Consider the following 104,063-nt stretch of genomic DNA (forward strand, 5'->3'; position numbering starts at 1 on the left):
TGAAACCATTTACTATCTTTTTTTTCTGTTGCTCCCCCATAAAACTGAATTCCCGAGGCTTTTTGTGAGAGATAATAATGTTTCCAGACCTGTGCGACAGGCCTCAGCGACCAGATGGCTGGTATTATGTCATTTCCCATCAAATATTCAGCCCGTCTCATGCCTTCCTCTCTGCAGATCGGGGCCCTGGAAGACCATTTCTTGTTCAAACACCGCAATCATCCTAGCAGAATGAAACGGAGCGCCGGCCACATCACCAGGCGGCTGTCGGAGGACGATAGGGTGAGTGGCCACTTTTCTCTGTCGTCGGCTTGTCCTGCTCCATGTGCACCAATCATTTTGTCTCATTTTAAAGAAATGTCTCTTCTTGTCTGTGTGTGTGTGTGTGTGTAGGTGCTTTGGGCAGAGCAGCAGTACGAGAAACGTCGCAACAAGCGAGCATCCCTCGGGGGCTGCAGGGACTGCCCGGTTGATAAGCTGTTCGATGATCCCATGTGGAACCAGCAGTGGTACCTGGTGAGTCTCCAATAAGGCTTCAATATGTATCACACACAACACAAAGCAGCAGATTGTCTCAGAAAGTACATGAGAAATTCAACAAGTGGCTCAACAATTAATCTAGTTCTGGCTGGCTTAAAGATGCCTGCACACATTTAATAAAATATGTGAACACTGTTTGCTTTCAAGAGCTCCAAAAAGCACAGATTTGGGTTGATATCCAGCCTACTGGTCATATGTTGTGTACTTCTGTTCAGCCTTCTGTTTGCATGCAGCTGGTCTGTTCTCCCCTGAGACTCCCTGAAGCCCTGCGAGTGCTGGACAGCTCCACACTGTCCACGGCTCTGTCCTCACAGGGACCTCCAGCAGGAGGACATTGAGTGTGTGTGTGTTAGCATTTGTATGTGCACACAGGGGCTGTGTCATAAGTTTGCATGTGCATGTGTGCGGAAATGCAAAGAGGGGGAACAACATGAAAACAATGAAACAATAGCATGCTATCAAGCAGCTCTAGCCAAAAAAGCCATTTGCTTAATTGGTCACACAGTCCGTGTGGAGATGAGAGGAGAGGAGAGACTATAATCCAGCAGGATGGACGAGAGTAGAGCAGCGTGCATTAAGTCCCAATTTACCCCAGAATGGGATGGTTTAGCCCGGTGAGGCCAAGTAGTAGCAGAGAACAGTAGATTGTCACAGCTGCGCTTCCAGATCCATTACTGACACTTTCTCTTTATCCTGACCGTAGTCTGATCCTGACTGTTACCACTTTGTATGACATCTTTACTCATTTTGATCCATAAACTCAGAATGAACTCCATTGACCACAGCACATACTGTACATGCTACAGTAGATAGAACAGTGGTTGGACGCATTTGGGGGAAAATAGAGGATGCTGCTTATATTTTCTAATCTTACCAGATCAAACCAACCACAAGTTACTCCATTAAGGCTTCAACTACAGTCTGCAGATTACTTTTTTTCAATTAATTGAATAATCGTTTGGTCCATAGTAGTATTGACGAGAACCGTGATATTTACAAAATGAAATATTGTTATCATGTTAATAATATGGTAATATTGTGTAAATAATCCAGCGTCTCTTATACCACATTTTTGTACGGTTATGGTCACAGTCTCTCTCCACCTCCCTATACACATTTGCCAAAAAAGAGAGACAGAACGCGCAGTAAACAAAGTTGAAGATTAATTTGAATGATAGCATTGTTTATTTTTTCAAAATTTTCTATAGATATCGCAATAATTTTGTTATCGGGAATTCTTTTGGCCACGATAATCATGTAATGAAAATCAGATATCGTGACAGTCATAGTCCATAATAAAAGTCGAAAGATATTTAATTTACAGTGACATGAAATGAAAAAAAAAAAACTGCAAAAAAAATAGTTAAACAATTAATCAATTATCCAAAAAATGGCTGATTTCTGTTGATTGTCTAATTAATTAACACCATAATCAACTGTAATTCTGACCAAGTATCCTAATATGTTGCTGTAAGTATATTCATACCAACATGTAACAATTACCATTCATCTGATTTTAACTAACTTTAACTGATTTTAACTAATTCTAACTATATATATATATATATATATATATATATATAGTTTTGCATCAAGTTTTTTTTGTTTTGATTTTTTAGTTAATATGTATTACACATATTTATTTATTTATTCATTTATAAATTAATTCATTTATTAATTCATTTATTTATTTATGCATATACAACTCAAGAATAAATCTAAAAAAAATATTGTCAAAAGACAATTCATGAAGCTTTCTTTTATAGGCCTGATAAAGAGATCACAACATATTCACCGCAATCTATCTGTTAAACTGCAGGAACCAAATATGATCTCTACTATCATATATCATTCCACATCACAGAGATTAATGGGTTAATCAGTTATTGATTTGATCAGGCTGACGTGGATGTGTGTCGCATCAGTTTTTGTGCTGTTCAGGAGGGCTAGAGGCACGCCCTGATGTGCTCCTAATGAGGATCCTTAAATAAACAATAAACAGCAGTACATTCAGGAAAGAGAGGCAGATGCACATCAGCATCTGCACTATCTCCGCACCTGCACTAACAGAACATGAGTAACACGCTTGCGGGGAATAAGAAAACAAATTGAGATGAATCATTTTTTGCCGATGAGGGATGATGACACTAATGGAATTGGCCTTAAAGTGCCGCTTAGTGTATTTCCACATCATGCCCGTGCCTGCCTGTGTCACTGCAAGAGCCACGTTACGCTCCATATAAATAAAAAAAGCATTGTGAGTCATTCTCCTTGTCTGTCCGGCAAGGACGCAGCTATGTAGAAATAGTTGGATGGAAAAAACAAGCCACTATGGTGTGATGTTATTTTCTTGTTTGCAAATGAAGGCGCACACATGATAATGAGAGAAAAGGGGTAGAGGTTAGAGGACAAGTGTCAAGCCGTGATGACATCAGAGCAAGGGTGGAGCTGGGCCCGAGAACAGGATGAGTGTCTTTATCTATCACGAGTGGGAGCCTGATAATTTAATCAGGGAGTGACTCATACTTGTAGCTTGAAATTGCTCCTGCCTGCATGGCTGTGTATGTGAGAGAGAGAGAAAGAGAGGGAGAGTGTGTGCAAGTGTCAGTGTGTGTTAATTGTGCATCGAGGGATCTCATCGTGCTCTGACGTGTGTGTCCACCACTCACTCGTTTTATATGCGAAAAGCTACAGAGAGACTTGCATAAGCTGCTGCTGTGTGTTTGCTGTGCACCATTAAAATGTAAGCATGGCAGGGCCACCGAGAGCCCCTTCAGCTGCCACCGGCATCAACAAGTGACTCATTTGGTGTTACACCAAAACAGGCTCGCTGCAGATATATGAGCTGGTCGGGAGTGAAATCCTCTCAAGCAAATTGCTACTGAAGCACATTGTGTGAAAATGTGACATCTGCTGTGTGTTTACATTGAGATTTTGTGTGGAGCTGGAACTGATATCCAGAAAGAGAGAGTGAGAGAGAGAGAGAGGGGTAAAGATGCTAGTGAGAGGATGGGGGGTGAAAACAGGGAGTCAAAGAGGGAGCTAAGGAGAGGAGGAAAAAGGCGATACATCACAGGGATGAGTCACGTCTTGAGGTGGCGTTCTGCAGTGTCTGTGCATAATGCGCAAAGAGCGAAAGAGCAATGTGAGTTCTTTTTTTAGTCTTAGCTCTGAATCATACCCTTCCCAAAGCAAGCAGGTCCCTCACTCCCTGCTGATTTCCCATTTAAAACAGGCTATTTTATAGCCTTGGAGATGCATTTCTAAATAATCCGACAGGGGGATTGAATGTGAGTCGAGCCAGAAGAACTGTGGGTTGATACACAGCACATAGGCACTGTAGAAAGAATCTCGTGGGTGAATCAGTAGAGTATAAGACAACACATTAACCCGTATCATTATGACCTTCTGGCAGCAATCTGCCTACAAGTGGCTATAGAGGAGGGGAGGACTCGACAAGCCAACAATCAAGTAATGAATGTCTGTGAAGGTCAGAGGAAGAACAGGCAGGAGTGAGCTGGAGGACTGTGGCTGACCTTTTTAACATATATGATAATTCTTAAAGAGCCAAGCGCTCTATAAAGATAGAATTACAGATGTGTGTAATTTTGTCATTTTCTTTATCTTCCAGCAAGACACGCGGACATCTTCCTCGCTGCCAAAGCTCGACCTGCATGTGATCCCCGTGTGGCAGAAAGGCATCACGGGGAAAGGAGTGGTCATCACCGTCCTGGATGACGGCCTGGAGTGGAACCACACAGACATCTACTCCAACTACGTAAGACACCGTTTCCATGGAGACAGCCTCCGTCGTCTGGGCCTGCCGTTGCCACAGCAACGCTGCTGGTGACACCTTACAAGGCGATTCATAAAGACAGTAATAGATCTTCTATATGATAACGTCTAGAGCTTTTTTGCTTTTTAATTCCTGGATGCAAATCAGGCATTTTTTGCTGTAATGCTAATTTTAACTCTGAATGTGATGCAGAATGTGAAAAAAAATTTTGACAGTCTGAAAGCGGATGCAGATAATTACAAGCCGATGAAAGCGAGCATGACTGAATGGGAGCTTGACGAGGTTGCATTTTGGCATAGTTTCCTCCTGTTGAGAGGAAACTCTAAAAGCCTTAAAAAGCCCCATCTGTGGTTTGGTTTCAAACAGTGCTGCTGCTCTCAGAAGCCGCCGCCTCGCCTCGCCAAAAGAGCGGAAGGGGAAGAAAGGGATTGAGGGAGGGAGAGAGGCAAATAATGTATGACAACAGGGCTGATGGAAACAACTCCCACTGTAATTAAGTTAACGCTGATTAATCAAAGAGGCTCAATCAAGCGAGACGCTCATCCTCAACAATCAAGGCGTGTGAGCGGCGTGCATTTGCATAACTTAATAGCAGTAATTCCAAAATGACAGGCAAGGGCAACTGATTTAAATCGGATATTAAAGCGGTTACTGTGAACCAGAAGCTGAAAGGAAGCATTCATTCTGACTTCCTCTTTAATAAGAACATAATTTGTACATCTACTTATATTTTAGAGTGCAGGGGAATAATGGGAAAGACAAAAACAGACATGACTTGCAATATCACACACAGTGTAGTGGCTTTTTGTTGGAAAAATCAAAGTCAACTTAAATCAAAGGGCCACTGAAGCACCATGGGTACTGTATGTGGTGTACGCAGGCAAACAAGTCCATTGTCCATGCAAAGGTTCTGTTTGTTATGATTTATTTATCCAAAAACAAGCAAGCAAACAAAAGAACAAAGAAATCCTAGCTGTCGCTACCTCACTTGGTAAAAAAAAATGTAGTCCCACCCAGGTGCATGCTGGTCCTATCTACCAACCACAGGTGCCCATAGTGTTACCCAATTTGCAAACAAAACAAAACTAAATACTAATTCTGCAAAAACTAAATAAACTAAACAAATAACTAGCACTAGCAAAATCGAATCTAATTAAAGTAAACATCTAGAATAATAAATCAAACAATACTACTTATTTTTAACGCTGTCAAAGTTAACGTGATAACGCGTTAACGCAAATTCGTTTTAACGCCACTAATTTCTTTAACGCGTTAACGCAATCAAACTTTCAAAGGTTGTAGTGGGCTCACTTTTAAAGCTAGAGTGAAGGTACTGACATTATATGAAAATAGAAAGCCCAATGAATACATTAGTGCCGATGTAATGCTAGCTCCAAAAGCTCCAAAGTTATACTAAATTTTGGCGAGGAAAAACTGTCACGGCCATTTTCAAAGAGGTCCCTTGACCTCTGACCTCAAGATATGTGAATGAAAATGGGTTCTATTGGTACCCACAAGTCTCCTCTTTACAGACATGCCCATTTTATGATAATCATATGCAGTTTGGGGCAAGTCATAGTCAAGTCAGCACACTGACACACTGACAGCTGTTGTTGCCTGTTGGGCTGCAGTTTGCCATGTTATAATTTGAGCACTTTTTTTATGTTAAATGCAGTACCTGTGAGGGTTTCTGTAGCACAGCATTTTTTTGTTTGTTGAACTAGGACACAACCCTAGTTTTCAACAACAGCATTTTCAAACTATCTGAATGTTTCAAAAGATAGTTGTTGACTAGCACCCCTTCATCCTCAGAGTCATTCAATACGTGTCGTTTCACTATTTCTCTACACATCCCTCTCTCCTCTTGTCACCTTTGATATGTGTCTCCATGACAGCAGATTGGCTCTGACAAATGTGCGTTTGGAGCGTTCGTCACTGACGTACACTGACGTACACTGACGTACACTGACGTACACTGACGTCATCAATCCTGATCAATTTTCTGTTTGTTGTTTTTAAAGGATGCAGCAGCCAGCTTCGACTTCAATGACAACGACCCCGACCCTTTCCCCAGATATGACTCCACCAATGAAAACAAGTGAGTTAACTGTTGAGAGGTGATATTGTGACATTACCTGGTCATTTTGTGGTTTGGGATTGGTTATTAATGGGGTGCAACTAAATATAATAATAAATAAGCATTAAGTAGGAACAAATTAGTTGAACATAGAAGCTGATTCTGCCAAAGGATTCTCCTGTTTTTCCTCTCCAAATGTTTCTCCCTACCAGACCGGAAGTTAATGACTCACCCTCTGCTAGCTGACACACACACACACACACTCCTCTCCGCCAGCAGCCCTGTGCTCTTTTGTTATCAGCATACTCAACAGTTCAAAGCCTATTCTTCCAGATGAATAATTGCAGAGCCACACGAACAGAGAATCTCCATGAACCCCGTCATCACGATCGATATTTTCTGCTCTAAACATGACCTTTTTACGAGAGGAGTTATGTCATCAAACAATACAGCGGCCTCCTGTAATGAGCTTTGCATTCTATGAAATAATGAGGGCAGGTAAAACAGTTAAAAATAACCATTATAAAGGGAAACACAAAGCAGTGAAATTGCTGCCAAGAGCAGCACAGGTAAAGGAGCATTTCTTTTGTGCAGAATCATGTAAAAGTATACATGTTTGTACAAAATCACACCTAATAATACAGCTCTGACTTGATGGATGTGTGGAATTGATGCAGGATTAGTGATAAAAAAACAATTAAGTGAATATGTGATTTGTTCTCAGACATGGGACCAGGTGTGCTGGGGAGATCGCTATGCAGGCAGACAACAACAAATGTGGTGTTGGAGTCGCATACAACTCCAAGGTTGGAGGTAAGAGTTTTTCTTATTCGTGAATATCTACTTGTGTATTTAAGCATTCTACATCACATTAAATGCCATTTATATCTGTGTCTGTGTGCACATTGTGTGTTGTATAATAGAGACTTGAGAGAGTAAAGGTGTTATAGTTCTGGTTGCTGTATGGGATTTTAAATGATTATTAATCAAATCAGAGTAAAAGATCATGAAAACTAGAGGCATAAACTCTGAAAGCTTTTGTTCAGTGGTGGAATGTAACAAAGTACAATTACTCAATTGCTACTTTACTGTATACTTCTACTCCACTACATCTCAGAGGGATATATTGTATTTTTTACTGCACTACATTTATCTGACAGCTTTAGTCAGTTTTTATTTTGTAGATCTAGATTATTAATTCAAAATATAAATCAACTAATAAAAGAACAACAAAATGCTCCATATTTACCACCTGATGAACACATTAATGCATCACTAATTATGATAGTATAATATAATATAATAATATAATATGTAAGGGATAATGTACAGCGAGCCGGTCATTGTTGTGAAATAAACCCTGACAGGAGAGGTGGAGGTCTTGCATCACCCTGAAGGGATTTATTTCACAACAATGACTCGCTCACTGTGCATTATCTCTCTTATTACATGGTTACTTACTTAAGAAATCAATAATTTGACACTACTGTCGACATCAGAACTGCGTCCATAGCAACCATCTATTGTAAAGAAATAACAGACTGTAGAACGCTGTGATTGACCAATCAGAATCGAGTATTCAACAAAGCCATGTAATAATATAATATAATATAATATAATGTAAAATAATATAATATATAAATGATTTACTTTTATAATTGGTATTTTAAGTATATTTTGATGCTAATACTTTTGTACTTTTACTGAAGTAAGATTTTGAATGCAGGACTGTTACTTACTTACTTACTTACTAACAGAGTACTAAACAAAAATGGAAAAAGAAAACAGTACTAATGATAGAATTGATAGAGTAAAGACATGTTTGGTGGGTGCTTGTGTACTATACATTTTAAACAGGCTACAAAAGAAAAGGACACAAAGAGAGAGGATTCATCAAGTACTTTCGTTTTGAGCACTGCTGTTGGATACCATGGCTGCACATCCCTGGATGTTATTGATTTTTTTTTATAGCCAGTAGTGAAGGAAGATGGAGATCTGATTTTTTACACCAGATAATTGCATAACGTCACTCTCCAAATTTACTGAGCTGCAATCCACCCAAACAATGGATTTGAAATATTAAGACTTAAGACTGCAACATCTGAAGGGTGGCCAGCTGGTTCTTAGTGCATCTTAAAACACGAACATCACAAATCCTGCTGTCCTAAAACAAACCATTATAGTCATAACCTTTTAATTAAAGGCTTTAATACATTTTCATCTTCTCTCTATTTACTCTAATAAGGTAGTAAATTGCAACATTTGACGTCCTCCCTGGCCATAAATTGATGATACGTCCATGAGTTTTAATACCAGTACATGATGAACTAGAAGGACACTTGGAGAGCGCAGACCTCCACCAAGGCCTAATGCCCTATCTCGCAATGTTAACGAAAGTGAAAAATAAGTCCAAAATGTAACGTGTCATCCTTGGCCCATGCTACACCCTTCAACCAAGTTTCAAGAAAATCGGGCCAGTAATTCATCCGTAATCCTGCGGACAAACAAACAAACAAACCAAACCAAAAACATAATCTCCTTGACGCAGGTAATAACCAATCAGGTAACTAACTGGACACTAATATTCCTGCCTCTCTCTCTGCTCAGGCATTCGTATGCTGGATGGGATTGTGACTGATGCCATCGAGGCCAGCTCTATTGGGTTCAATCCCAACCATGTGGACATCTACAGCGCCAGCTGGGGGCCCAACGACGATGGCAAGACCGTGGAGGGCCCCGGCCGCCTGGCCCAGAAGGCTTTTGAATACGGTATCCAGAAGGTAAATGATGAACACAGGCAGTTTATAGTCACATTGAGCTGGAGTGATCTCAGACTGTGGTTCCTAATGGCAGCTATTATCTGCCGCGGTGATGGGAATCAGATAGAACAAAATCAATACGGACATGTACTCAGCTGCTAGGAATAAAGCCACTCATCAGTGTAAACAAAGATATACATTGGATAGTTTATGCTGGAGTTCCTTCTTGTCGTCTTCATCTCTCTCTCTCTCTCTCCGTTTTTACCTCTGCAGGGCCGTGGCGGGAAAGGCTCTATCTTTGTTTGGGCATCAGGTAACGGTGGGCGCCAAGGTGATAACTGTGACTGCGACGGTTACACCGACAGCATCTACACCATCTCAATCAGCAGCGCCTCCCAGCAGGGCCTGTCCCCGTGGTACGCCGAGAAGTGCTCCTCCACTCTGGCTACAGCGTACAGCAGCGGAGACTACACCGACCAGAGGATTGTAAGTAACTACGCCTGGTATGTTAGTAAGTAGTAGTAATAGTAATAGGTATTTTTGTTATTTAAGGTTATCTTAATACATTCATTTCTTTTTATGTTGCTTGCTTTCTTTCAGACGAGTGCTGACCTGCACGACGAGTGCACTCAGACTCACACTGGGACGTCGGCCTCCGCCCCCCTCGCTGCTGGAATATTTGCCCTGGCACTGGAACAAAAGTATGCAACTCTGCACCTGCTGCTCACAATCTGTGATATTCTTAATGCAATTAACAATGGATTTAAAGTCTTTTGACACCTCTACATCAGTAAATACTCACTGGTCTGCCTCCCTGTCTGTCTTCCCTCCCTCCAGTCCAGATCTTAACTGGAGAGACCTGCAGCACATCGTGGTCTGGACCTCAGAGTTCGATCCTCTGGCCAACAACCCCGGCTGGAAGAGGAACGGAGCAGGGCTGATGGTCAACAGCCGTTTCGGCTTCGGTCTCCTCAACGCCAAAGCTCTGGTGGACCTCGCTGACCCGGCCACGTGGAAGCATGTGCCTGAGAAGAAGCAGTGTATCGTCAGAGATGATTCTTTCCAGCCCAGGTATGTGAATGTCTCACAGCTGCTCTCGTCTATACCTTTTGATTTTTGTTTGTTGCTTTGCCAACGGCCCAGGATCTTTGGCCACAGTTTTTTAAAGGAACAGTGGGTAACATTTCATGGGATATATTGGCAGAAATGGAATATAGTATTCATAACTATGTTTTCATTAGTGTATAATAACCTGAAACTAAGAATCGTTGTGTTTTCGTCAGCTTAGAATGAGCCCTTCATATCTACATAGGAAGTGGGTCCTCTTCCCGGAGTCTGCCACGTTGCTTCGCCATGTTTCTACAGTAGCCCAGAATGGACAAACCAAACACTGGCTGTAGACACATTTGTGAAACTGCTGAAAAGTGAGCCGCGGAGTGCATAACCGCGGTACCGCCAGCCGCCGTCTGACTTACGTTGCTCCTAAAGTAGTGTTATTATGGTGAGGATGGCCTCTTAGTGGGCGATTACCACGGTTTTGCACTCGGTGGTTCACATTACCGCAGTCTTGGAACGGGAGGAGTGAGTGGAGGGGTACTCAGTTGGTTGCAATCTGCAACCACACCACTAGATGCAACCAAATCCTACACACAGTACCTTTAATTATATGGGGGTTGTAACTTGTATGGATAATCATGGTTAAGTTTATGACCCAATGCAAAACTATTAAAATTCACTGTTGTAGACCACACAACATTTTTCACATTTTGACAAAATATCTAATTTAAGACAAAGAGATCGAGATGGAGCTTTATTTCCTTTTGTCCTGACATTTTAGGTCCTAGACAAGCAAACAGATGAAACTAACGTGTGTTATTAAAGACGCATCTGTTGCTTTTGGAGAGGAGTCATGACAATAACAAGACTTAAGCCTGGGAGGGTTAGCGCTTCCTGTGCCATTAAAATGAATCAAAATGAATTAAATAAAAATCATGATTCTTCATGATGACAGCTTGAGGTCAATCATCAACTCTGAACACTCATAAATGCTAATTGTTAAACAATGGGATTAAATATCTAAATCCGAAAGCTGCCAAGCACGCGACTCAAAGGAAATAATCCCCCCTTCTGTTGTCTCAACAGATGTTCTGTTTGCATCCCTTTAAGGATGAATGACACGAGAAGATCAGCTGCTACACTTTGTCCTTGAAACAACCTTTTGATTTCACATTGTTCCACCTGTAGACAGCAGAGTTCTTCTGTCTTCCTTTAAGTGTCCATTTTGCAATTTATCTTTGGATTATGAGACTCAATAGCAACGACACCCGGTTTCCCCATTACCTTGCTACATCCCCGTCTAATCCCGAGGATTTGGCTCTACATTTCCGTCAATGCTTAGTGGTCTAACCCTCTCCAGCTTTATGCCAGCTTGCACACGGAAATCCTTTCATTCATGTCTGGGAGGGATGGGGATTAACTGTTTTTGCAAATGAATGACCAAATCTGCATCTATGAATGCTTAAATATTTCCCAAACTTTTTGGATTGTCATTGAACTATCAGGGTATAATATGTAACGTGTGGAGCAGTAGTTTGTTTTCTTTCCACTCTGCTGTTGTTTCCCAGACAGTAATGACAACATGTCAGGGAACTACTGTTTGTGTGTCTCATTCGATGCTATTTTAATGCGTCACACAGGGAGCTGAAGGCAGCGGGGGAGATCACTATAGAGATCCCAACCAAAGCCTGCGCCGGGCAGGAGAACGCCGTCCGCTCATTGGAGCATGTGCAGGTGGAAGCCAGCATCGAGTACACCAGGAGAGGAGACCTGCACATAACACTCACCTCCCCAGCCGGTTAGTGACGTGCACATACACGTTCACACACAGACACACATACATTTGAGTGAAATGTTCTCAACTGATCGATCCCTTTTGTATTTTCCCATCAGGCACCAGCACAGTGCTGCTGGCTGAGCGAGAGAGGGACACGTCCTCTAACGGCTTTAGAAACTGGGACTTCATGTCCGTCCACACGTGGGGAGAAGATCCTGCTGGTACCTGGACCCTGAAGATCACAGATACTGCGAGTTACACACATTATTTGTCTGGTTTCGTTTTAACTGCTGAGCTTCTTCCTGAGGTCTAACCAACGTTATTTCCATGTTTATACAGTCGGGCCGTTTGCAGAACGAGGGTCGGATTTTGAACTGGAAGCTGATTCTTCACGGGACGACAGAGAAGCCAGATCACATGAAGAAACCCAGAGTGTACATCCCCTACAACGCCGTGCAGAACGACCGCCGTGGCGTGGAGCATATGGATGACATGTTGGAGGTGAGGATAAGGCAACAGGAGTTAAAACTAAAGGTTAATAACAACATTAAAACCTGGTTTAGATGTAGAGGAAAGGAATGGGTGAAAGGTATAATCGATTAGTTGTCAACGATTAAATTAATCGCCAACTATTTTTATAATCGATTAATCGGTTTGGGTAATTTTTTCAAAAGAGTCAGAATCTCTGATTGCAGCTTCTTAAATGTGAATATTTTCTAGTTTCTTTAATCCTTTATGACAGTAAACTGAATATATTTGAGTTGTGGACAAAACAAGACATTTGATGACGTCATCTTGGGCTTTTGGGAAACACTGATCAACATTTTTCACAATTTTCTGACATTTTGTAGACCAAACAACTAATCGATTAATCGAGAAAATATTCAGCAGATAAATTGACAATTAAAATAGTCATTAGTTGCAGCCCAAATACAACAAGACTAAGAGTCCATAGAGCAGTGCTCTGAGCTCTGTCAAGCATGCTAACATTGTCCCAATAACAATGCTCACATGCTGATTTTAAGCAGATATAATGATGAACTTATTCACCATCCTATAGTTTAGCATTTTAGCATGCTAACATTTGCCAGTTATCATGAAACACAATGTACAGTGTCATTAGTTTTGCAGATATTTGGTCAGAGAAATTTTGACCTGATGATGGTGCTTGAGGAAAAGTCACAGGATCACTAAAGTGGATGCAATTTATCTGGAGAAAGACGTGAATGTCTGAACAAAAGTTCATGACAACCGATCAAACAGTTGCTGAAATATCTCGGTCTCAAATAAAAGGTTGTGGACCGACTGATCTAAAAACCTGAAAAACCTTTGCTGAACCTGAGTTGTTTAACTACTCACCTTGATGCAGTCATGCAGCAGTGTACCCCATGGTGTGTCAGCAACACTATGTGACATCACTGTTGGGTGGTTACAGGTTCAACAAAGCACCTTTCTGACAACAATCGTGACTTAAATGACTCCCAGTAGCACATAATTACAAAAACCTCAAGTAAAAAAGTAAAATCTACAGACATAATCAATACAGAAGGGTCTTTATGTAGTCGGATGAATATTCTAGTTTGGCTTTTTTCACAGAACACATTTTGACTCACACAGTAGGAAAAGCACAGGTGTAAATAATGAAATGAATGACGACTGAATTCCATCTAGCTGCTTTAGAACAGAGCTGTTCGTTCAGAGTTCGTTAGTGTTATTAGTAACACCTGTGCTTTTCCTGCTATGCCAAGCGAAAATGTCTGCTGTGAAATAGGCCTGTTGCTAAGAGATGACCAAACTTGTTTGGGTCTGATTTGTAACATGAGATCGGTACATACTGTAACAGACAATGTTCCTCCTACGAATGCAAATTATGTTATGTCAAGATCTGTGATAAAAATCATAATCATTAGAAATGAATCCAAGGACAGAGCAAATGTGACAGATTATTGGAAATACAGTAATAATTAGCATTATCAATCGATTAAAATATTTAATCGTGATGAATCGCAAAGGGAGATTTGTCAAGTATTTAATACTCTTATCAACATGGGAGTGGGCAAATATGCTGCTTTATGCAAATGTATGTCCATATTTATTATTGTAAATCAATAAACAACACAAAACAATGACAAATATTGATATAAAACCCTCACAGGTACTGCATTTAGCATAAAAAATATGCTCAAATCATAACATGGCAAACTCAAGCCTCAACAGGCAACAACAGATGTCGGTGTGTCAGTGCGCTGACTTGACATATGGTGCCTTCTAAATGAAACTCGTGAACTCGTGTTTACAACATGGGAAGTCGTGTACACGATATGTTCAAGTGGTTTAAGTCATGAGAACACTGCTGCTAAGCAACGGCAATATTAACGTTACTGTCAGCACCTAGAAGCCACAGAGGAAGAGGCAAAAGATGAGGTCTTTGGGAATATCAGCATTTTCCTCAGACATATTATAAAATTGCCAAGAAAAAAAATATACAACTCAAATAACAATATATTAACTTATTATGCACCAAAAAATTAACTTCCATGGGATTTGCCATTTCTCACAACGTCAACAAACACGTCACAACTTTTGAACTCTGAGTTTTCAGAAACTTCCTACGAGGTTGTGAATACCACAAGAGGGGGGCGTTCATATGACCCCATTTGAAGGCATCATATGACTTGCCCCAAACATGTGATTATCATAAAGTGGGCATGTCTGTAAAGGGGAGACTCGTGGGTACCCATAGAACCCATTTTCATTCACCTGTCATGAGGTCAGAGGTCAAGGGACTCCTTTGAAAATGGCCATGCCAGTCTTTCCTCGCCAAAATTTAGTGTAACTTTGGAGCGTTATTTAGCCTCTTTCACGACAAGCTAGTATGATGGTTGAGACCAATGAATTCCTCAAATTGATGCCAGTATCTTCACTCTAGCTGTGAGCCTGCTGCAACCTAAAAATCACAAGTTGCATTAATGTGGTAAAGAAATTAGTGGCATTAAAACAAATTTGCGTTAACGCTTTAATATCACATTAACTTCGACAGCCCTGATAATAATATAACATATACAATGAGGTGTTGGTATAGTACTCACAGTGACACATGGCATATTGTTTATAGCAGTATATTATGTACTCTCCAGGACATTTGAAATTAAACAATGACTATGAGGTTAATGTGTTGACTTTGTTGACTTGTGTATTTATATTCATATTTGGTGAAAAGTGTAGAAATAGCAGCGCTTTGTGTCACCACAATGTTAGCACAAAAGTGCACATTGCAGTTTTTATATTTTAAATCCATTGTGCGCAGAGCCAACTCAATAAAAAAAATAGGCCACTGTCCAGGTGCTTTGGGACTGCATTGATTTTTTAATGCATATTATTATGACTGTAATATGATGCCAACATAAACAGAACAGAACTCAGTTATGTTGTCTATCTTTAGATGCACTCTGTGGATCATTTTTATCTCACACACCGCTAACCTGCCTCCTCTCTGTCTGTCTGTCTGGTGACCCAGGAGCCCACTCAGGCCTATCCACCTCCGAAGACTGAGACTGCACACGCCTCCCTTCCTTCCAACCCAGAGAAGGAGCCCAAAAAGCTCTCAAACCCCCCCTACTCTCCCTCCCTGGCCCTGCTGCGTCTCCTTCAGACGGCCTTCAACAGGCAGACCCCCGTCCTGCAGCCACCCCAGTCCGCATCCAAGGCCTCCTCCGCCTGGAGGAAGCAGCAGCAGCAGCCGGACCGGAGCCTCTCTTCTCCTGCAACGAGACTACCCCCTCAGAGGTTATACCAGGCCCTGGACATGATCAACAGGTACCGCGGCCCCGAGGACAGTGTCTACAGTGACTACAGTGACGGTTTCTACAGCACCAAGCCGTACAGGCACAGAGATGACCGGCTGCTGCAGGCGTTGTTTGAGATGATAGATGATGACCGCCAGTGAAACCCTGGAGGAGACAGGAGGAGGGGAGGGAAGAGGAAAGGAAAGATTAAAGAGGGAAGCAGGGTGATGTGTTGGTTGGGGAGCAGAGGAACAAGGCAAAGAGAAGAGAGAAAGCAGAGGGATGGGACCGGGCGCTGGAGGAAGTGGAGGAGAAGAAATACAGGAAAGAGAACTCTTCCACTCACTTCTGTTTTACCCCCCAAAATGCTGCATATCTGATCTCTTTACCTTCATTTACCAGTCACCATTCATGAATTAATTCTGTCATTAGGGCCTCTCTGCTACAAACTGTACCTCCGTGTAGTGAAAGTAAAAGCATTTAAATCATAAGAAAGGAGGGGGAGGCCTCGTCTCTCTTCTCCTCACTGCCTGCTCAAGCATGCCACCTTTAGAATCTAAGTTTTGTATTAATATCTATATATTATATCTATATATTATACAAAGACAATGATTGTAATATGGTTTTTGAAAACACTTGACATCTGAAAATCTTCACCTTTTCGTTTCTATTCATATCTACATGTTCTACATACTTTCCATACGTTTCACTATTACGGGATTCACTTTAATCACTTTAGAGGACAAGATGATCCTTAAAAAAACTGACATAAAGTCGTGAAATTAGAGTCAGTATACATTCAAAATGAAGCGAAATTTTAAAAATCTATTTGAAATGTTTGAACTGTGTTGACAAAGAATTATTCTCAGGGTGTCAACAAAGCTCAAGAGAGTAACAGAATCATATTCTGGAAGTATTAAGAGAAATATATAAAGAGTGTGAAAGATTATATATACTATAATACAGTTGTACCAATACACTATTAAAGAAGAGAAACCAACCTCTACTCTGGTAACGATTAAAGACAGATGGGAAGTAGCGAAATATTAAAAGTGAAAAAAATTACAGATTAAAGGGATAGTTTGGGTGTTTTGAAGTGGGGTTGCATGAGGTATGTATCCATAGTAGGTGTATTACCTATAGTATGTAATGGTCAACGTGCAGGATCACCGACACTGGAGCAAAGCAATACAGTGCTGTGGACGGGGCCGGCAGCAAAACTTATTTTAGCAACCTAAAAGAAAGGCTCACCTCAAAAAATCCATATCCGTTTAAGTGTACACTATATTTAGAATATGTTCAGTGTTTTATCTTGCCGTCAGAAAAGCCCTTTCCTTCTCCTTTACGACGGGGAACTGAACTGAAGGTGAAACTTATCTATGCTCTCGCCAAAGCCAGCAGGCTCAGATGACGCCGTCACAGAATATTCTAAATATAGCGTACACTTAAACGGATATCATATTTTTCAGGTGAGCCTTTATTTTAGGTGGATAAAATTTGTTTTTCTGCCGACCCCGTCCACAGTACTATATTGCTTTGCTCCGGTGTCGGTGCTCCTGTCTGCTTCTCAATGCTGGTGGTGTGCCGTCCATCATCTACTGTAGGTAATACACTGACTATGGATAAGTATCTCATACAACCCCACTTCAATACACCCGAACTATCCCTTTAATCTTCTTCTTGTGCTATTTGTTTAATTTTGTGTAAGTACAATGCTGCATTAAATGAAATATTTTTCTAAGGATCCTCATAGTTTATGGAGATAATATATACAGTATCAAACCCTTTTACAGTTTATTTTCTTGTGGCGTAGTTCTCTCAATAACTGCAAAGTTATCATGACTACAAACGAACACTGCCAAAACCTTTGCCGTCAAAAAAGCTTCTGTATTTCAGTGAATGTGCAAACATGTTGTTTGTTCATCATCTGTAATATACCAACAAACAGTTCCTTGAATCTTGGACAGATTATTGCATTAATATTCCTTCTCTGGTATTATTTATTTGATATTAATGGACCTATCACACTTCAGAAACTGTGTAGAATAGGGGCTCTGCGCCGCAACCTTCAAGCACATTCATCTTGAACGCCTTAATATACGCTGTAATAAATGTGCACACTCATCTCCACATGGTGTAGATCAATTTACAGATGCTAATGTAAGTGTTTAGTTATGAATCCTCTATGCAGAGTCTCTATCCTCCAGCTTTGGTACTGCCTGCCCCGCTTCTCTGCCAACAAGGTGACAGGAAGAAGAAGATGTTTTGGGACAACGCTTCACATGCATCCTGTAATTTATCCATTCTTTAGTGTAGCCCGTGCTGTTTTCTCTTTATGTTTTTTCTTTTTCGACTGACGCTTCAGTCCAAAGTTGTTTACACAAACCAATATTATGTTGCAATTTCTGTATGGATGTAAAAAAAATTATAATAATGAGATTTATCGTAATAAACTGCAAAGTGACCTCTGGAGTCTGTTTGAGTCTCTGGCAGCACATCTGGGAGTTGACGGCAGCTGTGGCTATAAAGTAACAACCTGTGGTAGATAAACGAGAATATAAAGGGCTTGGTGAGAAATCCAATTATTTTGAATTAGAGTTCTAGTAGTTCTGCTGGACTACAGAGACAACTCAATAAAAAATACACAAGAAACAAAAGGTGCAGATGAATTAGTGAGCAGACTTCCAGCTTCTGTCTGTCCTGAAGCTTAAATGTTTGACTTCTACTTAATGGAAGCAAGTGATGCTGACAGTCCATATCTCTATAACCCACATGTTCAGCCGCGCTAGCAGCATTGATAAATGAATGTCGGTCTAGTTGGTCGGTCAACTACTTTAGTCCAGACTAAATATCTCAGCAGCTATAGTGGATGGATTGTCAGGACATTTTGTAGATATTCATGTTCAAGATGAGTAGAAACAACACGCACACCACTTGCTGCTTTGTCTCCTTTGTGGTACAGGGAATCGATTCCCCTGAATATCCAATTCCAAAAGGCAATTCCTGCACACACTTATCACCTCTGCATTGATTTATTAAAAAAGTGTTTACATTTTTGTGTGCAGGAAATGCTTTTTTTCTTTGGAATTAGACATTTATGCTCCCCAGAGGATGAATCCTATACTGACTTTGGTGATCACTTTACTTTTCATCTACACTGTAGCATCAACAGCAGGTCAAACTTGTAATTTGCCAGTACTTTGGTTTATGAGCACATGCATGCAAAACCAACAGCCTACGTTACCATCTGTACCGTATGTTTAGGGATAAGTCATAAGTAGTAAATGTTAGCATGCTAACATGCTAAGATGGTGAACTTATACCTGTGAAACATGAGCATGCTAGCATTGTCATTGTGAGCATGTTATTATGCTGATGTTTGCAGACTCTTGTTTGAATGTGCACAACAGCCTTTCATGTTTAAAATTGATTTTGACATTTGGCCATATGGCCCATTCTAATGAGACACAACACTCACAGTAACTCACACACAAGAAGGCTACGTACCAAATGACATACTTTTTTCTTTTGCTTTTAGTACGTACTGCAGCTGCCCTTACAAAGTACGTACTGTTGCATACAGTATGCATACAACTGGGACATACTACTTCATCATAACATTGCGCCTGAACTTTGACCCTCTTGCTCGTATGTCCGCTGTGCAGAGGTTTGTGGGTCAGAATAGCCAGAAAAGCATGATGGCTTGCATACTGCAAAATGCGGCCAGATACAGTAGGACATCCTGGTATTTATGGCAAACTGCGTTTGACATACTTTGTATTGGGACATACTGAATCTTTTTCTGGCATCCTAAGTAGTATGGTAATATGGGTATTGGAACATATAGGAAATTTCATCACATAGAGTTCAGCAACTAGGTGATAAGGATCCCTTTGAGGGCTTTAAATCATCGTCTTTTGATATCCCTTTTAAATATAATGTTCCATAAAATCATAGCTTGATAAACAACCTCTTTAATGTATGTTGTCTCTTTATGGTTACTGTTGACGTGCACAGCTTCTTCATTTGTATTTCCTATTGAGTACCTCCACCTTGTGGACAGAAAGAATACAACATCCTGCTGACGTGAACTGCAGCCTGGTTTAAAACACAGTATTATGTCTGTTTGCCTCCTACTAACTCTGCTCTGTACAGGATCATGAAACACTTCAGATGTGTGAAGTGGGATTTTCTGTCAGGATCATGAATTTGAGGAGCATTTATTGAGGTTCCCCCGAGAGTTTTTGAGTGACCACCCATTTTCTATCGTCCATCGTCATCCTTGCAACATGAGTGGGAGGAAAGAATGTTAAAATCCACTTCCCTCTTTACTTAATTCTACTGTGTCTTATCCCTCCACTCCTGAGCTCCTCCCATTAGCCCAGATTCCCCACACATCTGGTTGCTTTGGGTTTTCTCCAAAGCTGAAAAACTGCAAAAGCCTAAGGGGGAAAGTGAGGTAGGGGGGCCGAGAGAAAGAAGATATGTGAAGAAAAAGGGAGTGGAAAATGTTATAAAAGCAGTGACAAGAGAGAGAAAGAGGGAGCAAGGTAAGAAAATAATCATCATCAGTGGAAAACAGTGAGTTAAACAGCACATTTCTAGGAAGAGAAACAGAGTGAGAGAAAAGCAGAGATTCTTTTTGGCAAAAAATAGTGGCATCAGACAAAGGTTTGTGTGTTTATCCACCAGCAGGTCACAATATGGCGCTGTTCCACTTCTGCAAGATGCCCGCAGGTCAGTACAACCTCAGCCACTGCTCCACCTCTTCTTCTTCTTCACTCTTCACTTGTCATTGATTTGTGACTGCCGTACTTGTACACGCTCAGTTAAAAGCTTTTGAAAGCTCTTCTCAGAGGTTTTTCTATACGTGTAATCTGATCCTGAAAAATAAGTCTTTGATTCGTCCAAGAACTTTTGTGCATTTGTCCCCAAATATCTTGGCTGGTGAGAGAGCATGCAAGACTCAGGGGACTGCATGTGGAGATAAACATCTACATTCACTCACATGTGCTTCGACTTAAGGTCTATCTAATGCAATGTGTAGCTTTTGGTTCATGATCAATCTCTTTCCTCTTAATCTCTAACAGCCATCAGCCCAGTCTGCCTTCTTACGTGCACAGTTTTAGATGACATAGTTGTGTATGTCCCAGTTGTCACTGCTTGTTCATTTCATATAACTCATGTTTCTTATCTTACCTTTTTACTAAACTTCCTCAAAATCAGAACAGATCTTTCAGCACTGTCTCATTATATCATCTCTTGATCTCATTGTATGTCAATAGTTAACCAAAATCTTTTCAAATCTTTACATTTGAGTAAAATTTAAAGGAACAGTGTGTACCATTTCGGGGGATCTATTAGCAGAAATGGAATATAATATTCATAACTATGTTTCCATTAGTTTCTAATCACCTGATACTAAGAAGCGATGTTTTCTCGTTAGCTTCGCGATTAATCGCAAATTAATCACCCGTTTTTTATCTGTTCAAATGTACCTTAAGGGGAGATTTGCCAAGTATTTAATACTCTTGTCAACATGGGAGTGGAAAAATATGCTTGCTTTATGCAAATGTATGTATATATTTATTATTGGAAATCAATTAACAACACAAAAAAATGACAAATATTGTCCAGAAACCCTCACAGGTACTGCATTTAGCATAAATATATATGCTCAAATCATAACATGGCAAACTGCAACCCAACAGGCAACAACAGCTGTCAGTGTGTCAGTGTGCTGACTTGACTATGACTTGCCCCAAACTGCATGTGATTATCATAAAGTGGGCATGTCTGCAAAGGGGAGACTCGTGGGTACCCATAGAACCCATTTTCATTCACATATCTTGAGGTCAGAGGTCAAGGGACCCCTTTGAAAATGGCCATGACAGTTTTTCCTCGCCAAAATTTAACACAGTGTAAAGTATCGTAGCATTATTCAGCCTCCTTCACACCACTAGATGCTGCCAAATCCTACACACTGTCCCTTTAAATTTGAGTTAATTATAGTAAAATAATTGCACATATTCATGTTTCATGTTTATATTTTATAGACTACTACCTCATACATTTTAATGCATAATTCACAATATTTAGCCTATATAAATATCAAGTAAGTTATATCATATGTATATACAGCCTCCAGACATTACATAGGCTATAGTACATAGCGTATAAGTATTACATAAAGATTACATTATTTGTGCAGTCACAGGTTGCTACATATTTCTGTATCAGCACATTCTTTTCATTCCTATGAGCTTGGGTCTTTTATACCTGCCAGTGTTTAATGGAACATTTTGTAAGTAAAACATGCTAACTGGAAGAGCATATAGCTTGTACTGGTTTCATTGAATTGCATGTACATGTGTGTGTTTGACCTTCAAACAGGACCAATCAGAGTGACCAGAATACAACTGGTCCTGTACTGTTTTCTCCTGTCTCTTATCATATGTAAGTGTGCAGAAGAATTTGTTCTACTCTAACACTTTGTGCCGGGACACTGAATGCACATAGAGAAAAATGTGCTTGAGGCAAAGTAAATGTAAAGTACAACTTTTATTGTTGCATGCTAAGTAGATTCCTGTCTCGTCCTGTTGTCTTGATTGTGATAGATTATTATAAATATGCAACATCTTCTCTAAATATCCAGTTAAAAAGTACTTTAAATAAGGTTGGTTTTGATCAATTGGATTGAACTGGGCAATTTTTCTCCAGCTTTACAGAAATGTACGCAGGCTACTTCACAAAAAGTGTCATAAAAACTAGTTTGGTGTTGAAAGAAAAAAGAAAAAAACATGTTTTGCTCCCTCAGACTTCCTCTACGCACGTAAAGCCGCTGTCGGCGTGAAGTCACCTCATCCTATCTTTCGTGGCTTGGGAAAGGACAAGGGAAGAGTAATGACAGACATGCCGGTCATCAAGGCAACGACGCCACAAACTCCTCTGGAGACACCATGGGGTGCTCCTTTAGTGTGGGGTGACACCCGTAAGTCAGCTGGGCGCAGGGCGAAATTCGCACAAGAGGACATCCGTATCGGTCTGCTGGCCGTCGTGGTGGGAATCTACGCCAAGTTCGTGCAACGTTTCCTCTCTTCAGCTGAAAGCCACTTCCTCCCTGGTGAACAGGTCACCTACTACATCCTCACGGACAATCCCAACTCTCTGTATCCCCCCATCGAGTTGGGGCCTGAGCGACAGCTGAAGGTGATTCCTATCGCAGAGCTGCCTGGTTGGGACAGGTTGGCCCGTCGCCGGATGACCCTGCTCGCCGACGCCATCAGAAACCCGATCAGCAGCGAAGTCGAGTACATCTTCTGCGCTGACATCGATCAGGAGTTTCTGGCCCCCGTGGGGGAGGAAATCCTGGGGGACCTGGTGGCCACGTTGCACCCTGAGCTCTACGGGATGCCGCGAAATACATTTCCTTACGAAGTTGAGGAGGATTCGTCAGCGTGCGTTGAGGAGGACGAGGGAGACTACTACTACACCTCAGAGCTGTACGGAGGGTTGGTTTCTGAGATGAACAGACTGGCTCGAGCCTGTTCTCTGCTCATTCTGGCGGACCAGGCCAATGGGGTGATGGCCAGGGGCCTCGAGGAGAGCTACCTGAACCGCTACCTGATCGATAACAGGCCCACATGTGTGCTTTCACCTGAGTACAGCTGGTGGGACTCGGCCTTGGCTCCAGATGTGCCGGTACAGAGGCTGGTCTCTTTGGGAAGGAAATCTGAGGCTTTAGATAAGCAGTCAAAATAATCAGTGTAAAATAACAACACAGTCTCACGGCAGTTCGTGAAATAGACATGAAATTGAATCTATTTGATTCATGTACATAGACACAAATTTCCCTTTTTTTCGGACGCTCAGCAGGACTTTCATCAACATGTGACGCACATCCCATTTTCCGCTCCAGTCTTTTCAAAATAAAACTACTAGTTAGGTTTAGGAAAAGATCGACTTGGTCAGGTTTAGGCAACAAAACTACTTAGTTAGGTTTTGGAAAGATCGACTTGGTTAGGTTTAGGCAACAAAACTACTTAGTTACGTTTAGGAAAAGATTGTGGTTTGGGTTAAAAGAACACCGGAAGTGTCGTAACTCGAGTACGGAAGTTACATGCCAAATAAATCAACTTTTGACTTCACACCGGACACGGACACTGGTCTCCTGGGTGAAAGACCCACCAATCCACCCTGACCTCCTTCCTATGTGGCATTTGCCGCTCTTTATACTTCCGATTCACAATTACGTGGATTACATACAAATTGATTTTGTGCTGACCATCACGAATAAAAATGTGAAATTCGTGTCTATGTACACGAATCAATACATTACAATTTTGTGACTATTTCAACAACTGCTGTGCGACTGAAAAATAAAGGGTTCTGCTGGCCGAACCCACTGAAGTATGGATGTAGATCTCACTCCCACATGAAGAACTAGTATTTTTAAGTGTTAAATTTCCTTTTGGAGAAGGAAAAAATAGCAATCAGTGTTATGACAGGACAGGAGATGAAGGGAGAAGACGAAGACAGGGCACATATTCCAATCATCTTTATTCAATTCATAATTTCCATTTTGTTTTCTGTTCTATTAGCCAATGAATGTAGCCTGGCTGCAATCACACACCGGCAAACTGCAAACCCTGCTCTCAATTAAAGACCCATTTGTGTGAACAGTGTCTCTGCGTGCTATCTCTTCCACAGCAGACAAGAAAAGAAATTGACCTGTCTCTTTAAAACGAAGCACTGTGCTCTCCATTAATGTCAGCCTCGGAGATACTGCTCCAGTGGCTTTGTGGTCAGCAGCGATAAGAGTCAACAGTGTAAGTGCACACTTTCCCCCGCAGTGGCCAATCATTAACTGGAAGAGCTGCTGTTTCAAGGTCTTTAAATACCAGGTGGGGGGGGAAAAGGGATACGACGGGATGCTGTTTCTTCAGGTTACAGAAGCTAAAATAGTTTGGAATGTGGTGAAACTGCAGGACGTAATACTGTCATTTTCCATTAAAAACTGTTATATTCCCCCCATTGTTGGAGTAAAAAGGTAAACTCAAATGGCCTGATGTTGGTGGTTGTCTGCCTGTCTCCCACACACACAAACATACTCCCACGTTCACACACTGCTTTTCTGTGCAGTGTTTTAATGGGAGGGTTAAACAGCAGCAGATGGCTTTTTCTCACTGCCAACAGAAATCTGTCCTCGGGGCCAGATCGCCACGTGGAGAGAAGCTGGAGGTAAACTTCAGATAATCTGCTTTGAAACTCATTTTCAGTTATTCTTTTCCACTAAAATCTAAATGTCCACTGCTTGTCACACAGGTGTGTTTATGTGGAATCAGTATTCACATGTCAATTCAGATTAGAAATTCTATTCAAATTTGAACTAAACTGCATACTTCTGCAGATCATACTGTGATACGTGCATGTAGTTAAATGGAAGTAGGGAGTTATGAGACAAAGAGCTACAATATATATATATATGTTTATATATACTTTATACTGTTTATATATATATATATATGTTTACATATATATATATGTATATATATATATACATATATATATATATATATATACAGTATATATACTGTTTATATACACATACATATATACTGTTTGTAAACACATATATAGGAATTAGGGCTGTCAAAGTTAACATGATAATAACGCGTTAACGTAAATTTGTTTTAAACGCCACTCATTTCTTTAACACATTAACACAATCGATCATCTGGAGGTTGTGCCGAGCTCAGTTTTAGCGTAGAGATACTGACATATGAAACTAGAAAACATAAAGAATCTGTTGGTACCAACCATGTCATACTAGCTTGTCACGAGGAAGGTTAAATAACGTTCCAAACTTGTGCTAATTTTTGGCAAGGAAAAACTGGCATGGCCATTTTCAAAGGGGTCCCTTGACCTCTGACCTCAAGATATGTGAATGAAAATGGGTTCTATGGGTACCCACGAGTCTCCCCTTTACAGACATGCCCACTTTATGATAATCACATGCAGTTTGGGGGGCAAGTCATAGTCAAGTCAGCACACTGACACACTGACAGCTGTTGTTGCCTGTTGGGCTGCAGTTTGCCATGTTATGATTTGAGCATATTTTTTATGCTAAATGCAGTACCTGTGAGGGACAATATTTGTCATTGTTTTGTGTTGTTAATTGATTTCCAATAATAAATATAAACATGCATTTGCATAAAGCAGCATATTTGTCCACTATGTAGAGTATTAAATACTTGACAAATCTCCCTTTAAGGTACATTTTCAACAGATAAAAAAATTGTGATTCATTTGCAATTAATCATGATTAATCATGATTAATCACGCGATTAATCCCGATTACATATTTTAATCGATTGACAGCCCTAATAGTAATATATATACCTTTTTGTCTCAACACATCTAATTCCACGTAACTATATGCACAAATCACAAAATGATCTGCAGATGCACCTAAATATATATTTGCTTTGGTTTTGTTATGAATGCCTCAGTCATCTTTAACCTACATAAAGGCTTTTTGGCTACCTGATCCATGCTGACTACCTCTTTTCATGCCACAATGCAAAGCAGTTTAAAGAATTAATGGTTTAATCCCTGTCATGTGATTTACTGGTGGTCAAGGAGCCTGGCAGCAGGAAGAGGCAGTATAGAAACTTAAAAACCTCCAGGCATGGAAGCTTCTATGATTAGCAAATATTTATACAGATGGGATGATGAAGAGTTAGGGTCCATCATTTTCTTTCTCGAGGATGTTTTTACTGTGCAAACACATTTAGACACACTACAACATGCTGTTAAAATGCTGGTCTGAGGCCTGTTGTATTTCCCTGGCTTGACCCCGTTGTAAAGCAGATTTCAGTGAGCTTTCTCTACAGTGATAGTGGTGTTTACACTGTTACACTAAGCGGCATATTAGCCAAAAATACATTAATAAGGTCTTTACTTTGCTACTGGTCAGCAGCACCCTCTATGTCTGTGTGTTAACATAATTGTGACCTCTTCGCTGTGACCCAAAGATGGGCCCCAAGTTGAACTCTTCCTTTGTCCTCTTTAGTCTGTTTTTGTTTTGGGGTTTCATGTGATTGCGTCTGGTATTCGGTGATAATTTAGCATGTCTTTTCTAAACACAATGACAACATTATTTACAGCCCTTGGCCATTTGGTCCCATGCTGACACTGTGACATGTGCTTATACCTAAAGCGACGTTCGCTAATCTACAAAAACATTCAGATGGTGAGTCTTTGCAGTCTTTTATGGGTGATTACGTTAGCAAAGAAGCTTATCACAAATTCAGTTATTTATTAAGTTTGGGTGAGGCTAATGAAACGTTTTGGCTTATGTGCTGCTCTGAATGATACAGCCGGGTGCATTTTTAAAAATACACTGACGAAAGAGGAGGTTTTCTGATTATCCCATACCAGAGCCGGCCCTAGCATATAGGCAGTATAGGCGAAAAGCGAATGCTTTTTATGTACTTATCAGAAATTAACTTAACAAAATTATACTTAAGTATCCTTGGCTTATACTGAAAAGTATACAGAAAAGTGTCAGTATATTTGGCTAAGTAAGTTAACTTACAAGCTTACAAGTATAGGTTACACAAGTAAAGGCAAGTAAAAACTTACAAGTATACTTGCAGTATAAAAACTACAACTACTACTACTACACTTTTAGTTTATGAAAGTACACTTTAAAGAATACTCTCTTTAAAGTGTACTTTCATAAACTAAAAAGTGGGCTACAAGTATATAACTGGTAAACTAACAGTATACTGTACCTATAAGTTCACTTGTAGTATTGTTCATATTATAGTTGCAGCACAAAATACAACTTGGAAGTAAACTAGTTGTGTACTCAAGGTTTACAACTCTCTATACTTAAAAGTATACTTTTATAAACTAAAAAATGGGCCAATTTAGTCCCAAGAAGTATTGAAGAAGCACACTTACAAGTATACTACTAGTACATTGATAGTATACTTAATACATAAAGGATTATACTTGAACTTAAGTTTACATCATAAAATAAACTTGAAGTATACTTCTTTTTGTACCGTCAGCTACTCCCACCTTAAATTCATTAGGGAAAGTTGGAAAGATTATTCAGGTGTTTGGGGGAAAACCTAAAACGTAATTTAGAGAAATACAGTTTTTCTTTTAAGTGTGATCTGTATATCTTAATCTGAAAGTCATAAAGCTAAGCAGTTTGTATGAACACAATGATTGGTTGTGGAATTGGCTGTGATGCAAGGGTCACATACTAAAATCTTGCCTAAAGGCACCAAATTGTTCAGGGCCGGCTCTCCATGATACTTTAAACGTTGATGCTGCACTTGCAAGGGAGCACGTATTTGTGACTGCACGAACGAGTAGATCAAGTCAAGGTGAGTAAATTTTTTCCTGAAACTCTCTCTTTCAGTCATTTTAAGTCAATGAACATGGAGACTAATGCACACATATAGAAAAAACATACAATTAATCAATTTACGAGTGTGATTGTGTCCTTTATCTACATCCACCATATACATTCAGGCTTCAGCTCACCTGTCCTGCATGTGTTTGTACTGAGGGAAGAAGCTGAAGCATCTGGATAAAGTCCAACCCAGGATGTTGCTCTAAGGCTAATGAGCCGCTGTGCCACGGCCACGCCTGCTTATTAGTGTCAGCTACAGTTCCCTTACTGTTACGTTAAGCAGCTGGAGACTTTTTGATGATGGTGCAATTACAAGTAGGTGTTGATCATTTAATTCCCCCTTTATGTTAGTTGTGTGTTAAACTATACACAATAATGAAGCTATACGTTACAACTTTGTAAATGTTTTACATATTAAGGCAAACTTTAATATTTAACTAGTTCTTCAACTAATGATTATTTTCTCCATTAATCGATTAGTTGTTTGGTCTATAAAATGGTGAAAAATGTCGATCAGTGTTTCCTAAAGCCCAAGATGACGTCCTCAAATGTCTTGTTTTGTCCACAACTCAAAGACATTCAGTTTACTGTCATCAAAGAATGCATATTGCCAAGAAGCGAAAGTCAGTTGGTTGTGCCATTTCAACATCAGCACCCAGCAGCAGAGCTACGCTTCCGCCATTTTGGACTGAAAGCGACTACCGGACGCCAGTAAAACGTCCGCCTAAAAAGTGCTGTACAAAAGTAAAACTAAATTATTTCTATTCTTCTGTCTACCAAAATGGCCTGTGTTGACCAACAAAATATTTTAAATATAATAAGCATTTTCAGTCCAAAATGGCGGCAGCGGCTGTCAAAAAAACCCACTGGAGTTTCATCTCTTTGCTTCTATACTTTTTGCTGTCATAGAGGAGCAAAGAAACCAGAAAATACTCACATTCAAGAAGCTGGAATCAGAGTATTTTTTACTTTTCTTCTTCTTAAAAAATGACTCAAACCGATTAATTATCAAAATAGTTGGCGACTAATTAATTGATTAATTGTTGCAGCTCTATATTGAACCAATTCAGTTCTCTTGTCAAGCAGATATCCATTATTGGTTTCTTATCTTCTACATTTATACCACAACTAAATGCAGAGACACTTTAATTAGTTTATCCCAACAGGCCGAGATCAGTTGCGCGGTGTGATGTCAGTGTGGTGTGTTTACTGTGAGCTGCCTCTGAATGACCTGCTTTAAAGTTAACATTGAATGTGTTCAGTCTGTATCACTGCGACAACAAGTTTCCTATAGGATGTTTTTAAAACAAACATACTGTATTCAACATAGATAGAAAACTAATACAATAATGATCTCCAATCATTAGCAATATCTGCATTAACCGCATCTTGACCCACCTGAACACATAACCAGACAGAGAAAAGACTCTTTAGTTTACCTCTTTAGCAAGAAAGATAAACAGTTTGTATTCATCAGAGCTGCTTTTCATTCATATTAATGAGTAAAAAACATTTAATATTTACACTGATTATAAAGATTTAAGTGGGTGTGCACTACTTGTTAGAGTTTACTTCATTAGCATAGTAAAGGATCACATAGTGAGGAGAAAAACAAATGCAAACCCTTTCATCTAGCAGCAGAAAAGGCTGCAACTTTATCACTGTTAACTGATTTCAGGCTCCAGACTCCTGCCCCTAAAACACGTGCCTCTGATTAGCACCAAAAATCGGAGCCTGGCCAAATAATACACCCATCAATGATTAACCTTCTGTTGAAGAATATCCCGGGCATTACACAGACCTGTGATGAAGAGTAATTTAGGGAGTGAAAAAACAGTGAGAGATGAAGAACTGTGCAACATTTCCTCTGTGTTGAACAAAAAACTGAAACAATAAATGTCCACATTTGAAAGATAATTGTCAATCTTCATAGCAAACTGGTAATACAATTAAGTAAGGGCTTCACGGTAGAGTAATCTCCCTGTGTTTAATGTTTAGCCTTAAACAAAGGGTGTGTAATTTTAAAGTATTCTCCCCACTGTGCTCTTGAGCTTCCATCAGGTCACACCTTCAGGGCCTCTGCAAACACACAGGAGCTCTAAAAATCAATGAGTCCTGTCCCACCCTAAAGGCTTTATTTAATTGTTTGCACAGCAGGCGACCTGCCAGACAATCCAGAGCACCTCTTGGAGTTAAACAGACTATTAGTGTTTAAAATCTGCATGTATTCAAACCAAGAGAAGGTTAGCAAAGTTGTCGACCCAGTCAGGGTTGTGTTTAGCTATACGGTTGAGTATAGATGAAGGGCACTATCAATGACGTTGTTGTTGTTTCCGATTTTTACATTCTGCACATGTATTTCTCAAACGTGTGTGTGTTTCATCAGGGGGTTGGGTGGGGTGAACAGCTACGGTAATCTGCTGGATTCACACAGGCCTTTCCCCACCCTGCCCGAGGCGACTCCACTCCAAAACAGCACTGTCCTAATCACCGGGTCAAGGGGACTGACACTGAGAGATAGCGGAGGTGCAGCTCAGGGAGACACACTTGTGCCCATTGCATATATCATTAAAGGGAACCACATGAAAGATGATTATAGGCCAACATATAGGAGAAGTCGTTCACAAAGTAGTTGGTTATGAAATAGGTTGGCTGCAACAAACGATTATTTTGATTGTCAATTAATCTGTTGATTATTTTCTTGATTAATCGATTAGTTGTTTGGTCTATAAAATGTTGAAAAATGTTGATCAGTGTTTCCCAAAGCCCAAGATGACGTCCTCAAATGTCTTGTTTTGTCCACAACTCAAAGATATTCAGTTTACCGTCATAGAGGAGTAAAGAAACCAGAAAATATTCACATTTAAGAAGCTGAAATCAGAGAATTTTTTACTTTTGACTCAAAAAATGACTCAAACCTATTAATCGATTATCAAAGTAGTTGGAGATTAATTTAATATTTGACAACTAATTGATTAATCGTTGCAGCTCTACTTTAGAGGTGCTGTTATGTGGATTTTGACACATTCGGACAGAGTGAGTTTAGCAGTTTCATCCCTGTTGTATAAGTCTTTATGCTAAGTAGGGCTGCAGCTAACGATTATTTTCATTGTTGATTATTTTCTTGATTAACCAATTAGTTTATTTGGTCTATAAAATGTCAGAAAATGGTGAAAAATAATGTGTTCAAATGTCTCGTTTTGTCCTAAACTCAAAGATATTCAGTTTACTGTCATAGAAGAGTAAAGAAACCAGAAAATATTCACATTTAAGAAGCTGGAAACAGAATTTTTTACTTTTTTTCTTAAAAATTACTCAAACCGATTATCAAAATAGTTGGTGATTGATTTAATAGTTGACAACTAATGATTAATCGTTGCAGCTCTACTGCCATATTATGAGAATTTATGAAGATTTTTTTTTCCATATATACCCTTGTTAAATTGCATTGAACTTAGTGGTAATGTAGAGTGTGATGTAAAAGCAAAACTATTATCATTTAGACAACGTAATAGAGCCAATGGGATTTTTCCATTGGGTTTTGGATTATTGCAGAAAATAAGCTCTGTGACAAACACACGTTTATGATTCAGCAAGATAATCCTCACAAATGGTTAAATAACGCTACAAACTTATGCTAAATTTTGGCAAGGAAAAACTGTCATGGCCATTTTTCAAAGCAGTCCCTTGACCTCTGACCTCAAGATGTGTGAATGTAAATTGGTTTGATGGGTACCCACGAGTCTCCCCTTTACAGACATGCCAACTTTTTGATAATCACGGGCAGTTTTGGGACAAGTCATAGTCAAGTCAGCTCACTGACACACTGACAGCTGCTGGGCTGCAGTTTGCCATGTTATGATTTGAGCATATTTTTTATGCTAAATGCAGTACCTGTGAGGGATAAAACCTCCCTTTAAGGTAAATTTTGAACAGATAACAAAATTTGCGATTAATTTGCAATTAATTTGCGATTAACTATGGACAGCCGTAGAATGCATATAAGCCAATACAGGTAAAGTAGTTCAAAATATGATATGATAGATTTAGATTAAGAGGATATTTATTATAATGCCTGCTAAACTGTATTTGAACCAAACAGAGTTCACACTGAAGACTACAAAAGCTACGGTTTCAGTAGCAGGCTAGAATTAGTTCTAGCATGTCAGCAAAAACCACTGCAGGCAGAGGCAGTTTGGCTAAGAGGTAACTACATGTGTGTGTGTGTGTGTGTTTGAGAGAGAGAGAGCGGTTATGTTCTCACAGAGAAAGAGAAACCGGTTATGTTATGTTTCCTGTATTAAGGCTTTAAAAGATCCAATATGAAAACATGCAGTCATAGTCCTGTCAATGGATTACAAAACCAAGTTGTAGGCCTATAAGTAAATCACGGTACACTTCTTATGCACAATATCTTCTAAAGCAAGTGGTGGAGTAAGATTAAAAAACTTAAAAGTAGCAATACCAGTGTAGAAATACTTGTTTGCATGTGAAAGTATAACGTAACATACACTAGAAATGCTAAAGTTCAAGTACCCCTAGGTTGTAGGCTACCCTTACGAAAAAGTAGTATACTTCAAGTTTATTTTATCAAGTAAACTGAAGTAAAGTTCAAGTATATTTCCCAAGTATACTTTATGTAGTAAGTAAATCAACTAGTAGTATACTTGTAAGTGTACTACTTCAATACTTCTTGGGACTAAATTGGCCCACTTTTTAGTTTATAAAAGTATACTTTTAAGTGTACTTTAAGTGTAAGAATAGTAAACTTTGACAACACAACTAGTTGACATCCAAGATGTACTGTATTTTCCACTGCAACTATGCTATGAAGTGAACTATACTATAAGTGAACTTATAGCTATACTGTTAGTTTACTAGTCATATACTTGTAGCCCACTTTTTAGTTTATGAAAGTACACTTTAAAGTATACTCTCAGTAAAGTACTAGTTTAATAGTAAATGCAAAAACATAAAAAAATTCTTGATGAATTGAAGTATATTCATATCACACTTTAATAGGCGACTCTATCAAAAAGTAAGCACAACTACAAGCCAAGTATACCTTTCTATAGAAATATAAGGCAAGAATACTTAATTATACTTTTGTTAAGTATATCACGATCAAAAGATTAAGTACAAGTATGGCGTATAAGCCAAGTATACTTACACTTTTCTGTATACCTGTCAGTATGAGCCAAGTATAGACTTATCTGTATAGTTGTCAGTAGCCTATAAGCCATGTATACTTAGACTTTTCTGTATACTTGTCAGTATAAGCCAAGTATACTTAGACTTTTCTGTATACTTGTCAGTATGAGCCAAGTATAGACTTATCTGTATACTTGTCAGTAGCCTAGAAGCCAAGTATACTTAGACTTTTCTGTATACTTGTCAATATAAGCCAAGTATACTTAGACTTTTCTGTTACTTATCAGTATGAGCCAAGTATAGACTTATCTGTATACTTGTCAGCATAAGCCAAGTATACTTAGACTTTTCTTTTCTGTGCACTTGTCAATATATGCCAAGTTTACTTAGAACTTTCTGTATACTTTTCAGTATGAGCAAAGTATACTTAGACTTTTCTGTATACTTGTCAGTATGAGCCAAGTACAGACTTATTTGTATACTTGTCAGTATGAGCCAAGTATACTTAGACTTTTCTGTATACTTGTCAGTATGAGCCAAGTATACTTATGTATACATTTGTTAAGTATATCTCTGATAAGTACATAAAAAGTAAACTGAAAGTCTCTTATTTTAAGTTTAAAATAAGTATACTAATAGCACACTTGAATAAACTTATTTTTGGTAAGGGAAAACATACACTTATAAATTCAAATAGGCTACTCTATCAAAAAGTAAGCATAAGCCAAGTATACTTAGACTTTTCTGTATACTTGTCAATATATGCCAAGTTTACTTGGACTTTTCTGTATACTTGTCAGTATGAGCCAAGTATAGACTTATCTGTATACGTGTCAAGTTTACTTAGACTTTTCTGTATACTTGTCAGTATAAGCCAAGTTTACTTGGACTTTTCTATATACTTGTCAGTATGAGCCAAGTAAAGACTTTTCTGTATACTTGTCAAGTTTACTTAGACTTTTCTGTATACTTGTCAGTATAAACCAAGTATACTTAGACTTTTCTGTATCTCTAAACATATACTTATGTATACTTTTGTTAAGTATATCTCTGAAAAGTGTACATAAAAAGTAAACTGAAAGTATACTCTTTTCAGTTTAAAAGAAGTATACACTTGAACAAACTTCTTTTTGGTAAGGGTACTCGTTCATAATTACTTTCCACCACAGTCTAAAGCACAATAATACTATACCTACTGTAAATTGTCACTGTGGTTTGGAAAGTGTAAAACTAAACTAACAAGCTAGCAGCAGCAAGTCAGGACCAATCCAGTGCTGTAGGCAGCAGCAGCTGTAGTCCCGAGAGAGAGAGAGCGAGAGCGAGAGCGAGAGAGAGAGCGAGCGAGAGCGAGAGCGAGCACAGTCTGGAGCCCTGCCTGCTGCTTGGTGCTGCTGCTAAATGCTCCAGCAGCCTCAAAGGGACGATGGTGGAGGGCTGGTAAAGATGGCGGCGCTCTCCGAGGATGGGAGGTACGGATTAAATTGTGGCCAACAGAGCGCTGATAGAGTCACCGTGTTACACGTCAAATTGACCGATACAGCGCTGAAAGCCATAGAGAGCCACCAAAATTGTAAGGTGAGTTAAAACCGTCTATTTCAGGTTAAATAAACAACGCAAAGCCAGAAGGAACCAGTCTGGCTGACACAGCTCGTCTCAGCTGTGGAAGTCTGAACTGCCACGCACAGCTAACGCTACAAAGTTAGCTAAGCTGTTGACAGAGCCACTTTATTGCTTGTTTTTTTGACTATATTAGACGTGTGTTATTAAATTAAACAACTCAAGAAGGTAAACAAGACCTTGGTGTTATAATCTGGCCAGTTTTTACGAACTGACAAATGTAATTTAACCTATAAAACCTGTTGGTAAAGTTAGACACTCTTGATTAGCCACTGTTAGCTCCCTAAGCTAACTCGGTGTGTCCATTTTTTTTTTCAAGCCAAACTAACCATACCTCATTAGGAAAGTGATGGTTTTTATATTGATTAATACACTATTCGCCAGGTAAGTTTCTTAATTTGACAGTTTAACGTAAAGAATTAGTTAACTAGCATGAAATTTAATTCGGCTTGGTTGTAAGTGTTATTTGACAGGGTTAAATTAAAATTAAAGCTAATGTAACTTGATAACTAACCATACCACATTAGGAAAGTGATGATTTTTATTTTGATTAATACACTATTCGCCAGGTAAGTTTCATAAACTGTAAGTTTAATGTAAAAGCTTAGTTAACTAGCATGAACTTTAATTCGGCTTGGTTTTAAACGTTATTTGACAGGGTTAAATACTCTTCAATTAAGGTTAATGTAACTTGATAACTAACCATACCTCATTAGGAAAGTGGTGATTTTTATATTGACTTACACACTATTCGCCAGGTAAGTTTCATAAACTGACAGTTTAATGTAAAAGCTTAGTTAACTAGCATGGACTTTAATTCGGCTTGGTTGTAAACGTTATTTGACAGGGTTAAATATAATAAATTAAGGCTAATGTGACTTGATAACAAGTTATTGCTGCATGCATGTCAGCTTTACCATATGGTTACAAGTTTTAAGCTAGTTAGTTGGTTGGAAAACGTCACATCCCACCCTGTGTGCAGTGGTATGAAGCTCACAGCTCAGGCTCAACCCTTTTACAGCTAATTAACTTAATTATGAAATGTTGCAGTCAAACCAGCTGCCACACTGTAGCTACAAGTATTATATAATGTTATTATTAAGTAACCAGTGCTACAAAGGTTTACACTGGACAAATATTTAATCTGGGCTTGCTTGCCAAATTGTTGAAATTGTTTTTGCATACTGCCATTTTACTTCAAGCTGCATGAGAGCAAGTACTGTCTGTCTGACATCAACAAAACCTAAAATATAATAGGATAATTGCTATAAAGGTAATTTTATTCAATTTATTTGTGCACTTTCTAGCTCTCAACAAAATGCATTTTGACAGCTTTTTGCTAATAGGTCACTGCATACCTGTGCAGATTAAATATAACTTGGTAATCTTGAACTGTACAAATAGAGTAATCTTGTTGAGGTGCTACACAGGTGAACTAATCTGGACCTCTGCAGTCTAGGGTTGCGGAGGAGGCCCAAAGCCAAGTTACCTGACCTTAAGTCTGCCAACAACAACGCTGTTATATGACACACTGACAGGGCCTGCTATGGGGCTGATGCACCGTAGCTTAGCGTGGGGCTGTAGTGTTCAGAGGTCTCTGTGACGGCTTTTTATGGCACATGGTGTGTGTCTATATGTATGCCACATATGTGAAACCTATGCCCACTCTCAGCCCCATTGCAGTGAATTGAAATGTGGATCAATAGCACAATTTCAAGTGATTATTTTAGTTAGTGACAACTGGCCAACACTAAGTTGAAGGAATTCTTTTGTGACAGCCCATGCTACGACCTTATTGGATGTGGTAATGTTGGTCCGTGCGCTGCATTGAACGGCAGCCTGCCATCTCTTGCTGACTGAGCAGCCAAAAACTGCCTGCTTTTTGTTTCTCTCTCCCCTCTCAGTAATGTGTGCTGTAGCTCAACCAGTCATCGAACTATGGAAGCTGGCTATCTTTGTCTTTCTGTGGTGATGTGAAATGTGATCAGAACAGTGCGAGTGTATGGATACTAGTGGGGGAGGGAGTCAGTCAGTGGTTTGAGAGTAGCTTAGCTTAAACAACCATGACACGCTTCTTTCAGTCTGAAAAAAAAGTGTCCAAGATTATCTGCGTCTTGTTCCATGTATGAGTAAGCAAGGATATTTTAATGTCCAAGAATGCAGCTGTTGTTAATAAAAATGCACATTCCTCTCAAACCAATTGATGCAACATTTCAGAAGTCTATGATCGAACCAACTGGTTCCTCAGCTGTGTGAAGAAGCACCAGAGCAACCGCTGCATATTTGTGGCTGTCACCTCCGTTTCAAGTGTCCGCCGACACAAACCTACACAAAACAAAGACATTTCAGAAATACCTTCATCAAAAATAATTGCCGTATGCGAATATTGTCCAAGTTACACTTCTTGTGTTAAGATAAAAGCGAACAATTTTACTTACCACCTACCTCTTAACCACTTAAAAAGAAGATACAGGTAAAGTTGACCCGCATGGTTTCTCTGTAGGGACCAAGCCGAATGTTGGCTGCCCAGTGGACTGTCATCAGGTATTTGTGGCTGACAATTACGCATTGTTTCTGCAGCCAGACCACTAGTGCCAGAGGATCAACAGAAAAAAAACTGCAACTATTTTGCTAATTGACTTTGGCATTTTTCAAGCAAAAATGCCAAACATTCCCTTGCTCAAGCCAAGCAAATGTGTTGTGATTGTAAACTAAATATATAAAGGTTTTAGACTGACAAAACAAACAATTGTCTTCACCATGGGTTTAGAAAATTGTCATGGTCATTTTTATTTACTATTTCTGACATTTTATTGACCAAAAATTTAGCGAAACCTGGGTGTTGGGTATCGATACCGAGTACCGATCCGATACCAGTCTGGATCATTCTTTTATGTGTAAGGCAACATCAGGCTTGACTTAAACAATGCTTTCCTAACTTTATAAAACAAAATGTGATCAATAAATACATATATATAAATGTATTTAATTGTTCTTTATTATTAAATAATAAATCGTACACCAGCAAAAAAAATCTTCAAAATTAACAGGAATTACAATTCAAGTGTGAACCTTTTTATTGCAGCAACAAATTAGTCAAAACTTAAACAGGAATTAAAATTACAGTATATAATCTGCATAGTATACAAACATAAAATTGAATAGATTGGCCCCATTGTCACCGATATCCGATCTAGTATCTGTATCGGTGCATCCCTACCAAAAAGTATCCATTAATTGATAAAACGATCTGCAGATTAAGGGTTATGAATGATGAAAATAACAGTTAGTTGCAGCCCTGCATCAGACATATTCTCAATTCATATTATTAACACGCTGTTATCAGATTCAGAGTTGCATGAAAATGAGAGAAATTGTCGCCCTGCAATGCTGGCTCTTCATGTTTTCTCCTTTTTGTATTATGAATACAGATTATTCTCTCTAACACATGCACAGGAGGCATGCCAGTCAGTCATCACCTAGCTGTCGGCTGTTGTCTTTACATTAACATTTAATAGAAGATATATTGGCAGTGGTTTGAAGTATGCTCGGTGTGGCAGGACCCCAAGGCTCTGCTGTGTTCTGCAGTGTCAGTCAAATAGTGTGACACGTTCTGCAGGTTCCAGACCAGGATTTTCTTAATGTAGCTTTTCTTTACTTACCCAACTGGTATCGCTCTCCCAATAGTCTTTTACATTTCCCAAAGTGTTCGTACTGTAAAGGTTAAACTGTTGTTTCTTTTCACTTCCAGAATGTACCTTCTACGCGGCCATCAATACAATTCAAGGGACTCCAAGGGGTAAGTACTTTTTTTCGCCTTATTAAGACAGGGGTCAGATGAGTGATCGCATCACAAATTGTGATTTCAGGTTGTTTGCAGCGGGTTAAATTTTGCATTCATTAATGAAAAGTTATTTATATAGTAATTTATTAATTCCTTCATTTACTGTTTTTGCTTGCATGTGCCGAGTTTTATTCATTGAGACTGCCCCCACACGAGTGTCGAGCTGCACAATTAATTGAATATTAATCACGATTTTGGCTTTCCACAATTAAATGAAAATGATCGACTATTGACGTTTAAAATGCTCCGCTCATAGAAAACTCCGCTGCATATCAAATCAAGCGCTTCCTAAACTAACAGCCAGCCACCAGGGGGCGAGCCAGATGTTTTGACTTTACTGTTGGGGAGTCATCATGCCGCGGCACGCACCCTTTGAAAAACTCCTGAATGTAGCGGCTGCAGTCCAGAGTAGAAGAGTTATGAACTGTATATTACTCGTTTTGCCCATCGAAACGGAAATGCACTGAATTCAGGTGAAGAAGAACTTTATTTTAAGTCTTATTTTGATGCAAAGATTTGTTAATTAGCAGGAATGCAGCACAACAGAGAAGTGAAAGCAGTCTGTTTATTTAAATGTGAAAGTGCAATAAAAATATTTTGTCCCCAAAATCTATGAATAATTGTCATAAATAATCGTGATCTCAATAATGTTTAAAAATAATCATGATTAAAAGTTTGCCATAATCGTGCAGCCTTGCAGGAGTTTATTAGAACCAATAAAACCACTGACTCGTTCTGACTTGTTCAAGTTATAGCTAGTTCACACTACACAGCTTCAGCCCTGATTTTCCGGTACCCGACAGTTTTTAGAGCTCCGTGAGAAAAGCAACCCGAGAGGCTCGCCGATGCCTCGTAGACACATTCCAGATATCTAGCATGCTAAATATCTGGACCTGTTGGGGACTCCGGCTACAGCCAGTGAGAGTGCAAGACACAGGTTGAGGGGAAACCTGGTGGTGGAGGTGTCGCCTGTAACAATAGGAATTATGTATGTGTTGCATTTGCAACACGGAGCAAAGTTGTTGTTGCACCTAGAGGAATAAATAGTAAAAAAGAGTGTGGAAACAGGCTATTTTCTAAACACGTGCCAACAACAACATCAGGAATGTGTCTCACGTGTGGTATTGCGTCATTTACCATGAATTTCTTGCGTGTGTTTTCGTGACAAGATGTAGTTTGGAGACCTCATCGGGGATTCCTCCTGGTGAAAGATCTTGTAGTGTGTTAGTAGTAGTACTGTACACAGTATTTCAATGCACATGTAGTAGAGTTTTAAAGCTAGTTTTAATTCATTTAGGTTTGGTAATTTAAGATGTGTCCTCTGTTTTGCTCCGCTTGTAGTCCACGATGCACATGACTCACATACAGCCTCCCCTTAGCTGCTGAGACCTCCGAGACCTTTCTGTCTCATGCTAGCTCCCATGTTTACACATCAAACCCCATAGCTTAGAACTAGACCCTGCCTCTCTACATACACTGAACTGTAAGGTGAAAACGCTGGCAAGATTTGTAGGTGGTTTGCCATATGCTAGTAACTACGTGTATTTGTCCATCTCGCCTCAATTCATTCTTTTGTTATTCTCCCTTTTTGTGTGAATTTTTACAGCGCATTAAAATTCCCAAGACCGATTCCTCCTCAGACACCTTCAACAATTTTGAATTCTACCTGTCTAACGTGGGCAAGGACAACCCTCAGGGAAGCTTTGAGTGCATCCATCAGTATGTGTCAAGGTAATGGTAATCACTGGTCAGCTGAATCAACTGTTGCTGTCTTACCACACATTGCTAGAAGGTAATCCCTCTCTGCCTCGCATTTCCCTCTTTGTCTCCAGCTCAGGGGCCTCACACCTGGCATTGTTGGCGACTGTACAGGACAAGGTCACAGTGTGTGCCACCAATGACTCCTACCAGGTGACCCGGGAACGCATGACTCAGGCCGCGGAGGACACGCGTGAACGTGGGACCAAAGTCATCAAGCCTGGGGGCCGGTTCAGAGGTAAGGCCCTCACTACAATCTGCCACGTGTCACAGTCAGATGCCAGGTTGGATCCGCCGGACACCAGCACAGCTTCACGTCCTATCAACACCTCTCCTCTCTTTTCAAACTTGGCCCCTTTTTGAGGGACTGAATAGGTGAAAGCTGACCCCTTTCAAAGCCATTATTGCGACTGACTAAGCCATTTTTGCCGTCTCAGTCTTTTCCAGATTAGCAGTCTGACTGATAAGGGCTAAAGGTTGCTGGTGAAGCTATTTCTGTTTTATTGACACATAGCCTGCCAAAATTTTACTGAAAGTATCACAGTACAGTCACTAAGCGCTGCTTGTGTTTAGCACCTATCACCTACTACTAAGTAGGACTTACTTTTCATGTTTCCCTTACACTTGATGAGCGTAAACACACACAGTTTCCTGTCCAATGTGCTACCCAGTACCTGGATGTCAGTCACACAAGCTGAACAGAAAAAGTAATCTTTTATAATCTAATTTAGCTTGTCACTCTCTCCAGCTTCATTCGTATGTCTTATCCAACCCCGAGCAGGTAGGGCAAGGGATCTGCAACAAAACAACCTGCCAATGTAACGTCTTGTGCCAAATGTGTTCCCTTTCCTGCCTTATTATCAGCATCTGTTTTTTAGTCGTAGCAGAAACTTGTTGTACAAACTCCGTATTGCAAGACAAATACAGGCTCAAGGCACGGACAAACTTAACCAACTGTCAGACAGGAAAAACGAGCCCACACATAACTCACCGGGTGTATACACCTGCTCACAATGAATGGCCGTGTTACTTTCAGTTTCAGACCAAGAGAATATGATAAAGATGAACGAAAAAATGAGCATGCCAGTAAAGGAAACCATAAAGGAAGAGTAGCGTCGCCCAATCTCTTATGATGTGGAAATGGTTTAGCTTTCAAAGGTCTTAACAAACCACAGAGCAACACTGGATGCAAAATATTTTGATGGTCTGTCAGTCACTACTAGGGATGCATATAACATGTAATAAGTTAATAGGTTACTGTTAGTTAAAACAGATTGGAATTTTAGAGTACCAATAAAAATGGGGTACTTGTCCAGCCTCATGGCTCAATGCAAAATGCATTAAACCAAACTATGTACCACTTTGTTGTTTGCCTCTTCTGGCTGGTTTGAAAACAACAACTCAAAGGATTTAGCTTAGTTCTTTGTTGTTTTTTTAAATCTAAATGTCTATTAAGCAGTATAACAGTAGTAGCCTAAATGTAACCCTATATACAGTATATATGTATATACAGAGTCGAGAAGAAGGTTTTAGGGAAAATTCTTATGTGAATGAAAAGAAAACACTTCTTCAGTCTGGCTACAAACATGGACCGATGCACTGCCTACACACATTGTACCATTTTAATTTTGCTTGGCGGTTTGAATATGGAAGTGATTCAGACCCGGATAAAAATCTAATCTCCGTTAAAGAGCTCCACTTGATGGACATCATACAAAACCTAAGTATTACAGTTTGTGTCTCTCTGGAGCTGATTACAAATTGATATAAAATTGTAGTTCCTGAGGCTTATTTCCTATCTCCCAAAAGTTGCTGCTCCTGAGGTTGTATGTTTCAAAAAATATCTCAAAAAACAAGATTATGAGAGAAAATATGAGTGAGAAAATGTAAGATGTGAAATTTAACTTTATTTGGGTACGCACTGAAGTAGAAAACAAATGCTCATCAGATCCTCTCTCCTTTGGATGAGTGTGACAGGTGTCTCCATCTATCCTTCTTCTTCTAATGTCCTTAATATCCTATGTGATATTGTCAACATAATTATTATGATTAAAATATATGATTTAAGCATTCTGTTTAAGATTTCATTTATGAACAATACTACTTCTAGATACTCCATCTGATGGCTCTATTGACATTTATTTATGTATTTGCTTGAGTGCTGGGATGACCTGTACTCTTAACAGGCACTTGGGCTCAGGCAGACATTTATCAAGTTTGAATAGTCAAAACTAGTTTGTTAGATTTATGTCTTTGTCAAAGATTTCCTTCTCTAAACTAGAATCAAAAGTTTCAAAAGTGAGTTAAAACCTCCTCAGGCCTGTTTTTCTGGACCCAGGGGGAAACTTTGCATATACTGGCCCAGATAGAAACCGGGAAACGAGAGGAGCAGCAGAGAGAAGGGGTGGGACAGGAGCTCGTAGCAGCTGGTTTGGAGTGAGCACCCTATTTATTAATGCAAAAGGGGCCTTTAGCGTGTTGCTTTCACAGGCTGTTAATTTCAGGCAACAGCCTGTAACTTGTAGTTTTTTATCTCTATCTTTGTAGCCTGTATCTTTTAATGAGAGCTGCACATCTATAATTTCGAAATCAGTGGCATTTAATGTTCTATGTTACTATACTCTTGTTCTACGTTCTCTATGTAGAGACAGCTGCAGGTGAAATGCTTAACAAAGTTTTCTCCTTCAGAAATAATAAATCTGTCAATAGACAACAAGCTTATTCCTCCTCACATTGCTCCTCGTCCATGCTATTTCCCTGTGGGTGGTACCTTTCTCTACCTCTCTTTAACCGTAATCTCTTAAAGAGCTTTAGTATTTCAAAACGGCCATGAAGCAGTATAGGGAAATGTGCAGTAACCCTGACTAAGCACATGGCTCAGCACCTCAGAACAGAGGTATCTTTGGTTTTAATCACCTGGACTGATTGATGTAAATCAGTTTTCTGAACTAGTCTTAGGCTACATCCACACTAATACGTTTTCACTTTTAAAACTTTTGCTATGTTTACGCCTAGCGTCCACACTGCTCCGGCGTTCTCGAACACCTAAAACGGAGATTTTTGACACCGCTGCTGACCCTGTTTTAATTTGAAAACTCCAGGATTGTGTTTTAGTCTGGAGAAACGGAGACTTTTGAAAACTGTCTGTGCATTCGAATGCCCATACTATCATACTATTTAGTATGCCAGAAAAAGATTTAGTATGTCCCAATACATAGTATGTCAAATGCAGTATGCCAAAAATACCAGGATGTCCTCCTACGTCCGGTCACATTTTGCAGTATGCAAGCCAGTATGCTTTTCTGGCTATTCCGACCCACAATCCTCAGCGCAGCGGGGTATGAGCAAGAGAGTCAGAGTTTAAGGCACGATGTTATGACGAAGTAGTATGTCTCAGTTGTATGCATACTGCATGCAACAGTACGTACTTTGTAAGGGCAGCTGCAGTATGTACTAAAGTAAAAATAAAAAGTATGCGATTTGGAACGTAGCCAATGACGCAGACACCCACGTTCCCACGTTACGTGACCTTTTTCCGGAAGAAAAAAAGCAACTTCAGCCTGGACTACCAGGGGTTAATTCAACATGGATGACAAAGTGCAGGCGTTGCCAACTTTGTTGTTTATACTGGCAGCTGTTTTTTTCCGTTCTTCCTGCTTTAGCGGTGGCTTCTTTTCTTGTGACTGACTCTCTGCTGGTAATTGGCACCAACAACTTGGACTTCCTTCTTTTCTTCCTTCAAAAACTGAAAGAAATGCAATGGTTATTGGCACCACAGAAGCAGGCAGTTTCGGCCAGAAATTACATATGAGGAGCCACTCATAATTTCACATTGTATAACCTTTAGATCCGGTGCCCAAGGTTCATTGGAAATTAGGTTTCACTTGGCCATTTCAGCTAATATCAAATATTCCTGGTATGTTTCATTCCCTCCCGTTTTAGTGAAACAATCCTATCTCATTGGCTTCTTTTCAAGTATGCAGTGTTTGTGGCCATCTGGAACTAATGGCAAAATGGCTCTATTTTAAGGTTAGTGCTAAAGTTGATGAGTGGAATCAAACTCCACATGTCCTTAAGCTCCTGGTGGTGATCCTTGTAGGCACGTGAGACTGGCTTCAGTAAGTGAGTTGAAGATAATAGGCAGGAATGTCGTTGAGCAAATTTGTGACAACATGAAATTGTATGATGATGGACTTCCCTGCAGACAAGAAGACGTTTAACATTATCTTTACTTTCTGTCTTTAGGCAAGCAAGTCCATATGCGTAAGCCGGCGCTATCAGCCCCAGATGTGGTCCCAGAGCGCAAGCGCTCCACACCCATCAACCCAGCCAACACTATTCGCAAGTGCCTTTCCAATAACCCCGTGTCCCAGCGGCCGTTCCGGGACCGCCTCATCCACCTGCTGGCGCTCAGGCCCTACAAGAAGCTGGAAGTGCTCGCCCGTTTGCAGCGGGACGGGATCAACCAGAAGGACCGAACCTCGTTGGGGACCACCCTGCAACAGGTACTGTAAGGTCCGTTTTTGTGGCTTTTTTTAATGCCATAGTATTAGGGTCTGTCCTCGACTAAAGAAATTCTTAGGCAACTAACACTGGTACGATTTTGTAGACTAATTGATAGGGATGTAAGAAAAAATCGAATATTGCGATATTATGTTTTGTGATACTATATTGCTTTTTAATTAATAGTTTACAGTTTAGTCAATACTTTATTTCATTTGAAAAGACATGCGCCCTCTCAGTGTATGCGCCTTCTCAAAGTAGAGCCATGATGTTGGATTTTACAGGGACTGATAAATGCAAATGCAGATCTCACTGTTCTGATTGTTTAAAAAAAGTAAAACATTTTTACTCAGATTTTCTGCATATGGTTGTGTCTTTATATTATGACAGTTTTCCTAAAATTAGATAAAATATATCGCCTTACTCACAGTATTGCAATATATTGCAATTTATTACATGGCTGTGTTGAATACTCGATTCTGATTGGTCAATCACGGCGGTCTGTAATTTCTGTATAACAGACCGTTGCTATGTATAGTAGACCGTTGCTACGGGCACAGCTCTGATGTCAGACTCTGGCGGACCGTTTTTGTGTCAAAATATTGATAAGTTGCCGTGTAATAAGCGGGATAATGTAATATAACGGGGTTATTGGAAAGAATCCCCTTCAGGGCGATGAGAGACCCTTCCCCTTCGCGTCGGGGTCCAGTCCTGTCGGGGAATCTTTCACAACAATGACCGGCTTGCTGTACATTATCCCTTACATATTGAATCGTAACCCCTGTATCATGATGCGTATTGTATCGGCAGATTCTTGCCAATACACAGCCCTGCTAATCGATTAATTAATTGAATTGAATCACACAAAAGCACCTCTTTAAATCTTGTGTTTACCAGAGATTTGCTCATAAGTTTTTGGAAACATTCAGGATGAAAAAAGCCTTAAAAAATTAATCGACTCAAGAAATCTATCAAAGACCAAAACTACAGATTAGTCACTAACTCGACTAAGAGGTAGCAGCCATAAATATGCCTCGTCAGTATTGAGAGTGCAACTTAAAATGTATGTAAAATGTTAAAGTAATAACTTCTGTTTTTACAAAAGCTGATATTTCAGTATTTCACATGTTCTTTAAGTGTCCAATTTGATTCCAAAGATCCCCTTACCCTTAAACATGAGATTGAGGTACACAAATCTGTCTGAGGAAATCCGGTTCACAGTATAAAGGCTTCATTCACTTTGACAAGAAACAAACCACTTAATCGTTAAACATTATTTGCATGCACAGATGTTAGGCCAACACAGGAAATGTGAAGTTTCTGTACATGTATACTTTTAAACTGTGTGTGTGTGTGTGTGTGTGTGTGTGTACTAAACAGGTGGCAAACCTGAACCCCAAAGACAACACGTATTCATTGAAGGACTTTATTTATCGTGACGTCCAGCGAGACTGGCCTGGCTACTCTGAAGATGACAAGTCACAGGTCGACCGGATCGTGGTTCGGTACAGAAATGGCCTGTTGAGCCTTTTATTTTCCCTTTGAGCTTAAATACATACTTGGTTGAGCTAATAAAGCATTTGCATTGTATGGTGTGTAACTACACTTAAGTGTAAGTACTAGTTTGAAGTGGTAGCCTACCCCCTGAGGGATGAAAGTGGCTGTTCATTCAACTGTACCGACAAGAGACAACTGTAATTCTAGTTACTGTGGATCCCAATTCATTTTTTAATGAATTACATGAAGCACATTGTAATTGACATGAATTCATGTCAGCTGTTGTACTCTATGAAGGACAAAACTAGCAACTTTTAACTGCCACCTTTCAATCCTTCAGATTATGTTAAAGGAATAGTTCAGCATTTTTAAAGTATATCATGTACTGTAGTACACAAGTAGGTTTTATTTCTACAGTGATAAATCACGTACCTTATGTTAGACATGAGACAGGGTGGAAAAAATAACACAACTCTGCAGTTTAATGCACTCATGTTGTTAGGTGTTCATGTTATTTAGTCTACCCTATATACTGTAAATACAGGGGGGAGGATAAGATGGGTTATATATAGATATCTGAGATTTGAATTGTTGCATTAGTAATGACAGAGCAGTTGGAACGTTTTTACAGATTTTGTGATGATTTATTGTGAAGGATTGTAAGCTGTCCAAGTTAAAAATGTCCTGCGGACTTTTGTTGTAAACAGTCAAAAGCTATGTTAACATTTACTCACCAACCCACATTATGTGTATCCTTAAGGCCCGACAAACATGTTTAATCTCCTTACTCACGATGAAATCTTTGCAAAGCAGATTCTTTTAAACATTTTAAATTGTTAACATCAATACACCGTCACTGACGCCACTCTTTCCTTTCTTCAACAGCAAGTTAGGTCTTCCTACTGAGACACTCTCATCAAGCAGTCCTCCCAAAGACAGCGTCCCCACATCCCCCCAGGTATCTGAGCAAATACACACTAATGCATGCACCCCCACTGTGACAATTATTCAGCTAAATTCTGTGTGTTTTTCTTCCAGAAACGCCAGCCAGACTTCGACTTCATTGATCCATTGGCACCCAAGAAAGCCCGCATCTCCCACCTCAGCAGTCGAGGGACAGCCTCATCTTCATCGTCCTCCTCTGACCGCCGCGAGGACGAGGGCAGCCCCAGCTCTAAACGCTCGTCCCTACCCGCCAACGTCACCTCGGGCCCTCCCACCCATCTCCCCATCCCGTCCCACCCTCCTGCACCCTCTCACCAGCAGCCCAGCCCGGCCTCCAACTCCAACTCCCCCAGCACCCCGGAGGGCTGTGGCACCCAGGACCTGCCTATGGACCAGAGCTCCTCCTGCAGGGACCCTTCACCCAGCCCCTTCTCCTCCGATAGGACCCTGCAGGACCGCTATCGGCAGCCCGTCCCCGTCCCCGTCCCCAGACCAGCCGCCTCCCCCGTCCCCAGACCAGCCGCCTCCCCCGTCCCCAGACCAGCCGCATCCCCCAGCCCCCCTTCTCCTCCTCCTCCTCATCCTCCTCCTCCTCCTTGCACCTCACTCACAGTTACCTCCACTGTTATCACCAGCCCTCCCTTGTCCAGCAGCACCAACAAGAAGTTTAAAAAGAAATCCAAGAAGCACAAAGATAAGGATCGAGTGAGGGAGAAAGGGAAACGGACGGAAAAAGGTAGCAGAAGTCCTCCCATTGTAGCAGAGCAGGCCGAAGAGACTCGTAGAGCCAAAAAGAAGCGCAGTGCCGAGGAAGAGAACAGAGACGTTATCGACAAGAATCCTCACAAAGATCAAGGTGAGTTTCTGTCTTAATTAATTATTAATCAGAATCATTGAGCCTAAAGTTTTATTTCATTGCACGCATAGCCCTTTGGCTGCCGTACACACCTTTGTTATATTTATGTATGACAATTACACACACCTCAACTTACTCAAAGTCAAACATCACATAATTTATTACTGAAATATTTGTTTTCTCTCAGGCAGCACTTTGTTCTCATTCATTTCACTTATAACAAGGTTTAAGTCAATGACTTACTTGTGGTAATTTAGTTGAAAGGACATGGTTTAAAGGTGTAGTAATCTTAAGTAATGTTTTTATATTAACACCGAATTGGATTAAGTAGATGTGATGGAAAAGGGGTTGTTCTTCGTGTCAGAGCCACAGAGAATTAGCAGCAGTTCTGGGTAGCATTTTAGCCCCGTGTAGTTAATTGTTAATTGAATTAAGAGCCCATACATTTCTATAATGGCAAACAAGCTTTGATAAACACACTGTACGCCATCAAATAACAGACAACTGTTACTAGCATCTAGCTGCTAAATGTAGATATTTTCTCAGGAGTTGGTGTGGACCAAACCAAAAAAATGCTCAATGAATATTGAAATAACATTTTTCAAATAGGCGTTTGTCACAGAAGACATTTTGACATGTAACAGCAGGAAAAGCGCAGGTGAAAATAATTGAATTAATGGTGGCTGCTGTGTCAGTTTCACGGTGCTGGTATTGTACATGCTGGCTCACTGTCACACGTCCTGTTCAAAGTGAGAATATTGCGACATTATTCCGCTTCACCGCTCTGTATAGACGAATCCCCCGCCATCTAGCACCGCCACCATTACCGCGGTGGCAGGTCTTAGTGACTACAGTTTGCTAACAGTACTAACATGGGACTTTCAGTCAAAAGCGTTTAGGGTTGCTCGCAGTAATTTACGTAAATGTTTGGCGTAGATAATAAACACAGATGAGTAATTATTTATTATTAATTAAAGTAAAATTAAAGGCTTTTACGAGCGACCATGAGACGTTCGGCTGAGAGTCACCAGTTAACACGGTTAGCAGACACTTTGTACGTGTTCTGTGATGCCAACCAAATGATGTTTACTATGTCATTAGGTTGCCCTTGTTTGAGCTAACTAATGTTATATTTCACAATAACACCACAGTTATTTGATTGAGTTCATTTATTCTGTGGGACCACTGCAGCCTCTAGACATTGTCTTTGGCCCACTAACGTTGGCTACGCTAGCTAAGCAGTGTTAAGTTAGCTGACGTTGCTTGTTTCACCATGTTAAGCTAACGTTTAGCAGCTGAGAACTGCTCAGGCTCTTCCCGAATTCCTAGACATCATTGTCAAAAGCAACGTTACATAGAAAAGTAAAAGTAGAAAATTGTACACTTTTTAGGACAGCTTGAATTCAAACGTGCATGTGTTGTATGGAGACACCAAAGCTATAATGGCAACTTGTTTACACACACACACACACACACTGGACGCCGATGCTGTTGTGTTACACATCGCGCCTCATTTGCTTCTGGAATGCCGACATGCTATCTAAAATCACACACTTGGGTGGCATTATGCCAGCGTTGTTTGGTTCACTTAAAAAAAAAAGCAAAGCCGGCGTAATGGCGAATCTTTTTTGCGTCAGTGTTGTGGGATCTCTGTAAAAGGGGCCTCGGTCATGGCTTTACTGGAACACTTAAACAGAACAGATCGTTGGTGTTATTAGTAACACCTGTTATTTTCCCACCATGACAAGTTAAAATGTCTGTTGTGGAAAAAGCCGTAATGGCTTGCAAACAAGTTAGCCACTTAAACTTAAAATGGCTATCATATATCAGGCTCTGTCAGCTTGTTTTGGAGTTCTTCTGCCCCAAGTCTCCATAAATTGATTAAAACAGCTCTAATGTTGTCTAGAAAAGTCTTGTACGAATGCTGCCTTCACCTGCTATTTTGTGGAAAGATCAAACTTAAGATGTCCAAATAACAAGGAAACTTGTACGTTAAATAATTGTTTTCCTCATTTCAACTCAAAATTCCTGTCACTTCAGAGTATTACAACACAGGTTGTTGATGTGTCGCCATGCATGTTTAAAAATACTATTGTGACACCGGAGCATAAGCTAACAGAGCATTTAATCCAGTTTGAGTCCAACTTTAAGCACTAAACGTGTGTTTGTGTGTGTGTGTTTGGACTCACTAATTCAAGCAGCATTGGACATGTCTTGTGACTGACATTGCCTCCTCCATCCAAGTTTCCAGCCAGTTTATCTTTCAGACTTTGGCTTGTTGCTCATCGTGTTTCACATGTTTATCTCTGTTTATGTCTGTTACAGCACACCCGACCACATACAGTTTGATCTTTGATTACACTGGATGTTGTCTGAACATGCGGAGGCATTGAGCTGAGCTCTTGTTTACTCTGTGGGCTTTAGTTCTGGTTTACCTGATATTGTAAAGGTTGTGTTTGAACTTTGAGGGACTATTTTCCTTTTTCAGGAATATGCTAATGCTAGGTTTAATAACTGCTAATAAGCCAGGAGCTCTTATGTGATGTATTTTCAGTGCAGGTATGCATCATTTACTGTCTTTTCCTTTTGTGTGTCAGCATATTTGGCAAAAATGGCAGACCCCACCAACACCTCTGTGTCAAAACTAGTACATATAAAATCTCCAAACAGTGGAGTTTAGTACATTTACTCAAGTACCGTACTTAAGTACAATTTTGAAGTACTTGTACTTTACTTGAGTATTTTCTGCTACTTTATTCTTCTACTACACTACATCTCAGAGGGAAATATTATACTTTTTACGCATATAATATGCTTTTGTGATATGATTCAGTAATGGACTCCTAATCTACCCAGTAGTATATGAAGTATTTAAACTCCTTATTAAAGAGCTACAACATTAAAATGTATGTGTTAGTGATAATATTCTATAAGAATGTGACACTTTAAAAGGAGCCTTTCTGCATAATGAGTACTTTTACTTTTGATAATTTAAGTACATTTTGCTGATAATACTTCTGCACTTTTACTTAGGTAACTTTCTGAATCGAGGACGTTTTTTTCTTGTAATGGAGTATTTTGAGACTGTGGTATTTGTACTTTTACTTAAGTAAAAGACCTGGGTAATTCTTCCACCACTGCTCCTATAGTATACAAGAGCATCAAAAGGCAAAAACAAATGCGAAAATAGATACATTTTTTTAATCTGAAAATATAACTTGTCTCTTTTAAAAAACCTCCGAGGCTCACTTATGATACTTAAAACAAACTTTTTTTTTAGCCATTCTGCTAAATGCAGTCGTCCATCCTTGACAGGATGTTGATCCTGTGTATTTTGGATTATCAGTGCAGTATTTAAATTCTTACATTTCCTCTTTCTCCTCAGACTCTTCAGATAAAGAGAAGCCGGTCCAATCCACTGAATTCTCCTCCACAATTGAGATGCCTGACTATGTAGTGTAAGTGACCTTGATATACCTCGAAGTTTCCAGTTTCCACACAGCGTGACCCTCTTTAACCTTTCAGGTCTCTCATTTCACTGAACCATTTTACTAAACAGGACGTTGAGAACAGACACAAGCTTGAGAGTTAGGACACAGGAAATGCAGCAATAAACACAAATGTGTTTCATTTGTGCGTTCTGGTATTTTTCTTTCTTTGCTGTAATAACAAACTTTTTTGAGCTTTCCACTTAATGAGGGCAGGGAGCGTGTTATCCATTGCACAAATAGAGCAGCTCAACAGGTGTTGAACAGGATTCCCACCTTTCTTTAAAGATCATGACCTTTAGCGTAGTCGTGTATTCAAAACAAAGACAGTTGGGGGAAATTTGCTCATGGTGGAGTGCTGGTGTTGGTCATAAAACGTGACAAAACATTTTATATTTTTTTTTCTAAAATTCTAAGAAAGACTCATTCAGTTCTATTTCCTTGCCTGTGTTTACAGGAAGTACATGCCAATGGTGTCCGTTGACCAGCGGCAAAGCTACAAGGATGACTTCAACGCAGAGTATGATGAGTATCGCCGGCTGCACGCCCGCGTGGAGAGCATCACCCGCCGCTTCACCCAGCTGGATGCCAAGTGCCGGAAGCTGGCACCCAGCACCAAAGAATACCAGGTCATATCAGTTAGCATGATAACACTGTACTTATGACATTTTCACATGCTAGTTTCTTCTAAAGCCACATACTGTATAATCCTGATGAGGGATGTCACGAGAGGTGATACTTAGATACGATAAAGCTCTATGTGATGGTTTTTCGTTGTAATATAAACTTGTGTAATGAAGCAGTTGGATTAAGACTGTTCAGAATTGAAGCAGGAGGTGATGCTGTTTTTTCGTTCCTAATTAACAGAAATATAATTGTTATTATTATTAATTAACATTCCACATCTGTTCCTTGATCCACTGAGATCTGCAACCACCAGGCAGCGCATACTTGTTTAGTGTTCAGCCTCATTTCAGGGTGCCAAGTTATCACATAGATCTCACTTTAAAGTCTTATATTTCTCTATCAGCTAAATGTAGTATTCAACACATTTTCCACCCATACTGGTTAACACTTTTTTCCTGTTACAAAGAAAGTGAATGCAAGGTCTGTCATATGTGATTTGTAATATTTATAAGTGATGCGGATTTGCATTAACGGTGCTCATTTTTATGTTTACAGAAGGTGCAAGAAGAAGTCTTGAAAGAGTACAAAAAGATGAAACAAGTGAGTAGCTGCATAGACTTCTGTCTAATAAGGATGTTTTTTCAATAGTCCACAAAAACTTGGCTTGTTGTTTCTCATTACCAACTTGTTTGTGTATATAACTATTATGTGTGTTTGTGTTTTACAGAAGAGCCCAAACTACCACGAGGAGAAGCAGCGCTGCGAGTACCTGCACAACAAGTTGGCCCACATCAAGCGGCTAATAGCTGATTTTGACCAGCGCAGAGAACAGGCCTGGTGCTGAGAGCACGGCACACAACGTCTTCACTAATCAGTATTGAGAAAGGAGTGTCGAACCAGGAGGGGGTGTCCAACTGGCTGTTATTTATTAACACCCCTTCAGTTACTGCCTCCACAACAGCCCCCCCACCTCTTTTCCTTCCCTTTTCCCACCATCCTTTTTCATTCCTTGCTTCCTTTCCGATTTTTGATTCCACTTCGCTTCATTGTTGCCTGCAATTTTGAAAGTGTCACTTTGACTTTACCCCCCCATATCTTTTTGCTTTCTTTCTGTTTCTTCTCAATGAGCTCCTGTGGACTTTCATACCACTGGACCAGTGGAAGGGGCCGCCTGCATGTGTGAAGGGGTTTGGGGGAAAAAATTCAACTCTTCTAACCTTTTGAAGGACTTTATCTTCAGGCAAAAAAAAGAACAAAAAAAGTATTTTTGAGCATCAGAGAAAATATTAACTTGTATTTAAGTAAAAAAAAAAAAAGAAAGAGGGAGATCTATTTATTTTGGGACTCGTAGTGCAAAGAAGAGTCCGCAGATGATATATTGTTTAACTTTTGTTTAAAACAATGCAAAAAAAATTTACCGCGGGCCTTATGTGTTTTGACTTTGTGAAGCCATTTTGCACGCAAGATCCATTATGTCATCTCATTTGGCGAAGATGTCTCTCCTGCCTCATTTCCTCTCTTTTCATAAAAAAAAAACTGTACTGGATAACGTTGCTTCAACACATTACTGTGGTTGCCGAGTTTGAGGAAATGAGACGGGCAGGAGAAATCACTTGAGCTGATTGAGACGCAACAACAGTATGTGTGCATGGATTGTAAATTTAGTTGTAAACGGCCACGTGGGTGGCGAAGGTGAGGTAACTAAAGGAGTACGATCCCCCTCAGTAGGGGGCAGTAGTCCCTGCACCATCAGTGTTTAGTGTTCACGGTGCATTATGGGTGCCTTAAGGTGTTTACACTCGGAAACGCCGACCCTTAGGGTCCGCAGGCTACACAAAGGAACTATAACTGCCTGGAAACAGGTTGTGTGTGTATGTGTGAATGAATGAGTGGAGATGGAAGGGAGGGATGTTAGTCTGGAAGGAGTGTTACAAATTGTACGTCAGTGTGTGTGTGTTCGTACGGTTGTGCATTATGTGGAGTGACAGGTGTAAGAAAAAATAGAAATATGGAGAAAAAAGTGAGAAATAATGAAAAACAAAAAAAAAGCTGCTATAGTGTTTGACCAGCCAGAGCACTCAGGATCAACCTGGCTGGAGTAACAGTACCTGATCTTAATTGAAGAGATAATAGAAGATCCTTATTTTCCAGAATGGTTCATGTCTAGACCCTGGAAAGGACTACGCCCACCTCTTCAGCTTTATCCAGCGGCAAACCGCCTGAGTTTCTGTTTTTTTTTTTTTTTTTTAGTTTGTTTTTTTTAGAAAGAAAGAAGCAAAAATGTGTCATCCACCAGAGGACAAATCTGTATTACAATTTCGTAAATGTATTTGATTCTCAGTTTGAGTTCTGCAGAGCAGTGAAAGATATTTTGTTTTCATCATTATGATAACAGATTTAGTTCGGTGGATGGATGACTGGCTTCTATGAAAAGTCTTTATTTCACCAAGGGAAAAATTGTTTACAAACCTGTGTTAGAATGTTTGCCAAAAAAATTAAATACTTTTCTGGTACTGCATACATGGAGTACAATTTCTGATTGGGGCTTAAATATAGGAGACATTAATATTGGAATATTTTATCTCGTTACATTTGGAGATGTGAAGAGGAACAGAGTCACTGTGCCCCCAGAAAAGATCATCAATTGAGAGGTGTTGACTCAGCAGTCTTGTCTGATTATATATAGGCTATATTCAGTGGACATGTAAGAGTCTGTGTCCTGTATTGGAAAAAATTTAACCCCATTTTTTCCCCCTCAGAAATTGAGATTTAAGTAAATATTGTCCAGTTCTATCTCATATATTTTGATTGTGGCATCCTGTCAGATAGTTAGTCTCTGCAGCAGACTGGCTGTTTGTTCGGTTGTCAGAATCAGTTTAACATAATTACAGACCTGGCTTATCTTACTTGTTGTCTCTCAAGTTATTTTGGACAGAAAATCATCACTGGCATCTTGGATGCGTCACAGATAACAGCAGATAAAAAAAAATTCCACAGACTCTACTTTACACTTAACATGGCTGTGAACTACAGGGTCAGTCTTTTGGTTATTTTTTTTTTTTCCCCGTGCAATGGTCTTCCCTGAATTTAGAGTCCGAAAAGGCCACATCAGCAACGTTATGATGGAGGTCAGGGCTTTACATGCAGCCTTCAAGGGGATGTGTCCTCTTCTAAGCCTTCCAAACATTTCTGTCTTTACCGAGAAACACTTAAATTGGGTCTGAACAACATTAATTATGTGACTCATTGTGGTGGGAGGAAAGAGGGAGGGAAGAGGTTTGATCAAGAGTCTTAATGAGGAAGTGACAATGCCCTGGCAGTGTTTAGATATGAGAAACCACTGAAAATCAAGTGAAATCTGATCCTGCCCAGCTGAAAATGTACAGGACATTTCAATAAAAATCAATTTAGTTTTACCTGGAAAATGTCTTGTTGTATTTTCTTTATGGTTTCCTTTTCTGTTGTTTTGAAATGTATATGTAAAAATAAAAAACAGCAGAAACACCACCTGCTATCGGTCTAAGACACAATTAAGGTGATTTATCCAATTGAGGAAGTGGCATTTAATTAAGTGTCCCTCAAAATGTTCATATATTCAGTGTTGAAAGATTTCAGACTGCTGTCACACTGATTATTGCCAGTTTCATTCAGAAACAAATTTAGCTCCATCAGAAGTCTATGAGCCTTTTGGGCCAACTACTGTATGATGCAGAATATTACACTGCTCCATTATACACTTAACATATTGTTATAAACGTATTCACTGGTAAAAAATGTAGATTAGTTCCTTCCAAAATGCAAATAATCTGGTTTATTAGAGCTACATCTGCATATAAAAATGAAGGAACCTGGTCTGATATAGCTTCCCTGTTTCATGGAGACATTCATATAATATGAGTAATAATAAAATGGTGACTGGAAAGCTGCATACAGAATATGCCTCCAGCTTCCATGTAGTTTACTTATTAAACTGGTGAGACTGGTTTAAATTGGCCTCTGTAGAGTGTTCCTGACTTTCAAAACATGACTGCTGTTTGAATTTGTCACTGCTAAACATAGAAAATTAAACGTGTGATACTCAAGGGCCTACGCTCTATCATTTTCTAAACAGATTTAATTGCCACGGTGAGGATCAACCCGCAAAACCGGTCATCACTAGGTAACGAGAGTCCTGGGACTTTCCTCCACTTAAATAGATTATCAACTAAGGCGAGTCCTGCATTATTAGCTAATCTTGTGACACTCTTTTGGAGCGGCCCTGTGTTAAATGTATTTATTTTAGTTTATATTGTGCTGTTAGTATTATATTTCAGCATAGGTGAATTTTGGTGGTGCTTGTGGTCTCTGGGAAAATAACAAATCAGCTGTGTGTACTGTACTTAATGGGGACTTGGATGCTTAAGGGTTCATACACAATGCACATAGGGCTTTACGTGGGAAGTGTAGGTGGCAATAGGGATCCAACAGCATTTATTTCCCTCCCTGGGCTCTAGGTGTCCCACTTTACCAGGGACAACATTTAAATTTTTCATTGGCTTTAGTTTTCAAAAGTCAAACCACTGCATGAAAGACACTTTTTTTAAATCTGGCTTTTATCCAATGGCTGTGTAGAAAGCAGGGAAGGCTGTCATCACGACGCTGTGTTTGCTATCAAACTGCACACACGTGGGTCAAGTGCAGGTTGACCTTTCACCGTATTACGCTATGTCCAATAGGGAAAATTGTGAGTCACCACTAAGTCACAAGCTTAGTACATTTAGGCGGAATATGATGGAAACTACCATAAAGAAAAGGAAGAGCAGCTACAACAAAGACTGTGAAACTACTTATAAGTATTTATAAGCCGGTGGAAGGTGATCTATGGATGCATTCGGGTAAAGCATTGAGATGTTACAAGATAAGAGGCAGAATAGAAATGTTTATCATTTAAGTTAGATAGACATTATATCAAAATTGTACCAAAAATTGATTACCTTACAGCCTTGGTAACGTGTCCCACATTGTCCCACACAAACATACTCTTTGTCCCAAATTTGGTTTGTTGGGATCTGGTCACCCAACCGGGTTCCCTAACAGGTTATTCAGGTGTTACACCAAAATCTGTGACCGCAGAGAGCCAGCAACACATGAGGTCACCATTTCTGACGGCTGTCGTCAGAAAATGTGACCCCACTGTACCTGTGTAATAAATGAGACAAGTACGTAACAGAAAACACACAAAACTAAATTGTTAAAAAAATATAAATTATGGATCGCTGTCGGGGTGTAAGGACCATTTCAACCAATATAACAAATAGTGTATACTGAAGAACATCTTTAAATCATCGATCCCATCACCATAACAGACCATCTCTGAAAACCCTTGTGAACGCGCTGTGACGTGCACACGCCAGAGAGAGTGTGTACTGTCTCTTTAAGAAGTGTGAACCTGCCTCTGACGTCATCCTCATTAACATAACATCTTCTTCTTCTTCCTCTTTGATTTCCACTTTTCATCTTCTGACCGCTCCAACCTGACGATTTAGAAATGGCGCAGCAGTTTGTCCAGACTAAGATTAAAGGAGATAAAGTGGTGCTGTTCATTAAGCCCACTTGCCCCTACTGCGTTATGGCCAAAGACGTTTTGTCTAAGTATAAATTCAAGGGGGGACATCTGGAGTGTGTTGACATCAGCGGCCGCGGAGACATGGACAAGATGCAGGACTATTTCCTGGAGCTCACCGGATCTCGCACGGTAAAACACACTAAAAGTTGCTTTGTCATAGTATAAAACAGAAGTGTTACTTTTTAACAGCCTGAAAACACAAGTTTACGTGTGTTTATGTAGTAAAATGATGTGTTGTAGTCCTACCTTTGAGAGGAAACAAGCGAAGGTAATTTTAACGTTTCATTAACGTTTTATTAACGGTTAATTAACGGTTATTAACGTTTTTTTAAACTACCGGAAGTGTAGCTTAGTAACGGCTGTGTTTGAAACTGACATAACTTGTATCCTAGCAATGTTAGCTTGTATAAGCTGTGAGAAATACTTATTTGTAAACATTTCTGATTCATTTGCGGGTTGTTACTCATTTATTTTGACTATATTTCCCATATTATAACCATAAATGAGGATGAAATCAAGAGCAACTGCCCAAGAAGCAACCCACTGCCTCATGTTTGTGCCTTTTGTGTAGCAAAAGTCAGAAAATAACAAGATTATTGGAAATGTGCTTGTGTTTTCTGCATGATTAGTGTATAATATGGATAAAATCCTGCCATGGTGTTTGCAGTAGTGTAGTGCTATTCCTACTGTATTACCACACTGTAGAAACACTACATTATAAAAACTCAATGAAGAAAAATGCCCCCTGTGACTGTTATACTATGATATATTAGATTATTATTACTCATGGATTAATGTAAAAGCAGCATTTTATTGCTGTAGTTGTATTTAGCTATGATAAATCCTTTTTTGTAAACATTTCTGATTAATTTGCGGGTTGTTACTCATTTATTTTGACTATATTTCCCATATTATAACCATAAATGAGGATGAAATCAAGAGCAACTGCCCAAGAAGCAACCCACTGCCTCATGTTTGTGCCTTTTGTGTAGCAAAAGTCAGAAAATAACAAGATTATGTAAAAAATTGCTTGTGTTTTGTGCAGGACTAGTGTATAATATGGATAAAATCCTGCCATGGTGTTTGCAGTAGTGGAGTAGTATTCCTACTGTATTACCACACTGTAAAAACACTCCATTACAAAAACTCAATGCAGAAAAATGCCCCCTCTGACTGTTATACTATGATATATTACATTATTATTACTCATGCATTAATGTAAAAGCAGCATTTTATTGCTGTAGTTGTATTTAGCTCTGAGAAATACGTATTTGTAAACATTTCTGATTCATTTGCGGGTTTTTACTAATTTATTTTGACTATATTTCCCATATTATAACCATAAATGAGGATGAAATCAAGAGCAACTGCCCAAGAAGCAACCCACTGCCTCATGTTTGTGCCTTTTGTGTAGCAAAAGTCAGAAAATAACAAGATTATTGGAAATGTGCTTGTGTTTTGTGCAAGACTAGTGTATAATATGGATAAAATCCTGCCATGGTGTTTGCATTAGTGTAGTACTATTCCTACTGTATTACCACACTGTAGAAACACTACATTATAAAAACTCAATGAAGAAAAATGCCCCCTGTGACTGTTATACTATGATATATTAGATTATTATTACTCATGGATTAATGTAAAAGCAGCATTTTATTGCTGTAGTTGTATTTAGCTATGATAAATCCTTTTTTGTAAACATTTCTGATTAATTTGCGGGTTGTTACTCATTTATTTTGACTATATTTCCCATATTATAACCATAAATGAGGATGAAATCAAGAGCAACTGCCCAAGAAGCAACCCACTGCCTCATGTTTGTGCCTTTTGTGTAGCAAAAGTTAGAAAATAACAAGATTATTGAAAATGTGCTTGTGTTTTGTGCAAGACTAGTGTATAATATGGATAAAATCCTGCCATGGTGTTTGCAGTAGTGTAGTACTATTCCTACTGTATTACCACACTGTAGAAACACTACATTATAAAAACTCAATGAAGAAAAATGCCCCCTGTGACTGTTATACTATGATATATTAGATTATTATTACTCATGGATTAATGTAAAAGCAGCATTTTATTGCTGTAGTTGTATTTAGCTATGATAAATCCTTTTTTGTAAACATTTCTGATTAATTTGCGGGTTGTTACTCATTTATTTTGACTATATTTCCCATATTATAACCATAAATGAGGATGAAATCAAGAGCAACTGCCCAAGAAGCAACCCACTGCCTCATGTTTGTGCCTTTTGTGTAGCAAAAGTTAGAAAATAACAAGATTATTGAAAATGTGCTTGTGTTTTGTGCAGGACTAGTGTATAATGTGGATAAAATCCTGCCATGGTGTTTGCAGTAGTGGAGTAGTATTCCTACTGTATTACCACACTGTAAAAACACTCCATTACAAAAACTCAATGCAGAAAAATGCCCCCTCTGACTGTTATACTATGATATATTACATTATTATTACTCATGCATTAATGTAAAAGCAGCATTTTATTGCTGTAGTTGTATTTAGCTATGAGAAATATTTATTTGTAAACATTTCTGATTAATTTGCGGGTTGTTACTCATTTATTTTGACTATATTTTCCCATATTATAACCATAAATGAGGATGAAATCAAGAGCAACTGCCCAAGAAGCAACCCACTGCCTCACTTTTGTGCCTTTTGTGTAGCAAAAGTCAGAAAATAACAAGATTATTAAAACATTTGCTTGTGTTTTGTGCAGGACTAGTGTATAATGTGGATAAAATCCTGCCATGGTGTTTGCAGTAGTGGAGTAGTATTCCTACTGTATTACCACACTGTAAAAACACTACATTACAAAAACTCAATGCAGAAAAATGCCCCCTCTGACTGTTATACTATGATATATTACATTATTATTACTCATGGATTAATGTAAAAGCAGCATTTTATTGCTGTAGTTTTATTTAGCTATGAGAAATACGTATTTGTAAACATTTCTGATTCATTTGCGGGTTTTTACTAATTTATTTTGACTATATTTCACATATTATAACCATAAATGAGGATGAAATCAAGAGTAATGAACCCACTGCCTCACTTACGTTACCTAACGTTAGCCTTTTGTGTAGCAAAATTAAGTCAGAGAGTAACAAGATTATGGAAAAATCTCCTTGTGTTTTGTGCATGACTAGTGTATAATATGGATAAAATCATGCCATGGTGTATGCAGTAGTATTCCTACACTATTACCACACTGTAAAAAATACTCTATTACAAAAACTCAATGCAGAAAAATGCCCCCTATGACGTTATTTTCTTCATACTGTCAGCCTGAATATACCTGTATTTACACTCTGTCTGAAATTGTCCGTTTTAGTGCATTTTGACAGAATTGCAACAAGATTTCAACAGAAAAAGAATTGCGTTGCTGGTTAAGTTTGGGTCCATGTGTACTTCCTGTCAGCTGATGACATTCACATACACTGCAACAGGAATAAACTGGAATAAATTTAGAATGTTAACGTTTAAAATTATGTCAAGGGTCTCAATATTGTATATTCGTGACATCACAAATGGGCAGAAATCCTGACAGCTTTTTTCAAATGCAGAGTTTCTGAATACGGGCTGTGTGTATTTCCCTGTGGATTGAGTGTTTCGATACTTTTACAGTATTTATATAGGACTTAGGCCTGCTTTATAATAAAAAAAACATTAAAAATCTCACTTTTTTATAATATGGGACCTTTAATGTATTAATCTGATGATTATTTTGTTAGTTTGGTTGTAATAATTCAGAAAATAGTGACCAAATCCCATCACAACACCCAGAGCCCAAAGTGATAACTTCACAATGCTTATTGTTGTCCAAACCTCAAAATTAAATTCTATATTATTATTAAATTATAAAAAAATAAATTCAAATAATTATAAAGCAGCAAATCTTCACATTTGAGAAGCTGGAACCAGGAAAATATTTGCATGAAAAATGACTTAAAGGGAAAATTCGTCACCTTTTTATGTGGATGTCCAATCAGTGCTGATGGTAAATGTAGTCTACTGAAGAAATAAATTCCCCAGTGTGTGCTATATTGACAGAGAAAGCTGATCTCTCCTGCTCATGGAGCCGTGCCTGCACGTACCAGAATGCATTGCACGCGACTACATTACACAGGGGGTCTCTTTAGTTGGATAAATAAACTAAATAGATTCACAAAATGTAAAATTCAGCTACGAAAGCTGAAGTAGCACTCTGTAGTTCTTCCTTGCTTCCAATGACGTCACTGGATGAGGAAGGACAACAGATTTTGCAGTTGTGCCCCAGAGACACAGAGAACATCAGCAAGATCTGCAGGTGTTTGTCACTCTATATCCCTAACTCAGATAGATGGAGATAAGGTTGAACATTTTCCCTTTAAACGACCTTATACACCAGCTGTAATAGGGGTAATTACTATGTTATCAATAGTAGGCAGAATGTCTTATAGTAGACAAATGTGTATTGTCTGATCATCATTTCGTCCAACTCTATGCACAACACTGAAAATCGATGACTGCATATGTATCAATTGCATCCCTGCTTCTCTTGTATTGATTTGAACATAGGTCCCACGGGTGTTCATCGGCGAGGAGTGTGTCGGAGGCGGCAGCGACGTGGCGGCGCTGCATGAGAGCGGTAAACTGGAGAGCATGCTGCAGTCTATCGGAGCCCTGCAGTGACCCGCTCCAGACCTCCAGGTACAGGACACACACACTCCATGAATAAAATAAATAAATAAATAATCTATAAAGTGAAAGACAGAGTGTCTGGTAGTGGACAGAAGGTCCACTCTGTAATAGCAGGCAAGAGAGCGAGTCATTAAGTGCATAAATTAGTACCAGTAAGCTCTCATTAGTGTAGAAATAAATGAATTACAGGGAATAAGATGCCCAAGGTGGTGCTCAAAGAGATAAGAAGTAATTGCTCGGTGGTAAAGACAGGAGTAAAATCTGCTCTAGGCCAACGCTGTATCACATCCTGATGGAAACGTACAGATGGGTGACAAATTGAAGGAAACGCCTCAATAAATGAGCAAGGAAACATAATGAATGCAGATGCTTCCACGCAGCACAAAACAATGTTATTCATCAATGCTGTGGCCTTCACACCAGATCTCAACCCAAATTAACACCTCTACAGGATTTTGAAACATGTTATACAGAGATCAGGCTATCAGGCAGACTATTTAGTATGCCAGAAAAAATATTTAGTATGTTCCAATACATAGTATGTCAAATGCAGTATGCCAAAAATATAATGTCCTACTACATCCGCATTTTGCAGTATGCAAGCCAGTATACTTTTCTGGCTATTATGACCCACAATCCTCTGCGCAGCGGACATAGAGAGGCGAAGTCCCTCCCCTTCCGGTGGACCACCATGGGACCTTATTTCGGAAAAAAATACGTGCGGTTGTCAACAGCGAGAGACAAATATTTTTTTTGATTCCGTTTGAATTGTGCCATGAATCACAAATATGATGTTTGTCAATTTAAAACATCATTTTGGAATGATCCGATGAGATGAATTTGAAAAATGAGAAGAGCCTTCTGTGTGTGCCCTCTTGACTTTACTCGTCGGCTTGCTTTCCTCACTTCTCTTCTCGTTCACTGATTCGTTTAAGCTGAGCAGTCCATCAAAGTGATTTCTTTCACCTACGTGCTCCGCCACCAATTCAACATGCTGAATCGGCCGAAAAACCCGGGCAGACTAGAGCCGACGGTGCGGGACACGCCACAAAAACTAGGTCGACAGACACTCACAGACGGCCCTAAACTGTCTGACGCGTGACGGTCGGCTTGGTGTGTCAGGGCCTTTAGAGTTCTGTGTGTTTTGTACGTAACCTGGCTGCAAACATATTTCCCTGTAAGGGACAATAAAAATACTTTAAAGTTTTAGGGTCAAAAAATTAATGCTGTATAATAAACATACATGTGTACAAACAACAGAGCGCAGACATTCATCCAGTCTGTTCATTCTAAAACATGTCTTTATTTAAAGTCAGACGTCGTGTTATATACAGTCTGTACAACACTGTCTCCACACACTGGGCGTGGATGCAGCACTGGAGTACACTTTGTTTTACAGTCTAGTCTTTCATCTGTTATTTACTCATTTTCTTTTTAAGAGTAGATTGGGATTTATCTGAGGATTTCCTAGTAGACATACACACACCGTGATTGCTGTGGTGCAGCAGCAGGTTAAATATACACCAGGTGGTTAAATTTACCAACTGATATCATCTGTACTCTGTCAAAATCTCACAGCTTTCTTGTACTATATATACACAGCCTGCTGCTACACCTCTGCTAAAGTACTGAAAGAACTGGATACAAATACAGTTACACACTGTTTGTTGACTGTGAATGACTGATGCTGATCCACGGAATAAAAAATAGCTGCAAAATGTCACTATTGATCTTTTTTGCTTTCATTTTGTTGACTGTTAATCTAAGTTGTTCTGTCTTCTCGCACACGTTTTTTTTTTTTAAATAATCATGCACCTTTTTAAGTAAATACCAGTGAAACAGTAGACTGTAAAACAGCGTGACCCAGTTGTCTCTACTCTGAATGTAAAAAAAAATAATCATAATGTCATAATCATGTCCACATACTGTATAGTTTACAAAAATAATTGCAGCACCAATAAATCATAATCTCGTTATGATTAAAAACAACCTCTGAAAAAAAAAAAAGAATAGGATAAAATAACTATTGTGTATCCACCCAGAGGCATTGTGGTTTTTAGTGTACCAACTTATGTTCATGATATGGTTGTTTTTTCCTGTATCTTTATACCACTTCTGTACACGTAAATGCTACAAAAGGTTTTTGCCTTTTTTTATGTGACAGACAGAGACAGACCATTATTATTTGTTATTGCAAATAGATATGGAATAGTTTCAACATTGTATCATATTAACCTGCAAAGGAAGTAGTGTAAAAGTCCAGGTCGAAATTAATTTTAAAAAATACATTGATTATTGTTCTGGATTTGGTTTTTTAGATTTTTTGATACAGGCAATGTGTAGTTTAATTTGAAAATTTAATTTCCAGCCGTCTCTGAGTGAAAGTGAGACGGCCTCTTTTGACATGGACAACGACGGAAATGTATTCCATCTCACATGGTAATAAAATCAGTCTGACAGTGCGACACTCACTGATGTTGCATCTGAAAGAATCTAATACAAGAATTGTAATTAAATTGGTCCTGCTCGTCTGCTAAACTGAGTTTCTGACAGACTACAAATGAAAATGAGCGTGACTGTGCTACCAGCAGCATCACCAGTCGCTTTCCACTCTGCCCTCGGTGTTAATGTAGGTCATCGCTCGGCTGAAATACTGATTGAGCCGCAAATTAGAGGCTCAAGAGTTATTTCAGCTTAAAGGGATAGTTTGGGTGTTTTTAAATAGGGTTGTATGCGGTACTTATCCATAGTCAGATTATTACCTACAGTAGATGACGTCGCGTTTGGAGATGCAGACAGGACTTACAGCACGGAAGCAAAGCAATGTAATGCTGTGGACGGGGCCGGCAGCAAACATACTTAAGCCACGTAAAAGAAAGATTCACCTAAAAAAATCAATATCAGTTTAAGTGTACGCTATATTTTGAGTATTTTCGTCACTTTACCTTGCCGTCAGACATCCTTTTCCGATGAAAACTGAAGCCATTGTATCCATCTATGCTTTCGCCAAAGCCACCAGACTCCGTTGAAAAAAACAGTAATTTTACTTCGCAGAACATGGGAGTTGCTGATCTACCGCTGCCTCGATTGGTTAGTTAGTTTGTGCTATTGTGTGTCTTTGGTGAATCCAAACTAACCAATAACACACACAAGCTAACCGATCAAGGCAGCAGTACACCAGCAACTCCCCTGATCTGCAAGGTCAAATTACAGTTTTTTTTTCAATGGAGTCTGGTTGCTTTGGCGAAAGCATAGATAACGGCTTCAGTACCCATCAGAAACATAGACTATATAGCTGTCTCATGGCAAGATACCGGCGAAAAAATTCTAAATATAGCGTACACTTAAACAGATTTTTTTTAGGTGAGCCTTTCTTTTAGGTGGTGTAAGGGGCAAGTTAATTGGAGGCATCTACTTTCCTGCCAGGTGGCTCCACCCACTCCCATTTGGGAGAATTAGGAGCAGGTGTGGGGAGCCAAACACCTGGAGCTGAGCTCCTCATCAGGGGATAATTAATGACAGTCAGCAGAGTTCATGTGGTGTGGCACACGCTGTGAGTGCTCCGTCTCTTCTCCCCTAGATCGCCATGGTGAACCTTTGTTATATGTTGAACCGGTAAGTCGGCTAGCGGCCCGGCTAAGGTAGTTTTTGGTTTGCCTGTTATGTGGTAAGGGCTCCTGAAGGAGCTAGATTTTGAAAACCCTGTTGACCGTTAAGCTGACTATGTCTTTGATTGCTGTACTTCCACTATTTTCCCTGTTCTCCGCCCAGTCCTGTTACAGTGGCTAAAATATGTTTTGCTGCCGGTCCCGTCCACAGAAGTACTTTGCTTTGTTTCCATGTCGGTACTCCTGTCTACTTCTCCAAACCAGGGGTGTACCGACCGCCATCTACTGCAGGTGGACCACCATGGGACCTTATTTCGGAAAAAAATATGTACGGTAGTCAATGACGAGAGACAAATATTTTTTTGATCCTGTTTGAATTGCGCCATGAATTACACATATGTTTGTCAATTTAAAACTTAATTTTGCAAGTCAAGAAAGTAGCAGTTTGTTGTAAAACTGGTGAAGTATCAGACTGTGAAAATACATAATTAGAAATTAAAAAATATGTCTCGCCGTTGACATATTTTTTCCGAAATAAGGTCCCATGGGGTCCACCGCCTCTATACACTGACTATGGATCACCTCATGCAACCCCACTTCAAAACACTCAAACTATCCCTTTAAGCAATGCTGCATGTGCACACGTTCACAATTTTTAGATCCAACAGGACACAGATGCATCATGGGCCTTTTAATGTAAGACGGAGCAGTCCAGCGTACAGGAGATACTCAGACCTCTCCAGGTGTTGGGTAGAGAAGAAAACACTTCAGCACAGTTTCCTTCCTGCTTTTTCGAACTGAAGTCATATCACTGTAGTTTGGTCTGCACATGATCCTGGCCTGTTTTCCAACAGATGTGTGGTCATTTGATATATCTGGAGCCATTTTGAGTCACTGTTCATAGTCGAAAATCCTCCATTTTGCATCGGCCAATATAAATATAATCTTTCACAGAGCCCCTGGTCAGTGGCCAGCTGGTCATTTTAAATTCATATCAGTCATTTTGTATTGCCCATGATGGAATAGTCATCACGCAAAGGATGCACAGTCTTTCCTCCAGGGGAAGAGGCGTGTCACAGCTCGACAACGTTGTCCTATTGGTTAAGGAGTCTCATGACCTCGGCAGCAGTGTCCCTCAGAATCAGCCTTTCATCCAGGACAACAAACAAGTTCATCCGTCTGTTTCTCCACATGTTGATGACTCGTCTCACTCATTATTTTCTCCCTGGACCCTCCTCTGCTCTCCCCCCCCTCCCCCTGTCTCCCACATATTTTAGGCATCCAGGTGGGGTCACATGACTATGCAGCGGGACTTGCGTAGTTTGCGCCGCCGCTGCTGGTACTCGCTGAGCTCCTGCAGGTAGCCTCTGGACGGCCAACGTAGCCTCTCCACCTGCTCGCGCTCCTCCTCTGGAACACAAAAGCAAATCAACTGTAATTTACTGCCATATTCACTGTGCCTGGCACACACATACATAACCAAACACATACACTAACAACTGCTTGGATTGCTGCCATGAACAACAAGGCTGAAATGTCTGATAAGATTATGTTTACACCAACAAGCAACAGAAGACCAGCGGTGATCGATCATGTGCTGTCTCCTTATTGTGGCCTTTGACTTTGCTTGTGCCCTTAAAGTACCCGTCCAATGACCTTAAAGGGTTGTTGTGTGTATGACTAATGATGACAATAAAAATGTGCTACTGCTACTAACCGGAGCAACGTTGCTGTTAATCTTTAACTGTGCCTATTGAATGCATATGATAACTGTGAAGCAATGACAGGTATTATATACAACTCAAGCATAAACTTATAGTATTGAGCATACTATAAGGAAGCATAAATCTGAGGTGCTATCTAATACATAAACACTGCCATATTGTGCGATATGGCAGTATAGCATAAAACAGTGGTTCCCAAAGTGGTGCCCGGGGACCCCCAGCGGTCCTAAACGGGGTTCCAGGGGGTCCCCAGCAAAAAGGGGAATCATTTATTTACATCCATCCATAAGTAACACAATGACCGAATGTATGACAAAAATCAGCAAAAAGCCTATCAGATGGGGGACCCTGGGACAAAATCTTATCAAATAGGGGTCTGTGGTCTAATTTGTGTTAGTTTTGTAAAAGTTTGGGAACCACTGGCATAAAATACAGAGGTTTTCGTAGGTGTCTAGAAACAGATGTTCTCAAAACTCCAAAAATAGAAAGTTTGACATTACTAGTGTTTCCTTTTTAATTCACAACTGATTCGTGGACACCTTGATTACACCTCCATGTATTTTATAAACTTGGTTGTCCGTTTGATAAAAAATGAGTACCTCCCTACCATCTGCAGCACTTATCTGAGACAGAGGGAGCCTAACCTACATTTACTGCGTGGAAGAGCACAACAGATCCTGAAAAGCCCGGAGGCACTTTGACTTAATCATTTTTAAAGCGAAGTCTGAAGCCCTCTAAACTGTTGAAATCAGCAGTTTCATTTTGCTATCACTCTGTGCAGCCATTTCAGTTCCCACAACCATCACTTACAAGGCTTATTTGAATTTGTCAGACGTTTGCTTACTGTACATGTTTAAAAAGTGCACACACTGACCTGAGAGCTCCAGGAAGTCGGGTTTGTGACTGAAGATCAGGTAGTTGTTGGCGATAAAGTGGAGGAGCCAGACGTACAGCTGCTCTGCATTGTGGCACTGAGAATCAATTCAAACACAGACATTATGTCGAATAACAATGATTCTCTTGAGAATGAATGCTTCTCGGCAGATAAACATGAATATCTGTTGCAGATGGAGGCCTAGGGCTGCTGCGAGTTAAAAGATTAAGCTTGCCACAGAGAAATAAAAACATTGCATTGGGCAATGTTTTTGACAAACAGCAAGATTTCTTCTATACACAGCATTTGCATTTTTTATGTCTGAAGGAAATGCGACATTATAATGAACAGTTTACACAGACAAGCCATCTCCTGCAGGTCTGCTCATGTTCTCAATTCATCTCTCTCTTACACTCGAAGCTGCACTGACCTTTGCTCGGCGGAGAAGTCGGATCACGCTGATGCCCGTCGACGACAGCTCTCTACTGGGCATGCTCTGAAGGTAAGCGCACACACACACCTCACACAGATGCTGCAGACGTTTCACCTGGTACATCTCGGCGCAGACCAGCACGGCCATGGCCTGCAGCACACTGGCTGGACACACAAACACACACAGCACCGACTGATATATATGCTGTACACATGCATTGTTATAACATCATGGAGATTACATTTTGTTCCAGATTTCTACAATAGTTGGACACATTTTTAAGCGTGTATGTCTCCAGAGTATATCAAAGGATTTAAAACGCTCCCTGAAGTAAAGAAAGTGTTTTTATGATTATTGGTCCAAATTATGTTTTGGAACAGAGCCACACCAAGGGGATCGCCTCAGGAAGCTTTAAACAACCGTATCATAATAAAATGAGTTTGTGTGTCTATTTCACACAAAATTAAAAGTCCTATCAGTTAAGGCACATCCAGCAGAATTTTTAATTGATAATAAACTTGAAGTTGGGTTATTTGCACAGCACAAACAGAGTAGAAACACAGGGTGAAAAGCACATTGGCATGGTTGAACGCTGGGCCCTCAGTATAAAAAAATGATATCTTACAGAGAGTGAAAGTACTATAAAAACCTGCATTAATGAATACTTTTATACTGTATTAAAGCCTCTGTACACCCACACAGATGTTTTCAGTTGTTCTGGCTGATTAGACCTCTGCTCAGGTTGAAGCAGAGGTTCAAAGCTTTGGCGGGCCAGAGCTTTGATGGGAATCTCCATCAACCAATAAGAATGATAAAGGTGTCATTTGTCCCGCCCCTAACAGGTGCAACAAAGCACTCAATTAATCTGCACACAGTCCTGAGCAGAGGTCTAATCAGCCAGATACAGTGAAAACACCTGTGTGGGTGTTCAGAGGCTTTAAAAATGGATAAAATGACCACATGGTGTTGCTTTTAGTGATGAACCCACAGAAAATTATCACCCTACTATGCAGTTCCCCTCAGCTCTATAAGCATTTTTAGCATCTTTCAGCTCATTGTTTTGTTTTTTTTACAGCCCACAACTTTATAGTTTTCATTCACTCTCACCGCTCTCATCTCAAACTGCATTTCCAGCACCAGCAGGCAGCTGTTTGGAGCAAAAGGTTGTACCAGCCCAGCACGAAACAGCAGATACAGTTAGATACAAGCTGGTGAACATAGTGGAACATTTAGCAGCTAAAGAGCCAGAAATTTCCCTCAGGAATTGGTGGAGATCAAAAAAGAGCTAAAAGGAGAGTAAATATTGAACTTTGTTATATGGCCAGAAACATAGCCCCAAATATTGTTTCATGTCTTGTTCAATCTCATTGCATGGGTGGAATGTTCAGGGTTTATTTTTTGAAATTATTAGGCTATGTAGTTTATTGTATTTTGTTAGAAGTGTTTTCTCTGTCGGCATTCCCGGTGGGAACACCGTTTTTATGGATGGGGATGTGACGACCCCTCCACTCCACTAGGTGTCCTGTGTCTTTTTGCTGGTTCTCCTTTGTTTTGCAGGAGAGGGTCGTCAGGTTGATGAGCCACACCTGGGCTTGGTGTGGTTGGGATAAAAGCTCTACCTTTCAACAGATGTCTCTCTCTCTTCCTTGGCTGGCACACCTGTTTTGGTTTTGTTTGCAGCAGACATTTTCACACACCCACACATGCCTACATTACTGATTACTGACTTTCCACGTTTATTTAGTTATTGATTGTTAGTTTGTTAAATAAATGCCTGTTACTATTTTTAAACTCGTCTGGTCTCCCATTTTTGTTGCAACCTTTGAGCCGGGTTGTAACAAATGGGGGCTCGTCCTAATTTGTTTGACCCAGTTTAGATTGGTATTGTGCAGTTGGTTCTACAAGTTGTTAATGCTTGATTGGCAGAGACTGTGGTTTCATGAATGAGATCAGTTGTTGCTTAGTCGGCAGGTGCACCTCATTTTGTAAATTGAGTTGTGCATCTAGATTTTTGGGAGACATGGTCGAGTGTGGTAAGTAGGCTGTTCTGCTGTTTTTTTTGGTGAATGTAAGCAGCTGAATTGGATAACAAGTTGCTGATTTGTTCTGGTGTGTTAGTATTGAGTTGTGCATGCTGGTGATTTTGTGGCACTGAGTTCTGTTGGTCCTGCAGCCAGTGTTAACACGGGTTGGCAGGTGTGAGCTATCAGCAGTGATTGCAGGGTCCTCTAGTGAGTAACTTTTAGCTTTTGTGGAGTTTCCCTGGGTAGGCATAGCAATGTGGTCCATTTGGGCTCGTTGGTTTTCTTTTTTTAGTTTGTTATTTTTGTGTGGTGTGCGGTCAGAGCAGTTGTCTCGGGGACACATCCAGAGCTGTCAGGTGGGTAACCAGCTTGCTGGGGGCCTAACCGAGGCTACTGGTTTAAGTGTTTAAAGAGCCTCCCGCTAATCTGCATGAAGACTAGGGTTCAGTGAGGTAGATTAGTTTAAGATGGGTAGTTTAGGTAGGGGGAGACTTCCACATTAGTTTGGTAGACATTGTCTCTTTTGTGCACTATTTGACCTGGGCAACACTGTCTGTTGGCTCTGTTGGTGCCTTTAGACCAATAGTGTGTGATGGCTGGGGTAGTTGGACCCAGTTATGAGAGTTCTGCACAGCCTGGAGGGTTTCTGGGTAGTTGGACCCAGTTACACTGAAGGTGCTCCATTTGTGAGAACCTGAATGATGGCTGTTGCAGGAAGTTATAGTGGTTCATATGGTCGGCAAGTAAATGGTTACAGGAGGGATGTGGTGAATTGTCATTGGTTGTGCTGTGACGTGCAACTTGGTAGCTTGGCCTGTTAGCCGTGGGAACATAAGCGCTACAGTTCATGCCTTGGTTGGTGTGAGCTTTGTTGTAGTTTGGTTGCCTCTTTGTGCTGTGCGTCTTGGGACAACTTGTTTGGCTAGTGAGCCTTTGTTGTAGAGGAACCTTTTGATGCTACTTTTGGGTAGCGCTTATATCCGTTCTGTGTGTTTTGGTAGCTGGGATTTTGCACGTCACTTTGTCCGATACTTGCACATTGTTTGACGATCTGTATGTTAACCACGTAGTCTTGGATTTCCATGTATAGACCAACCCTCCAAAGAACATCTTGATTTTATATCTGGTGATGTACCATTACTGTCTAATCTCTCTATGCTGTAAATTCTTAAATGCTTCTCCAGGTGTTGGAGTTGCTGGGTTGCAGTGTGGTGATTGGTTGGCTGCCTGGGTGACACACTACAGAACTGGTCAGTATGAAAGGTTTATTTTTTGAAATTATTAGGCTATGTAGTTTATTGTATTTTGTTAGAAGTGTTTTCTCTGTCGGCATTCCCGGTGGGAACACCGTTTTTATGGATGGGGATGTGACGACCCCTCCACTCCACTAGGTGTCCTGTGTCTTTTTGCTGGTTCTCCTTTGTTTTGCAGGAGAGGGTCGTCAGGTTGATGAGCCACACCTGGGCTTGGTGTGGTTGGGATAAAAGCTCTACCTTTCAACAGATGTCTCTCTCTTCCTTGGCTGGCACACCTGTTTTGGTTTTGTTTGCAGCAGACATTTTCACACACCCACACATGCCTACATTACTGATTACTGACTTTCCACGTTTATTTAGTTATTGATTGTTAGTTTGTTAAATAAATGCCTGTTACTATTTTTAAACTCGTCTGGTCTCCCATTTTTGTTGCAACCTTTGAGCCGGGTTGTAACAACATCACAGGCTAGATTTGTTTAAAGCCTGAAAACAGAGAGCTATGAGGAGGTCCAGAAGTCTAGTTTCCTCTCAGAGCACTTGAATTACAATATGCTGAAAGGTTATTATGGAATTATTGTTCAATGATGCCAAAAAGTTTCTGCCTACTGAAGCTTTAAAATGACCAACATGGGTCAGGGTCATTGTCAGCAGTAGCTTTGCGCACATGTATTGTGTTACACTAATCAGTAAAGTGGGAGGATGGTTAGCCATCAATGTACAAGCTTGGTCCAAAAACAAGGAAGTGATACAGCATCAATAAAGAGGAGAAAAAAGGGGTGCGCTCCTTTTCATACAGGAGGAGCATACCTCTTAAATGGAGGGGAAACATTTGCCGGCGGGAGGAGGCGTCACTTTAAACAAAGCATGGACGTGTCAGAGTGATTGAGGTTTATTGTGTCATTAATTGTTGATGAGATAACGATGCCACAGAGACAGAATGACACCAACAATCACCCGCTGGCTGCTCTGCTGGATGTTAAATATACACCGACTTCATTCATCAATTTAAGATTGCATTGTTGCTTGCCGCCTTCTCAGCGCACGGCAGGCGTACGCCAGCATGATCAAGTTGGACCTAATGCTTTCCTTATGTAGGTCCATACATGATGAATTCCTCAATCTATAACTATAACCTGGCGCACATCTTTCGGACCAATAGGATTTTACATTGATGGAGAACCACTTTCCGACTCTACTGATTAGTGTAACACAATACAGGTGTGCAAGCTACTGCTGACAGTGACCCCGATGAAGACCCATGTTAGTTGCAACACGCTGATCATTTTAATTAATTACTGCAATGTAAAATAAAGGCATTTTAATTCTGCACAAACCCTACAGGATTATTTTTGAAGGAAACTTGCATTTTATACTTTTTTTTTAGACCATTTTCCCATGCAATGTACCCTTCACATGATGGAATAAACACAATACACCTGAAGGATCCAAAGAGCAGCTGTATGTGATTAATACAAAGGACCAGCAGCGCTTCTACTCCATTGTCTTCATTGTTTCATGACTGCTTGATTTTTACACATTTGCTATTTTCCAATACCGCTTTTCTTCTATATTATTTACAAAGTGCTTTTAGAGAAAAAGACAGCGTGACCTGAATATATCTGTTCGAATCAAGCCCCCAAAACATAATACTGACATCTTTAATCACAAACATTGTGTATTTCTATCTTATTGTCCTATATTTACGTCATATCTGTACTCAGCACAGTCAAATGATGTCCTTACATGTCCTTACATGCACTCGTGCAACGACTGTCAAACAAGTAATGTCAGTCCTATTATGTAATGTCAAAATGCCAAATCAAATGACTCCTGATGTAAGTTGAGTCAGTCAAACACCGCCCTCGCCATCCTTCACTCCCTCCTAGGAGCACTGATTCTCTGCATGCGTCTCTGACAGGCTGAGCAGCAGCCGTACAGACGGTTTGTTCTGTTCAGCTAGAAAACACAGTAATAAGCCGCAGCACTGTATTCTACTATCACACAGTATGTACAGTATACAATATTTATCAGAGTGAAATACTCAGATAGCACTCCTCCTTTTGGTTTTTGTCCCTCGTGGTGGAGTTACCTTGTTTTGACCTTGAGAGCTGAGCTCTTACATAACCACAGTGCAGCGGCTGCAGCCTCTGGAGCCGTTTCATTGCTTTAATTTCCTGTTCCCATGACTCAACCTGAAGCTGTATCTCTAGAAACAGCTTGCTTCCCCTCCCTGTTCCTAAGCTGGATCTTAAGGGGCTGCTTGTTGAAGTTTTTCATGATTTTTATTTTTTTTTTCATCAAAACATCTCTTGCTACAAAATAAGGGGATTGTCAGCTCTCAGTAGCTGGTTATTCATGACAGATTATTCTGAGCCGTTATATTGTCTATTCAGCAGCTTCGTTACATAACAATACAGGAAGGGAGGATGACAGCCAGTGTTGTAATTAACTCTGTAACTCTTAAGTTACAGATTTATGGTTTTATCTGTTAATTAAGGAACGCATCATCTTGGTTTTTGTCTGAATCAGTAATCATCTGTAAATGGGAGGCTCGATTCAAGAGGGACTACAGCAACTTGTGATGTCACAATGGGTGTCATGAAAACACACACACACACACACACACACACACACACAAACACACACCCTAAAGCCCCTTTAGGCACGACTGCAAAGCTTGCATTTCAAAGCTGCATTTAGTAATCTTGCACCACTAAGGGGCGGGGAAAATCTAAAATAAACACAGCAATAAGCCTTTATGATGTTTCAACTCATCCAGTTGTTTTAGCTAACCTGTTAAAGAGGGCCTTGAAGTTCCGCCTTTTCTTCCGCAACGTGGTGATGTCACTAAGTAACACATTTTGTCTAGTGGCTATAGTTTGGCACGTCCTCAAACAAAGCTAGTTAGAGCGGAGCGTTTCAGACCGAAGGTGAAAAGAGGTGCTGCAGCACAGCCGATATGAGAAAAATAAGCCGTTTTTTTTTTAAACATTAAAGCATGTAAACATGTTCTAGTAGAAACTATACAAGTATACACCTGAAAATGAGCATAATTGGTCCTCTTTAACAAGCAATATGAGTATTACATTGGAGTCCCTTTGGACAATATTCACTGGCATTGTTTGATCCACTTACTGTATTCTTTTTAAACGTTTGACTGTGTTCACCAGTCGTTTACCTTGACTATAAGTCATTTTTTCACTGGAAAGGTAGCATACAATCGGTGTGTGTAAGTCTGTGGACTGAGAACAGCCTACAGTTTTGAATTAACTGGCATTATTTGGTTTGTCAGACTAAAAAAAACGAGTTGACAGTGACCGGACGCTGCTCAGAGCTGCAGGCGGAGTGTTGATTTTCAGTGGCATCAACAGTATCAGCTAAGCTTTCACATTAGAGTCACCTGATTCAGTGATAAAATATTGATTAATGCAACTTTAAAGGTGCTATTGATAACATTGATAACATTCAGCTACTAGGTGTCGCTTTCTTCCTCCCCCGTTCCATTGAATTTACTTCACAACAAGTCGTTGCCAGGCACTTACCATCAATCTCAGCCATTTATCCGTTTTTTCCCACACTAACTGATGACCCAGAAATACCACGTGATACCAACGTCGTTTTACTATTGGCTCAAAAGCCTTGTTAGAAGTGGGAACCAAACGTCAGATATCTTCCACAGAGATAAACAAACCATTAATTTTGGAGCCGCCAAAATTCTTTAAATTAATTCACAATCATAATAATTTTTTTCAGGAAAAGCCAAACTTTTATTCAGCACCTTTCTAAAGGTTTAAGGTAAAAATATTCGTCTACATATAAATATTATCAATGACACCTTTAAGATTGTACAAACATCTCAAACAATGTAAAGTCATTACCATCACCAGAGAGAATTATTAGCACTAATTACTTTGAAGACGCAGCGCACAATGTGACAGACAGCGACAGAGGAAAACAACAACAACAACAACACGTTTGGGGCCATGAGTTGGCTCAATTAAAAGCAGATGAAGCAGCGATACCACGGGTTGATTTTGTCATCACTAAATCTAATTTAATTTTAAGCTCAGTGCTGTTCTCCGTGAGCCCCCCCCGAGACTGACACTGGCAGCATGTCGCAGTCACACAGATGGTTGATGGAACTTGTCATCTGCGCTTTTGTTTTGGGCTGTGCTTAGTGAGGAAAACACCGCTGCACCTCTCTCTCAAGTGTCTGGTTATGGTGCTTATTTCTGCGGCACATTAAAGGTCCATTGTCCTTTCTGTAAACAGACTGTGTCATTTTGTCGGTCAGATCCGTGGCATCTATAAAGCGACTTCCATCTCAGTCACAAATCAACCAAACTAAGCAATCTCTATTTATATTTGCAGCAATAGGCTGAGAGAGTAGTGAATGATTAACACTCTGACTGAGGGTTTCCCAGTGCAATCAATCTCACCGCCATTCAGAATCTGCTACAGGGTCTAATTAGTGCACAAGATAAAGAGGAAGGGAAAGCCATTTTCTTACTATATTTAGACCTCCCATTGGAGACGTGTTTGTCGTTTTAGGTGGTGAACTTGACTACACGTCTGGCTCGTGTGCAGTAAACTCACCAGGACAGCAGGAGTCAGTGTAGAGGTACTCCAGGAAAGACAGGAAGGTATCCGAGGAGACACCGTGGATGGGCACCACTCGGCTCCGGGCCTCTGCGTACTTCCCGCTGAACATGGCAGCCATGACGTCACAGCGCGCCACCAGCACTGCTCGGTGAGCTGGCAATACACTCCCTTGAACACACACAAGCAGACATGCAAAATTAACATCTGGGTTTAGAATTTCAGAGTAGCGTCTAGGAAAGTCCCAAAGAGCTGTGAAGTGAGCTGCCGGAGAGTAGAAACGGTTCATAATTAATGTGTTGAATCTTGACTGATAGTAACAGAATGCATCTTTGATCCAGACGTGTTTGGAGGCGATCACAAACACATCATTTTCAACAAGTCAAAGGATCCTAATATTACCAACACGTCTCTTTGGCCTCATCACAGAAGTGTAGAAGCCAAACCTAATTAAATATGGCTTGTTATGACTGATGATCTGTCATAATGGGCCCATTTAAATTAACAGGAAACAAGGGACAAGTAAAGCCTGGGCACAAGTCCTGACATAAGCTGTCATGAGGTGCTATTAACAGCTAGTGACAGCTCTCACCCAGTGGGCGACCTCCAGGTCTGAAAAGTGAAGCCAATGCAGAAGTGCCTTAAACTTATAGTCTTTCTAATATCCAACATGGGGCGACTCCTCTGGTTGCAAAAAGAAGTTTGATTGTAAAGAAGTCTATGAGAAAATGACCCTACTTCTCACTTGATTTATTACCTCAGTAAACATTGTAAACATGAGTTTATGGTCTCAATCGATAATTTCAAGTCTTCTTCAATACAGCATGATGTTCATTTAGTAAATTATGGTCCCATTTAGAGTCAAATAGACCATAAAGCAGGGTATGTTGTGAAGTTGTCCGTGTTTTCGTTTTACAACTTTAGCTCTTTCACAGTGTGTTTTCAGTTCATGAAAGTTAATTATAACCTTTTTGGACGCCTAAAATGTCTTATTCAGCAGTGTTTGGTTGTTCTTAGCTCCACCCTCTCGTGTCACTTGTGGTTGCAAAAAACCAAGATGGCGACGGCCAAAATGCCGAACTCGAGGCTTCAAAACGGCAGTCCACAGTGACGTCACGGTGACTACGTCCACTTCTTATATACAGTCTATGCTCTGCACCACACTCCATCAGCATGTTAGCGTTAAAAAAACAACCACAGAAATACACAACATTTCCTTGTAGACATTTGTGACCTCCAAGAGTTTAACTCACAGCTCAGAGCAAGGGAAAAAAAGCTCACTGCACTTTTTATGAGATAAATATTGATTAGGAGAGGCTTCGGGGAATTATTTCTGGACTTCTCCTTTAATAGAGAATCAGCTAAATGCAGGAATCGCGGCCGAGCTTCTGGTGAGATGAAACATGACGGGAACGGAAGGCGGCGGCCCCGTCCCTCGGACCGCTTCATCTTATTTTGACTCCAAATGGATGCCCAGCGGCGGGACCGGGACTGAGCTCATAATTCAATCACGGCTAATTAAATGTGACCTTCCACTGCTGTGTGACGGTGCATGCATTTGTAAATGTGTGTGTGTGTGTGTGTGTGTGGAACAGATAAGCGTGGACCCACCTTGCACCATGAAGATGACATCGGAGTAAAGAGGAGAATTGAAGAGGTTGACAAGAGTCTGGGGGCCGACTTGAGCTGCCCGGGCGCTCGGGGTGTCCCTGGGGCCCTACGTGCACACACACCCACACAGTAGAGGAGAAGCCAAAAGAAACAGACAGGGCGCGTTAACATTCCTCTGCTGGATGTCAGGTACTAGTTACCAGCACAATTGCCATTCTGTGCATCCACCTCGCCTCCCCCGTGGAATACAAATGCCCTCTCTGCCAGTCTTGCTTAGCGCTACCCAAACATACTTGAAGTGCGATGCCAAGAACGACATGATGGGAACTGGCTAACTCTGGAAACAGACTGGGAACCACACGCTCATCCAAACTGTCAATTTATTAACCCAGTCGCTGCTCATTTTAAGCATTTAAATGATGCATAATACAGGTATACACAGTGCACAGTAGGTGAAATCAATAGTATGAGAACGGCTGTCAGTGTGTGTGCACACGTGGTCGTGTTAAGCCCTCAAATCAGTGTCATTAAAGCATCCCATTACCATTGCGTGACCTTTCTCAGTCAACTGAAGCACAAAGAACTTCATATTCTCGCACCGCTCTGCTGCAGAGGGAGCGCTCGGCAAACACTGAGCCTTCAGTATAAGAGGCAGCTATACAGAATCCAGCCTCTTTGATTTTGTAAATCACTGGAAAGCTCACAGAAAGCAAATTTTCAGCCGGTCTCACGGAGACGTGAGACGACCCCGAGGTGTTTGCAGAGGACGGGATCAAATCACGACAGGACATTACGGTGTCTCATCGCGTTAAAGTGGCCCCGGCCGTGTCTCGGTGTGTCAGCTCGCCTCGACACCGCCTCAGGTTGAAGACCTAGTTCTATCCAGATGGGTTGGTGGACCGTGCATGGTGGTGCCAAAGGCTTGTCAGACGCAGCCATGTCATATCTCCTGAGCTCTCTCTAAATGTTAAAGTCTGCTGCCTATTACACGCAGCCACCTTTTTTCAAATAGACATCACAGACGTGACGCTGCGGGTTTTAACATAATGCAGGATTTCGTGGCTGATGTCCGGACTGAACTCCTCACTTGTGTTGTGCTTTTAGCTCCTTCAAGAGCAGCTCTTGTTTATTTTGTCCTAATTCCCACAGTATCTGAGAGGTGATACGGGCAGTAATTATGTAAATATGCTAATTATAGCCACATTATCACTGCGCTGTTTCTAAACAAGTTCTTGCTAATTAAGGCGCTGTTAGTCTGCAACTACAAAAACATGTGTTTATACCTTCAAAGAGTAGATAAACATTATAGATGTTTAACCTCTTTTGGTGGGGAGGGCTGTTATAGCATACACACCATAAGACATTTATGGGATTTTTACGATATTGCGTGTGTGAGAGGTGAAGTGAGTTTAAACATTAAAGACCTCACCCTGTCTTTGCCGATGAGGGATCGTATGCGCTCCATAAGCTGAGCCACGGCTAGCGAGTTCTTCAGCTTCTCTTCCAGGGCCTCCTGGAGGTGATCCCACTCCCACGCTCCTGAAACATCCACAAACACACCGATTCTTTTTGGACCCACAATAGTATAGCTACAGTTTACAGAAAGACACTGGCAAACTCTTTTTTCTAGCTGGCACTGTGTTCCCAAACACCCACACACCTTACGCTGAACACTCAGGGCCTGTTTTTGACAAAGTTGGCTTGTGCTAAAATTTGTCTGCTTATATAATCCGCGGCGGTTATGGGTGGGACACCATAGTACAGATTCTACGAATGTCAGACACAGTGATCCAAAGGCCTTCGCAACACACACCAGGGGCCACGATAAATCTGCCTTCAAGTCAATTGGTTAATAGTTTTTATTTAAATGTATTTTACTTTGATTTAAAGGTTTTCTATACAATATCCAAAGCATTAATATAGCATCAAACAAGATATAGAGGAGTAATGTCTACCTGAGCAGAGAATGAAGTCACTCTCCCTGTCTGTGTGTTATAATCCGAGCTTCTCTGTGCTTTGTTGACATCACCTGGCCGGCCGTGCATGCTTTTATTGCATGTTTGTATATGTGAGCGTGCCCCACTGGCTAGCTCACAGCCGCCACTCTGCACTGCTCTCAAACGACGGTTTGACTAACACTGTTAGCTCTATCAGAAGTGTTGCTGTTGTTTTCACTGTAAGCGCTGTTAGCACCGTTAGCTACGAACCGCGGGCTCAGCTGTCGCCATATTAAGAGCCATGTGGTTGGCAATCGAAATGCTCCTAATGCCGTATTCAGCGCCTTTAATTTAGGTCGTTTCTTTCTATAGTTCTATTTCCAGTAAATTGCTGGCTGGTCATGCCATTACATACAAATCAAATGTATTTTTAAACAAATATAACATTAAGAAACTCACAACTTTAATCCATATTTTCACAATTTAAATTTCAGGTATAGGCACAATTTAATAGTTTGACTTATAAATGGAGAGTCTAGTTGATATTTTGGTTGTTTGTCATTTGATTATATTAAAAATAAAGACCAGTCTTTTAAAAACAAGAGTCTACAGCCATGCTAGCAGCTCTATGAGACTGTATTTTCAGGCACGGCGGTGCTTTCAGCTAAACGCTAACGCCAGCATGCTAACATGCTCACATTGACAATGCTAAAATACTGATGTGTAGTAGATAATGTTTACCATGTTCTACCTCTTAGTTCAGCGGGTTGGCATGCTAACATTAGGTAATTAGCACTAAACACAAAGTACAGCTGAGGCTAATGGGAATGTCATTAGTTGCGTAGGTATTTGGTCATAAACAAAGTACTAGAGAAATTTTAATTCTGACCTCCGGATCACATGGAGACATTTCACTAAAAACCACAAATGTGAACCTCATGGTGGTGCAGAGGTAAAGTCAAAGAATCACCTAGTTTGGTTTAAAATTATAGATATATACAGTAAATAAATAAGGAAATAGAAATTTTATACAGCAACTTGCCATCAAAACGGTGTGAAATATAAAGACTTCACTTCAGCAGTATACTCCTTTAGAAAAGCCTGCACAGCCCTGCAGCTTGTTTGGGATGGCGTCTCACAGGGACACAAACAGACTGTTGAGGGAAGAAGGGAGCTGGACTGGGTAGGATTTATCTCATCATTAGTTCATAATGACGGTATTTGGGCTGATAGAGGGATTACCTCAACACACGGTGCTGGATAATAACACTGCATGGCACAGACACCTCATAGGCAGGGTGAGAGATTAGCTCAGGAGCTGTGCTGCTGACATACGATGCAGCCAAACTCCAAAAAACAGAACTGGATGGAAGATGCTTTCATACAGAAAACAGGATGAAATGGAATACATATGCAAAAAGCAAACGCTGCAAAAATGCTTAAATCATTTCTACATAATCTAACAAATAAGTTTCGGTGTTGGTGTAGTCCTTCTCACCCGCCTACGCAGACACACACAGACACACACAAATGCTGAGATAGGATACATTTGGGAACAAATTGTACAGATTTACACTAATTTCCTGGAGGCTTTCTTTAACCTCTTCCTACTCTAAGTCTTAACCCCAACAAGGACAAAGAGAATTGTACTTTGTGCTGAATTCAGTTGCAGGGAAACTAAACTACAACAACGTTTCCCCAGTAAGACAAGTTGTCCCTAAAACAACTGGTCTGTAGTCTGAAATCTGACCCCAAATAAGGCCAGGATGACCACAAACACACACTGAGTCATCTGTGTCGTACACATAATACATGTGCTAAACATGCACACACACACAATAGCCACCAAGTGACAAACTCCATAAATCAGCAGCACACTACACAAGGAGACAGAGTCTCACAGTGTTAACATCACACTAAACAAAGTCGCGGCCTCTGTGACTGTCCACACACACTCAAGTGACAAAAACCCGAAAGCCTAGAATAATAACAACGAGTGTGTCCAGATATGTAAAAGGCCCCACCACCTCTCCTACACATTAGCAAGACACACAGACCTTATAGTTGTTTAGCATGTTTTTGTTGATGTTTTGTGTCACTTTGTAATTGTTTTAGTCTTTTTGTAGCTATTTTTTCTGTGGTTGTTTTGCCCCTTTTTATAGTTGTTTTGCGTCTCTTTGTAGTCACTTTGTGTCTCTTTGTATCCGCTTTGCATTTCTTCGTAGTCACTTTGCGTCTCTTTGTAGTCGCTGTGTGTCTCTTTGTAGTCGTTCTGGGCCTATTTGTAGTCGATTTGTGTCTCTTTGTGGTCGCTGTGTGTCTCTTTGTAGTCGTTATGGGCCTATTTGTAGTCGATTTGTGTCTCTTTGTAGTCACATTACGTCTCTTTGAACTCATTTTGCGACTCTTTGTAGTAGTTTTGCATCTCTTAGAAGTCATTTCGTGTCTGTTTGTAGTTGCTTTGTGTTTCTTTGTTGTTGCTTTGTGTCTCTTTGTAGTCACATTGCATCTCTTTGTAGTCACTGTGTGTCTCTTTGTAATCGTTCTGGGTCTCTTTGTAGTTGTTTTGCATCTCTTTGTAGTTACATTGCATCTTTTTGTAGTCGCTGTGCGTCTCTTTGTAGTTCCTTTTTGTCTCTCCGTAGTCACTTTGTGTCTCTTTGTAGTCACTTTGCATCTCTTTGTAGTCATTTTACATCTCTTTCTTAGTCACTTTGCGTCTCTTTGTAGTCGCTTGGTATCTCTTTGTAGTTGTTTTGCCCCTTTTCATATTCATTTACAGTTTCTTTGTGTCTCTTTGCAGCAGTGTGCATCTCTTTGTAGTCTTTGTAGTTGGTACGTGTCTCTTTGAGTGACATTTTGAAGGTGAAGTCTAGAGGGGGCCCCTGATACTTTGGGCCCCTGTGCCCGGTAGGCCCGTTCAGTAATCCATCCATGAGAGTGACGCAGAGACATTATATTGTTATGGAAATGAGCTCTGCTAAGCCAATAAAATGAGCTACGACTGACAAACGAGTGGACTGGAATTGCGAGCAGAAAGATATTCATCCCGTCTCTAGGAATGCCAAGCATGTCTTGTTGTGGATTTACTGCAAATCAAGCATCAAGCATTGTGGGAGGCACACATTCACCTCTGAATAGCCAATACACTAATACAGAAATATACACAGTATGTGAGGTCAGCTGCTTTAAACACAATCACTATTTTGAAGGTTAACATTAGGTCACTTTTCACACGAGGCTTAACGCCGTCTCCCTGCAGTGTTTTATGGAAACGTGACATTCGTATTCTGCTCTGCACATGAACACATTTCCCGCTATTCTCTCCAAGCCACACACACACATTAACAGTATGCTCTACTGCCCAGCTCTCCCATCACCCAAACACTCTCCACCAGCACCTTAAACACTCTCTCACCCCTTAATTTTTCACCCTGCTTGCAATTTTCCACTTCTTACTTTCCCATATTCCTCCTATCTCACTCAAAAAAAAAGAGAAAAATCCACACAAAGACTTGTATATGCGTGCGTGAAGACACACACACTGCACCCTCCGTCTTTCAACCGCTAGCTTTCTTATTCTTATTCATACAGTCACTCACAGAAACTCAGTCTAACCCTATAATCTTCTTCCCTTCTGCGCTCACCCTTCACTAGCAGCACTCCGCACATACACACTCAGCTTATGTGTTTGTGCCTCTGGTGTATATGTGCATCAGACCCATCAGTGCTGCTCATATACATGTTAAGAGGCGGCCATGAATCAGATGTTAGCACAGCTTTTTGCCATAAGGACTCCTGCACGACATGCAATGAAGCGCAGTGCACAGGCAGGCGCTCTGATCTAACATGCAGCGAGCGCAGCACTGCAGACTCTGAGCCGCAGACTGAGGAGATTTTCATTACAGCGCTGATGTTGCAGAGAATATCATCACGCGGCTGTTTAACTAAAGGCTTCATACACACGACCGGAGAACATTTCAGTCCCACAATTTGCAAATGTTTTCGGTTCATGTTTCATGCCTGCGTGTTCCTGAAGTTAATATAACATACTGTTAATTTTACATGACAGTTTCATCCTGGTTCATTTGTGGATGTAAATATGAGGCCAGTGTAACTGTGTCAGATTCTATCAACAAACCCCATCAACCATCGAGATGATGGACGTTCAATTTCCACAAAGACGTCGCTCCTTGTACCAATAATATGTAATAGAACTGAGCTGTGGGGAGATAAAGGAAACATGATTGGCCCCGGGGCGTCTATGTACAAATAAGAAAGCGGTGTGAGATCACAGTATTACACGCTGAATGATCAGGTACTAGATTAAAATACTACAGTTGCTTACGATCAAGCGCTTTCAATTTGACTGATTTCTGTTCCTCACCATTATGGAACACTGGACAAGATCCAATAGCAGGCAAACTGCCTTCTGCTGCCAGGGGACATTAATCATCACATCTAAATTATTGGAAAAAGAGTAACTGCTTTTGGGGGGATGGAGTTCCCATGCTGTGAACGTCAGACCTGCTGTGTTAGCTGTATTTAAATGGCCGTTGTAATGTGCAGCGTGTGTCTAACATGGCAACAAACGGGGAGCATCAAGGCTGAAACACCATGTTGACACATAAAAAATGTATCACAAAAACTAGGTTATTCATGATGAATGCAATGAATTAATTTTTTTGAAGTGTGATGCACATCATTTCCCAGAATTCCTGTCCAGTGTTGGGATGGAGGTAAACTGATTGAGCCGTCCTTGCTGAGTCCAGATTTCTCTGCACAAAGTGCATGTTGGCCGCTGTTTTGGAGACAGTTTTGTGTCCTGATCTCCACTTTGTATTTGGCACTACTGATGGGATGCTTTTCTGTGTTGTTGTGATTTAGCTTGGTGCATCATTTAATACAGTCACAATTTGGCAGCATTCGCTAGAATTCACTTCCCTCTCGTAAAATTTTAGGTGTTTTAGTTGCATACTTTGCCGTGCAGTAAACTTAATCTATCAGTGGATATATTTAGAGTAGTGATTCTCAAAGTGGGGTTCGGGGACCCCCGGGGGTCCATGGCACTCTGCCAGGGGGTCCGCGAAATAATTAGCTATAAATGATAAAATTGTGCTGTATCCTGTGGAGGCTGAAGAAGATTAACTATACGCACATCACGTAGGTGAGAGGCTATCAGAACAGCGTCAGTAAAGAAAAAGGTAACGCCTGCACACTTCTCCATGCCAATAATATTTTTATCGACTATGTTTACGATCCAAGCAGGATCGAAATGTAGTCAATAAAAATATTGTGGCACGGAGTAGTGTGCAGGCGTTAGCTCTGTCTTTATTGTATCATTTGTGGACCATTTGCGCCAATAAAAAAAGCATATGGTGTCCATTACTAGCACCCACATTAGCTTTGGGCCAATAGAAACTCTGATATGATTGTGACACATCACGTCAATCTGTCATGAAACAGTCACTTCACTCAGAGCACAACGAACCATCGCTGCTTATTAGCCAGCTAGCTAGCTGGTAAACATGGAGAAATATTTGAGTCAGTCCACATCGTCAAGTGACGCTAAGCCCAAACTAGCTAAATTGAGAAAATATGACGACCGTTATATCGAGTTTGGTTTTTATTGAGAACAGCGACGGGAGACCATCATGTGTCTTCAGCTGCAGGCGAACAAAGCGATGAAGCCGGCCAAGCTAAAGCGACAAATGATTACAACGCACCCGGAATATCAGAGCAAAACCAAGTGGTGTTAACATGATTCAAATTTAAATGTGTTTCTGTTTATCACTATGCAACATCCATCCATCCATTATCTGTAACCGCTTATCCCATTCGAGGTCGCGGAGGGGCTGGAGCCGATCCCAGCTGGCATTGGGCAAAGGCGTAGTGCATCCTGGACAGGTCGCCAGACTATCACAGGGCTTCAATATGAAACAGGTCTGAAGTATTAATAGTTCCAATGGCATCGAAGAGTACAAATGCTAGTAAGCATTATGCTTAAATCTGTGTTACGATTATGAGGGGCTCTTTGGGAAATGTTATCCCCTGTAAGGGGTCCTCGGCCCCAAAAAGTTTGAGAACCCCTGATTCAGAGTATTGGATGGATTGCCATGACATTTGACATGGATGAATTGTAATCAGAGTTGGAAAGTAGCACCAGCCTCTAGCCAAATACTGGTAAAATATGCGAGTAGCAGCTTGATTTTCTTCTCTTACCAGCCAAAAAAAACAATAGTAATCTATTGAATGGCTAGTAGATTAATCTCAACAAGCAATTTCAATATGTCATCTTTGGCTTTGGGAAGTTGTAATTTTGGGAATTGTGTGACCAAAACCATTAATCAATTAAATCGAGTAAATAATAGGGATATTCAATGTTCATCTTCATGTAACTTTTCATAGTAGCAGCAGTCAGAGAAAGTGCTCCATAGTGTTAGCGTCCCACAAGCAGTGGGGTGTAAAAAAGGTTAAACAGAAGTGACAGCTTTTTCTGGAAAAGACATAAAACAGCAGATTTATGGTTTTCTCAGTTGTATCTGAGCGTGTTGTGTCTGTGTTTTTTTTACCTCTATAAATGAACATGAGAGTCTCCCACAAGCACATACACAGGAGGGGGTCCTTTACAACCAGACGAGAGAGGCGTCCCGTCAGGTGCCCCTCTGTTCGTGGCATGTCGTCGATAATCCCCCCGTCCCAGGTGGAGAGCAGCGAATTGGGGCCTCCATCCCGCTCTCTGCAAACACACCGCGACTGGGGACGTTCCCTGTCCGACCAGACATGAAAATTCAGCACAAAATCCTTCACAGTTTTGCAGACAGAGCTGAGCTCCTGCTGGCTACAGGCTCAGCTGGAGAAATAGGTTGTTAAGCTCCATCCTGTGAACAGGCTCATATCTGTCCTACCTGTTCTTGGGCCCCAGGAGCAGCTGTCTGAAGTACGGACTGACAGCACACAGCACGGCCGCGTGCGCCCACCCCAGCTCTTTCCCAGAATCCCCGGCGTAGAAAGCCACATCGGCGAACTGCACGCCACGCTCCAACAACCACTGCATGTCCTGGGAGAAGCTGGACTCCTCTACTCGGATGGGAGGAAGACGTGCTGGAGGAGGAGGGTGAAGAGGAGACAGATAGACAGGATGAGTTGTGTTAATGAACAATCACTGCTGATTTTCAGAAAACTGTGGAAAATCCACCAGATGTGTTATGTTCAAAGCACCTCAGAAGTGTTGTAATTCACACTTTTGGTGAATTCATTTTCCCTCAATCTACCGTGTCTACTTCTACTAGTCATTTCCCCTTTTTTCTGACAATGAGTTTTGACAGCTGAGATAAATGGAGTGTATATGGAGTATGAGGAGAGACTGATAGTGACAGTTATAGTGTAGAGATCTTTTAGTCAAGAAAGAGAGAACTAAAGGAGAGGCCAATGTCATGTTGGGCCCTGCCCTGTTGTGCTTCCAGATATGTTTGCCTTTGCGCTAATGACAGAGCAGCGAAGATGCAAAGCAGAGCTGCTGCACCGGATTCTCATGGATGTCTGTCTGTTCAGTCGTAGATTTGTTCCTGCTTTTTTTTAAAGTCTTGAGGGACAGTAAGTAAGACAGACATTCACTAGATTATTTTGGTGATAAAAAAACATCAACGGAAAGCACGTCCTAAAGCTTATTTTAAGGTTAATGTTTAAAGAAGATATGGGAAAAAAGCTGGGTAGACACTAGTCACAGATAAATGACCTGCAGTGAACTGAGTCTAACAGTAAAAACAGTGAATAAAAAAAAAATACTGCAATGAAAAAACGACAGTACACTATGCATGTATTCATGAATTCAGATTAATAAAAATGCAGCGAGCAGGAACGTAAAGGAAGCGGGGGGAGGGGGCTTCACAAATCATTGTCCTATTATATTCATATTCATGCTTAATACACACTTTGCTCCTCTGTAGACCTCATCTCCTTTTTTTATGGCTGCTCAGATTTGGCCATGAAAATTGTGCAGTGCACGTCATATTTAATGCAAGTTACAACATAAGTAGACTTGCGTTGGACCGGCACCAATAAATCTGCTGCCTTGTTGGCTGGACTCAAAGCTGTCAGTCATTATATTAGATTTAGCAGCAAAATGGCCAAATCAATATTTGACATGTAGTTTAGCAGCGTAGTTTGTGTTGGATATTTTCAGGTGTGTGGGAAAATGCTGAAGTGTCAGTAGTAGTAGTAGTAGTAGTAGTAGTAGTAGTAGTAGTAGTAGTAGTAGTAGTAGTAGTAGCAGTCGTTGTAAAACAAGAACCCAGGTTTGTAGTTATGAATTCAGCAACAGTTAAAGGACACAACACTGGACCAATCTCCCAGGAAGAGCGCCTGGCTGTGAAGCAAATTTTCATAGTGGCTAAAAGTTGTAAAACGCACTAATAGCCAAATCCAGAGTTATTTCCCTTCCTCCGTTCATGTGAATGAGAACCAGACCGAGGCTGGAGCGAGGGCTGGGAGTAGGAGTTAAAAGAAAAGGCTACTGCGCCTGCTCTATAGACCCAATAGATGCAGAAGATCGCCGGATGATCCGGGCACTTTATCACTCGGCAGTCGAGCCATTTTGACTTCATGCACCACTGAGCAACTTTCACAGGAACGAACGGGCGCCTGCCTCCAACGCTGTATCCAGTTCCCATTTTAAAAATAAATTATGCTACTGGATCTGTGGCACGGGAGGTGTGCTTCTAACCAAATTAATTCTAATTATGAAATTTCAAATACAACACTCAGAAAGCTTCCAGTTCGTGGCAACATCCGGGCGCCAGATATGGCAGCCGATTGCAGATTCAATCCGACTGTATTTTAGCCAATTTAGAGAGACACAGTCTAAAAAAGTAGAGCGTTAAGACAACGGAAAAGCAGCAGAAATGCAGCAGTCAAACAGTCCAGCTTGACTAATCAACCTCACTGTGTCTCTGCTGCTCGCTGTTTGAGTTTTAGCCTCTTGTGATCGTTGTCCAGTGTGGTCATTTATCTCTTAATTAGCTTTTTGTATTTGTGGATTCTGATTAAAGGCAGTTTGATTTGATCAAACTGCCTTTAATCAGTAAATCAACAGTCTGCTACAAACTCAAATCTTTTGACACGAGATCAATGCGACTCGTTTTGAAGCTTGATTAAAATGTAATTTGAAATAAGCAGATTAAAAACTAAATTAGAGTTTAAACAACTAGTTGATAATTAACTGGCAACGTTTTGATTATCTATTGACCGTTAGAGTCATTTTCAGACATTCTCTGATCGCAGCTTCTCAAAGAGAAAAGATATGTGAGAATGTGTCGGTTTTGCTTGTCTCATAGCAAACTGAATATCCTTGAGATCGGACACAGCAAACCATTTTCAAATGTCACCTTGAAGCCTTAAACTAAATCCTGCACAGCTGAGATATAAATATTCAATTTCAATTGAAAAAGAACTGCATTGGGGATGTTACTGGCTGGACAAACGGGTTTATAACATTCAGGTGCCTAAATACCTAAACAGATGAGGAACATTTGGTTAAAGACACGGTTAATAAGTGATCCATATGGAAAGATCCCTGAGCGGCCTCAGAACGAGCTACTAAACACTCAGTTGTTGCTGTGTTTGGTTGCTGAAAAGAGCTCGGTCTAAAATTGATTCAAACGTCATGAAATGAAAGTAGTCTACCTAGCTCTTTGTCTCTCTTCTCATTTCCAGTTTGGAACAGAGAATATTGATCTGGGTAAAAACCTTTGTGCTCAGCTGTTTTTATGGCTATGTAAGCTGTAAGGAGAAACAATCCAGTCAGTCCAACAGGATGTTCTCTATAGTATAGAGAACATCCTAATAATTGTTGCTTTAAAACACTCTTTTTATGGCGTTATACGCCATAAAAAGAGTGTTTTAAAGCAACAATTATTATGTGAAAATGACTAAATGTATTATTAAATAGAGAGAATAATTACCATTCATTATATTTATACTGTATATAAAAAAGCCTCTTAAAATAAAAGCCAGTATTAGTTTTTAGATACCATAGTATTCCTCTGACCTGGTTGCTCTAAGTGAGGGGGACGAAGATCGTTCACTTTGTTTCCTCGCCTCTTCTCCGGACGCTCTTTGGCTTTGTGCTTCAGACATTGAATCATGAAGTACTCCAGCTGAACAACACAGAAATAATGCACACGTTAGTACAAAACGCACGGTACCGAAAATAGTGATGTTACATCATCAATTCTTTGCTTTGGAAACAACTTCCTGAGAAGACAAACGGAGCTACCCGTCCTTGTCTCCTCTACTGAGTACTCAACCTGTATCTGACATGCAGAGTTCATCGAGTTTGACAGACAGGGAAGAGTGTGAAAAGTGAGGAATTTATATTACAGAACTTAAAACACACGTGCAATTTCTTTCTGAAAATACGAGTGATTTTATCAGTCAGCCCCCGTGTGACATGACCACTTACCACACTGCCGAAGTAGCGCCCCACGAAGACGTGGTTGAGCGAGGGCAGCTCCAGGTAGGTGGCCCCCAGGTCGCGGGACAGCTGCAGACCTTCACTGTGAGGAACACAGCTGCTCCAGTCGGACGCACACAGCGGGCACGTACACGGAGGGCCTTCGTCTGAACACAAAGAGGAGAATTTAAATAAATTAATCTAATAAATGAGGGTACATGAGAAGCAATACATGAGTGACTGATACTACATTATGCGTTCTAGGATGCATGAATCTAGTATGAATGAGCCAGTGCTGGAAATGAGCTGCACTGGGCCGTGAAATACAGTCCATAGAAAGAGCTATCATAATATTATATATTACATACTTAAAATATTCAACTAAAACGAGAAATTAACTGCGATATGTGCCTTCAAGAACAACATTTTGATCCATAATGTTAAAGGAACAGTGTGTAGGATCTGTTCGTATCTAGCGATGAGGTTGTAGATTACAACTTCTCTCGTGTGCCAAGCATGTAGGATTGCTACGGTGGCCGACGCGAAAACGCGAATGGGCCCTCTCTAGTCAGTTGTTGTAAAAATAGAGCTTAGAGAGTGTGTGTGTACGTGGGAAGTGAGTGGTGAAGCAAGAGAGAGAGAGAGCGGGGACGACAGGAGCGAGTAACTTTATCGACTCCAGCCCAAGCAGGAAAAGTTAACAGAGTTTGGTTTATCCCTATGTAGATATAAACGGCTCATTCTAAGCTACTGAAAACACAACGATTCTTATTATCAGGTGATAATACACTAAAGAAAACATACTTATTAATATTAAATTCCATTTCCGCCAATAGATCCCCCTAAATGTTTCACTCTGGTCCTTTAATGTCCATACCAGACAAGGATGAAAACATGTTTTGAAGACAGAAAAGAGCTGCACACTGTCCTGATAGCTCTACATAAATTCAACAGATAAATGTTTGAATTGAACAGAGCACCTCATTGTCAAGTTAACACCACAGTGCTGTATTATACTGTGTAGTGTGAACCCATCACTCAAGTGGTTGTGATCTGCCTGATTAAGAGTCAGTCTACTCCCAGACTGGATCAATCAGAGCAGAACTGGGTACCAATATTTGACGCTCCCTAGAGGGGGATAAACTGTGCCAATACTGGCAATTTAAAAATGCAGTAAAATGTATTAAAAATATCACACAAGAACATATTGAATCTACATCACAAAAATGTTGTAATACAAAACTTATTTTGTAAATATGTTTCAGTGTTTGTTAAAAGTTCCATATATACGGGAAGTGGTGAAAAGTACATTTACTCAAGTACTGTACTTGAGTACAATTTTGAGATACTTGTACTTTACTTGAGCATTTCCAATTTATGCTTCTTTATACATTTACCCCACTACATCTCAGAGGGAAATATTGTACTTTACTACATTTATTTTACAAACAAAACATATGATCAACTTATTAAATATGATGCATTGTTCTATATTAAAGGCCAACATCCCTGATGTTCCCCCAAACATGTTTTTTGTTTTGTTTTAATCTTATACATAATCTTTCGGGACCTTGAAGTTTCCATAATTAAACACTGAAAGGGGCCATTTTGCATATTGAGGACTTTTACTTTTGCTACTTTAAGTATATTTTGCTTGTAATACTCTAGTACTTTCACTCAAGTAGAATTTTTAACGCAAGACTTTTACTTGTAACAGAGTATTTTTACAGTATGGTATTGTTACTTTCACTTAAGTAAAGGATCTGATTACAAAAAAGTGCACACAAACACAAACTAAAAGTGACTTTGTGTGCTGAACAGAACAGTAAACACAACATTTCACAAACAAGTTAAAATAGAAAACATACCTCGCAAAATAGAGCATAAAAACCAGATGCCACACAGCCACATGTGCTTTGATAATGTGGACTTGCCATACTTCCTAATTCCACTTCATTATGTAGACAACCAATAAGGATTTTAAAAAGGGAGATAGGTGTATTTGTTTCCATTTTGTGAATGATTGTTGTTTTCTGCTTTGTTGTGTTTAGCGTTGTTAGTCCTTGAAATGTCATTAGGTCTTTCTCTGTGTTTTGCACCTCCAGGCCACCCTTTTATACATCTTCACTAAGTCCAAAGAATTCTCTTGCAAATACAGTATAGATCATCTGAATGCATCAAATATGCAAAGCACATGTGCACTAGCACCGGCCACACTGTGCCATGTGTGCATGCTGCATGGGGACCAAAAAGACAGAATCAGACAGAAAATTTGGAGGGATTAGCTTGAAGAAGAAAAAAGGACTGCACAAAAGGAGCAGAGAGCCAGAGATAAAAGAGAGAATGAGCGCGACATGCAGCTAAGTGCTGCTGAGGCATTGGATAAATCATACTGCTAATAACCTACAGGCATGGTGGAGCTAGACACAGAGTGTGTGATAGAGAGAGAATGAAACGCAGAGTGTGCGTGAGCGGCTGACAACGGTGACTTGGCATAATCATTGCTATGTTTGTGTGTGTCTGTGTGTCTGTCTGTGTGTCTGTGTGTCTGTGTGTGCCCTTGGATAAATCTGTCTGCGTTCAGCGCTGGTTTAATGGCTGTGTTAATGCACGTATACGGCAGCGCTCTCTGCCACAGCTGTGCCCTTAGGTGGTCTAAAGTCGAGCAGCAGGAAGCGCTCAGAGCTCAGCCGTCATTCTCTGCAATCATGAGGGGATAGCATGAAAATACTCACAGCCGTCACACACAAAAACACAAACAAAGGCTACAGCTCTCCACTCCCTCTCCTCTCCTTCTCTTCTCTCTTCTCTCTCTCTCTCTCTGGCAAATACTTGACTTTCACTGTGATCATTGTGCAGCGGAGCTCTGACAGGATCTCAAAGTACGCCGTGCAGACAAGCTAAAAATACAACCTGGTGCATTTGACGAGCGTCTTTATAGAATCTGGATTCAACTGGGGTCAGTGTGTGTGTAAAGAAAACAACACATGCAGGCACTCTGAGGTGCCAGTAGGCATGCATGTTTATTCATGATGTTTTAAGCTGCCTCCAGTAAGGCTATACACCCAAGTGTCTTATAGTCTTAAGGAACAAACTTAGGGGTGTATCGATATATCAAAATATCAATCAACATTATGTTTTGCGACACTGTATCGATTCTCCAAAACATTAAATTGATTTTCAATTAACCTCTTAAAGCCACTATTCTGCCTTCCGGAGGTTGTAGCAGGCTCAATTTTAAAGCTGTGAAGTTACTGGCATCATATGAAACTAGAAAACCTGAGGAATCCATTGGTACCAGCCATGTCATACTTGCATGTCGCGAAGGAGGCTAAATAACGCACCAAACTTAAACTAAATTTTGGCGAGGAAAAACTGTCAGCCATTTTCAAAGGGGTCTCTTGACCTCTGACCTCAAGATATGTGAATGAAAATGTGTTCTATGGGTACCCACGAGTCTCCCCTTTACAGACATGCCCACTTTATGATAATCACAGTCTTACAGTCTCACAGTCTTAGAGTTGCATTAACTGGGTATCACTGTAAAGCTGAGACTCTTGAAGATCCAGTGAGTCCAATTGTATTCATGTGTGATGATGTTAGTCCCCAAACTGTAGTAGCCATTTCACATTTTACTCAGATGGTGATGTGTCTTTTTACTATGACAGTTTCCCTAAAATTAGATTTGAAAAAAATCTCAATATATCGCTTTGCTTACAGTATCACAGTATATCCCAATATATTGAATTGTATCATGATACGTATCATATCTCCAGATTCTTGCCCTAGACAATCTACTGTCTTACACAACTACTGCTGTGCCAAATTATATAAACTTAATGTCTTGCTTTTTTGTGTTTCCTGCAGGGAAGCATGTGAGCGGACCGCCTGAAGGCAGCCAAGAGGAGATTTAATCATGAGCATCCTCCTCATTGCCGGGAGGACATATTAGAGGACACAAGCCTCAGACGGTGATCTCACTGGCGAGAAGAACATGATATTGTCCCGGAATCAAACTCAACAAACTGAGGCAGCAGTCAATCCACCCCAAAACTACCAGGATATCAAGCACAACGGCTGAGAATATGGCTGTCCCGAATACCACTTTTTGGGCTTCGAAGCTTTGGTGAGAAATATTATAAGCTATTCCAAGCTTCGCGGCGCAGCCGGCTGACATGTTCTTCTGTTTGTCTATCTTCATTTCCCCTGTTTCAGTGCCCCTACCTCACTACTGTACTCACACCTCTACACACAACAAACAGAGATATCCATCTGAGAATAACTAATAATAATTAATGTTATGAAGCATTCAAATTGTAGCGACTGCTATCAATTAAAAAGCCACTAAGTAGGCTCTTGACTGTGTGACTTGTTATAAAAAATACCAAAAGTCCAGATGCATTTTGCTGTTTATTAAATGAAAGTAATTACAAACAATAACTTAGGCTAACTGGAATAACTAAAGTATGTAACGAGAAGTGACGGTCAACAGAAAATATCAGAGCCTATCTCACCCTCTTTGTCTGACTCCCGCGGGGTCCAAGTGAACAGGTAACAATAGGTGAAACCACACCCCTGTGTCAATTACCGGAAGTGATGTTAACTAAAACATGGAGGTATTAAGAGAACTGGATACAGCGCTGGAGGCGGGGCCACGTTCATTCCTATAAAAGTTGCTGAGTGGCGCATGAAGCCAGAATGGCTCGACTTCCGATTGGAAAAGTACCCGGCTCTACCGGCGATCTTCCGCATCCATTAGGCACATGGAGCAGGCGCAGTAGCGTCACAGGGTCACATGGCTCGGTCACGGGGTCACAACCGTCACACTGTCGTCACATTTTGCTAACTCCGTCTCCCAGCCCTCGCTCCAGCCTCGGTCTGGGTCTCATTCACATGAACGAAGGAAGGGAAATAACTCTGGATTCGGCTATTAGAGCGTTTTACAACTTTTAGGACCCAATGATTTAAATAAGGACTATTTAAGTGTTCGTACTGGGAAGTTGATTCACTTCAAAATAAATTATCCGCTGAGTTAAAGATGTCTCTTTCCCAATGTAAGTCTATGGGAAAAAGTATTTTTGGGCCCAATGGCATCTCGTGATGGACACGGAAGTCGTAGTACCGTCGTTTGGCCACTACGAAAATTGGCATCAACGACTGGCACTCTTCCTGGGAGCTTGAACCAAAAGAACATGTGCGGCCTAAACAAATAATAATAATAAACGACTTGCTAAATATACACGTTGGCTCCTACACAAATACTGATTTGGAGGTCGATTACCATAGCGATAGTCGAAACTTCGAAGCATTTGTGTCGGCCCTAACTGAGAGATGAGACATTTTGTATTTTGCAGCCTCTCAAATTCCATTGTTCCTGCACAACAATGACAAACTGTTTCAGGAACCATCAGTTGTCAAAACTGAACGACAAAAAGCATCCTCACCGTTGAGCCGCGCTCCGACAGCGACCAGGATGACAGGCACGCCCCAGTGCCTCAGGAGCGGGCGGAGTCTCGGGGCGTAGCCGTTCCTGACCTGCTGGAAGGCCAGCTTGTCAGTGACTGAATATTTAATCACCAGGATGTCCGCCTGCTCGAGAACTTTCCGTACGCTGGTCCAATCGCTGTCCAGCAAGTCCTGGAGAGGCAAGAACAGGACAACAAATGTTAAGGTCAGACGAGGACAGACGCATGAGGAAGGCAATATAGTGAATTGTCTTTCCTGTGCCACCTTAGATAACCCTCGCCCTTCCTCTCCGAGTCTCCCTCAGTATAAATACCTCACTGTGGCGCTGGGGACTTTACCCCCAAGGACCTGTGTGAGGCTCGCTGCTCGCTCTAAACCAACCCTGATTCAACTCATTAGGCAGCAAAAACACTTCAGAGGGGCTTTGAGCAATTTGAATAAAAACAAGGACCGTAGAATTAGACTGACAGACTTTCTTGCAGCACCACCCCTGACATAGTTAGACAGCCCCATAATAGGACGCATACAGTGCTGCTATACACAATCACACAGTGTGCTTTCATTTCAAAATTGCTATTAAGAACAAATGTTCTTTCATTATTCCTTTTTGTGTGTGCCTGTCCTCCTAAGAATAGAGACATTTTTTTTATAAAGCCTGCAATCAAGCGCTGGAAGGCAAGTGGCCTTGGAATTTGAAATGTTGTGAGAAACAGAAGCAAAGAGTGAGAAAGTAAACAGCATATGAGTGAAGTGACTCATACAATGTCAATGCTCTGGCACAATTATACACCTTTTTTTTTATTGCATGATTTGCCATGTTGACCTGGTTTAACCTCCCTGTGCAAATCAAGTCTGATTTGGCAAGCAGGAAGGTGCCAAAAGCAACAGCTCGCATATCCGCGCTCATATATGTGCGTTCGCGTGTGGCCGGAGCCTCTACTCTCGCTGTCTCGCTCCACCTCTAGACGTGAACGCGCGCTCACTCCTCACTGCAGAAGAGTTAGTTTAGCTCTGAGAATATCTAGTGAATTAAATGCTGCAGCTCTTCCAGACCAACGGAGGTTTCCTGTGTCTTATGAAGTGACGGGTCTCCGCAACGAGAAACGTTATCGTCTCTGACCGGGTGCCGGTGTCTCCCTGCGGGCGCAGTTGGGAGACGATAACGTTTCTCTTCCTGCTTCAGCCCCGGCACTGACCCGCTTTTCCTGCTTCAGCCTCCGCCAACACTAGGATCAGATCTAAATCATGTTCATGGAGAGACCTCCGTCTGGTCAGCTAACATTACTGCCGAGCAGGTGAAATATACAGTGATATTGTGGTTTTAGCTGACGTTTGTCGCCTCACTGTTTTGAGCGATGCTCGTTCAGGTCTATTTAGAGCGAGCTTTCGTTGACTTAACGGCCACAGGTGTCGCTGTTAACAAGCATTTCTGAAAGTTACAAACAGTCCCTTTAATATGCAAATATGAGATGGACACAATGAGCAAAATAAGACATGCAAGTCTCTCTTTTTTCTCTTACCCAGCTGGGGCAATCCCTCACCACCACAGTGACATCTCCAAACACCTGCGAGGTGTACTCCATGAAGGCCGGGTTGTGCATGCTGCTCTCCAGGTCGCAGGGTCCCACCAGAGCCCCGTGGCCCAGGTAGCTCCACAGGAGGCCTCCCTGCAGCTGGCCCTGGCCCATGATCTCCTCTCCGGGCCCGACTCCTCCAGGGCACTCGCTGCCCAGAGCCACGATGTGGATGGACCTGTGCAGACAGACAGACAGACACATGGAGGTAGGAGGAAGCAGCAGATGGTATATAGGCTCTACAGCACACTGAGGTTTTCCTTATTATTCATGTCTATCACGGAGACAGTGCATCACCGTTATGTCACTGAGAATGACTGAGAAGAAGAAGCGTGCCAAGGCCGTTTATTATAGGCTGCACCTGAGAGGGGTTCAATAAATCACTTTGAGACATTATTTCGGTGATGTGTTGAATCAAGCAATGCAGAAAATAAGATAAAGCATGCAACCTCTCCTCATAGGTCTTAATGAGTTGCAGCTTAACTTACATTGTGGTCACCGCGGGTTTTCTCTCTCTAGCCCGTCTCCCTCACGGTGCGTCTCCACGCCGGGCTGCACAAGGCTTTTTCCGCAATGAGCCGCGGCTCCGCTCCGCTCCGTGGTTAATCCCTCTCATCGGTGGATGGCCCCCCGGGAGCGCGGCTGCTGCTGCTGCTGCTGGAGGAGAGTCACTCGCATATTTCCCAGTCTTCGTTATTCATTCATAAAAAAGCGGATAAGCGTCCCGAACCGACCGCAGAGAGCAGAGAGGAGGAGAGGAGAGCTGAGGCGCACCGGACGGACAGCCCAGCCAGCCGGCGGAGCAGCAGCAGCAGCAGCACACAGTGTGGTGTGTGTTTGTGTGTACAGCAGCGCCCATGGGTGGGCAGCCACTGCGCTAACAGACACAACTAGTTGTCAGTCAGTCGGGAGGAAACACAATTAATGAAGAGAGGAGGAGGAGAGGAGGAGAGGAAGAGAGGAGAGGAGAGGAAGAGAGGAGGATAAAGAGGAGGTGGAGGGCAGCAGCACCGCGCCTCAGCTCGGCGTCCTGACCAGATGAATGACGTCGGCGGATAAAACAAAGTCTCACTGACAAGAGAACAACTGGAGAGAGAGAGAGAGAGAGAGAGAGAGAGAGAGAGAGAGAGAGAGAGAGAGAGAGAGGGGGGGGAGAGAGGGACAGAGAGAGAGAGAGAGAGGGGGGGGGGGGAGAGAGAGGGGGGGAGAGAGAGAGAGAGAGAGAGAGAGAGAGAGGGGGGGGGAGAGAGGGACAGAGAGAGAGAGAGAGAGAGGGGGGGGGGGGAGAGAGAGGGGGGGAGAGAGAGAGAGAGAGAGGGAGACAGAAAGAGAGAGAAAGAGACACACACACAGAGAGACACAGAGAGACACAGAGAGGGAGAGATGCGAGAGACAAAGAGAGAGAGGGAGATGAGAGAGAGGGGGGAGAGAGGGAGAGGGATGAGAGAGAGGGAGTGGGGAGAGAGAGACAGAGAGAGAGAGAGAGAGAGAGAGGGGGGGGGGGAGAGAGGGACAGAGAGAGAGAGAGAGGGAGGGATGAGGGAGAGAGAGAGGGGGGGGGGAGAGAGAGGGGGGGAGAGAGAGAGAGAGAGAGAGGGAGACAGAAAGAGAGAGAAAGAGACACACACACAGAGAGACACAGAGAGGGAGAGATGAGAGAGAGGGGGGGAGAGAGGGACAGAGAGAGAGAGAGAGGGAGGGATGAGGGAGAGAGAGAGAGAGATAGAAAGAGAGGGGAGAGAGATGAGGGAGAGAGAGAGAGGGGGGGCGAGAGAGAGGGGGCGAGAGAGAGAGAGAGAGAGAGGGAGACAGAAAGAGAGAGAAAGAGACACACACACAGAGAGACACAGAGAGACACAGAGAGGGAGAGATGCGAGAGACAAAGAGAGAGAGGGAGATGAGAGAGAGGGGGGGAGAGAGGGAGAGGGATGAGAGAGAGGGAGTGGGGAGAGAGAGACAGAGAGAGAGAGAGGGAGGGAAAGAGAGATGAGAGAGAGAGGGAGAGGGATGAGAGATAGAGAGAGAGAGAGAGGGACAGAGAGGGAGAGGGAGGGAAAGAAAGGGAGAGTGAGAGACACAGAGAGGGAGAGAGAGAGAGAAAGAGAGGGAGGGAAAGAGGAAGAGGGAGAGGGGGAGACAGAGAGGGAGAGATGGAGAGAGAGAGATAGAGAGAGAGGGAGAGGCCGGGAGAGGGAGAGGCCGGGAGAGGGAGAGATGGAGAGAGAGAGAGAGAGAGCGAGAGAGGGAGGGAGGGAGGGAGAGGGAGAGGGGGGGAGAGAGAAATAGAGAGAGAGGGAGGGAAAGAGAGAGGGAGAGATGGAGAGAAGGAGGGAGGGAGAGGGAGGGAGAGAGAGAGGGGAGAGAGAAAGAGAGAGAGAGAGAGAGAGAAATGAGAGAGAGAGGGAGACAGAGAGAGAGAGAGAGAGAAATTAGAGAAAGAGGGAGACAGAGAGAGAGAGAAATGAGAGAGAGAGGTCGTGCCTGACTCAGTAACACGCACGCGGACATACACATCAAAGCAGCGCACGCCAACACACACTAAACACCGACCATGCTGTCAACATGCAGGAAATGACAGTGATGTTTTGTTCAGCTTCACATAGTTTTACACCTTGTTGTGTTTTCAAAGCTGATAGTTTCACCTCTAAACATTTAAAGAACAAGAGTTTATCTTCTGTTGAATCAGCCAGTTCTCATCCCCAGGGCGTCGCATACTGACGCTTTGGCACGGCATAGATATCGATGCACAAGGCACCCTTTAGGGCCCTGTCACACTAAGCCGACGGTCGGACAGTTTGGGGCCGTCGGTGAACGTCCGATGAACCAGTTTTTTTGGCGTGTCCCGCTCTGTAGGCTTTAGTCTTCTCGTGTCTGAGTTTTTTCGCCCGTCGGTGAGAGAAATCACTCTGTTTGGCTGTTCAGCTGAAGGGAATCAGTGCGCGAGATGAGAAACGGACATGAGGAAACTAAGCCAACGAGTAAAGTCGGGGAAAAAAACACAGAAGGTTCTTATCATTTTTCATCTCATGTGCAACTCATGAGTGCAACTATTTGGCCGGGTCAAAGGTGACGTGAGGCGACTCAAAGGTCGGCCTTCATCGCCGCTAGTTCTTTGAGGTCAGGTTGGTGTGTCTGCAGCTTTAGGGTTCAGTCCTGTGTCAGGGTTCAACCCCCAGAACAATAAACCATATACCCGTAAACCGCAACACACATCAGACATCACAAAAATTTAGATTTTTACAAGATTCAGAAAGAGAGTTACAGAGGTGAATTGTGTATTTCTTTCTTTCTTTCTTTATTTGTTCATTTGTTGCCTCAATCCAGAAAATGAGGATAAGTTCCCACCGGCATTTAACAAATATTATAATTCTTTTTAGGGGTCAACCAGCGCCCCCCAGAAGGTCACGCCCTAGGCGACCGCCTATACGCCCTGTGTGTGCATAACTTCTATTCTCTGACACTGAACTCAGCTACATGAAGAGACACAAAAGGAATTGCCAAGAGGCCTGAGCATGGGGTGCAACGTTAATGATAGTGATGATAATAATAATAATGACAACCATAATGAGAACGTGTTAGGAGACATATCTGCCCATTACGGCAAGAAAATATACAATACTTTAACTGGCTCTGGGGGTGTTTTGTTGTCGGTGTAGATAAAAGGTGATAATGAGAGCTGGTAGTTCCTCTTGGACAAACTCCAGAGCTGTTTGAGAGGGAGAATAGATCAATTCTTAAAGGTATTATCAGAGCCCCCTGTGTCATTCATAATCACGATGAATAATGCAAGACATATAACCAACAGTGTGTATTCAGGGTTTGAACGCCCTGCAACAGCGTAATAATAATGCTGCTTATGCTGCGCTGCTCTCCCTCTGGAATAAGACGCAGCAGCCCTGCTAAGCAGTTTCCCCGGACAGTCTGCTCTTTATCTTGACAAAGAGCCCTCCACTTGACCTAGTGCAAATGCACATAAGGGTACCTGCTTTGTGTCAAGACTCTCAATTTAACCACATGATAATATATTAATATTTCATGTGTAACTTTGCAGAAGGTCTCAGCCCCCTCGTTCCCTGTAACCCGGGGGCCATGTGCATTTCTTGATTGTATTCAAAGCGTCACATAGTCAGGGGCTTCAGACTTTGTTGTGAGTGTGCTGTAGGCCGGCTACACAGACCAGCATCATTCATGCACAGAGGAACATCAGACCCCAGAGCCTCTGTGTTCTCAACCCATGCATGGCTTTTTACAGTTCTAGGGCCATGTCACTGTTGGCCTGCGCACAATGGGTTCAGAAACAAAGAAATAATATGAATGTGACAGGCTGTCTTGACTCTTCACATCAAATGCTCAACAAATTATGTTGGTAAATTATTCTGCACAACATGTTAAGTAAAGGATGGCTATGCAATACGAGAATTCAAGATTTTTTTGTCATAGAAGCCACATAAATGCTGTATTTTCTGCTGTTTATGTCTTGTGCATTCACTCTGTATGTGCATTTTAATATGCATGTGTTTTGTTGGTTTTTGCTGTTGTTTTTTATTTATTTTTTGTTTGTTTAATATTTCATTACTACTATTTTACTTGAATGTTGAAGTGCATTTACATGTATCTGTACACATGTATTTCTTTCTCTTCCTTTCTTTTAAATTATTTTTTTCATGCACAATTGGAAAACCTTGTATACCTAACGTATTGCAGTTGCACTGTAAATTAAGCACCATCTGAAAAAAAAGAAACCACATAAATAACCTCACCGTTGTAATTTTTGCACTAATTATTTAAAATGTAAGACAACCTCGGGCTGGACTCGAGACTTTAAATTTACATCAGAAAGCAAAGTGGAGGTGTGGAGTTTGAAATGTGTGGGTGAGGACAGAGGACAGAGGACACTATCAAGATGCATTATGAAAATTGTAGGAGCCAGCGTTTTGGGGGCTCGACCCAGACTAAAACCAAAAGTCAAGATATGTTGGCCGCTGCTTTACCAATTTTGACCATTTCTTTTTTTTCAATCTGTTTCTTGCAAAGTCCCCCTATTTCATGGAAGCGTAGTGCTAAATCTATAGAGTAATGCTTTAAAGGGATAGTTTGGGTGTTTTGAAGTGGGGTTGTATGAGGTACTTATCCATATTAGGTGTATTACCTACAGTAGATGACAGTCGGTGCATCCCCAGTTTGGAGAAGCAGACAGAAATATCAACACCGGAGTAAAGCAATACAGTGCTGTGGACGGCAGAAAAACATATTTTAGCCATCTAAAAGAAAGGCTCACCTAAAAAAATTTATATTTGTTTAAATGTATGCTATATTTAAAATATTTTCCGACAGCAAACTGAACTGAGGGTGAAACGTGTCTATACTGTTTTTGTCAACTGAGCCTGCTGGCTTTGGAGAGAGCAGAGATACTGTAAGTTTCACTTTCAGTTCAGTTCTGTCAAAAAGGAGAAGGAAAGGGCTGTCTGACAGCAAGATAAAGCAGTGAAAACATTCTAAATATAGCGTACACATAAACTGATATTGATTTTTTTAGGTGAGCCTTTCTTTTAGGTGGCTGTACTTTCTATTATCACTGTATTGCTTTGCTTCGGTGCCGGTCTGTTTCTCCAAACTGTCTGTTTCTCCAAACTGGGGGCACACTATCCCTTTAAGTACGACAGTACCACATCAAAATCATAACATAGCAAAA

At 40.9% G+C, this 104,063-nt stretch overlaps 5 protein-coding genes and 2 long non-coding RNA genes across 15 annotated transcripts in view; 5 read left to right on the forward strand and 2 right to left on the reverse strand.

The window, feature by feature from the left end:
• The window catches only part of pcsk1 (proprotein convertase subtilisin/kexin type 1), a 21,613-nt gene extending 3,358 nt beyond the window's left edge, over positions 1-18,255 (forward strand). Inside the window, exons 2-14 of the mRNA XM_074626106.1 lie at positions 178-282; positions 394-516; positions 4,172-4,318; positions 6,358-6,434; positions 7,138-7,226; positions 9,021-9,193; positions 9,446-9,658; positions 9,773-9,873; positions 10,010-10,243; positions 11,869-12,026; positions 12,122-12,255; positions 12,345-12,506; positions 15,523-18,255. Coding sequence (XP_074482207.1) covers positions 178-282; positions 394-516; positions 4,172-4,318; positions 6,358-6,434; positions 7,138-7,226; positions 9,021-9,193; positions 9,446-9,658; positions 9,773-9,873; positions 10,010-10,243; positions 11,869-12,026; positions 12,122-12,255; positions 12,345-12,506; positions 15,523-15,951 — 2,145 coding nt within the window. The 3' untranslated portion in view covers positions 15,952-18,255. The remainder of the gene's footprint in view (positions 1-177; positions 283-393; positions 517-4,171; positions 4,319-6,357; positions 6,435-7,137; positions 7,227-9,020; positions 9,194-9,445; positions 9,659-9,772; positions 9,874-10,009; positions 10,244-11,868; positions 12,027-12,121; positions 12,256-12,344; positions 12,507-15,522) is intronic.
• A 1,842-nt stretch (positions 18,256-20,097) lies between these two features.
• LOC141762204 (globoside alpha-1,3-N-acetylgalactosaminyltransferase 1-like) lies at positions 20,098-24,469 on the forward strand. 8 transcript variants are annotated; one of them, XM_074626445.1, is made up of 4 exons: positions 20,100-20,340; positions 20,486-20,527; positions 22,184-22,246; positions 22,608-24,469. In XM_074626445.1, exons 2-4 carry the CDS (start codon positions 20,494-20,496, stop codon positions 23,549-23,551), a joined length of 1,041 nt encoding a protein of 346 aa, XP_074482546.1. In that variant the 5' UTR covers positions 20,100-20,340; positions 20,486-20,493; the 3' UTR covers positions 23,552-24,469. The 8 variants fall into 8 exon arrangements, with proteins under 8 accessions (XP_074482637.1, XP_074482581.1, XP_074482582.1 ...); XM_074626227.1 differs by having other exon boundaries at positions 20,101-20,371; positions 20,483-20,527; XM_074626309.1 differs by having other exon boundaries at positions 20,101-20,371.
• Positions 24,470-34,713: 10,244 nt separating this feature from the next.
• Positions 34,714-55,934, forward strand: ell2 (elongation factor for RNA polymerase II 2). Its single transcript, XM_074626737.1, has 12 exons — positions 34,714-34,949; positions 38,743-38,790; positions 40,442-40,566; positions 40,668-40,831; positions 44,839-45,098; positions 46,477-46,601; positions 47,479-47,551; positions 47,632-48,394; positions 51,780-51,852; positions 52,340-52,511; positions 53,065-53,109; positions 53,237-55,934. Exons 1-12 carry the CDS (start codon positions 34,773-34,775, stop codon positions 53,351-53,353), a joined length of 2,142 nt encoding a protein of 713 aa, XP_074482838.1. The 5' UTR covers positions 34,714-34,772; the 3' UTR covers positions 53,354-55,934.
• On the reverse strand, positions 42,483-58,422 carry LOC141763025 (uncharacterized). The gene is made up of 3 exons (XR_012592979.1): positions 58,361-58,422; positions 44,208-44,338; positions 42,483-42,611 (listed from the first exon to the last, which is right to left on the reverse strand). It is a non-coding gene; the product is annotated as an uncharacterized LOC141763025 (long non-coding RNA).
• Positions 57,969-68,136, forward strand: glrx (glutaredoxin (thioltransferase)). The gene is made up of 3 exons (XM_074626970.1): positions 57,969-58,243; positions 62,690-62,821; positions 67,698-68,136. Exons 1-2 carry the CDS (start codon positions 58,037-58,039, stop codon positions 62,801-62,803), a joined length of 321 nt encoding a protein of 106 aa, XP_074483071.1. The 5' UTR covers positions 57,969-58,036; the 3' UTR covers positions 62,804-62,821; positions 67,698-68,136.
• Positions 64,096-99,456, reverse strand: rhobtb3 (Rho related BTB domain containing 3). Its single transcript, XM_074627067.1, has 13 exons — positions 98,860-99,456; positions 98,318-98,549; positions 96,776-96,968; positions 91,341-91,498; positions 90,927-91,035; positions 87,787-87,982; positions 87,451-87,647; positions 80,371-80,480; positions 78,942-79,047; positions 77,328-77,501; positions 69,449-69,615; positions 69,019-69,115; positions 64,096-67,830 (listed from the first exon to the last, which is right to left on the reverse strand). Coding segments are annotated over exons 1-13 (1,860 nt in total). The 5' UTR covers positions 98,862-99,456; the 3' UTR covers positions 64,096-67,711.
• Positions 69,124-102,281, forward strand: LOC141762954 (uncharacterized). 2 transcript variants are annotated; one of them, XR_012592954.1, is made up of 5 exons: positions 69,124-69,520; positions 77,283-77,481; positions 95,199-95,457; positions 98,322-98,579; positions 101,749-102,281. It is a non-coding gene; the product is annotated as an uncharacterized LOC141762954 (long non-coding RNA). The 2 variants fall into 2 exon arrangements; XR_012592953.1 differs by lacking the exons at positions 95,199-95,457; positions 98,322-98,579; positions 101,749-102,281 and adding an exon at positions 78,926-79,963.
• The last annotated feature ends 1,782 nt before the right edge of the window (positions 102,282-104,063 follow it).

Source organism: Sebastes fasciatus, chromosome 1, assembly GCF_043250625.1.
Source record: "Sebastes fasciatus isolate fSebFas1 chromosome 1, fSebFas1.pri, whole genome shotgun sequence".
Lineage (NCBI taxonomy): Eukaryota > Metazoa > Chordata > Actinopteri > Perciformes > Sebastidae > Sebastes > Sebastes fasciatus.

Bases quoted from the DNA above. Each gene is read 5' to 3' on its own strand.
- LOC141762204 (XM_074626445.1), top strand. From the start codon at position 20,494: ATGGCGCTGTTCCACTTCTGCAAGATGCCCGCAG. The intron at 20,528-22,183 runs GTCAGTACAACC...ACCTTCAAACAG, and splicing joins CTTCTGCAAGATGCCCGCAG to GACCAATCAGAGTGACCAGA. The intron at 22,247-22,607 runs GTAAGTGTGCAG...TTGCTCCCTCAG, and splicing joins TCTCCTGTCTCTTATCATAT to ACTTCCTCTACGCACGTAAA.
- ell2 (XM_074626737.1), top strand. From the start codon at position 34,773: ATGCTCCAGCAGCCTCAAAGGGACGATGGTGGAGGGCTGGTAAAGATG. The intron at 38,791-40,441 runs GTAAGTACTTTT...GAATTTTTACAG, and splicing joins AATTCAAGGGACTCCAAGGG to CGCATTAAAATTCCCAAGAC. The intron at 40,832-44,838 runs GTAAGGCCCTCA...TTCTGTCTTTAG, and splicing joins GCCTGGGGGCCGGTTCAGAG to GCAAGCAAGTCCATATGCGT.
- rhobtb3 (XM_074627067.1), bottom strand. The intron at 77,502-78,941 runs GTGGGTCCACGC...TGTGTGTTCAAG, and splicing joins TGTCATCTTCATGGTGCAAG to GGAGTGTATTGCCAGCTCAC. The intron at 69,616-77,327 runs GTGAGTTTACTG...TTGTGTGTCCAG, and splicing joins CACTGACTCCTGCTGTCCTG to CCAGTGTGCTGCAGGCCATG.
- glrx (XM_074626970.1), top strand. From the start codon at position 58,037: ATGGCGCAGCAGTTTGTCCAGACTAAGATTAAAGGAGATAAAGTGGTG. The intron at 58,244-62,689 runs GTAAAACACACT...ATTTGAACATAG, and splicing joins AGCTCACCGGATCTCGCACG to GTCCCACGGGTGTTCATCGG.